The sequence below is a fragment of the Cornus florida genome, unplaced genomic scaffold (assembly GCF_030987335.1).
Source record: "Cornus florida cultivar Cherokee Brave unplaced genomic scaffold, ASM3098733v1 CherokeeBrave_3.0.0_Hap2_Chr06, whole genome shotgun sequence".
Taxonomy (NCBI): domain Eukaryota; kingdom Viridiplantae; phylum Streptophyta; class Magnoliopsida; order Cornales; family Cornaceae; genus Cornus; species Cornus florida.
In genome coordinates this window covers 30,335,284-30,474,481 of record NW_026775576.1, presented here as the reverse complement: position 1 = coordinate 30,474,481, position 139,198 = coordinate 30,335,284, and the positions used below count along the sequence as shown (strand labels likewise).

The window sequence follows — 139,198 nt, the reverse complement described above, 5'->3', positions numbered from 1 at the left end:
TTCCTGTACTACCGGAATACTGTCAAGAGATACCGCAGTCGCTTCCTGTGAGTCCTCCTCAAGAACGAATAAATAAGTGCTAGGCCCTCTATCAGGTTGTGGTACAACAAGAAGATACATCTCCTATCCTGGTATAGCAAATACAATAGACTTTTCGTAACAGTTAACCTGAGCATGGTACTGAGATAACCAGTCCATCCCAAGTATAACATCATACGAATGCATATCTAACACTAACAAATTTGCAAGAAATCGAAGCCGGCCCATATCTATAAGGATATCACCGCTACACTCTCGTAAAATTGCGCCAACTCCCAATGGTGTATAAATATTAAGAGGTTGGTCACATAACTGAGTCGTCATACCAGATAAGATAACAAAAGATCTAGACACAAAAGAATGTGATGCACTAGTGTCAAACAGTATACGAGCAGTTCTACCATGTATAGCCTGAGGAGCCTGCGCATTATGTGGCATGAAGTTATAAACTCTGCCATGATGCAACTGCTGTGGAGGTTGTCCCGGAGGAAATGGTGGTGCTGGAAGTGCCGGAAAATTCTGAACTTGCCCACGTGGCATCGGTGGGGCCGGTAGAGGTAATGGCTGATTATGTCTCGGCTGCCCATACTGTCCCTGCTTAGCTTTGGGGCACATCTTGGCCGGATGCCCAATCTCTCTACAGTGATAACAACGTCCCGTAAAAGGACCTGCCTGCCTTCTCTGTTGATTTCCCGACCACTGTTCCTGTCCGGTCTGAGTTACCCCACCTTGTCTACCCTGATTAGGAACTCCATCCCTCTGCACATCTGGGTTTCCTTTGTTTTTCTTCCAAGGTTGATGTCCTTGAAATCTGCCCCGATCATTGGACTTGGTACCACTGCTGCTTCCTTTCTCCACTGTCTGGTAGTCTCGGTTAGCCCGCTTATCTCCCTTGGACTTCCGGTAATCACTCCTCATCTGGCAGTGCTGTAAAGCGGCATTAACCACCTGGATATAAGTAGTATATGCAGGACTACCTATGATCACCACTTTAATCGGCCATATCAACCCCTTAACAAAGCGGTCTCTCTTCTTCTCTTCCGTATTGACCTCCTCTGGTGCAAATAATGACAAATTAATGAACTTCTGTTCATACTCAGCCACAGTCATATCCTCCTGTTGCAGATCCAGAAATTCAGTCTTCATCGCTGATCTTACTGACATAGGAAAATACTTGTCATCAAAACGAGTCTGAAATTCAGCATAAGTCAATCTGGTCCTCTCTTCGACAGTAGTAATAGACTCCCACCACTGCAATGCATTGCCTATCAGCATAAACGTAGCTAGCATCTGTTTCTACACTTCGGTACAGATTACCATCCGAGATGACGCTCGCTCTCCTGTTTCCACTGATATGCTAACAAGACATCTGTGGACCCCGCAAACGATAGTGGATTCCCTCTGATAAACGAGTGACGAGTTTTGTCCCATGACATTGGCTGTGCCACTGGTTCAGGAACAGGTACTATCGGAGGAGGTTGCTGGTTTCGTAGAGCAGATGCTACTCCTGCTGCTACAGCTCGTGCAATAATATCAGCAACTTGAGGGGAAAATTCCTGATTCTCATTTTGAGTTGGGGAAATACTGCGATGACGGTTCGCATTCCTTGTCCCACGCCGAGACATCCTTCTTTTAAATTCAGAAAAATCTAACTTCAGTACATTATAATGGACCGACTAAAAGAATACAAAGAACCCTAATACTTAGGCTCTAATTATCAGAATACACAATGCGGAAGTATAGTAATCACAGATCCCTAAGACACTCGAACCTGGAATGCTCTGATACCAACTGTGACACCCCCATCATTTTCCACGCATAAGTTGATCAGGCTTATACACGAAAAACGAGGGATATCAAAAACAATTGGCAATATACAAGCATGGAATACAAAATGATGGTAATAAGAGAATTTAAACAGGAAAGGAATACTAAATAATACAACATCCATCCATCATTTATTTAATACAGTACTCCATTACAACTTGGAAATCCTATGTCAAGGATCCCTAAATATAAACCGGAGAGTTCAACGTCAAAAGTAAATAAAAACTAAAACTGAAGTAATACATAAAACTTCTACCCTGAACTGGATCGTAAGAGTAGATGAGTTCGGATGGTGGTCCCTCACTGCTAACCTCAACCTTGGAATGGGTACTAACCGTATCCTGAAATAACAACAATGGTGGGTCAACCCCACGAGCAAGTCCTCTCTACTATGACCCAAATCAGAGAATCAAATAAATTAATCCTTTATATCCAGATGAGTACTATATCTGTATACATCCTAAGGGAACTATCCAATGTATAACATGACCTCAACCAGAATAGACGGTGATCACTTAGACTCACACTAGGTGGTTAAGTGTCGCCTTTTCCTACCGGGAGATCAGCTATTATACATGGTGCACGGTACTGACAACACAGACTATAACGAACTACACAATGATAACACCTCTCAAAGTACTGATGAATATACTGAGCATATAAATTAGGCAATACATGCCAATAATATTACTAAATATACTGAGCATGTCAATTAGGCAACACATGCCAATAATATTAAACCACATACCCCGACAGCCACACATCTGTCTATCGCAACGAATGCATAAGGTATAAATGAGTCTAAACTTATAAGCCAGCTCACATGGTTCTATATGGCAACACATCCATATAATATAAATGCGACATAATTAAAACAGTCCATTTATTCTCTGAAATGCACACAGCCTAATAATCATGGTTTATATATGATTAACAGTATAAACATCCCATAATATAACATGGATAATTTATATGACGAAAACCATGGCATTATTAAATTTCAAAGCAATGATTAATACCATTTAATAAAATAATAACACCATCTATATTTAACAATGTCGTTAAATAAATCACATTAATATCACGAGCAAATAAATGCTTAGAAAAGACTAATCGGCCATAAGAATAATTACCGGGTATTAAAATAATAATTTCGTGGCCCGATAAACTCGTAAATACCAACACAGTACCTAAAAATCCACGTTTAAGGTTCTGGAATTTACAAAACAGGCCCTAGGGTATTCTGGACTTTTCCAGTAGCTGTAGAGACCCCACACGCGCCCTCACGCGCCTCCCAGAGCTTCCCACATGCGCCGCCATTTTTCTCACACGCGCACGCGCTTACACGCGCCCCCACGCGCGTCTGGCATCAGCCACGCGCGCGCACGCGCTTCCACGCGCCCTCTAATGCTTCTTGCTGACGCGGCGGCTCCTGATTCGGTGGTTGCATGGGCTTTGTTGTGGGCGCGCTACACTGGATAATGCTATCTTAGTTCTTCTAATCCAAGGGTCCTGGTTCGCGCGCGCACCATCCTATGGTGTATTGGACTACACCGAATCAATCTGCTGATTAGTTACTCATCTAACGGCCGGATATCCATGCGCACAGTAACTATAGTGCGCCGTATCACACCGGATTACTCCGGTCATCTCCCCCACTGCCGGCGACCGGAAAACTCACCGGAAGGTCGCCGGAAAATACAGAAAAATTCCGAAAATTGCCCAAAAATTCTAGAAAAAATTCTAAAGCTTTAAATAACAATTCTTAAGATTCAATTAATTACCTAGGCCAATAATAAATTATTTAACCCTTAAATATTTAATATCACATTATTTTAATAAATTAAATAATTAATTTAGCATTGTCCTAGCATGGTTTCTAACTAAAAAAAAATAGCCGAATAAATGTAATGAATAATTTATGGACTCAAAGGGGAAAAGTAGATAATAACTTGCCTTTTTGGATTTAAAATAAATCCGCCAGTTGCGCGTAGTCGGGTAAATTTCTCCTACACCGGTCCAAGCTCCTTTCTTTCTCTCTCTTCCTTTCCACACTTTTACAATGGCTCACTAAAAATTATAACTTTTTCTAACTCCCTTCCATTCCTTCTAAGTTAGGCTAGCTAATTTATATACAATTTATATAATATAAATATTACAAATATCTAATTTTGCATTTAATTAACCACATTCCCAACCATATGGCTTCAAGTCTTACCCATAAACATTAATGAAATCCTATCCTAATCTCTAATTTCATCATGACTTATGATTTAATACTATTATTATTATTATTATATTATTATTAATAAAAATTATTATTATTATTATATTATTATTATTATTATTATTAAACTATTATAATTATTATTATTATTATTACATAAGAATACATTATATCATCATAATACTTTATAACACAAATATAATACTTTAATTAACTAATAATGCTTAATTAAACATAATCAACAAATACAATTAATAATAATAATACATGCACAATTAAACGAATAAATTTACTATTTTAACATACACAATTAATTTACATGCACCATTCAATGAACTTCATATAATAATGTAGCATGCACAATAATAGGTAAAGAAATCCACACATAAATAAATTTAAATAAACTAAATTCTTTAATAAAATACGGGGCATTACAACCACCACCACCATCACAGCTTTTCACCACCATCATCACCATCGCCTTCTACCACCTTCTATCACCACCACCTTCCACCACCACAATGTCACCTCCATTGGCTTCCACCACCACCACCTACACCACTATATCCTTCCACCACCACCACCACACTACTACCACCGCCTTCCACCACTGCTTCCTTTCACCACCACCGTCACCGCCGCTGCTTTCCACAATTGCCACCTCCGCCGCCTTCCAACACCACCACCTACACCACTACCGCTTTCTGCCACTACCACCATTTATTTTTTAAAAATTATAGAAGAATGTCATTTTTGTTAATTTAATTTATTTGTTACTAACAGGGATATTTTGGAGAACTCAATTTGATATTTATTCCATTCTAAATTCAAAATTGGTCCAACCAAACACTAGAATGGTTATTTGACCATTCCATTCCATTCTCATTCTCATTCTATTCCCACTTGCATTCCATTCCATTCCATTCATGCACATCAAACGCAGCATTAGAGGATTTTTTAGGGCTGAAAATTTCTGTAAAAATGGTAGATTAGCCATGATAGCTGCTTGATTAACCTTGTATGTGAGAATTGGTGGATTAGATTAACAAACATTTTGTTCACTATTTGAAAACTTATTTTTCTTTTAATAAAGTGATAATGGCTATGTAAACCTTTAAAAAAAAAATTATGTAAGTGAGGTTTTTATCATAGTGTATAAGTACGTTAAAATTTTAATGTGTGTATTACATGATTCAACTGAAAATCCGAGTATTATTCATTAAGTTGAAAACTTGTGCGAAAAAACAGAAGTTTTTTTTTTTTTTTTTTTTAATTATACATACATACGTGTATTATGCACATTTTTGCTATCTATCTAGTCCGCAGTTTATGTGGTGCGCCAAAACTGCATAGTTTTATCCTTTTTAACATTGGTACTTAACCCTCTATTAACGAAAAAAATAATAGTAGAAAAGAGAAAATATTTGTTGGTCCTAAGGCCGGTTTCAAGCTAAATGAAACTTGGAGATTTCGATGACAACAAACTATTAATATGAGTATTTAATAGTCCATTTTAGTGTTTTATATTTCAAAATATCATTCAAACTCAAGTTAATAGATTCTCTTAGCCCCAAAGTTTCAAAGACAAGTGAAACTTGGTAATTTTAATGATTACAACCTATTAATTTGAGTATTTAACAGCCTACTTCAGTGAAACGAAATTCAAGAATTGTATTCAATCTCAAGTATATAAGTCGATTCATGGATGGTGCACAAGTTACATTCAATTTAAAGCACATGGTCGACCATATGTTGACCCCAAAATATTGCGATAGAACTATACACACAGAAGATCAAGTTCAAGGTAATGAGGAATTTGGGATGGTGAGTGTTAGAATCAATGTAAAGTTTTTAGGATTTTAAATATTTTTTGATGAACCGAGAGGAGGGGGGGGGGGGGGAGTGAATTGGTTCTTGTAAAAACTTTTCTTCTTTGTATGATCAATGCTATGTGATGTGAATGATAACAAAATCAACAAGCTTCCTCACATTTATAAGTACTCAGTGTATTTACAAGGAAAACCCTCCCAATAGAGAAAAACATTGGTTCTTAGTCTCACCTAATAAAATGTCCACTAGTTATATACAAGTAGTTACACACTCAGCTGTCTCACACTTTGCACACACCCTTGTACAAGTTAAGATACTAGTTTTCATAGGCTTTACACGCACACTAGCACCACTAAGTGCACTCTGCATTCCCCCTATTCTAAGCAACCCTTTTTGGACCTTGCAATCTCTTACAGCTCCCCAAATACATATAAAAAGATGTATTACAACAATACTTAAGCTATTACACAAGATAAGAATGAATAATCAGCTTAAAATATCAACACAAACACCATGTCTTTATTCTGCTGAAACTAAGGTTTAAGGGGTAAAATGGGAATTTCGTGTCCCACAAACTCAGAGATGAAATCCATAGCCTTGTATCTTCATTACAGACATGCTCAGATGATAATCAAGATGAATATATCATGTATACACAATTACAACTCAGTTATAGGGTTAGCTCTGCAGAACCTTCATGTGAAACTCCTCGATTATAGAGCCACGGGTGATCAAGTCCGAGCACAGATCCGAATGACACCAGATAATTAAGTATATAAACAAGCATAAGTACAAAAGAATTAAGGAATACGTAATTAAATAAGCTGAAAGAAATCTAAATAATAATCCTTAAAAGTTATATAATCCAATATTTTCAAAACCTCTAATATTATCACAACTCGGGAATTCATCTAGTGGACCCCCAATAATATTCCAGCTAGAAAATAAATAACAGAACTAAAAAGGAAAACCAAAACTAAAATATAAGTAATAGTACTACGTAGTTGGAAGAATGAGTGACTGTCTCTGCTCAGCACAAACAAGCTCTAAGACTGGAACCGTCCGATACCTGAAAAATAATAGTGGGTCAGGCCCACGAACAAGTTCTACTCTATTACAATCCAAATAGATACTCGATACGCAAATACACTTAGACAACTCAACAATAGCTAAATAGTCCATATATGTATAAATACACACTATAAGACGTTCACTAGTCCATAGGTCTGTCTCAATCTGAATAGAAGGTAACATACAAATCGCACATAAAGTAGGCATGTATACCTAGACCGATCAGGGTACCCAGACGTCTACTATGTCTAGTTATCCATCCTAGGTAATATACGCACCCTAACCATGATCCTGAGACTCAAGCTCATATCATGGCACCATAATCATATATATATAAAGTCCGTAAAAGCCTAATACAAAAATGTCATCCATCTGATAGAGTGGTCTGAAATAAATAAGTAGGACTTAACTCTGTTGTTAATCCATTCCCTTATAAATCCAAGTAGGTAGGACTTAACTTTGATTAGTTAATCCATCCCTAAGATGCCACCATCCCTGGTGCATCACATCCATACAGTCCAATAATTAATGAGATAAATAACAAATTAAAACATCAATTAATCCAAAATAAGCATAATAAAAATCTAATATGTATATGACCATATTTTGCATCCAATACAAAATTTAAAAATCATATCACAGTCATTTAAGTTGCTAAAATAAAATTAAGTAATTAAATCCTCTATATCTATTAACAATATGCAAACTTGTTTAAACTTTCATATTGTTCGATTCATTAGCATATATATATAAATTATGCATTATAGGGTTTTAATATATCATGAAATATCATTTAGAATCCCCATCATTAACCCAAAATAGTTCTGGAACCCCAAAACATCCAAACAATGCCTAAAATACCTCCCGTACGCACCATAGCAAGAGAGCCTGCTCTAAAAAATGTAGAGCAAGCTCCACCACAAAGGGAGCCGACTCCCCTCACCATGGAGCCGGCTCTACTCACGAGGGAGCCAGCTCCCACTTCCATGGAGCCAGCTCTCTCCCTCTCTGAGGGCCCTAAACCCAATTCCCCCTATTGTACTCCTTCGTTCCTGTCTCCGGTGAGTTTCCAACTCTTCTGTTCTCCATCAATAATGATCCTACGAGTCTAAACTGTGTCCCAAATCATCCCAGTAACTTAAATAAATCAAATATGCATCATTAATAACCATAAAACAATTAATCATGTCATATACGTCAAGATCAATCAACTCTAAATAAATTCACAAAGCTTGTTTCAGATTAGAATAACATGAATAGAAAATTAATTTAAAATCCGTTTAATTCCTGGAGACTACCTAGGCATGCATATAATACAAGCCTGAGGGAAGGAGTAAGATATAAAACTTGCCTTAGGTTTCAGTTTAAAACCTTGAACCGTCGTCCCTGATTTTTCCGACAACTCCTTAACTGCCATTAAACACCTCTGTTGCTCCTGGTTCAACCCACAAGCAATCACCTTCCTTCCTCTTTGGTCCGACCTTCAACCTATGGCTGAAACCTAACTTAATCTCTCAGTTCTCTCAAACCTCTCTGTATGTGAATAGGGTTTGTTTTTTTTTTTAACCCTAGGCAAACTTATAAAGCTATATTTATAGGCAAAATAACTTTAAACTAATTCTATTCATGTGAGGAGACGGAAAAGACAAAAAAAAAAAAAAAAAACAAAAAAAAAATATAAAATAACTATATATATATAAGTCGGCAATTTCATATATATATATATAAAATCCTAAAACTATATAATACATATATAATAAATAATGATACTTATATATGTATAACCATTCATGGGTATTAGTTGTACCCATTTAATCACCTATCCAAGTAATCCATACTATCCAAGCCCAAACTCCTTAAAAGAAAATAAACATCTAATTTAAGTATTTAATTACAACTAAACACTTAATTTATAAATATATAGTATAAATGAACACAAATAATTTAGGACATAATTAAATAATTACACAAATAAGCAAATAATCAAATAATTCACGTAAACAATTAAACAAGTAACCAAAAAATCAAATAATGAATTTAAAATGCAATAACAACATAAAAATAAATACCGAGACTGTCCTTTTAAAATTAGAGGTATTACATTCTTCCCCCTAACAAAAGGAATTCCGTCCTCGGAATTCGCTCTTACCTTCTTCCATTATGTTAGGAAACTGCGAACGAATAACCTCCCGTTCCCAAGTAAACTCAGCCTTATTATGGTGACTCAATTGAATAAGCACTAAAGGTATAACCTTATTGTGAATAATCTGATCCCTACGATTGACAATACGACACCGTGGCTCCACATATGTTGCATCTGGCTGCAACTCAATCTCCCCAACATCGATATGTTGATACCGATCCTCATCTCGCAAAAATTTCCGCAACATGGAAATATGGAACACGTTGTGCACACGATCCAAATGATCTAGAAGTGCGAACCGATAAGCGACAGCTCCAACACAATCCGTAATCATGAATGGACCGACAAACAATGGTGACAACTTCCCTTTCTTCTCAAAGCGCATTATGCCTTTCATAGGAGACATTTTGAGGAGAACTTGATCCCCAACCTGAAACTCCAATGCATGAGTACAACAATCTGCATAACTCTTCTGCCTACTCTGGGCAGTGTGCATGCGATCCCGAATAAGAGCGATCTTCTCAGAAGTATCCTTAATGAACTCAGGACCCAAAAATCTGCTCTCGCCAACCTTCATCCAACAAATAAGAGACCGACATGGTCGGCCGTGCAATGCCTCAAACGGTGCCATACCAATAGTCTTCTGGAAGCTATTATTATATGCAAACTCCATAAGTGGCAAATAATTTTCCCAGTGGCCCTTGAAGTCAAGAACACAAGAACAAAACATATCTGTAATACCCCTAATTTTAAAAAGGATAATCTCGGTATTTAGTTAATTGTTTTATTTCATTTTAAATTAATTTTTGCTTACTTGTCTAATTGTTTAATTGTTTAAATTGATTTATTTGTTTTACATTGAAACTATATGGTTATGTGGTATTTGTTTAATTGGTTACTTGTGTAATTGTTTAACTTGACTTATTTATTTATTTGACATTGTATGTTTAAATTGAATTAATTGTTAAATTGATTTATTGGTTTAAATTAAATGTTTTATTTTTATTTTAAACGAAGTTGGGCTTGGATACGAACAACGGACTATTTGGATAGTGTAAATGGGTACAGTTTTTACCCATGGATAGATATACATGTATATATGGGTATATATGTATATTGGGTTAGATTAATTATTAATAATTGTTAATAATTAATTATTTTTATTTATGTAAAACAAAGTTTTAGGGTTTTAGATATATTCATTAAAATTGCCAACTTATATATGTATATGTATTGTATATGTTATTTCTGTGTTTTCTATGTCATCTCCTCTTATGACTAGAATTAGGTTTTGTTAGAAACCTATATATATGTCATTATAAGTCTGCCTAGGGTTAAGAAAACCCTATTCACGTGTATACAGAGAATTCACGAACAGTGAGGTTTGAGAGAAAAACAGAGAGATGGAAAGTTAGGGTTTGGCTAGGATCAAAGGCTGAACCGAGGAGGGGTCTTGGAGGTTTGCTTGTGGGTTGAACCAGGAGCAATAACGGAGTTGAGAACAGTCTCAGGTTGCCGAAAAAATTAGGAAGACGACATTAAGGTTTCAAAACTGAAATCAGAGGCAAGTTCTTATTCTAACTCCTTCCCTTAGACCTATGTTCTATACAAGCCTAGGTAGTCTCCAGGAACTAAATGGATATTAAAAGTGATTAGTATGCACGTTAATTCAGCTTTTAAACTACAATATATGCGTTGATTAATTGAATTTGATTTACGGTATAACTTGTTTTAAATTCTGTTTTAAATTTCTTGTAACAATGCATACTGGGTTTTAATAATTTTTTGGATGATCTGGGATGTAGTTGGACCTCTAGGAACTTAAATTAAGACATTATAGAGGGTTTTTATTGTCATCGGAAATGAAACCGATGACAGAAAGTAGGGATAGAACCGACTCCTTTTATTTTTTTGGCCACGGCTCTTTATGAGAGAGGGAGCCGGCTCCATGGAATTAGGGAGCCAGCTCCCAAGGTAGGGGAGCCGGCTCTCATGTGTGGGAGCTTGCTCTCTCACTTTGAAAGCAAGCTCTCTTGCCAAATAACCTACTGGAATTGTTTTTTTTTACGGTTTTGATATTTTTTTTTATTTCAGAACTGTTATGGGTTATTAAAATTGGATTCTAAATTATTTTAATGACATATTAGGATCCTGTGATGCATAATTAATGTCTATATGCTAATGGATTTAACAGTATGAAAGTTTAAATAATCTTGCATGCTGTTAACGGATAAAGGATTTAATTGCTTCATTTGACTCTAGCAATTTAACGGACTGTAATATGATTTTTAAATCTGTATTGGATGCATAATATGGTCATATACTTATTAGATTTTATTATGCTTATTCTGGACTTTAATTGATGAACCATTAAATTCTGTTTCTATCAACTATACGGATTATGTGGATTTTATTTGATGTACTGTTTTAAGTGTTGCATCATTTATGGATCATATATATTATATGCACCGGTATGGGACGGTGGCATATTAGGGATGGATTAGATCAAAACGCTAATTCCTACATATTCATACATACGGAATGGATTAACTAAAACAGTTAAATCCTACATGGATTCATGTCTTGTCAACTAAAACAGTTGAACGACATATTGGATGTTTGTTTTATATTCTGTATTAGGAAGGATTATTTATATATATATACTTATGGTACCATGATATGAGCTTGAGTTTCAAGATCATGGTTAGGGTGCCTATATCGCCTAGGATGGATAACTGGACATAGTTTTGTTCCCTGGTAGGTCTAGGTGTACATGCCCACCGTGATGTGCGATTTGCATGTTACCTTCTATTCAGGCTGAGACAGAACTATAGGCTAGTGAGCGTCCTATAGTGTGTATTTATACATATATGGACTATTTTTAGTTATTGCTGAGCTATCTAGGATGTATATGCGTATCGGGTTTCTGTATTGACTGTAATAGGATAGAACTTGCTAGTGGGCCTGACCTACTCTTATATTTTTCAGTTGTTCGTCAGTTCCAAGCTTAGAGCTCGATCGTGCTGAGTAGATACAGTCACTCATTCCTCCGACTACGTAGAATTATTTTCCATATTTAGCTTTGAATTTTGTTTCAGTTGTTTCCTTTTCAGTTTGGGATTTTAATAGGGGTTCACTAGATGGATTCCCGAGTTGTTTAGTTAATGGAAGTTTTGGATTATTGGATTTTAATTATATGATTTTGAGGATTTTTAATTTAGAATTCTTTCAGCATTTATTATTTATTTCTTAAATTCTTTTTGTAATCTTGCTTGTTTATATATTAATTGTCTGGTGTCCCTAGGATCTGTGCTCGGACTTGGTCACCCGTGGCTCTATAATCGAAGGGTATCACAATATCCTCCATGATCTGTTTAACCCTCTCGGTCTGTCCATCAGTCTGAGGATGATAAGCAGTGCTAAGATGCAACTCTGTACCCAAAGCCTGCTGAAAACTCTTCCAAAATCCGAACACAAAGCTTGAATCCCTGTCTAATATAATAGATAACGGAATGCCATGTAACTTTACAATCTCTGTAATGTAAAGTCGCGCCAACTGTTCCGAAGTGAAATCAGTGCAAATAGGCAAAAAATGAGCTGATTTAGTTAACCTATCAACGATGACCCAATGGAATTGTGATCCTTAAATGAATTAGGCCATCCCTTCACAAAATCCATAAAAATGCTCTCCCACCTCCACTCTGGTATAGGTAGTGGCTGTAGAGCTCCTGGCGGTCTCTGATGATCAATCTTGACCATCTAACAAGTACTACACTGAGAGACAAAAATAGCAATGTCTGTCTTCATACCTACCCACCAACACTGCCGCTTCATATCTTGATACATTTTGTCTCATCCTGGATGAACAGAAAACTCAGAATGATGAGTCTCAGTCATCACATCCTTCCTTAAATTATCAGCAGAAGGTACTACCAAACGTCTTTTATACCGCAAATCTCCATCAGTCCCAACATAGTAAAAGGAAACCTCCCCAGAAACTATTTCTACAACTTTATCTATGCACTGTTGATCCGTGAGTTATGCCTTCAAGACCTTGTGAATGATAGAAGGTGTAACTACCATGCAAGCCATAAAAGCATCAGATAACTCGTCAACGGTCTTCAAAACATTCCACTCAGTGGTGAATAAAGCAGAAAGACTCGCATAGGGCCGGCAACTAAGTGCATTTGCCACCACATTCACTTTCCCTGGATGGTACTATATAGAGAAATGATAATCTTTCACAAACTCTAACCATCGGCGCTGTCTCATATTCAGCTCCCGCTGAGTGAATAAATACTGCAGACTCTTGTGATCACTAAATAATTTGAAGGACTCTCCTAACAGAAAATGCCTCATTTTGCATAAAGCAAATACCACAACTGCCAACTTCAAATCATGTGTTGGATAATTAAGTTCATGAGGCTTAAGTTTACGAGATCCATACGAAATTGGTCGTTCCTCCTGCATCAAAACACACCTGAGACCTTGCAAAGAAGCATCTATGTAGACAAGATACTCTATCCCGCTCTATGGAGTAGACAGAACCGACGCAGAAGTCAACTTGCTCTTTATCTCATCAAAAGCTTCCTGACAATGTTTATCCCATGCAAACCGTACCCTCTTCTTAGTTAAGTGAGTGAGTGGTCCCGCTATCTTTGAGAACCCTTGAATGAACCTACGATAATATCCTGCCAATCCAAGGAAACTCTGAATCTCGGTAGGTGAAGTAGGTTGTCCCCACTCTACTACTGCTGCAAGTTTGGCTGGATTTACCTCTATTCCCCTTTCTGACACTACGTAACCCAGAAATTTCACTTCCCGCTACCAAAATTCACATTTCTCAAACTTGGCATATAACTGGTGTTCACGAAGCGTTTGCAACACTATACAAAGATGTCTGGCATGATCGTCCTCTGACTTAGAGTAAATCAAAATATCATCCATGAAGACGATGACAAATTGATCTAAGTAAGCCCTGAAGACTCTGTTCATCAAATCCATGAAGACTGCTAGTGCGTTCGTCAATCCAAAAGGCATGACACGAAACTCATAAGAACCATATCTAGTAAGAAACGCTGTCCTAGGAACATCTTGCTTCCTAACCCGAAGTTGATGATATCCAGAATGCAGATCAATCTTAGAGAAATATATAGGTCCCTTCAACTGATCAAAAAGATCATTGATCCTGGGTAAAGGGTACTTGTTCTGAATAGTAACCTTGTTCAACTCCCTGTAATCTATACACAAGTGAAGTGAACCATCCTTCTTCTTCACAAACAAAACTGGTGCTCCCTAGGGTGAATTACTCCTACGAATAAAACCCTGACTTAGTAATTATTGAATATGATCCCTCAGTTCTTGCATCTCCACTGGTGCCATCCTGTATGGTGCTCTAGCAATAGGCGTAGTACCTGGAGCTAAGTCAATCACAAAGTCTATCTCTCGATTAGGTGGCAACCCTAGAATCTCTTGAAATACATCCAAAAATTCCTGTATAATTGGTATACTATCCAGTGACATAGTAATCTCCTCCTCAGTTTCCTCCTCCACATAAAACGAATACCCCCGTTAGAACGTGGCATAACGACGATGTACATATCCTGACCAGGTATGGTGAAAACAATAGACCTATCATAACAATTAACTTGGATATGGTAGTGAGATAACCAATCCATCCCAAGTATCACATCATAAGTGTGCATGCCCAGGACCAATAGATTGGTTAGAAATCCGAGTCTACCAATATCTAGTGTCACAGGCCCATCACTCTCATGTAAAATGGCAATATCGCTCAAAGGTATAGATATACCATGAGGTCTATCACATACTCGAGTCATCATCCCAGATAATGCAACAAATGATTTAGATACAAATGAATGTGTAGCACCCGTATCAAATAAAACACCACCCTGTGTACCATGAATAGAAAACATACCCTCAACAGCCTGAGGTGCCTGAACATCTTGTAGCATGGGGTTGAATACCTTGCTGTAATGCAACTGTTGTGGTGCCTGTCCCTGAGACTATGGTGGTGATGGCAATGACGGATATGTCTGTCCCTGAATCCTTAGAATTTAGGGAGCGGGTAAAGGTATTGGTGCCCTCCGTCTCTGCTGCACATATTATCCCTATCCCTGTACTGCTTTAAGACACTGCCTGGAAGTATAATCAAACTCTCCATAAGTGTAGCAACTACCCTGGAAAGTGCCAAATTTCCTCCTCTATTGGTTAGCCTGTGGCTGACCCTGTCCTGCCTGTGGTCCCCCATCCTGCTGCCTCTGAATAGGTGCCCCATTCCTTTGAGCATCTGAGCCACCCTTGTACTTTTTCCAAGACTGTTGTCCCTGGAATTTGCTCTTATCATTGTGTCGGTGTCCATTACCACTCCCTTTCTCAGCTGACTGATTAGCCGAGTCTTTGTCACCCCGCTTCTCACCCCTAACCTGTTTAAAGTCCACGGTGAACTAATACTACTGTAGAGAGCGTCTACCACCTGAGCATAAGTAGTGTAGGCTGGACTACCTGTAATATCACGTTTAATAGACCACATAAGTCCCTTAACAAAACTATTACGTTTTTTCTCCTCTGTATCTACCTCCTCTGGAGCAAAAAGAGATACACGCGTGAACTGCTGCTTATACTCTGCCACTGTCATGTTCCCCTGCTTTAGATTAAGGAACTCTGTCTTCATAGCTGTCCTAACTGCATAAGGAAAGTACTTTTCATCGAAGCGAGCACTGAACTGATCATAGGTCAATGAAATCCTCTCCTCTGCGGTGGTAACTGACTCCCACCACTGTAGTGCATCCCCGACAAGCTTAAAGGTAGCAAGCATCTATTTTTGAACCTCTGTGCACTTAACCATGTGAAGATGTCGCTCAATGTCCTTCTTCCATTAGTGAGCTGCTTTCGCATCGATGGAGCCTGAGAACTCAGGTGGGCTCCCATTTGTGAAAAAACTCCTAGCCTTTTCCCAAGGATCAGTCTGAACCACTGGTGCTAGGATAGGTGCCTGCTAAACCTGTGGCTGATTCCGAAGTGCAGCTGTTATACCTGCTTTTATATCCCGAGCAATGAGGTCATTTATATGGGGAGGAAACTCTGGATCCCCGCCCTGATTATAGCCCCGATCCTGAGACTCCTGAGTAGTCTGTTGAATGACCTCATACTCTGTGTCCTCATGACCTGAGATCTTGCTGCCTACATGCTGCTTCCCTTCGCTGCCTATTGTTCCGTCTGGTTCTAGCATTAACCATTCTGTTAATATAGAAAGACAGACATCAGTACGATTTAAACGGACCGTAAATGAATACAACAAATCCTAAACTTAAGCTCTAAACAAGAGAATACGCTACACGGAAGTCTTATTATGAAATACCCTAGAGACACTGAACCTGGAGTGCTCTAATATCAACTGTGATACCCTTCGATTCTAGAGCCACGAGTAATCAAGTCCGAGCACAGATCCGAATGATACCAAATAATTAAGTATATAAACAAGCATGAGTACAAAAGAATTAAGGAATAAATAATTAAATAAGCTAAAAAAAATCTAAATAATAATTCTTAAAAGTTATATAATCCAATATTGCCAAAACCTCCAATATTATCACAACTCGGGAATCCATCTAGTGGACCCCTAATAATATTCCAGCTAAAAATTAAATAACTGAACTAAAAAGGAAAACCAAAACTAAAACATAAGTAGTAGTCGTACGTAGTCGAAAGAATGAATGACTGTCTCTGCTCAGCACGAATAAGCTATAAGACTGGAACCGTCCGATACTTGAAAAATAATAGTGGGTCAAGCCCACGAACAAGTTCTACTCTACTACAATTCAAACAGAGACTCGATACGCAGATACATCCTAGACAACTCAACAATAGCTAAATAGTCCATATATGTATAAATACACACTATAGGACGCTCAGTAGTCCATAAGTCTGTCTCAACCTGAATAAAAGGTCACATGCAAATCGCACATAAAGTGGGCATGTATACCTAGACCGACCAGGGTACCTAGACGTCTACTATGTCCAGTTATCCATTCTAGGCAATATACTCACCTTAACCATGATCCTGAGACTCAAGCTCATATCATGACACTCTAATCATATATATATATAAAGTCCGTAAAAACCTAATAAAAAAATGTCATCCATCTGATATAGTGGCCTGACATAAATAAATAGGACTTAACTCTATGGTTAATCCATTCTCTTATAAATCCAAGTAGGTAGGACTTAACTTTGATTAGTTAATCCATCCCTAAGATGCCACCATCCCATACTGGTGCAACACATCCATACAGTCCAATAATTGATGAAATAAATAACAAATTAAAACATCAATTAATCCAGAATAAGTATAATAAAAATCTAATATATATATGACCATATTATGCATCCAATACAAAATTTAAAAATCATGTCACAGTCATTTAAGTTGTTAAAATAAAATTAAGCAATTAAATCCTCTATATCTATTAACAACATGCAAACTTGTTTAAACTTTCATATTGTTCGATTCATTAGCATATGATATAAATTATGCATTATGGGGTTTTAATATATCATAAAATATCATTTAGAATCCCCATCATTAACCCAAAATAGTTCTGGAACCCCAAAACATCCAAACAGTGCCTAAAATATCTCATGTACGCACCATAGCAAGAGAGCCTGCTCTCAAAAATGTAGAGCAAGCTCCACCACAAAGGGAGCCAACTCCCCTCACCATGGAGCCGGCTCTACTCACAAGGGAGCCAGCTCCCACTTCCATGGAACCGGCTCTCTCCCTCTGAGAGCCTTAAACTTAATTCCCCTAATTGTACTCCTTCGTCCCTGTCTCCGGCGAGTTTCCAACTCTTCTGTTCTCCTTTAATAATGATCATATGAGTCTAAACTGTGTCCCAAATCATCCCAGTAACTTAAATAAATCAAATATGCATCATTAATAACCATAAAACAATTATATCAATCAACTGTAAATAAATTCACAAAGCTTGTTTCAGATTAGAATAAAATGAACAGAAAATTAATTTAAAATCTGTTCAATTCCTGGAGACTACCTAGGCATGCACAGAACACAAGTCTAAGGGAAAGAGTAAGATATAGAACTTACCTTAGGTTTCAATTTGAAACCTTGAACCGTCATCTCTGATTTTTCCGATAACTCCTTAACTGCCGTTAAACACCTCTGTTGCTCCTGGTTCAACCCACAAGCAATCACCTTCCTTCCTCCTTGGTCCGACCTTCAACCTATGGCCGAAACCTTAACTTATACTCTCAGTTCTCTCAAACCTCTCTGTACGTGAATAGGGTTTTTTTTTTTTTATAACCCTAGGCAAACTTATAAAGCTATATTTGTAGGCAAAATAACTTTAACCTAATTCTATTCATGTGAGGAGATGGAAAAGAAAAAAAAAAAAAAAAAAATATATATATATATATATATATAATAACTATATGTATATAAGTCGGAAATTTCATATATATATATATATATAAAACCCTAAAAATTTATAATACATATATAATAAATAATGATACTAATTTAATTATTAATAATAAATAATAATTAAACTTACCTCATATACATATATACCCATATATATATATGTATAACCATCCATGGGTATTAACTGTACCCATTTAATCAACTATCCAAGTAATCCATACTATCCAAGCCCAAACTCCTTAAAAGAAAATAAACATCTAATTTAAGTATTTAATTACAACTAAACACTTAACACATAAACATACAATATAAATGAACACAAATAATTTAGTACACAATTAAACAATTACACAAATAAGCAAATAATTAAATAATTCACGTAAACAATTAAACAATTAAACAAGTAACTAAATAATCAAATAATGAATTTAAAATGCAATAACAACATAAAAATAAATACCAAGACCATCCTTTTAAAATTAGGGGTATTACACTTCACAAACTAGGGTACAAGGTCAAATTCTGTATTGACCTTAATTATGTGCAAACCTCAACTTCATCAGCCTTGATTCAACTAGAGAAACTTGGTCAGATGATAATAATGCAACTCATAGTAAGATATAGTGATATTAAGTTCAGATCAACAAGCTAAACCAGAAAAATAAGCTAATACGTAGATTTGAGACACCAAAATCAAATGCAGCTAAAAGATGGTCACAAACATACTTTCTGCAAATGTAAAATGATAAGTTACACTTGCCTCAACCTTGTCTCAGTACCACAGCAAGCTCAAACCAAACTTAGACCTCCAACACAGCTTCTACACCAGCAAGAATCACCGCAACATACCTCCATTTAATCATCTACACTTCTGAATTCTCTGAGTGTATTTCTGAGCTTAAATTAAACTTTGATCATTACAAATAATCTCATAAATATGTGTTCATATTCAACTCACTTTTTACTTTCAATACAACTTGCTTTTAGGGTTCACTCAAAGGCTTAAACCCTAAAAATTTCACTCTTAATGCAGCTTGTATGAATATAAATCATATCTCAAAAGGAAAATGTATGTGTCACAATTATCTAATCATTGTTCACGAAATAATCTGCAATTCCCTTGTAAATGTACCATAATGCCCCTACCACCTTTACAAAAAATATCTTCAATATGCAAGCTCATTGACAGCCTTATATATGTATAACAAGTTTAATCACTAAGCAAAGAGTGATAACCTACATATTCTTATACTATGACCATAGGACACGTGTCACAAGAATTCTCAGCAAATTTGCATTAACCAAAATACCCTTGTAGTGACACTTGTCAATATACATTGCCTTTTGCAGCTGAAACTGTGATCACTTGATCAACTTGTGAATATAAGCAATTCAACATAATGTACCATCATACACAAATGTATTATGATATAATACATGTGTGGAAGACCTAATTGCCCATGAAATACTTTGTAGCAAAATATCACTATTTATATTAGGGATTTTAACCGTGAGAAGTCCAGCGAGCATTTAACGGTGGTGATTAACACCACCTCCCCAACATAGTCTTGTCATCACCAAGTCAGCAAGTCAAGAAAGAAATTTTATTTTATTTTACCATAAGGTATAAATAGTATATTATTATATAATTTAACTTTACCTTTTTACTGAAATTAAAATAAAATTAAAACGCAAAATAACCTCGCTTTAAAACAATTCAACAAAAATTAAAATATAGATACAGAATAAGTTACTCAAACAAAATTACAAGGAAGAACAAATCATATTATTATGAGTTATTAGGGTTAGTATACCCCTATCTAAAAAATAGATTCAAATTACTCGATTCTTAAAACTTCTCAAAATTGGAAGTTTCGAATCGTAGTTGCGTAGGATTTGGTCGAATTGAACAACTTTAATTCTTGCACCATAAACTAAATCTTACTCCCTAACCTTAAATTTTAAAGAGAATGATTGAACAAAAATAAATAAATAAAAAGTGCCTAAGGTTCTGTTTTTTCTTTTCTTTTCTCGTATTCCGTATTCTTCCCTTTTTTAATTTTTTTTTTCCTTTCCACCTCTCTCCTTATATATACACAGATAGGTGACAAGGAAATCAACTGAAACCCATGAAGTGAAAGTTAATTCATCAAATAATAGATATGTTGTATACGGAAGTTTTATATATATATATATATATATATAAAACTTCCGTATACAACATATGTTTTTACCCCTCACTGGACCAATCCAGTGAGAGAATAACTGGAGAGAATTTTTTCCTTTTGAGTATGCATCAAGAAAACCTTTTTTTAGAATCTCCATGGAGTATTCTAATGTGAGGAATGAAGTTAAGAATAATTAAAGTCGATTTCATATAAATAAAAAAAAAGTTCAAAAAATAGTAAGTTGCATTTCCATCGATTGAACTTAGTGAAGCATTGATCGATCGACCCTAAAGTAACTTTGATCGATAGAAACTGGATGACATCGATCAATCGAAGCATTACATTTGTGGGACCAATAGAATGATTTTAAACTCGAGACTTGTTTCCTTGGTGAGTTCGCTTGGTCTTTATGTGATATTTTTATAGATCAAGTGTCAACCACACGAATAAATCACAATATTACCAAATAGCATCCGACTGCGCCACTCTAATAATCACAACTCAAACCCATTACAAACTTAACAATCTGCGAAATAGTTACTAAAAACATAGTAGAAGAAAATTTTGGGAGAACAGTTTTCTAAAACAAACAAATCTGCGCAGCAAACAAATAAAAAACGATAGAAAATTCATTTTAAATTTAAACCGAGCAAAAGAAAATGAATTTGGAAACTAGACTCAGAAGGTAACATAGACGAGCCACTCCGAGAAGCTTAATCTTAGCCAATGAAATCAGTTTTAGGGGTAAAACAATAGTCAAAGAATGAGTTGAAAATAAAGCTTTCGGCAAAATTTTGTTATTTAGAAATGTAGGGAACTTACAAAATTCTAAGCCTTTGGTTTTTAGAAAATAGTCTCGTGAAAATCTAAAACTTGATTTTTTTTTTTTTTTTGTAATTTTCCGGTGTCAAGAAGTTAGTCAAATAAACCATTTAAAACTGATTTTCCAGCAGCGATTTAAATATGGACAGCAAGACAGTCAGATTTTTAGAAAATTATAAGTTTGTCAAAAAATCACAAAATTATTTTGATAGGTTCTAGACATTTAGAGAAAACATGTGATAAAAAGTTTAGATCATTTGGAATAACATAGAGTCTTATTTTCCTGGAACAGCCGAACCAGGGTGGTCTTCAGGGGAGGTTACCCTCTCCTCGTTCCTTTGCCTTTTCTTAGCTGCAAGGAATACTGAAGCCGGAAGGCTCCTCTGGACCTTTGAACAGGTGATTTTCTCTTTTGGCTTGCTCTTTACAGTGATTAATGTGGCATATTGGTGGTAAGATGTTTCGTCTTCCTCCAACCTTATATAGGTCTAAGCTCTGGCATTCAGCATAGACATGTCAGGAGGGTTCTTAACCAGGGAAGTATAGACTTCGTGGATCATGGCTATCTTGAATGCTTCGACCACTGTTGTCTGGTTGTAGTCAAAAATCCTAAAGGGCTCCATGTTGAATTGGGTGAGGAATGATTATAGCTTTTCTCCCTTGGCATGTTGTATAGTGAAAAGGTTAGAGATAGTCTTCTTATGCTTCTTGTTCCCACATTATTGGGCTAGGAATACTGAATATAATGTTCAGAACTTTGGAATCAAACCGTGGGGTCTGTTCCTAAACCATTCTAAGGTTGCTCATGTCAAGCTGGTGGGGAACATCTTGCACATAAATGGGTCTTTATGGGAGTTTAAGGCCATTTTAGTATATAATGGTATATGTGCTCTGTTGGATCTCCAATCCCATTGAATTGTATGGATATGGGCTACGAGAATTTCTTCAGCCTTTCTACAAGCTCAATATCTTTGGTAAACGGAGTTCAGACTATGGAAGCGGTGATTTTTGCCACCATATCGTCAGGAGTTTGGCCTTTCAGGTTCTTGATTTATTCACCCATCTCTCTGCGAAGGTATGTTCCGACGTTTAGGTTCTGCAGGTTGCCAATAAGATTATTCACCTCAGCTTCCCCTGGGTTTCGCCTACTTGATTCGACATGATCCTCCTGTTGGGATTTATATGCCCTGACATAGCAAATTCCTATTTGGATTATAGTGACATATGTTCCTGATGTTTCTGAAATATTTATGCTTCATACAATTGGTGAATTCAATGTATTATGTTTCGATTCATTATAGAATTGATAGTCAGTGTCCACTTGATTATAAGAGATATTTATATATGTATGTGATGGCGATCAATATATGAATATAAATAGTAATCATAAATTGTTCATAGTCGGTAATTATGGATGGACTCATAATTAATTAAGACTTGAACTGGATCCGCGTTAGGTTGAGATATATTGCGAGAGCCGTCGTATGCAATTGCTCTCTATCACCGTCATGGCATTTGACTCTTAAGTATGAGAAAAGTATAAACTCTTTTATTAATTAATAATTACTTTGATTTGTTCGGCGGATACTTCGGGATCCTTAGACCGACACTTTGGGTAATTATGTAATTAATAGTTAGAGGTTATATTTTCAATATTTGCATCATTGCTACTTGTATTTATTTTAAATTGATTATGGTTGATCACAAAGTAAATTCGAAGGCCTTCGTATGTTTTTAGATAAAATGATTTATTATATATTTATTTATTTAAATTATTATTTTTGTCAAACAAATGTTTTATTGTGATCGAGCCAGAAATAATCAATGGTACCAAAATAAATATATTAATTAAGTAGTCAGAATGATGGCTTTATTTATTCGATAACTAATTATGCATAGAGGGGTCAAAGTGCAACATTGACTTAGAGGTTGTTTATTATTTAATTGGAGTTCAATTAATTTTTTTTAGTGGAGTAGAAATTAATTTATGAATTAAATGAATTGGGTCCATGGACCGGGCCAATTATTAATTCATTGTAGCCAATAAAATAATAAGCCCAAAAGATTCTTACTCATAGCCCAACTTGATATTGGAATCCTGTTAGATTTGAGACATGTGAATTAGAGATTGAGAAGGATTTATTGTTTCCTTTTCTTTATCTTTATGATACCTATAAATATATATGATCTATGTATATTTTAGGGGTGATTTTTGGGAGAAGGAAAAAGGAATATATTTTCTCTCTCTAGAAAATTAGGGTTAGTGTTCTCATCTAATAGAGGCTTCCACAAGCTTAGTTTTCCAAGGTCATTCATGGAGGCTTATGAGTGATTATTAAAGGCAAAATAATTACCAAGAAGATGGAGATCCAAAGAAAAGACATCTTGCTAAGGGATCTACAATAAGTGAGAACATTCACTTTAGAGGAAAGATTTAAAGGTTTACTCAGACCTTTGATGTAAGTATTCAATCTGTTAATTGAATGATACATCATATTTTATTTTTGCATAAAACTTGGCTCTATGTGATGAATCAAGATCTATAGATCAAAATCCCTCAAAAAGCTTTTAAAACTAGCTCGTTTCCGAACACCTCTAGCATCTTGCTTTGATTCTTCTTGCACTCGCATCGCATTGACCCTGCTTTAGCGTGGGATTGCTTCCCCGCATGCTTTACGTTTCTTGAATTTGGCTGATCGAGGACAACCTGGCCTGCATTGCTATCTGGTTGCTGGACGAGGTTGATTGGTTGCGAGCCCGGAGGAATTGGTTGTGTGTTCGCCGATGGCGGTGGTGGTGCATTGATTTGTTGGACGGTTGCTCATAACACCTTGTTCTCATAACGCTAAGTATTAATCTGTGCTTCATTGGCCTGATGTAGGGCATCAAACTGTTGCTGAAATTCCTCACACATCTTCTACATGATTTTCGGTTGTTGTTATTGAAAGGCGTTTGCTCCAGTTGCCATCCCAGAATGATGTCGTATGTAATGGATTCTTAGAAAAAGGGTAAGAAACTTATATAGCTTCCTATAGACTATCCCAATAGGCCAGCAGGCGGAATGAGGAGAAGGCCCGGCAATCATACCAACCGCAGTCGAAAAAACGTGTTCCTTTCAGATAACACGGCACCGTAGGCCATCCTCAGCCTTCTTCGTTTTCGATGAAAAATCAATCTCGATCTCCAAAAGCTTTTTCCTTCCCTCGCCACATCTCCCACTTGTATAGATTGTGCCTTTCCTTTGGTGCAAAAATGTATGTGCAAAAATTCGCAGACTTGGAACAGTCGACGAGGATCATACAACATACTCAATAAACGACAAAGAAAAAGGCAAGCTTAGACTGGAGAATTTGCTCTCGGGTCTTACTATGAGGACTTTGGCCTCTATAAAGGGTGGCAAATGGGCGGGTTGGGCCGGGTTTGGGTTGGGTTGAAAATGGACGGATCAATATGGGTCAAGACTCATATTCAACCCGTTCAGAACGGGTCAAAAATGGGAGAGTTGAAAATGAGCAAGGTCAAACCGTTATGACCCCTTGACACATTAATTATTATTTTTTATTTTTTATATTTTTATATATATTTTTTAAATTTTTTAATTATATTTATAAAAAAAATAATTTATTTCTAAAATTTTTAATTTATTTTTATTTTTATTTTTTAATTTTTAAAAAATTTTTTATTAAAAAAATAGTCTAATAATATAATCAAATATATATAATATATATACTTATTTTATTTATTGATAACCCAAAATCCAATGTGAAGTGACAGAGTGCTGGAAGTATGTCTGCCATAAGCAATGGCAGTAAAATCCATGACCGTTCAATTTTACAACAAAACAGATTAAAAATAAAATAACGACTCATTGATATGACAAAGAAATTAAAACAGATTTAAAAAGTGAAAGCATCAACCGCCAATAACATTTGAAATATCTAATTTTTTTAATATATAAAAAAAAAAAACACAATGAAAGCTTATTTATTTGAATCATAAAACTCAGACTACAACAAATTACAATATTGATAAAAATTCTGATATAAATATTTGGAATAAAAATAAAATTAAGTAATTGTAACAAATACGGTATAACATTGTAGGGAATAGAAAAAACAATTTATTTTTAAATTTTTAAAAATTATTTTTAATTATTTATTTTTTTAGAAGAAATTTTTAGAGAGAGAAACTTAGAAAGAGGGGATTGATGAGAGACAAATTTGGAGAAAGAGGGGATTGATGAGAGACAAATTTAAAGAAAGAAATGAGTTGAGTACAATATAGAATAGATGTGTGTTGTGTGTTTATTATGTGATGAATTGAATATGGTTCATTTTGACCCTTAAATTAAGTGGTTAAAAATTATCCAATCTATTTTGATTTTTAATTAATTATGGTTCACCCATAACCATTAAAAAGCAGGCGAATATGAACGAGTTGATGATTTTTGACCCATTTTGCCACTCCTATCTATTTATAATGAATTAAAGGGGTTGAATTGGTTTAGGGCTCGCATTGCTTGCTGTTTGTTTCCTTGTATGATTAGTTTACACAAACGAATTACAACTATTCAATGTCCCCCTTCTTCATGCGGGACTTGTGTTGCTGATCAACTGGGCCGGTTCACACAGCTCTTGGATACTACCTCAGTCCGTTTCATTGGTTATTGAGCCGTTGGAATTGGGCTCGTAAACTTGAACTTAATTCTCTTCTCTTGGTTGGCGCACATGGGATGCTCATTGTGGCCTTCTACTTGATGACGTGTCATCCTGCTGCTATTAGAGGTGATTTTTCCATTCATACTTGGGCAACTTTTTTTTTTTATTTTTATAGTTAGGGTAGGTCTAAGTTGAAAATTCTCAACCTAGTTTAGGGTTGGACTTTGGTTGAGGTGCTATTATTTTTTTTTCAAGGCAAAATGTTGGATTAAATTAGAGGTACGAAAAATCGGGAAACAACTCAACCGCTAGACTACGAAGACATTCATGGTTGAGGTGCTATTAACTAGAACTCAACCCTAATTCTAATATTATTTTCATATGTATTTTTAATTTTATATAAAAGTTTTAAATTATGATCACTTATTATTTTTTTTTTTAACATTTTAAAATAATAATAATAATAATAATAATAATAAATAATAATCAAGTCTACCCCATCATATCAGGTGAACTCATGGCCTTGAAAAAGAAATCTGTAACAGAAGGGAGGGATTCGAATAATAAAGTGTGTTTCTTGCCAAGAATATATATATATATCTATATCAACTGCTGTAAAATGCAAGTTCGCTTGCGAGCACCCTTGTGATGATGGCCTTTTTCTTTGTAGTATCAGTATAGAAGACTAGAACACACACATGGCCTTTTTCTTTGTTGCATCCGTCTAGAACTAACAATTTATGACGTAAAATGCCGGTAACTTGTGATGCACCGTGGGAGAAAAGTCTTCATATTTTTGCCCAAATCTTCCATCATTAGCCTACAATCTACTTTATAAGCCACGAAACAGACTTAAAAATAAGTTGTGATAACCTTTTCCGGAGACCATAACCCCCACAGACCAAGGTCACAATAGTCTACATAAAATCCTGCAACATTTTAGCAGCCGTTATCTTTTGTCCTCAAGAAGTTGTATGAGTTGACCATGAAACATGATTCCAGAAGTGACTTTTAAAGACCTCAAGTTGTGATTGGTTTTGCCCATGGCTGGCTAAAAATGCTTAAACTCCTGGTTTCATCGTAATCAGCAAGTACCCCAAGACCAGCTGATACAATGCCATACACCATCTTATACTAAAAAACCACAAGCACCTGGTTGTTCCATTGGAGCTGCCTCTACCCAATGGCACCACACCCTCCTCTCTTGTAGCACCATCTTGCCAATACAAAACACATTTTTTTAATATAAAAAAAAAAAGAAAAAAGAAAAAAGAAAAAAGGGCAGTAAAATTGAGTAGTACAACTGTACAAGCCACAAAAACAAACAGAATAAGTAGAAACATGACCATTCAAGTAAAAACAACCCAGACTACAAAGAGCTCTAACTGCCCTTGCTGTTTCATCATATTATCTTTCCAGCTAAACATGAATAGTAACATTACAATTTCTACTCCCAGCTTTCTTGAAATCTTCAGGATCAAAACAATGTACAGTGGCGGTGAAAAGTTTTCTTTAGCTATGACATGGTAACAGAATCACCCAATTCCTGGTTCAGCTGAAGAGCAAATATATGCATATGCTGGGCAAGGACAACCGCTGGTTACTTAATCCAAAACACCAGGTGATACAAAACACTGGCTAACAATCAGTTCCACATCCATCGACTGGCAAAAGAGTTGATTCCACATTACATCAACTGGCTTATGTCCCGGCCGGATGACAGAAGCTAAGGCCAACTTGCCGCCGGACATGCTCCGGTATCAGCCTGTTGATCAACTCAGGTGAAGCTCCAGCTAACTACAACCAGATGGGGAAGAATGGTACCAAAGGAAAAACAATTATAAGTTAGACAATCAACAATCACTTCAGACTTGATTACAACTATATTAATGTTATCAATCCTTCTCCCCCAACAACTTACAGATGACCAAAGAAAACATTGATCATGGATCAAAATACACATGGTGTAAGAAAATACTATTCTTACATCACTAAAAGACTCGTATAGGATCAATGTACTGTGATCACCACCTTAAGACCTCATCTTTTATTGTCAACTAATCCAAAACTTTACTAGTACTGAATTTTCCTATTTCGCTTAACCAGTGCCATACAACAAAATTGGGTAAGGGGTACGGCATATGTTTCTGACAAATTCAAATCAGATATTTGAATCATCTACATGGGAATGGGATAATAGAAGAAGAAAAAGTTGAGATAGATGATAACCTTTTTCTTCCCACTACATTCCATTTTATTCAAATTCTAACGAATATGTCTGTAAGAAATAGCATCATATATTATAACACATACGAAGTGTTTACATATCCATAAACTTTTGAACACGTTTCAAGCCAGATCCACCGTATCCTAACATTTGGAATTATGGCCAGACATTTAGACACCCGCACCCGATATATGTACTCGAGTCCATGTAACACAAATCTCCATACAAAGTATATATTTAACTGTCTCAAATTTAAAAATAAAAATAAAAATAAAAACTACAATCACCTCACTTGAGGTTTGGCCTATTTGCATTCGGCGAAAATCTTTGCCAATTTTTTGCAATGACCTCCCTTCTACTGTTCTGGTTACATTTTGGAGTGATTTTAACCTTTTGCCCCAATTATGATATTGTCAAAAAAGCAAGTATCTGGCTATATCAAATTACCGGTTTGCCTACGTTAATGAAAAAACAATTTTTTTTTCCCTTCCTTTTCTCTCCTCTCCACCAATGCCTCTACCCACGCCGCCTCCTCCCACCGCCATCACCACAACCATCTCTCCCATCGCTCTTCTTCCCTCAGTTCTCCCTCTTTCATCTCCACTTCTATCACTGCCACCCCATCACCACCACTTCCACCACCATCACCCCCACCCCCACCACTTACACCACCATCACTGCCACCCAATTGAACATACAAACCCTTCATGGAATCAAACCACGACGATCTCATCAGGAGCTACTGATCTCATCATCTAGCATTGAAGATACCATTGTACCACCACGAACCCAATTGAACCATTTTGATTGCGTCGGGGAGGAAAATTGGAGAGGGCAAGGCTGATTTTCTCCATTATTTGTGTCTCCCTCCGAAAACAACCCTCTGATCGTTGCTAGCACGATGTTGTTGAAGAACCCCCAAAGCATACCGGTTGTACATCAGCGAAATGACCGACAGCGGTGAGGCCGGCAAGAGGTCTTTGATGTTGGTGTAAGCCAGAGACTGCAAAGTCACCATCTATATGTCGGAGATTTTGGATTGTGTTTTTTGTGCCATTGGCTATAATAAGCTTGAGGGTCAATGGAAGTTGATCAATGGAGGACACTGTCAATGGCGTTTCCATGTGGGTTGGTTTTGATCAGGAATTAAATTAGAGTCTGGTTTTGATCAGGAATTCGATTAGAGTAGAATTTTGGTTTGGAGATTTGGGTGACGGTTTTTTCCATTTAGAGGATTCCAATGTATTTCTTAGTGTAATGGTGGCTGTGGTGGAGACGGGGAAGATGAGAGGTGAGATCAGTGGTAATTTTGGTGGGGATTGAACATGGAGGGTTGGGGTGGCGGTGTTGTGGATTGGTGTTGGTGGTGGCGGGCAGTGTAGTGGTAGTTACCCTAACCCTAAAACTAAAATTAAAATTGTAATTTATTTAATTAAATTATTCTAAACAATAATTATTAATTTGTTTTAAATAAATAAATATTATTTTAACTACATTTTAATTAAATGTCCCTTAAATGTATTTTAATTTTTAATTACATGTATCATTCAAATGTAATTCATATTTATTATCAAATGCTAAATATGAATATTATATATATTATGAAATTTACCTCTTTAGTTGATTGGTTAAATAAAATACATAAATCTCAGCAGGGGTCATTGTACCCTTAAAAAAATGATAAAAAAATATAATAAGGTTCATTTAAGCAATAGTGATAAATATTTAAAGTGTTGCAATACTCCAACGGTATGTGCGTGTGTAATATATTGATATTCAATCCCAACAAAGTGATGAGGATGATATCGTCATCATCCTTGACTAAATCCCCCATATGAATGGGGTCGGCCACATGAATTCTCTTTCCAATCTTTTTTGTTGCATACCATTTCACCTATTATATTTAACTTTTTAAAGTCATTTTTAATAATCTCATCCTATGTTATCTTTGATCGCCCTCTCCTCTTACTTTCTATTACAACTAGTCTCCCTCATTCAATTGGCACGTCACTAGGTCTTCAATGTATGTGTCCAAACCAGCAAAGCCTACTCTCTTTAATTTTCTTACCAATGGGTGCCATACCTAATTTCTATGTCACACTTTCATTAGTGATCATATCCCTTCTAGTCACTCCACTCATCTATCTTAGCATCCTCATCTACATTGTTCTTGTTTCTTTTAAGAGCCCAACACTCTGCTCCATACAACATGGTGTAATAGCAGTTCTAGAAAATTTTCCTCTTACCCTATGTATTATTTTTTTATAACATAATATCCCACCGGGCCACTGCTTGTCTCCAATTTGTCCAACACTCTCCAATTCTACTAGTTATATCACTATTTGTCGCTCCATCATTTTGGATTATCGATCCTAGGTAGCGAAAATAATTGTTTTGAGTAATCTTTTGGTTTTGGAGTGTTATCATTAGATAGATTATCAATGTCCGAGAATCTTTATTAAATTTACATTCCATATACTCAGTTTTACTTCGACTAATTACTTCGAATCTAAAGCATTCTTCACATTTCTAGTTTCATTGCTAAGCTCTCTTTAGAGATATCCAAGAGCAAGATGTCAAAGGCAAAAATTCAGTAATCGGAGCATACTTGCCCATATTATTACCACAGTGCATAATCAACCATATAGCTGTACCAAACCAACAACTAACCGCCTTAATTATCTTTAGCATGATATTTAATCTGAGGATTCATTATGGGTAGATTCTACTTCTACAGGCAGACTGCTCATCATTTATACCACAGTAAAAAAAAAAAAAGGCATAGGGAATAGGCAACAAAACCTACGCATCAATTTGAAAGGAAGAATTAGAAGGGGATAGGTTCACACACATGAAACAATATGAAGATTCGCTTTTCCTTAATTGGCAAAATAGTAAATATTTAGGAGGCATACTTCCTGTTTGAAGTTGAAAAGATGGGGCAAAGGACGACCATTTGGAAGACGGACATTGGGCTCCCGGAGCTCATCAAAGAAAGAATGGGCACATGCTTCTAGCTGCAGGAAGAAAAACACCAAGTCAACTGTGAGAGCAGCAATTATCAAAGGTTTAAATATATTAGTTTGAAAAAGTAAAGGAACTGACTGGAAAAAAGAAAAAGAAAAGGATCTTGAAAATACAACAAAGGCGGCAAAAAGTTTAGGAAATTTACAAGAGAGAGGTTTCCATCCAAGTTGTTAGTGTTGTTAAACATAGTTCATGGTGATCACAGGCTATATCTAGAGAGAAAAATGATAAAACTTAATGAAGAGAAGGCGAATATGAAACTCACGGCGGTGCAGCGCAGACTTGGAGAGTATTGAAGGAGCCGCGAAGCAAGATCAATTGCTTCAGGAGGCATCCGTTTGTGGAAAACCTGAAACAAAGAATCACAATTAATCTTCAAACTAAAGCCACTTTAAGAAAACCACAAAGAAACTTGTACCTGAGATAAAAATCAAATTGCATACCTTGTGCCATGGGTGAGCTTTAATCTGAGGAAACCTAAAATCAGTATAATTTGGATTCATGCAGCGAATTTCTTCTCGAGTTGGAGTCCCAAGAACCTGGTAAAAAGGTTCTGAAGTCAGTACAAGTAATCATATGATTATCAGAGTTGTAATCCATAGAGAAGTCAACCCATGAAATGTGGGAGCACCTTGATAATCTCTACAAGTTGGTCCACTGCATTTCCTCCGGGGAACAATGGCTAAGATAAAATTTGAAACTACGTAAAGTAAGCAAAAAATAATTGAAGAAATAAACTTTCTTTTTTTTTTTTTTTTTTTCGATAAGTACAACAATAATTGAATAAATAAACTTCCAATAGTATTCAGGATAATGAAAGAAACAGATAGAATCCACAAAGCACTAACTTGCCCCAGAAGAAGCTCAGCAAGGACACAACCAGCCGACCAGATATCAATTGATGTTGTATATTCTGTTGCACCAAATATGAGTTCCGGAGCCCGGTAGTAACGAGAGCATATGTATGATATGTTTGCTTCTCCCTTGACCTGATTACCACAAAAATGTTGGTGAAAATAACATACTTGCAAAACTGTCATACTTAAATGCAGGTGAAGAGTGAACAAACAAAATGCGGCAATATGTTTAGGAAGTGTGGTTAGTAAAGATCAAAAAAGTAGTAAGATTTGGATTCCCCATTAAAAGATTACATACATCTAGTAATACAATGTTTTATGGTTAGATTGAATGAAAAGATTATCACCACGAAGCATAATATTTAATAAACAGGCACACAAAGATGGAACACGAGCCATGAAAAATGTCTCAAATAATAATTTTACACATGTAAATGCCATAATATATTAGAAGAAATGCAAGATTATCTCTTCCGCTCAATGCTCTCAAAACTAAAAGTGAAAGAAAAGAAGGAAAGAAGAGGCTAAACATAGATGACTGAAGAACTTAGAAAGCGTGAGCATGTAACAAGGTAGCACAAGAATGCACGAAACAAACAAGAGAGAATAAGAAACTCAATCCAAATATACAAATGCTAAGAAATAGACACAGAATGGGAATGAAATCAGGAAAAGAAATGGACACAAAGCTAGAATTGCTGTTCAAAGTACAAGGAAATGTAACAATAAGAAATTAAGTGGCAACTGGAACCTTGTATAGAAACTAAAAAACTTTAACAGAAAGTGTGTTATAAATAGAAATGTAAACTTTAGAGAATAATTAAAAAATTCTTGCTCCTTTTTAATGATATTTTCAGTATCCAGCTGCCTCTTAAATGTTTTACAACAGTTTCAGAAAAAAATGAAAATATCTTGCAAAACCTGAAAATGGCTTAAGGACTCGTTTCTTTCATAAGTCATTTTCCAGATATACTTTAGAAACTTAAATTCCCGAACAATAAATATGTATATTTCTGTGTGCATGTCTATACAATTACATGTGCATAAAGTATATATACATGCACCTACACACTCTTATATAAAATGCACAATGATTACATGTTTAGACACTTACATAAAATGCACATCTACATATATGCTGATTTGCATACATGCCTATATACCGATCTATGCCTATTTTCTCCTTTATATATATACAGTATAGCTCATGCATTTTCTAAGAAATAATAAACTAATTTTAATACACAACAAAAAGACCAGAAAATAAAAAGGAACGTGATCTTTTTCTGTAAACAAATTTGCATGAAAAGTATTTCATCTGTAAAACATGTTACTTTAAAAGAAACAGGGCATCTTTGAAAATTAAGCTCACAAGTTTCCTAAAATTTTGTAAGTGTTCTTAAAAGTTTCATGAGATCCAGATGTTTCTGGAACATTATCTAGTGGTCTCTCTTAATATTTCTTAGAAGTTCCATGAAAGCTTCAAAAACTAGTTTCAAGGGAACATGTTTTTTTTCTGAAACTAAGTTTCAGAGTGACTGCAATAAACATGTTTGATAGAAAGGCTCAAAATACAGTTCCAATATCCAATTAACGACATTACTGAAAAAAAAAAATGGTTCACAAATTTAGGAATACAAGCAACAAAATGTTGAACAGGAGAGAGAAGAGAAGCAGAATAGAGAGAATTAGAAAGAAGACAAAAATTAGGGAGAAGACAATCTCAATTATCAATAATCATCAAAATGTGTCTCACTCAGTTTCACAACCACATATATATAGGCACCAAGTAAAATCCTTATCAAACTCTACTACCAAACCCTAAAGAAATGAGAAAAATAAAATATAAAAGAAATCCTGAAATCATCCTCTACACCTACACCTATAGCAAGTATGTAAACCACACGGCTCATCAAGATCTCCATCAAACAGTCATGACATATTCACAAGGACAACATACCACAATAAGTGAATCAATAAATCCTATACGGGCATTCTATTCTATTAGTAAGATGGGAACAGGTTTCCATGAAATAATGCGCACAGAATAATTCATCCCCATTAGCCTTCCCCCTCCTCCCCAAGGACCCAAACAGGCACATTTGCACCTGCGCACGCATACACAGAGAGAGAGAGAGAGATTTACATAACCTGAAAATCTACAATAGAATTGTGTCACCAAAACAATTTAATATGGTCAATTTGTTTGAACATTGTCAAATTTGCAAAACATATGAGCCTCAAGTAGAGAGAGAAAATAGTAAATTGACACCTTCCACCCCCACCCTCCTGTCCTTCTAAAAATAAAAAAAGTGTGCATCCATTCCATGCAGCTGAAAATCCAGATGCATTTGCAAATATAAGAACTCAAATTGTGCACTTCAATTTGCTCCAATAATAATCATTCGGACAATTTTTAAGGAGAAAGATGGACCAACAAAATAAAACCACTATAACACCTAGTGTGACATTACATGTATGACAGCTTTCCCCCAAAATCACTATAACCAATATAACATTTTAAATAGGAGTGATGCTGCACAATGCTCAACTTGAACACACAGCTTCCCCCCAAAATCATTTAACAATAATCAACTATAGCATACTCATGTGCGAACACAGGTTTGTAAACCAAGCTGACACATAGGATTAGCATTATTCAGGATCGTTGCTCATTGATGCATGTTACATGTATGACAGCACATACAACCACATATAAAGAAGTACTATATCAGATTTATGCAATTTGTTATTTTTACAATATCAATAAGAGTTCAAAATCTTTGCATTTTTATTATTTTATACCATTTGATCAATGTTAATTCATTTGCACATACAAGAAGTTCGAGCACTCATGCAGTTTTGAGAATGACTTGTAGTCCCATTTTTTTTTTTTTTTCATAAATGAATTACAGGTGCACAGAGGGCATACCCTCGGGAATGAGAACAAATCAGATCACAAAACACAAAGTATATGCTGAGAAAGCCCATTTCCAATACAAAACAAACAACTGAAACAAAAAACTACTTAAGTATATCATGAATAGAAGCATGCTGGAGTCTAGCCACTGTTCCAGGGGATTGAGGAGCATTATTCCCATGGAGTCTAGCACTTCTCTCTCTCCATAGCCCCCACAAAGAAGCAGCAAATAAACTTTTGAGTGACTTGGAGTCCCAGTTGATACATGAATAAGACAAATATATATATACAACGGGTGCGGTAGGATTGAAAAGTTACGGGCAAGTGATTCTACATATTGCTGTTTTCAAATTTCTGGAGGAGGTGGTTTGATAGGATAAAGAAAATGATATATCCTACATGGGCAAAAGTTCAAGAAGAAAATTTTCAAGGAGGTTTACTCTTTTTGAGCTTATTTCATCACAGAAGTTGAGGATCGGTATTTCCAACCAAGGAATTATGGAAAAGATTTGTTTCTTATTTGTTGGATGCTCTTAAGTAATCATGCATTGAAACATGGACTGCCAGACCTCCAACAGCAAACCAAGATTTATGCCACATAATTTCAAACCTATCACTTCATTTTTTATTCTATTTTATTTTATTTTATTTTTTGGGATAAGTAAAAGTATCACTTCATTTTAACCTATGATTCCAACATTAAGGAACTTTGAAAACTTTGATTTTGGGAATTCGTGATATTTTTTTCCCCACGGACCAATGGGTTTAAAATAGAATTCTAGCCAAAACCTCTCCCTGTCATGACAAGAGTGAAGTACCTGATCGACACATACAGGTTATACATTATAACTACATAGTAAATAGCATCACCCTTATAAGGTCTCTGGAAACTGACCACCCGAACCAAACACAAGTTAGGTAATACAGCCCTAACTTCACCTCCAAGCCAAGTGTCATTCCAAATACATACCAACAATGGGAACAGTAGCTGCCCAGTTAACCCTCTTATGCCATTCCAATGCCCCCATTCACTTTCCAGCCACACGCACCCTTTATTCTCAAAAAGAGTACCATTAAACAATCATACTGTCATAAAAACATAATTAGACATGTAACAAACTATTCACATGCAATAAATAAGATATCATAATCCACCCATAGAGCTGTTCAATTCTACACTCCTGCTCATGTGAGAAATTGAGTACTTATATGAAAGCAACAAAAGAAGAAAGAAACTTGTCAGTATTCGTGAATCATGAGACTTTAAGATTATTTGGGGGTCACCTAATCTTATTATTTGAAATTTTCTATTCCCGATCTGGATAATTAAAAAACATGCAGGCTTAAAGAGACAACATGATCTAAAAATTATACAAATATGTTTAAATGCAAGATTTGTGATTCTGATAAATCATGAATTTTAACTCTTACAGAAATCCCAATTTGGAATAACGTGCCTCTTAAACAAAGTTTTCAAACCAACTTTCTGTACCTGACAAATGCATATGGTACAGCAAAATGTATATATATATATATAATTAATTTGATAATGCACAGAACTATAAACACGTTGATATTGATATAGATTTGCGTAGCAAGCTCAAGCCCAAACTTGCTTATTTTTTATTATTTAAAAAAAAAAAGGCACTACTCTAGCTTGATATAGTTTTGCAGAACCTTGTACAACTTCAGTCAACTTAGCACAGTTTGGATTGTTCCCAACTAAGTAGTACTAATGAAACCCTAAATCCACAAATGAATGTTCCCAAAAACCAATAACATAACATCCAAACCGAAGAGGGGGTTGGGGGGTTGTTCATACCATGTTACATTATAAAATAAAAAGTTTATGCTTTCATAGATATATTAGCAAATGAATGCAAATTACAAATATGTCATGATAATAGAAAATCCAAGTATCAACCGAGCTGAAACCAGGCAACCAGAATAGCTTAGGCACATTAAGTTAAATGAAATGAGAGTTGGTACATTCACAACCCCAGATTTGGGAAGGACCCATATAAAAATCTTATGGGCAATAAATGAAAACGAAATATATAGTCAAACAATTAGACATCCAGCCTTATATTAGCCAGTATACTTGGAATAAAGTTAGGCTCAATAAAATTCCACAAATTAATTCCATTTCCAAAACTGCAAATTTCAGATGCTTTGGACTTCACAATTTTGTATGTTATTGAAAAGGGGGGGAAAGAATTCGAAGATTTTTTTTAATGTTTTTTGGTAATGTGGGAAAATAATTCAAAGATGGCATTGCTAGTACAACCTGACATGTCATATTGCATGACTAGAACTCTCACCTAATGGTATATCCATGCAAGCTTTGCATAAGTCATCATATGATTCAGATATTAATTGCCCATTATCATAGGTTGTGAATAAATTTTTCAACTTCCAGTTGCATAGAACAACTAAAGGAACACCAGTGGGCTTAATTAAACACTCATTCATCTACTTTGAACCACTTTGACATAAATGACTTCTCTTAACTTTTCAGTTACATATACGGATCATATAGAAAGTAAAGCATAATTGACGAGGCATACACGTACCAGAACTTTTGCACTTCCAAAGTCACAAAGCTTGACCTGGTGCGTGAGAGGATCAACCTGCAGATTAAGCAAAATACAGGTTCATATAGATATTCCAACTCAATCAGGAAAAGCAGATAGAGACTAACATAGTTCATATACATATTTCAACTCGGACAGGAAAAGCAGAAAGAGACTAACATACCAGAAGATTTTGAGGCTTCACATCCCTATGACAAACTCCAGGAACAGCATGAATATAAGCTAGACCCCTAAATATCTGTCAAGCATCAATCTATAATGTTACAGAAAATAAAAGGATGATAAAATTAAATCAGAACAGAAGAAGAAGTCAAACCTGATAAGTGTAGAGCTTCACATAGATGAGTGGCATTCTTTGATTTGCATTGCTGTAATGCTTCAGAACCCGATACATAGTCTCAGGTACATATTCCATGACCAAATTTAGGAAAAGCTCATCTTTACTTGTTGTTGAAAAGAAACAGTGCTTCAAAGAAACCACATTTGGGTGATCCATCAAGCGCATTAACTGAAGCTCCCGGTTTTTATACCGCCTGTCCTGCAGTACCTTCTTTATAGCCACAGTCTCTCCAGTTTCCAAACATTTTGCCTAGATGACAATGACATCAGACCATTGGATAGTAAAACCAATGATGGAATTTCAGTAGTTATAAGTCTAGGATTGTGGAACCTGAAACACGACTCCAAATGATCCCGTACCCACAACACGTTCTGCCATGTAACTAATGGTCTGCAAAAAGCATTATAAAAACCTCAGCTTTCTGAAATAGAAGAAATGAAAATAACCATCCCCTTATCTTCTCCTCACCAAATTAACTTCTCAGATTTTCAGACAAGATGTGTTAAAAAATTAATATTGGAGAATACTTTTATATCTTTCAACAATTAATATGTGATACAACCTATGCTAAGGAGAGAATGCGTGCAGAAATTTCAAGTCATATACTTTTTTTTTAACAAGAATCAAAATTAAAAAGGAAATAAGGGAAGGACAGCATATTGCATGGTCAACAATAATAGCCAATAAAACTGGAAACAAAAAATCTAGTCCTAACCTGTTTGGGTTCACCATTTTTGCCTCCAATGGTAGTGGAAATGATGTGACCAGTAACTTGATCATTCCCCTCAACGACAGTAGCTGACATTTCCTGCAATGCAAACCAAACCAGAGGATTAGACAAATACAAAGTACATTAACAAAGCATCATAGAAATCGCATCCTTGATAACAACAGCAAACCAAAATTGGCACTGAAGAAGATGCAGAAACAACAATAACTTCCCATCACACTAATTAGCCTAAAAAAGTTGACTTGACTACCATAACAGATCCTCCAAATTATTATGTTATGCTTTCAGGATGAGAAGTTAACTAAAGCAATAACAAGAAGAACTAAAGAGATATGCATAGGAAAAGTAATATATGATATAACCACAGGCTACAAGAAAGCATCACAGGCTGGAAAGCTTGCATTTGAAACAATAGACTATTTAAATAGAATCAAATCTCACCAACTGCATGAAGCTAACCAAAACCAATTGAAGCACAACAACCAAACTAAAGAAAAAAGAGCAAAAAGTTTTAACAACTATGGCAGAATTTGAGTAGAAACCCAAACCGTACCAAACCCTAAAACCTAAATAAGTGCAGACAACAAACATTGTATCACAAGAAGACCCTGGTAAAGATCAAATATCTCAAAGATGAGTGGAAGACCATAACGAGTTCAAGACTTCATGAGCAAAGAAACACAAAATAAACAGTAAAAGAACATCAAAAACTATGATTCCTATAGGCTAAGAAAAACAACAAATCATTGCTCATAAATACCAGTAATAATTTTGAATAACAGCATTAAGTGCATAACAATCAGAAACAAAAATGTAGTGCTATCTCTATCAGCTGTTGATGGAAGCTACGAGAAAACTCCAAATTCACGTCTAAGAGCACCTCACAGCTGAACTGTATAGAGAGCCCAGACCACCTAACATAAATCATACAATCTCTTCGATCGTCAAAAAATAGTATAAGAACAGCAAGATCGGGTGAAAATTGAAGAATTCCAGCTAGATTGAAGAAAATTAGACATGATTGAGCTCAAATTTGCTCCAGAAAACAAAAGGCGAGGATTGAGAGGTCGCCTGGAAAAGGAGAGTTGCCGGAAAATACCTTTTCGGAGTCCATCTCCGGCCGGCGAAGCGCTAGCTTCAAGGGGTCATGGTCCGGAGGATGGTGAGGTCCCAGCGGCAACGAAGCCATGTGCTATACAGCTCCACACCTTCTCTCTCTAAAATATATTTTCTCTCTCACAAAAAAATAAAATCACCCTCCGAAATAGACGAGTACTGTATGTACTTAACTGGTTGAGAAAACGCATAGACGAAAGGGAAAAAGGTTAGACCCACTCGACTAAAGAGAGAGTGTATGCCACGTGTTATAGGGTGGAGACAAAGGTATCATAAATCTAAAAAAATTATTTATAAATCTTACATGCTTTTTGGGGTTTAAATATCAATAAGTACTATAAAAATTTTAATTTGCATATAAATTTTAAAAAGCATAGTCTTTCTGTTATGCTCCTGTTAAGTTAAAACTAATTTTTTTGTCCAAATATTATTTCTGTTTTTTAAAATTAATTTTTTCGTTTCACTTTTCCAATATGCTTAATATTTTCTTAGTAATTAGAATCTTTTTTCAATTTATAAATTCTAAATATTAAATTTTATGTCAAATGTTAAATAGATTTGAAAAAAAAAAATTAAAATGTTTTCAAATAAGAAATAGGGTTAAGTGCAAAAAACACCCTATATTATGTTTACGGTGCATATTGCACCCCTCACGTGCAAAAAACACCCCTAAACAATGATATTTGTACAAATAGGTCATTTTTACACATTTTATGATATAATTAGACTAAAATGCCCCTAGCAACACATTTTATAATATATATATAAATAATAATATTTTGTGAAATGACTAAAAAGGGTTTGGCCCTTCTTCTTCTTCAAATTGCTTTGGCCTTCTTCTTTTTCGTCTTGGTGGTTGTCATCGTAGGGAGGGAACGGAAGACTGGAGAACTTCAGTGACCTATCATCTCTGAGCGGGTTGTAGACCCAACAGTGAACAAGAACATTAAGTTGTCAAGACCCACTCCGATGACGACGTACCCAGTTCAAATGTCCATTAAAACCGACAAGTTCAGTCTGTCCGGTGCACTCCTTTCCATCAACGTTTCATGAAACGAGTAGACCCATTTCGTTGAGATATAGTTCAGCGAGCTACAAGAATTGTTGACTCTAGTTTGGCTTTATACAACAGCTTGGTCATTACCGTTGGGTAGTTGATGCTTAGTCTATGAACAACAGCTTCCATTAGTACTAACGACGACGAGTTTCATCTCCGGCGACATTCCTTCTGTTTAGACCAACTTGCAGCGATGAACCGAGAGATCGAGAAGGTCAAGACAGACCTAGTAAGTGTCATCATTGTGCTCCATCAAACACCCAGCAACGAACTTCTAATGTATACATTTGGCGTGCTCTAGTTCATTTCCGGCGACAACGAATAGTATAGCAAACTTTACGAAACTTCATGCATGCAGACCCAGTTCATCATCGACGCATCAAGACCCATATTGGCAGTGATGAACGGCAGGACTGAGAGTTTGTTTGGAAGTTTCATGATTATCCACGTACAAGCTTCGGCGACGTCTTCGACCTACCTATGCGAAACCAGAATCCATCTTTCTCAAGCTTTGAACATAAGCTTTCATTTTTTTCGGTAAAGCTCCAAGTAGCGAAACCCAGTTCATATCGGCGTGTTCCCAAGCGACAATAAAGCAACAACGAGCTCCTAGTGTCGGCGAAACCAAACTCAGTTCGTGGTTAAATTCGGTGATGGCTGGTGGCTCGACCCTAGGTGTGCACAAAATAATGCATAACACTTTGAGTTTGGAAATTAGTGTCAAGTGGGCATCATAGTTAAATTTATATACCGCTTAACACCTATACTATGTAGTATGAGTGAGAAGGGGTCGTCCCAAGGGATTGGAGTCGTACTTGAATGTGAAAATGCAACTAGGGTCAGTAGGTCGAGTGATCAACAAATGGTTGGTTGGTTAAGTAAACTAGAGAGCAACTAAATTAAGCTAAGTGATTGAATGTAACAAGAGTAAGCAAGAGAGAGAGAGAGAGATCTTGGGGTTTAGAGGTCACCACCAAGTAATGCTTTTCTACACTTCCAACTAGTGACTAATGAGGGTAAAGTGTGTTGCAATATTTGTGTGTGTGTGCTTGGTTGATTCAATTAGCAAGGATGACTAATTTAAGCATACATTGTCTAATCAACATGTGAAAAACACAATATATCTAGCAATTAAGTATATATTGTCTAAATAGCATGTGAGAAGCAAAACATATCTAGCAAGTCATTAATCCTTTAACACATCACAAGGTTAGAGACATATGCTACTTGCATTCAAAAGTATGGAACATCAAACAACTAGCATGAATTGTCATCTCATCTAACAATTATGTTATCACTACACTACAATTAAACTAGTGGTATGAAATTAAACTAACTAGGCTAAGGGAGAGGCATAATCCATCAAGAAATGAGCATGGACCATCTAGAAAATCACAAGAGCATTCTTTTAAGCGCAATGTTTTGACAATCCCAAAATCCATAGCATTAATACACATAGACATGCATCAATTACACAAGAAATAGAGGTAAACACATGAACATGTATTCTAGCATACATAGACATATGGATAGAATGAAATGATTGATTGGAAACATTAAACCACATAAATCATTGAATAAACAAGATCTATATGTATAAAAGTGTCAAAACATTAATTACAACACTAATCCCTCAATAATAGACAAGATTAAGATATAGAAAGTATACTTGGGGCTAACTCTAGCCCCAAGAGGATGTCTAGCCACTCATGGTGATGATGCTCCAACCCTCAAGGGCTAATTCCATGATTGAAATCTGCTCCTTGTTGATGAAGAGTCTCCAATGGTGTCTCTAGCCTCCTTCTCCTCTAAACTTCCTCTCCAAGAGATGATATAAAAATAATGTTGCCTCCTCCTTTGTAAAAGCAATCCTTATCCTTATATAGGTAGGTCAAAATGACACCGAAAATGAGCTGGGGTCGTGCACACAATATTTCCTAATGATTGGATAAATGACAACTTTCAATGAGATGGAATTTTAACTTTTTCGCACTAGAGGAAGTTCGATCGATCGAATCTTGAACTTGGATCGATCGAAAGTAAGTGAGATCGATCGAACTTAGGCTGGATCAATCCAACTGGCTGAGCTTTTTGGAAAAAGACAAATCCGAGATATTTATGGGAAAAGGACAAAAGTGGTTAGTGGGTGGTATAGCTGTGGATAGGATCAATCATTTGAATAAGGACAAAAGTGTTCAATCGATCGAAGGATGGTGTTGGATCGATCGAACTTTTGGAACTTTATGCTTTTAGGTTAAGGCTTGGATCTATCCTGAAGTGCTGAGATCGATCATTGTTCGATCGATCGAACCTTGAACTTAGATCGATCGAACTTTGCTGCTTGCCACCTTTGGCTTCATTTGCTTCCTTCTTTCTCCACTTTGCTTATTTCTTTGATTAATCCCATAATTGCTTCAATTAAACTCTTATTTGGCTAAGTTAGCTTATTTTCGGGATAAGTGCCTGAAAAAGGAAATAATACGAAATCAATCTAAAACGGTAAAGTAAGATAAATAAAGGTACTAGAATGCCTAAGCTTAAGGGGTTTAAATACGCACTTTTCAGTGCTTATCACACCCTCAAACATAAATATTGCTAGTTCCTAGCAATGAACTAAAAAGTAAAGGAATGAAATAAACAACTATACGAGTATGAATCTAGAAAATAATAAATGGATAATGCCACTTTCGTAGGGAGCGCGATTGCATTTAGCATATGCAACAAGCCTTTTAAACCCCTAAGTTACCCCTAGTGGACGAGTGAAGTCTCGTGAGGGTTTCCAGAAATGGTACCCACAAACATTAAGCTCATTCTTTCAAAAGAGGCACCAATATTGCAAACAAACATTGGGAGAAAACTACTTCAAGTATGCAATTTTTCAACCCTTTCTAAGCAATCTCCCAAAATTTCAACATCAAGCAAGGAAGTATGGTCCTCCACACATCAAGAAAATGATCATGCAAATCAAAACAACTCTAGAATCCTTTTGAGTGGACCGGCATCAAATGTGTTGCTATATAAGCCAACTAAAGAATTAATCACATCCTTACCCTCAAACTAGCACACAAATCTAGTACCGATCATCAAGACAAAAAGTGGATCTTTTATTAAAGCTTTATTGTTCTAGGTGCACTTATTCTTTTCACTCATTTTATTTTATTTTATTTTATCTTATTTTATTTATTGAGGATCAAAGATGGAAGTATAGTGCAATGTGTTGATCTATTAAGCTTTCTAGCGATTCATGAGGTCGAGCGTTAGGTCAATGACTCCCAAACCAGACGGCTTTAGGGCACTAGGTGTTCAAACACCCCTACGGACTTACAAGCTCAAATCAACTAGGCTACAAATCAAAACAACCTCCATCTAATCATTTCTCACTTCTCACTTTTTGAGAGAAGTTCTCACTTTTATTGCTTTTGCAACATTTTTTTTTTTTTTTTTTTTTTTTGTATTCAATTATTAACCTAGAGTTTGGGCCCTCTACCTTTTGGCACGAGAAGTTCAGTACTTGATGAGGCTAGAATCCCGGCTACTTAGTGAAAAGGGGTTGTTATCCACCTTTATCAAGAATGAAAGTTTTCAATGCACTACTAGCTCAATTGGGATATAACCAATTCAATAATTAACAAAGCATGTACCCCACAAATGAATGCTAGTGTATGCCTGTGCTAGCGTAGAATACTAGAATGAATCTCAAAACAATCATAAAATCAAGATGATGTGGACCATAAGGGCAAACAAGATATCAATCTTTCGAAAAATTTACTCCTAAATGGCATCCACAAGGCATATTGGACTCTCAAGTCAAGCAATTTTTAAATTTTAAGCAATATAGTCCTCAAAAGATCAAAATCATAGCTAGATATGGACCAATCATAGAAATATCCCTCAAATACATAAGTCATGCTAAAAATTTGAATTTAAAACTAACACTGTAGAGCACCATTCCCCCCAAACTTAAATTGCACAATGTCCTCAATGTGCAGAGAGAATAAAAGAAAGAGTATACCAGTGTAACTAAGCAAGAATGATCAGGATTGAAGTATCCGAAGTGGGTGGCATTGCCCCCCCAAACTTGGGATGAACTGTGGTCCTGAAAATTGGCACTTGGATAAACTTATCAGATAATAAAATGGGATAATCAGTGCACAGTGGACATGCAAGTGTAAAGGGGATAAACAGATAAAGAAATGGGAGAGGTATAAGGGTGGTCCTGGAAATTGGGTAGCACTCTCTCACTGAAGTCACTGTGATGCACCTGATGGAGTTAAAATGGCAGATGTATCAATAAAAGCATACAACATCCATCACAGATAAAAACAACAATAAAGTGTAATACATCCAGTGTCAAAGCCGACAGACCCGGCTGTAAAAATAATAGTATCACAAGTGTAGCAGACACATGACATAGATAGAGAGCATAAAAAGATAAAGAGACTGGAAGTCTCAGGCAGAGGGAGCTCCGCGGATCTCCCTGGCTAAGTTATTAATGGCAGTCAAGATCTCCGTATGGAGGTGAGAAATGTCAGCTCGAATGGCAGCCATCACATTCAGACGAAGGGTACTAATGTCAGCTCTAAGAGCAACCAACATATCCTCCAAACTCTGAAGGTGCTCCTCTAAGCGACATATCTGATCATGAGCCTCAGGTGTGGCTGAAGTGGAAGAATTGTCATTCTTAGTCATGGTCTGCAAAAAGGAAATCTTGCAATAGGATTAAGTGCTAGAATAATGAATTAAAGGCACAATAGTAATATGTTTGTCAGATAGGATAGACAAAACATATATGATATAAATCCATGCAAGTGATAGGATGTGAAGTATGCCAAGCAATATAAGAATGAAATGCATCCAATGTGGAATATCACAGGCATTGGGCATAGATAGGATAACATGAAGTGAATACAAGATGAATGAAGCGTGTGTGTGAGATTTATGAAATTCGATCGATCAGAAAAAAGAGTGAGATCGATCACAAAAGTTGGATCGATCGAAAATAAGTGAGATCGATCTCACAAGTTCGATCGATCTGGGGCACAAGTTCGATCGATCGAACTGTGTTATGTGAAAAACGAGAAGTCACAGATCTGTGACTGTGGGAGCGCGGGATCCACATAAACATATTCGTGGGCCCATCAACATAACAATCATCAATCACAATTACCTAAAATGGTTCACACTCCCAAAAATCAAAGCGACTCATTACAATGGTTATGGCATAAAGACGAAAATGGACATATAAACATGAAAAGTTTAAAATTTCATCCATGGCCAACAATCATCATGAATATAGGGGTAGATCAAACATTTAAAGCATACTGTTAACAAATCATGGTGTGAAATCAATAATGGGGTCTCGGATCTTACCTTGAAGCAAAGAAAGGAGAGATAAAATGAAATGTGAAGAAAAAGAAGATCCGAGAAGAGGGAGAGATCGACACCTGGCTCACTATGGAGATCTCACTGGAGATGGAGGAGATGGGAGAGGATATGGTGATGTAGGAACTAGGGTTTGGAAATAGGGGAGAATGAGATCTTATCCTCTATTTAAAAACTGTCACACAAGAGTTCGATCGATCGAACTAGAATTTCAGATCGATCGAAACTGCTTCATCTTTTTTTTTTTTTTTTTAAATGAATTTTTTTTTGGATTTTTGAAAATTGGAAAGTCAAAACAAAGTCAAACAATGAAATTGAGAATTGAGATCGATCAGAACAAGAGTTCAATCGATCAGACAGAGAGCAAAAATATGCAGGTTTTTGGTTCAAAAATTTGGCTAAGTGTTGGAACATGAGATCGATCGAACTTGGAAGTTGGATCGATCGAAGAACTTTCAAATCGATCTTAGAATGTTTCGAACGATCAGACAGAGAGCTAAAATATGCAGGTTTTTGCAGGCTCAAAATTTTTCTAAGTGTTGAATCATGAGATCGATCGAACTTGGAAGTTGGATTGATCGAAGATCTCTTGATCGATTTGAGAGTTGCTTTGAACGATGGGACAAAGAGGTAATTTGGATGCAGGTTTCTGCAGGGTGAAAATTTTTCTAAGTGTTGGATGCAGAGAGGAGTTCGATGGATCGAACTCAAGTTTGAGATTAATCAAACTTTGCAGAATGCTCAATAATAACATGAAAGCTCATGCAATCCTCACCAAAGTTCCTTTCAATGCATATGAGAACCAAAAACAAGTATCTAGACTTTGCATGAAATGAAATGAAAGATAGAAATGAGGGAGGAATAGGGTTTCGACACCCTACGAATGCCTTTGCTAGTCTTTAACGTCTCTAGCAAGACGTTGGACTCTTTTAGCCTGGATCAAAGATCTTGTTATGCATCCCCTCCTTATTGGGGTGATGAATGGTTCTTTGAACTTTTCCCAACAAATGGTTCTTTGAAGAACTTGTTGGTTTAAGCTCAAAAAGGGCTTTTGGTTCCTTGTCAATGCAATCTTCTATATGCTCATACATCGGGTCAATTAGATGTGCAGCTTCAAAATGTCTTTGAAAGACTTAACCCTCTATGTAAGGTTTCAATCTTTGACCATTAACTTTGAAAATGTTGCCCTTTTTCAAGTTTTTGATTTCAACTGCCCCATGAGGTGCAACAGAGATGATTTCATAAGGGCTTTCCCATTTGGTTCTCAATTTCCCAGGAAAGAGTTTCAGTCTAGAGTTGAAAAGCCAAACTTTTTGACCGGGTTCCAAAGACTTTTTCACAATATGCTTATTATGAAAGGCTTTGGTTCGTTCTTTGTAGATTTTGGCATTATCATAAGTATTGTGTCTCAACTCTTCTAACTCACTCAATTGGAGTAACCTATTCTCTCCGGCTTTATCAAGGTCAAAATTGAGCTTTTTAACTGCCCATAAGGCTTTATGCTCTAGCTCAACCGGAAGATGGCAAGGCTTTCCATATACAAGTCTATAAAGAGACATGCCAATAGGAGTCTTGTATGCCGTCCGATAAGCCCGCAAAGCATCATTTAGCTTTCTTGACCAATCCTTCCGGTGGTGTTAACCGTTTTCTCAAGAATATGCTTAATTTCTTGGTTAGACACTTCAACTTGCCCGCTTGTTTGAGGATGGTCGGGAGTGGCTACCTTATGAGTGATGGAGTACTTAAGGAATAAGTGCCTCAAGAATTGATTGCAAAAATGTTTTCCTCCATCACTTATTATAGCCCTTAGCATACCAAAACGAGCAAAGATATTGAATTTGATGAATTGAATGACCACAGAGTGGTCATTCGTTTTGGTAGCACATGCTTCCACCCACTTAGAAACATAATCAACGGTAAGAAGAATGTATTGAAAACCATAGGACATAGGAAATGGACCCATAAAATCAATGCCCCATATATCAAAGATCTCAACAACAAGTATATTGGTCAAGGGCATCATATCTCTTCTAGACATTGTTCCCATCTTTTGACATCCCTCACATGATTTGCAAAAATTGTAGGTATCTCTATGAATAGTGGGCCAAAAGAGCCCACTTTGAAGAACCTTCAAGGCGGTCTTCTTTGCACTAAAATACCCACTACATGCAAGAGTGTGACAAAACACTAGGATACTTGGAATCTCACTCTCTGGAATGCATCTTCTCACAATTTGATCCAGACAATATCGGTATAAGACAGGATCTTCCCAATAGTAATTCCGGATATTGGCAAAGAAACGATTCTTTTCGTTCTTCGACCAAGAAGTTGGTAGCTTGCCTACTGCCAAATAATTCACAATGTCGGCAAACCAAGGCATTTTTCCATTAGAAATTTGGAAGAGTTGTTCATCCGGAAAAGAGTCACAAATTGGTAGACTGGGGAAAGGCTCTATCGATAACCTAGAAAGATGATCGGCAACCACATTTTTTGAGCCTTTCTTGTCCTTGATTTCAAAATCAAATTCCTGAAGAAACAAAATCCATCTAATTAGCCTAGGTTTTGTTTCCCTTTTTGTCAATAGATGCCTCAAGGCGGCATGATCAGAATAAACGATAACCTTGGACCCTAAGAGATAGGAACGAAATTTATCAAGAGCATATACTACGGCAAATAATTTTTTCTCGGTAGTGGAGTAATTCAATTGAGCTCCCGAGAAAGTTTTACTTGCATAGTATATGGCACAAGGAAGCTTACCCACTCTTTGTCCCAAAACTGCCCCCATGGCATAATTAGAAGCATCACACATGGTTTCAAATGGCAATGACCAATTGGGAGGTTGTATGATAGGAGCAGATGATAATAGTTCACGTAATTTATGAAAAGCGTCTAGGCATGCTTGATCAAAGACGAAAGAAGTTTCCTTGGCAAGAAGATTGCACAAGGGTCGAGAAATTTTGCTAAAGTCTTTGATAAAATAGCGGTAAAAGCCAGCATGACCTAGAAAGGAGCGAACCTCTCTCACCGTTGAAGGTGGAGGCAATTCAGAAATAAGCTCGACCTTCGCTTTATCTACTTCTATTCCTCTCCTTGAGATAACATGACCCAAAACAATACCTTATTGAACCATGAAATGGCTCTTTTCCTAGCTAAGTACAAGGTTGGTTTCACGACATCTCTTAAACACTAGATCTAAGTTTTTGAGGCATGCATCAAACGAAGATCCAAAAACAGAAAAATCATCCATGAAGACCTCTAGATACTCTTCCACCATATCCGAGAAAATTGACATCATACACCTTTGGAATGTGGCGGGTGCATTGCACAAACCAAAAGGCATCCGTCTATAAGCAAATGTGCCGAATGGACATGTAAAAGTGGTTTTCTCTTGGTCTAATGGGTCGAGGGCTACTTGATTGTACCCCGAATAGCCATCAAGGAAGCAATAATATTGTTACCCGGCTAATCTCTCTAGAATTTGATCAATGAATGGCAAAGGAAAGTGATCCTTTCTAGTGGCGGCATTTAATTTGTGGTAATCAATGCATACACGCCATGAATTGGCGGTACACTTAGAGATTTCCTCACCCTTTGCATTCTTAACCACCGTAATCCCTGATTTTTTGGGAACTACTTGAGTTGGACTCATCCATTTGCTATCGGAGATTTGGTAAATGATTCCCGCATCCAAGAGTTTGACAACTTCCTTCTTAACTACTTCCTTCATGTTTGGATTAAGTCTCCTTTGGGCATCCCTAAAGGGTTTTACATCATCCTCTATAAGTATGCGATGCATACAAATAGAGGGGTCAATTCCCTTAAGATCCGCCACACTCCATCCTATGGCTTCCTTATTTTCTTTAAGCACACTTAAGAGAGCATCTTCTTGGTCTTTTTTGAGACTTGAAGAAATGATAACCGGAAGAGTTTCTTTTGGTCCTAAGAATGCATACTTGAGATTGGAAGGTAGAGTTTTAAGCTCAAGAATTGGTGGAGAGACTAAAGATGAGACGGTGGAGTGCTAGAGAGTGGAGGAAGAGGTTCTATTGGAGTTTTCCAAGAAGGAAAATCTAAGCTTACAACAGATTCCATGAGATTATTTACCTCATTTATTGAATTTTCATTATCAAATCCAAAACTTCCATACATTTCAAGAAGGCAAGAGGCTAGAGGATCATCGGATAAAAGAGATTAAAGACTATCCTCAATTGGTTGTTTCATTACCATTGTTGGAGTTGCTTCCTCAACAACCTCATCTAACACATCTACAAGGCAACACTCCTCCTCATCCATGGGATGTCGACTTGCATGGAAAACATTAAGTTTGACCATCATATTGCCAAAAGAGAGATCCATTATCCCGGATCTACAATTAATTGTTGTATTTGCGGTGGCAAGGAATGGTCTTCCCAAGATGATTGGGATGTGGTTAGAGGGATTAGTAACCGGTTCGGTATCAAGAATTACGAAATCAACCGGAAAGTATAATTTATCTACCTTGACAAGAATGTCCCCAACCATGCCTCTAGGTGTTTTGACGGATCTATCGGCCATTTGAAGCACCACCGAGGTTGGCTTCAATTCATTCAACCCTAATTGGACATATACGGAGTAGGGAATCAAGTTGACACTTGCACCTAAGTCAAGAAGAGCTTTACAAATTTCATGAGTTCCAATCACACAAGAAATAGTCGGAGCACCGGGATTTTTGAACTTAAGTGGAGTGTTTTGTTGAAAAATGGAGCTCACTTGCTCCGTGAGGAACACTTTTTTAGGGCTTGGTCCCTTGCTCTTCCTCTTTTGTGTGCAAAGATCTTTCAAGAATTTTGCATAAGGTGGAATTTGCTTAATGGCATCTAAAAGAGGAAGATTGATATTGACTTGCTTAAAAACTTCCATCATGTCATATGTTTTCCCTTCTTGCCTCCCATGAGGCGAAGTTTCCTTTAAAGCATAAGGGAATGGAGCTTTTGGCTCACAAGACTTTGTAATTTGAGAGGATGATGGAGAAGATTGAGAATTCCGATTAGGATTATTTTCATTCAAAGGAGTAGGAGTATAATTGGAAATTGGATGGGTGACAACTTTAGGTTGCACCGATTCACTATCTTCCTTTGGTAGCTCAACCCTATTGTCCACTATTCTACCACTTCTCAAGGTGGTGATGGCTTGCGCTTGAGCTTAGGAAGAATACCCTGATGTAGGGTTTGCTTCCACACAAAATTGGGCCTTTGGATTCCTTTCGGGTTGACTAGGCAATTTCCCAATTTCTCTTACCTTCAATGCATTAGCTATGGTCCCAATTTGGGATTCAAGCTTTGATATAGATTGGGAGTGGGAACGCAATAAGTTGGTATCCTTTTCTAAGCTACCCAAAGCCATCAGGACCTTATCTTCAAACGTGGAATTACTAGAAAGTGCTTGAGGATAATGAAAGCCAACTTAGGAATCATACATTTGAGGATGTGAGAAGTCATTCATTTTTTGATGATGAAAAGAAGAAGAAACGAACCCTTGAGAACCTCCATTTCTTTTATGAGGTGGAATGTATTTTCTTTGAAGATTTTTAGCTTGATAAGGGTTTTCATTCCACAATGGAACATATGCTTTTGAATAAGGGTGAGCAAATGTGGCATTAACTTGCTCAAAGCGTTCATTAACAACATGTCCATGGGGACAATTGAAAGTAGTATGAAAAACACTTAAACATGTTATGCAAGGCTCACAAAGATGAGTTGTATGATGAAAAGGAGACACATTGGTAGCCGGTTTTTTATTCAATAAGAATTGATCAAGTTTTTGAGAAAGAGTTTTAACCTCGGCTATAATTTCCCTTGACACTGTTACACTTTCCTCTTTTTTAGTAAAACCATGGTCAAGCCGAGAAGTGTAATATTTGTGCAAAGAATTTTCACTCATTTTTTCAAAGAGGTGCCAAATGTCATCTTCATGTTTTCCAAAATATGAACCCCCACATGAGGTATCAACTATGTCCTTTTGCATGTCAGATAGGCTTTCATAGAAGTATTGGACAACTTGCCATTTTGGGATACCATGGTGTGGACACTTTCTTAGCAAGTCATTCAATCTCTCCCACGCCTCATGCAACAACTCTCTTTCCATTTGAGAAAATTCTCTAATTGAAGCACACATTACATTGGTCAAACTTACGGGGTAAATTTTTTTTAAAAACTCATTTTGCATTTGTGCCCAAGATGTTATTGAATTCACCCCTAAAGTATTGAACCAATGCTTTGCTTTATTTTTAAGTGTAAAAGGGAAGATGAGTAATTTAAGAACTTCCTCTGGGACATCCATGTACCTCACGGTGTAACATAGTTCAAGAAATTCATTGAGATGCCTATATAGTTCCTCTTCATCCAAGCTATAAAAGAGTGGACACATTTGAATGGTCTCGGGCTTGATTTCATATTGATTAGCCTCAAAATTAAGCAACACAATGCAAGTAGGTGCATGGTATGTATAAAGATTATAATGATCACGAAGGACCATTGGGGGAATTGGAGCTTGAACTCCGGGGTCATGTTGATTAAGAGGTAGGTTATGCATGAAACGTGGGTCTAAGTAGCCAAGATTACCTTCTAGATTTTCCATGTGAATGCCTAGAATGTATGATAGGACAAGGTCTATACAAGGCTACAAATGACACCTAAATCACCACAAAACAAGCAAGCACTCCTCCTTTGCAACAAATCAACAATCAACAATCAACAAACTTCCTCCACATACAATGTTCCCATACTCCTATGATTTGATAACAATGCAAAGTAAAGTAAATAGCCTCCACGCGAGCTCACGATTTATCTAAGAATTCAAAAACAAGCCTCCACGCGGGCCGACGATTTAACTAAGGGATTGAGTAAGAAAGTCTCACAAAGGTCCTTTAACACTTCAACTCCAAATTTAAAGCTTAGCTTAGCAATTTTTTTTTTATATTTTATTTTATTTTATTTTTAGCACTTTTCCTTGCTTGCCTAGCTCTTTTACTTGATGGCTCCTTTGTTTGCCTCCTAGCTCAATACTCCTTGTCAAAGATGAACAAACATAATAAGTAATATAAAGGGAAAACAAAGTAAAGACACGATCAAAAGAGTACTAATTCCTAATTGATTCCACAAATACAACGTTCCCTAATCCCCGACAATGGCGCCAAAAACTATGGTGGCTCGACCCTAGGTGTGCACAAAATAATGCACAACACTTTGAGTTTGAAAATTAGTGTCAAGTGGGCATCATAGTTAAATTTATATACCGCTTAACACCTATACTATGTAGTATATGTGAGAAGGGGTTGTCCCAAGGGATTTGAGTCGTACTTGAATGTGAAAATGCAACTAGGGTTAGTAGGTCGAGTGATCAACAAATGGTTGGTTGGTTAAGTAAATTAGAGAGCAACTAAATTAAGCTAAGTGATTGAATGTAACAAGAGTAAGCAAGAGAGAGAGAGAGAGAGATCTTGGGGTTTAGAGGTCGCCACCAAGCAATGCTTTTCTACACTTCTAACTAGTGACTAATGAGGGTAAAGTGTGTTGCAATATTTGTGTGTGTGTGCTTGATTGATTCAATTAGCAAGGGTGACCAATTTAAGTATACATTGTCTAATCAACATGTGAAAAGCACAATATATCTAGCAATTAAGTATATATTGTCTAAATAGCATGTGAGAAGCACAACATATCTAGCAAGTCATTAATCCTTTCATTAAGCTCACAAGCGAAACACACCACAAGGTTAGAGACATATGCTACTTGCATTCAAAAGTATGGAACATCAAATAACTAGTATGGATTGTCCTCTCATCTAACAATTATGCTATCACTACACTATAATTAAACTAGTAGAATGAAATTAAACTGACTAGGCTAAGGGAGAGGCATAATCCATCAAGAAGTGAGCATGAACCATCTAGAAAATCACAAGAGCATTCTTTTAAGCACAATGTTTTGACAATCCCTAAATCCATAGCATTAATACACATAGACATGCATCAATTACACAAGAAATAGAGGTAAACACATGAACATCTATTCTAGCATAGATAGACATATGGATAGAATAAAATGATTGATTGGAAGCATTAAACTACATAAATCATTGAATAAACAAGATCTATATGTATAAAAGTGTCAAAACATTAATTACAACACTAATCCCTCAATAATACACAAGATTAAGATATAGAAAACATGCTTGGGGCTAACTCTAGCCCCAAGAGGATGTCTAGCCACTCATGGTGATGATGCTCCAACCCTCAAGGGCTAATTCCATGGTTGAAATCTGCTCCTTGTTGATGAAGAGTCTCCAATGGTGTCTTTAGCCTTCTCTTCCTCTAAACTTCCTCTCCAAGAGATGATATGAAAATAATGTTGCCTCCTCCTTTGTAAAAGCAATCCTTATCCTTATATAGGTAGGTCAAAATGACACCGAAAATGAGCTGGGGTCGTGCACACAATATTTCCTAATGATTCGATAAAGGACAACTTTCAATGAGATGAAATTTTAACTTTTTTGCACTGGAGGAAGTTCCAATGAGATGAAATTTTAACTTTTTCGCACTGGAGGAAGTTCGATCGATCGAACCTTGAACTTGGATCTATCGAAAGTAAGTGAGATCGATCTAACTTAGGCTGGATTGATCCAACTGGCTAAGCTTTTTGGAAAAAGACAAATCCGAGATATTTATGGGAGATATTTATGGAAAAAGGACAAAAGTGGTTAGTGGGTGGTACAGCTGTGGATAGGATCAATCATTTGAATAAGGACAAAAATGTTCGATCGATCGAAGGATGGTGTTGGAGCAATTGAACTTTTGGAACTTTATGCTTTTAGGTCAAGGCTTGGATCTATCTTGAAGTGCTGAGATCGATCATTGTTCGATTGATTGAACCTTGAACTTGGATCGATTGAACTTTGCTGTTTGCCACCTTTGGCTTCATTTGCTTCCTTCTTTCTCTACTTTGCTCGTTTCTTTGATTAATCCCAGAATTGCTTCAATTAAGCTCTTATTTGGCTAAGTTAGCTTATTTTCGGGATAAGTGCCTGAAAAAGGAAATAATACGAAATCAATCTAAAACGGTAAAGTAAGATAGATAAAGGTACTAGAATGCCTAAGCTTAAGGGGTTTAAATACGCACTTTTTAGTGCTCATCAATGGCTAAAACAACAGCAATCAAACTGCGCTCACCATCGAGCACGCGCAACTGCGACGGCGGTGTAACACTCCACTACTACGTTACGGTCGCGACGGTGGTGCGGCACTTCGCAACAATGAAAAAGGCTTCAATCTCAAGAACTCAGTTTTGGTCAACATAGAATTGTGCAAGTTTTAGAGCTCTGTTGTTTCACCATCACCTGATCTCTGTTGTGTCGTCGGCACTGTCACCGTCGTTTAGGAGCTTACTGTTGGGTTTTTGCAATGGGTTTCGCTGAAAAGGAATGCACTGAACTGAAATGGGTTCTGCACAGTGTTGATGGTTTTGGGGGTAGAGAGTAAGGTTTGGTATGGGCATTTTGGAAAAGTAAAAGGGTAAAGGGGGCTTTATAGCACTAATTTATGTCAATTTTTGATTGAGGGGTATTTTTACATAATGTGAAAAGAATAGGGTTTTTTTGCACACTTTTTTAAATAGGAGATAAAGGTGCTATAAAAAGTATACTTCAGGGGTGTTTTTTGCACTTCACCCTAAAAAATAACCCTAGTACTATTGTAGTGGGTAAATTAACACTATTTATAGAATTTTTACGTTGACTACAAATAGCCAGTAAATTAGAATATATAATCAATCAAATATTAAAAAGAGTAGTTGGAAGTTTGAGAGATTTTAAAATATGAAAATATTTATGAAAAATAAAACTTAATGATCTTATTTAAAATTGATAGAATTTTTTACTAACAGGGAAAAAAAAAAAAAGTAAGACTTATTGGCAATAAATTTTGCTTATGGCTAATAGGGTTTGTTTTTTTTTGTTTTTTTTTTTTTGTTATCATATGAAAAAATTAGATAAATCTTCTAAAATAATACATGAATGTGATACATGAAATTTATGTTTGGTAACACCGATTCAGAGGCTTGGATTTGGAATTGGAGGAAAATTAAATTTAAAGTTTTAACTATAATTACTTTCAATCAATGAAGCACGAACACGGACACGGGTACGATATGACACGGATACGGCGATACGGCAAATTTCAAAAAAACAAGACACAGACACGGCAAAAATACGGCAATAAAATATATATATATTATAATATATATTTTTATTTTTTACTCAATTTCTAATTTATATTTAATAAACACAAATTTTAAGCCCATTATTTAATAAACTTTTTACCCCAAAATATAGCCCAGCATCATTGAGCCCAAGCCCATTCACTAAGACAAACCCTAATTGTATAGAAAATCAAAAGTCAAACGCACTAAGTCACTAACACACTTTGTACGCCACCAGAGTGTGGTGTGAGAGAGAAAGTGACAGAGCAGATCGATCCGAAGCATCATCCTGTCGATCATTTCCTAGAGAGATCCAAGAGCAAAGTGTTCAAGTTGATTAAACTCTGAGAATAGAATAGACACCATCAAAGTTCGGTGTGCGAAGGGGAACGAAGTAGATCTGTAACGACCCAAGTTTTGATTCAACCCGGTGGGTCAGTGATGAACCGTAGATTGACTCGATAACGGATCCAGATGCGGAAACAAGAAACAAGACAATGGTCTTCCAAGGCATAACACACCTCTAAGACACTTAGATGACCCTCCATGAGGTCAAGAAACTCAAAGGAAATAAAAACGTGGGAGCAGAGGATAAACCTAGGTCTCTAGAGATACGAACCATCCCTAGGACACCAGAGTGACGTTCCATGAAGTCACAGAGTGCAAGGAAATAACCGGAAGTGGAGACTAGAATGAGAAGGTCAAATGATACCTCATGGCACCAATGACACCCAAGAGGACAATATCTAGTTCAAACTAGATCACGTACGCCATTAAATGGCTTAAACAAGAACAACAAGGCTAAGTAGAAACGAATGAAACAAGGTTAACCTGTCTAGGCAACAAACCAAACAAACTCACAAGGCAGCTCTATTTCGGTCGACCGAAATGGAGCATCGTTCTACCAAAATGAGCCAGGAGAAAAGAAAAGAAATAGCTCCCAGTTCGGTCAACCGAAGTGACAAACCAGTCGACCGGTTTGGGGCTCGAGATAAAAAAAAAAAAAGAGTTTCGGTCGACCGATGTAGAGAACCGGTCGACCGAAATGGGCCTCAATAGTGAAAATGGCTACTGGAATTGGAGTGTTGCTGAACAATTGAAATCAAAAGAGAATCGGTCGACCGAACTGGCATTTCGGTCGACTAAAATGGCTCGAGAATGTGCATATGAACCTGTTATGCACCTAAATGGAAGAAAAGACTCTAAGTCTTATTAGAATCCCCATGGCATGTTCAATTTGCATTATAAGCTAATGTGTGACGATGTGAACATATACGCAAGTGTAATATTGCATTTTAAACATGCTACAATGGCCTATGGCCTTATTATATCACATTTACAAGATTTGACATGTCAAACCTCAAAAGTTGATAAAAACTACATTTTAAAACAAAATGTGGTACCAAATGAGTACAATTGCAAATATAAACATGCTTGGCCCTTGGCCTCATGTTATACGTGTTGAATACAATGAAAATAGTGTACTTATGTACATATTAGATAAATGGAATCAAAGAATACAAGTTTAATACATAAGGCTACAATAATGGCACTTCATGCTAACACTTACATGAAATGGAAACTTGAAGCTACAAGCCATCCCAATGAACGACTAGTATCATGAACCAAGTCTTCGTACCTGAAACAGCCCTCCAGTAACTTTGGGGTGAGTAAACAAGTTTACTCGTAGAGAATGAGCATGCATCGACTCGATTTCTTTCAGATTTTTAGACTTACATGATACAATTCAAAAGGGTCATGCCACCTAACGTCTACGTCAAGATGAGACTCAGGGAGCATCCTAAGCTACCATAGAATAAAAGCAACAAGAATCATGATATATCTACATATATGAAACAAGTCAAGATTGGGATAATCCAAAGAACACAATAAGAAGGATGCTTGAACATAGATTTACATGAATTGAATTATCAATACAGTTAAGCAAGGGTTGGAATAATCTACACAACACGACAAGAAGGTACTAGAAAACAAAGATCAAATTGTCAAGGCAATTTACATGATTGGAACATTCCAATTTAACAAGACAAGAAGTATACATGGATATAAGTTAATAAGAATTACATTATCAATGTAATTAACATGATTGGAGCATTCCAATTAACACGATAGGAGTAACACACGAAATCAAGAACAAGGCATAATATCTATGCAATTAAACAAGGATGGAACATTCCATGAAACGCGAAAAGAGTTATACATGAAATCAAGAACAAGGCATAATATCTATGCAAGTAAACAAGATTGGAGAATTTCACATACACGACAAGTTTAAATCTTCAAGGAATAGCAACTTGAAATTTAAAGAGTGAAATCAACCAATGTGGAAAACTCGGATATCGCCCGAATTAAAACCGTACTCTTGAGATCACTTTAGGGCTACTAACCCATGGGTACCTTTCCCCTAGTGCACACTATAGTGTAAGAGGACATTCCCCCGTACTAGAACCAAGTCCTAGCCATGTCAATTTTTGATTGATATCCCAAGTCCCAAAATCAACAAGTTGTGCAAACCAAGATAGTATCAAAATACTAGAAATGCATTAACCACGTCTCATGCACAACCAAGATTTTGGAACACACAAGTCATGCCCTAAGTTCATCAACTATCATGGCATGTGAAATGTCAAGAAATCATAGTGTGCATCTATATAGATTACAACCAAGATATATATAGCACATGGAATCCATTGATGTAAATATATCACAAGTATAAGATTAATGATTTAATTAAATACTAAACAACACATGTGTAATTAAATCATGCCAAGACAAATATGCATGTTCATTAAGTATATTAATGAAACCTAGATACAAGGAGTCACGATGCTTGATAAAAAGAAGAAGGTACATGAAATACAAGTTCGATTCATAAGTTAACACGAGTTCAATATCAAAGCATGATTAACGCGATGGAAGCATATAAGGAAATTTAATCTACTTAAGGGATTAAATTGTGAAGATTACAAGACAAGTCAAGGATTATGTCAAGGACAAGTCTAATGTCAAGTTACAAGTTCATTACATACAAATATACAGCCTTGTGAATTAAGTCCCATATAAAGGAAATAATAGAATATAAGTTTCAAAACCTATCCGGTTATTCTCAAATTGATACACGTGAAGGAACTTGTCATGGTAAGCATGAATACTAAGTTAGAAACTTAATCAAGACCAATGAGCTAATGAATGGATTTTAATTAATCCTTTTAATTAAAATCTCTAGGTTTTGAAATTTATCTAAATGATCTCAATTTAATATATGATATACAACATGTCAAGACTTGATTCAAAAACATGATACAAGTGAATTCTAAGCAAGACACGCCTATGAGTATTAAACTTTAATACTAGAAAAATAATAAATGAGAAGTTTCAAAACTTAATCAAATATTCTAGATTTAATATATATGAAACTATATGACATGCATATGAAGAATATCAAGTCGGAATTCCAATGGAGTGAATATTACACTCGGAATAAATTAATTAATCAAATATTCTCTAAATTTTAAAACACCTCCGATTAGTCTTAAATTCACCTATGTTAAAGAGCATGTTAGGGCCTAATATAATATGCTAACACACATTGATTTCAAGCTAGTTAATGCTACATGAATTAATCTTTCACTTAAGATAAATATTAAATAAAAATTTCATTACTTATTCAAAAGCTCTCAACTTAATATATGTCAATGATCATGTCAAGGGGTAAGATCCTATCATGCCACATGTTTAAAACAAACTATGGACAACCGGGAAAATCAAATCTCATTCAAGAAAATTAAATAATAAAATCTCTAAATTTTATATTTAAGCATGTAAACAAGTAGTATAAGCATCAATATCATACTATATAACAAGAATATAAATTATAAAACCTCCTATCTCAATTTGAGATGAAAATCTCAAAAGCCCACCGAAATAAAAGTGCTCCGAATCCGACGATACCGAAGGGTTTTGTCGGGGACAACACGATGAACAAGAATCCGAAGGAAGCCCCATGAAAATCATAACTTGACTTCAAACCCAAATTCAAGAAATGGTCAGAAATGGATTCTAATAAGGGGGAAAGGTAGAGTTCGTCGAGGGGAACAATAAATGTGAAGGCCGAAGACTTTTCACTTAGGAAATCAAGTGGAGGAGAAGAAGAAAAGGTAGCAGCCCAAGGAGCTCCCATGGCTGCCAGCCAAGAGGGGGAGGAAGATGATCAAAATCTAACTTTTCTTCTTTAAGTCCCTTATTTATAGAAAATCTCAAAAAGTGCCCCGAAAGGGCCCCGCGGGGTCTGAAAAAGTGGATTTTGAGCAAACGTGCTCAAATGGAAAAATTCCGTGAACAAAAAAGACTCAAATAAGAAAATATGAATAACGGAAGAAACGGCGTAAAAAACTGAGTCCTGAGCAGAGAGATATGCTCCAAACAAGTTTGTTGACAACCGTGGCTAGAAACTCTGAAACTGGAGAAAAACAACCAGAACGGAATTCTAAGAGTACACAGCTTGACGAAATGTGAAAATGAATCCCGTACGAGGATCCAGGCTCGAGACGAGGTATTTTTGTAATAACTTTCGTTAATTGCATAATGACCCCTCCAAAAAGGGTTAACTGCACTAATGCCCCAAACTAAAAATATCTTCCTAAAATATTTTCTTAAAAACCCCTAAAATAAAATATCTTCAAAAGATATTTACGACAAACACCCCAAGAAAAGAAAAAGATTCCAAAGAACTGTGCATCCATACCCCTTTGGACACCGGGAGCAACCAGAGTACTTTCTTGCAAAAGTAAAGATACGTATTTCGAGGAAACCACTAAAAATGAAGACACGTGAAGTCAAAAACCAACTCCGAGCATGAAAAGTGAGGTTGTGCCAAAAACTGACAAACGGGGAAAAGACAGAATAGGGAAAAAGATGAAATAGGGAAAAGGAGAAAAAGTTAATAGTGTCCGAAAAGTGAAAATGTAGAAATGACTCAGTCCTCAAAGGAAGTTGTCAATCCGCACGAAAGAGTCTCAGAAACCAATTCCAAGCACTCAAGACAACACTATATGACAAGAAACAAAACTCAGAAAAGAAAATTAAACGAAAAAAAAATTTAACCGTAAAATTTCAGGAAAAGGAAAGGGAGGAAAATGACCGGGTCATTACAAGATCTGATCCGAAGCCATCTCACCGATCAATCAGTCCGGTGGCTGTGGCTAAGGCAGGATAAATTCAGGAAGATCCCAATCGAGCTGCACTCTTCTAGCTTGTGTATATATCTTTTTATTTTTTTTGACAAAAAACTGAATCCGGCGTCCTATGCGTGTCGCCGGCGTGTCCTTCGCCGTGTCTAGCATGAAAAATATGATAAAAAAATAGGACACCTTTACAGAGGCGTCGGACACGTGTCGGAGCCTCCGACACGCGTGTTCGTGTCGGACACGTGTTCGACACCGGTATGATGACCCAATCCCACGTGTCGGTGCTTCATAGCTTTCAATTCTAAGTTTGAGCTTTTCATTTATGATGGATGACAATATTATGATAGAATATAAGTTAATTTCTTAAATAAAATTCTTAATGTTCCTCTAAAACTAGTAACGAAGGTGACTGTGATTAAATTTGCTGAGAAGTTTGTGTCAATGGAGAAGGTGGAGGTTCATGAGGTGGATAATTTAGGATAATGGTATTTACGTATTCGAGCTGTGGTGGGTGTGACAATGCCTTTGCGGAGAGGAGTTCATATCAAGGTTATCAAAATCGCGATCCAGAATCGTAGAATCGTACGATTCTAGGATTTTGGTCACCCAAAACGAGTTAACTTGCAAATAAATCATCATATAGTACAGAATAGCAGCAGAATCGATCAAAATCGTAGCAGAATCGTGAAATCGTACTATTCTATGACTCTGATACAATTCTGCAATTTGGCTTTGCTGGGCTTGTTTTTAGGTTTGAGTTTACTTTATTTACAATTGGGCTTTTGAAATAAGAAAGGCCCAGCCCAAAAAACCATTAAATATTCGATAAAATAGAGAGAAGGCCCAATTTAGGGCAAAATCTCTTGTTTTTTTCCTCTGCCAGCCCCAATTTAGTCGATAAAACCAAATCCCACTTCGCTCTTCCGCGATCTCACTTTGCTTTACCGCGATCTCACTTCACTTTGGCAAAGATATTTTAGACTTCGTTCGACAGTTGACATTTCAACAACTTCTGGACTTCGTTCGCGGTCTGACATTTCAAGTCTTCAACAAATTCGAAGTCCTCACTCCTCAGTTCTCAGACTCAGATCGCAAAGGTGTGGTTTTTTTTTTTTTTTTTTTTTTTTTCCTGCTTCTCTTCTGTTGAATCTGTTCTGCTTCTGTAGTATTTTTTTTTTTTTTTTGTCCTTCTTCTATAGTTTTATTATGCAAAAATTGCTCTGTAACGAAACAGAGCAATTTTTTTTGTGTTCTTCTTCTGCTTCTGCCTCGTTAGTTCATCCTTACTTCTACTTCTGTAACGAAACAAAGCAATCTTTTTGATATTTTCTGTTGGTTGGTTGGTTGTAATATTTTCTGTTGGTTGGTTAAATATTTTGAATAATTTCTGGCTTTCCTAACCAAGGAAGAAAATAAAATAGAAAGAAGAAGATTAAAGTATTAAACAAGCCATCCATTGGTACCCTGTCACTAGGTTTTTTTGCTCTACTTCTGTTCTTTTTACATTCTAATTTTCCAGACATGTGTTCTGTTAATCTGTTCTTTTTTGTGTTTTGGCCTTATTCTTACTATATTTTAAAGATATTAATTGCTTAAGAAGTTAGTTTGAACTCTTATTTTACTAGTTGATAGAATCTTATGATTCTTGATCTGATTTTACGATTCTGATTCTACGGAACCCAAAACGATTCAAGGTAGAATCCCGAATTTAACAACCTTGGTTCATATTGTGCATGAAGGTCAGAGAAAGTGGGTCTCTTTTCATCATGAACGTTTACCATCTGTGTTTTTGTTTTGGTCGGGTTGATCGTGAAGTTAAAAGATGTGTATACCCCTGATTTTTTGAAATTTATTTAATTATTTTAATTATATTTTTATTTAATTATGTGACTATTTGATTAAATGCTTTTATATTTAATTGGATGTTTAATTGATTAATTGTTTTATTAAATTATTTTATTTGAATTAATTAAATTAATTTATGTTGGCTAATTGTATGTGTATTTTTATTTGCTTCCATGTGACGTGTTTGTGTAATTGAATTATTTTAAATGTTTAATTATGTTAGTTAAATGGTCTTTATTTTATTTTGTTTTTATTTTAAGGATTTGCGTCATAACCCATAGACCATCTAGATGGGTCTTGGACTATTTGAGTGTGATCTTAAATGGGTTGGATATATATATATATAATGAGGTGTATATATATTTATATTATTTTCATTAAAAATAACATTTTATTAAATTAGTTACCTAGTTTGTGAATTGTCAAGCGTAGGTAATGTATTTTACCTATCTATATACATAGAGAGTAGATTTAGAAAGAGAAAAAGAGAAAACTAGAAAGAGAAAGAGATAGAGGGAAGAAGAAGAAGAAGGATCATTAGAGAAGAAGAACAAGGAAGTAGGATTTTAGCTTTCGATCCGAAAGTTTAAGGCAAGTTCTCTATTCTACACTTTTACCTTAGATCTGTGATCTATATGTCTCTAGTATAACTTTAGGTATGTTTAAAAATTATTAAAATTGGAATCCATATTTAAATTGATCTAGAACATAGGTTTTTATGAGTTTATGTTCATTATTGTTCTTTATGTTCATTATTGTTCTTGTTGTATGAATTGATAAATTCATAGTTTAGATCTAACTTTTAATGGATTTCTACATGTTATAATGATGAATTTTCGTGCTTGTGTATTGATGGGCCTTAGTAACATACTTTAGGACCCTTAACAATAGAGAATAGGGCTTAAAGAGGAGTTTCTCGAGCTATTTCACGAAACAATGCTCAAGCACCCTTGAAAGGTGCTCGAGCACCCCTTTCTGGGAAACAGTGTCCGAGCACCCTCTGGAGAATTTTTATTAAAGTGTTTAAATTGACCCCAAATTGATCATGTAAGGTCTCGAACACTAAATAGGGACTTAGATATGAGGATTTGTAAATTCAAATAGGCATGAACACAATGATGCATGTGATTTAAATTTATTAATAAAGAATTTAAGATTTTAATCTTTTAATTATTTTTTAACCATTAAGATTAAATGTTTAACATGAAATGTATTTGGAAAATGGTTACTTGGCTGTAAAATAAAATACCAGCTTACTTAAGATTCAGTTTATGTGAGATACATGATGTAGGAAGCTTAAAAAAATTATAAGTCATTCTTATGATTTGATAATGTGATATTATGATATGTGCTGTTATGATATGATATGATTATAATCACTTGTATATCTGTATTTTATAATATTGAAGTATGATATATATATGTTTGGATTTGTTTGAGGACCAATGTCGGGATTTGGTTCTATATATGCACCATTATCAGGATATGGGGGCATTCTGTGGATGAGATGACTAATAAGTTTAGACTCATTCTATGTCAGACCATTGTCAGGATATGGATGACATGCCATTGTTGGGACATGGCTATTATTTATTTTTATCACTTCCAGTCCGTTGTCAGGATATGGGCGTGGTTGTTATCTGTTAACCATTGTCAGGATATGGTTTATTATATCTATAATAATATTGTGTCTACTAGGATTAGGATTAGTGGTTAGGATGTAGGCGTATATTGCCAAATAAGATGGGTAGCTGAATTAGGGATGTGTGTGCCCTGGTAGAAGGACGACTCGTAATCACCTTTGTGTGCGATTTGCATGAGATTCCCACTACATAGTTGAGATTGCCTTAATACAGTGAGAGTCTTTAGTGTGTATATTTATATACTTATCGACTATTTAGCTATTACATGAGTTAACTATTAATGTGTAGTTTTCTCCGGTCTCTGTTTGGGCTGTCGTAGAAAAGACTTGTTGTGGGTTTTGACCCACCATTGTTATATTTTTCAGGTCCTCGTTAGTAGTAGGATTAGAAGTTGTTTGTACAGATCAAAGACTTGGCATCATCACTCTTCTGGTGTCATCGACGTAGGATTCTATCTTCTTATTAGTTATTTCAATTTTTAGACATTTATTATTTTCAGTTACGGGATTTGATTAGGGGTCTATGTCTGAGGATTCCTGAGTTGTATTTCTTATGGAGATTTATTCTATAGAGATTTTTTTATCTATCTTTAAGAATTAATATATTTTATTTAATGGAGATGATTTATTTATTAGTTTTCCATTCAGCAATATCGTTTCTTTGTTATTTATTCATTTTGTATTTTGTGTTCAATTTAAATATTAATTGTTTGGTATTCCCCTCGGTCTCTTGCGTGGACCTGATTAACCCGTGTTTCGAAATCGAGGGGTATCACAGTTGATATCAGAGCACTCTACGTTCAAATGTCTCTAGGGTTCTTTTGTTATAAGACTTCCACATTGTGTACTTTTTTATTTAGAACGTAAGTTAAGGATTCATTGTATTCCTTTACGGTTCGTTATAATCATATTGACGTCTATCTTACAAAGCCTTTAACCAAGGATAATCTAGTGATTTTGATGATTATAAACTAGGGGTGCACAAAAGAACAGTGGAACCGTGAAAACCAAACCGGAACCGTGAGTTCGGTTCCGGTTCCGGTTCTTAATTTCGGAACCGTGGATGTACGGTTCCGGTTCTAGCCTGTGGGAACCAATAAGAACTAGAACCGTATATGTGTATATATATACGGTTCCGGTTCTAGCCTGTGGGAACCAATAAGAACTAGAACCGTATATGTGTGTGTATATATATATATATATATATATATATATATATATATATATAATTAGTTACCTTATGAGGCCTACAAGCAGCCACGTGGGTAATGACTAATCCACAAAACAAAACACAAATCCTAATCCTCAATTCACGTGGGAAAATTTGAAAACTCATCTAACCATCTAACCTAGAGTCTGATCTGTGATCTCTGCATCTCAAGCTGCCTCCTCATCACCCAATCCCCATCTTAAGCTAACCCTTTCTTCTTTAATCCCAATCCCAATCCTTAATTCACAAGTTGAATCTTATCTATCCCTAACCAATCTATCATTCTCTGGAATTCCCACATGGGTTCCTTCCAAAACCTCTCCGAGTGGTTGAGATTAGGCTTCGGCGACGGAGCTGTTCCGACGATTCCTGTGCGGAGCTAACCCTCGCCTCTCCAGTTGCCGAATCTTAAGCTTCCTCGAATCCTCATCACCCTCGGTAGTCAGCGCCTTGCCTCCTCCATCTTCAGATTTTCTCAACTGTAAACTACAAAATCTACAAGAATCAGAAGTTCAAAACCCATATATTTCAGATCTATATGTAAGAATCAAAAGTTCAAAACCCATATCGGCATATCATTTCAGATTGTTTAAAAAATTAAACCCATATCTTTCAGTTTCCATCGCCCGCTGTTCCAGTTCGGGTTCGCAAGCTTTAGTCGCTCTCTCTCAACTCATGGTTAACGATTCTCATGGAACCAAACCGGAATCGAACCGGTTCCATGTTTCGGTTCCAGTTCGGTTCTAATCTATACGGTTTCGGTTCTGGTTCCGTTTTTTAGGAGCCATTGTGAACTGTTCCGATTCCGGTTCCGACCAGAACCATAAGGAACCGAACCGTGTGCACCCCTATTATAAACCATTAATGGTGTTTATGGACTAAAGTTTACATTGAGTATTATAGATGATTCATATTCAAAGAATGACTTCAATGAAGTAATAAAGATCACATCAATGGAAAAGAATGGATACAAAGAAGTATGAAGTTGCAAGGAACCAAATGCAAGTCCATCCAAGGAGAGCTTGGACTACAACTAGCAAATAAGCAACTCAAAGAAAGGAAGAAAGCAAGAATACCTCAAAGCCTAAATGATCATGGACAAAGCTCGAAGAAGGGTAGATAGCTTGGTGAGTGTTTAGGATTCAATGTCAAAGTATTTATGAATCCATTTGAAGCTCATCTATATAGGATCATGCATATCATATCATCATTTATATGTTCCTATATCCATTAGCAGTAGACTATGAACTTCTTCATATATATATATATATATATATATATATATATTTGAGATATGAAGTCATTGCTAAGGAATGAGTTAGTTTAAGTTTGTATAAGTTTTGAAAAAACTCATCACTTGAGCTAGAAATGCTAAAACCATGCACATCAATCACATGATTCATATTAGTCACTAGAATGTAAAGATTAAGGCATATGAAGCCTTTGTTACCATGACTTAGTAACGGACATTTGGACCCTTAAATGTGCCTCATGAAAAACTATATTTTTGATTAAGTGTGAAAAATGAATTTTTGTAATAATGATTATTTCAAAATAATTTTTTCCGGTAATTACTCATTATACTTTAGTTAACCAAATTTGATTTTTTGAGAATTTTTCATCAATTCTACATTGGCCTATAAGGAGGATCAAGTTTTACCAAAACTGTCGGGAACCCCAATTTGTACTAAAACTGAATTTTTACATTTTGATTTAGTTGTATTTTAATTTTCTTGTATTTTTTATTGAATCCAAATAAGGAGTATATAATGACCCGGTCATTTTTTTCCTTTCCTCTTTCCTCAAATTTTGCAGATAAATTTTTTCCGTTATATTTTCTATTCTGTGTTTGGTTTTTCATCACTTAGTATTGTCTCGAGTGTTCGGAAATGGTTTCTGAGACTTTTTTCTTTGGATTGACAACTTCCTTTAAGGACCGAGTCATTTCCACATTTTTCGTTTTTCGACACTATTCACTTTTTCGTCCTTTTCCATATTTTGTCTTTTTCTCAGTTTCTATTTTTCCTTACATATCTTCACTTTTTGTGCACGGATTTGATTCCGGCTTTGCATACATCTATGATATTTAATTTCTGTGATATCTACATTTTTACTTTTGTAGAAAAGCATGCTAAGTGCTTACTTTTCTTGTAAAGGGTATGGATGCATAACTTTTTTTTTTGTAATAATCTTAACTTGTGGGGTTTTAGTGTAATTAATTAAAGTAATTATTTTTCTTCTTAAGGGCCATTTTGTAATTTAATTTAGAAGATATTTTGAAAAAGGACCTTTTTTGTAATTTTTGAAAAGTATGACAAGTGTCACACTCCTATGGAACCACTTGTTGACATTTTGGTGGAACCACTTGGAAGCTTAATCTTGTAACACATGGAGGGTGTGGATTCAACCACTTGTTGGCCTAGGATTGGACCACTTGTTGGCTTGGATTGTTGACAAGTGTAGGCTTAGGATTAAGCCTAGGAAGGAGCCTTAGATTAATGACAAGTGTAAGGTTCATTTTAAGTCTTGCACTATGTGTGTGTGAAGACCATGGTGTAGACTCACATAGTGAGTGGAGGAATGCTAAATCCTCCACTCACCACATTTTCATTCATTTTCCTCACCACTTTGTTCTCAAACCTTAGCCTAGCCTCCATGGAAAGAAAAGCTTGACTCAAGGCTTTGAATTCATTTTTGGCCTCCTTCCACTCACCCAAGACCCTTAAGCTTGGAATACTTTTGTTTCCTCTCATCCCCCTCTACATAACTCTTGAAGGGTTTGCCATTTTGTGTTGATTTGCCTTGGATTTAAGAGGAACAATCCTCTTATGAGGTAGGGGGTGTTCTAGTTTATGTTTTTGATGTTTTATAAGCTTTATGACTTGGTATAAATGAAATACATGTCTTAAATCTAAATTTTTAAGTTAATACTTAAGGGTACCTTGCATGAAGTTAAGCTAAGATATGATTTTTGGAAAGGCCATGACTTGATTCATAACATATATTAACTTGAAGTCATTTTGGGTTGTTTTGAAATCTAGTGGAATTTATAAATTAATGTAATTAATTTTTATTCATATGTTTCCATGATTTAAATTAGGTTTTGAAGGAATATATGTAATGATCATGATAAGTTCTTCAACATATATTAAATTAAGAATGTTTGGATGAGAAATGAAAATCTAGAGAAATTTATAAATTAATTTAATTAATTTGTATTCATATGTTTTCATGATTTAAATTAGGGTTTGAAGGAATATATGTAATGATCATGATGAGTTCTTCAACATATATTAAATTGAGTATATTTGGATGAGAAATGAAAATCTAGATGAATTTATAAATTAATTTAATTAATTTGTATTCATATGTTTCCATGATTTAAATTAGGTTTAGAAAGAATATATGTAATGATTATGATAAGTTTTTCAACATATATTAAATTGAGTATGTTTGGATGAGAAATGAAAATATAGAGGAATTAGGTATTTTGTGTAATTAATTTCCATTATTGTTGTATTAATGAGTTGAGTATGTATTTTGTGATGATGACCCATTTAAACTATGATTTTAGACTTGTATCCCAATTGTGAGATTATGTTCTTAATATGGGTTAATATTGCTCTAGAATGTAACAAGTTGTATAATGATGATCCAATATTCTTCATACCATTATAGTTGTGAACATAGGGCATGTATTGTGTTTCCAAAATTGGTTTATGCATGGTAGATGGTTTTACATTTTGTATAAATGTTTATGCTTATAAATATACGTTGTTTCACAAATTGTTAATTTTGGAAACTTGGGATGTCGTTGTTATGACTAAGGCTAGGGCTTGGTTCTAGTACGGGGGATTGTCCCCCTACAAGTCTAATGTGCACATAGGGAGGTTACCCATGGGCTAGTAACCCTAAAGTAACTATGGTGTCGGTCTGATCCGACATGATGTCCAAGTATCCACTTTGGTTTGATTTCGCATTTTAAATTCCAAGTTGATAACTTTGTGAGTTTGCATCTTATTGCGTTATGTTGGAAGTTCCAATATAGGTTAAACATTATGAATTGTTTTACATCAAATTGCAAAGTTGTGTAAAGATAAATTTATGCATGCTCATTCCCTACGAGTAAACTTGTTTACTCACCCCAAAGTTACTAGGTGTTTTTCAGGTAAAGAAGCATTATTGTGGGATACACATCACTCTTAGGATTGCTTGACTACTTGGAGTATTTTTGTTATATTAGAATATGCACTTGTTAGCATATCATGCTCCATTTTGGTTCATTTTGACAAAACATATATTTGTTGTTCAAACCATGTAATGTGCACTTAAGTGCACCTTTCGATACTCCTTAGATGTGTATGTAATGAGGCCAATGGCCAAAGATACTTATGTGATATGTATGCTAATTTTTAACTTCATTGTTGCTTTTGGAAGTTAGGAGATTTCATGCATTGAAGGGTCATATTTTGCATACAACATGCCATGAGGCCGTAAGCCATTGTAGTACGTCTACTTTATCATATTATGTATGCTTGCATATTCACTTTGGCACACAACACCATTCTTGATGAAAAAGCAAAACTTAAAGTTGCATTTTCTTGAGTTTTTACCCTTTTCTGATTTAGGGGCAATTCGGGTATTTCAAAATGTGTTTTTTTTTTTTTTTTTTTTTTTTTTTTTTTTTCGTCCGCGTTGCTGGGTAGAAAACTTGATTTCCGCGGGGGGGGGGGGGGGGGGGTTTCATCTTTGTGTTTTTCCAGAAAATGTCGTCTTGGTCTTGGAAATTTCGCGCAAAGTTTATTTTTCTGGTTTGTGCCATTTTCTTTAAAACTTGAGATTTTAGTACTTGTTAATATTCATCGACTTTTTTTGAAAAACGTGTCAACCAATCTGAAACTTGCCGGGGTCTTGTGGTTTTATTTTAAGATTGAATTTTCAATTTAGGCAATTTAAAAACTTCCCGAAGCCCTATTTCCTTTCCTTGGGCAGCAACTCGGAAAGATTTTTACCCTCTTGACCTGATTTTCTTAGGGGCATTCTGGGCATTTCATAATGCATTTTTTTTTTTTGTTTCCGTTTGCCTAGCTGGGTAGAAAACTTGATTTTAGGGGGAGGGTTTTTTCTTTGAGTTTTTCCAAAAAAGTTCGTTTAGATGCCCGTTTTTACTCTCAGTTGCAGCAGTAGTGGGTCGACAGCACTGTAGCTGTCGTGACCCTCGTCGGGCCGCCGCGACATCATTTTTTGTTTTTGACTTTTCCCCCTCGTCCGGATTCCAAATCAAGTGAATTTTTTTTTGACCTTGATTAATTTTTCGTCATCTATTCAACGGTGTACTCAGTTACACCCGGGTATTCCTGGATAATTACCAGTTTACCTTTTTAGCCTTAAGTGCTCGTTTTTCTTTGTCTTACCGTTTCTCCTTCATCCGGACTCTGAATCATGCGATTTTTGAGTCCATTTTAATTAGTTTTTCATTGTCTTTCTAGTGGTGTACTCGATGACACCTGAATCCATACTTTTAGAAATGACTATTTTGCCCTTGGGGGCTTAATTGTTAATTTTATGATTTTTTACTTCCGCGTCAGTTCTCATTGGGTTCCACAACCTCATGGAAGGTCATCAAAGTGTCTTAGAGGTGTGTTGTGCCTTGGGAGACCGTTGTCTTGTTTCTTGTTTCCGCATCTGAATCCGTTATCGGATCAACCTTCGGTTCATCATAGGACGCACTGGCTTGAAAACCAGGGCCGTCACAGGTGGTATCAGAGCTCCTAGGTTTGAATACCTTGGACGACGGGTTTTGGGTGCATATCACATTTTTGTTGCTTTGTTTTACGTGTTTATATGCTTCATGATAACATATTTTAGTTTGATAACATGTTTATGTGCTTACGTGTTACATGTGGTATGTCGTTTATTTAGTATGATTGAATTCCATTGTAAAGAGCATGATATATAATGTATGCTAGGTTAGATTTGTATATGTATAACTGTTTTGCATATTTGGCATGACACGGGATTGGTCATTGATGCACGAGTTGAGATTAATGGTGATTGTAGTCACAGTTTTATTGTAGTTTAGGTCGTTATTGATCTAGCATTGGTTTTGAGGTAAGTGGAGAGACCCCTTTTGTTTAGGCTCTCGTGAGTTGAGTCATTGAGCGTAGCCGTAGGGCTGGCTTTGTTGGTTTTGGGCTATGATGAGGTTATGGACCTCTTAGGATCCTTGGTTGTTTTGGTAGGTTCCTCTGAGATTGCAATTTTTGTGGGCGGGTACGTTTATGGGCGGGTGTATGGCACTGTCATGCTACCGTACTGGCTAGTTATGAGTGCAGTTCGGATGGAATCGGCGTTAGTTTTTGTTCCGATAGGCGTAGTCCTTTTGGTCGGTGATTGATGATCATTTTAGGAACGATTCTTAAGATTGATTTGGTTGTTCATGGTATGGCTATGGTTGCCATTTTCTTTGAGTTCTCCTTGCATGATGACGCTTTTGTGGTCGAGTCGATTGATCGATGTTTTGGTTGGTGAGAGCATTGTATTATTAGTGTCATTCATAGTGTCACCTTTAGATTTGGAGATGGATTGTTAGAGTCTTACCATTGTGGTGAGGGCTTACGTTTGTTTTGAGACAAGTTGTTGTCACATTGGTTTTTGGAGTCAATTTATGGCTAGGACTTGCCTTCCTTTTTCCTAGACACTTTAGGATATGGTGTCTATGAAATTTATTGTTGCATCATTCTATCTTTTGCAGTTTTGTTTATTACTATGTTAGTAATATGATTTATGTTATTGCGATGCATGAGTAGGTGGAGGTCTATCCACATTTATCTTCTTGTTGTGTGACATTAGCATGCCTTACATATATGCTTAGAGATGTCATGTTGTTACTGTGCTTTAATTACATGATTTTGTGTTTACGTGGAGACGTGCCGCATGTACCCTTGATTTTATCTATGTGAGTAGATTTACTTATTTGGTAGTTGCATTCCTTGTCAGATGCATGACTTCCATGTTTGGTTTTCCCTTTTTGTTTCCCTCGGTCGCACGTAGTTGTATGCCGGTTTCTGTAATGGTTTCGTTGTGAGATTCCTGGTAAATGAGTTTTCGCATTTGTTTTGTCTTGAGCTGTCTACATCCCTAAGGTGGGAAGAATGCTCCATTTTCGTGTTCGTCGTGTTGACACTTATGGGAGAATAGGGTTTCTCCTCTTTTTCGTGGTTCGTGTTTGGGACTTCACAAGGAGCGAGTCTCTTCTCTTCTTCGCCTTGTGCATGGTTTTGTGGTTGGTTGGTCCATGGGGATCACCGTTGTTGTCTTGAGTCCTTGGTAAGGATTTGGTGGATTTTGGTCAACTTACTCCCATGTAGGGGGTGAAGGCTTTGACCTTGTTGTCTTTTGTTTCAGAGATGGAGTCATGGTGTTGTCCTTCTTAGGACTGGTGGTTCCTTTCCTTCGTGTGTTCCCATGGGGAGTTTTTGCCGTGGTTGTTGACGAAGTTGTGGGGCTCAGAGTGAGTTGATTTGTGTGAGATCATTTTACGGGGACTTAGTGTCCATATCATTGAGGATTTGTTTGATTCATAAGGTGAGCTCGATGCTCTTTTGAGGATGTCTTTTGGAGACTTGCTTTAGTTTTTGGAAACCTGGATGTGATTGACTCTTAGGAGAAGTTTTGGGGGATTGTTGTTGGATATGGCTTGTTTATGGAGTTTTCTTGTCCTAGTTATGACTAGGCATAGTTTTAGGAATCGTAGTTCCAGTGACTGTTTATGGACTAAAATTAAGGAATTTTGATTTAGCTTAGTGATGCTAAGCACGGTTTTGAGAGACTTGTTTTGTGACTTTGGTTGTCAGGATTTTGATGTGTGTGCCACGTGGTGGACTTATTTTTCGAGGATTTCGTTATTCGTGATAGGGATTTTAATTCGATGTTTGATTTCAGTGTGGTTTCGTAGTTGATCAATTTTAGGGAGATATGTGGGACTTTCGATGAAATTTCCTGTAGTGAGGTTCATTTTGATTCCTGGTGGTGTTGATTTGTCTGTCAGGCTTTGGATTCTTAATTGATGTTGTTAGTTTTAAGACGTTGAAGTTGTTGGTTTTGTTGTATTGAGGATTGAGACCTAAAGCCAAAAGGTACCTGTAGCATAGTCATTACGGTTTTGAGAGTGGCCGGGATGTCGACGTCTTTGGACCATGTCTTAACTCTTACAGAATGCCGAGTTACCAGATTGCTTTTGGTAATGATGATTTACAACATTGATATCATTTGTATCGAGAGGTTTCATGGGTAGACCTAGTGGGGGCAGGTTATGAACTAGTGCCTTATACTATCATGCTACCGTATAAGTTGTGTGTTATGGGCGGGTGTTAGTTGCTGTCGATGCTACCTTACTGACGAGTAAGTGTGGGCGGGTGCTAGGTACTGTCATTGCTACCACACATTTAAGTACGTCGTGGGCGGGTTCTGGTTACTATTCGTATTGCCACATTATCTTTGTTATGTATCCTGATTTGATACGTGGTTATCTTAGAGTTCTTTTGTTGGTTATTTTTAGATTGGTATGATGGTTCATCAGGAGGAATGCTTACGGTTGTTGCTTTCTGTTTCTTTGTCTGACCTTGGGTTCTGTATGTGACCTTTGACTTGTCATGTGGCCGTGTGGTCACTTTTCTTTTGAGGGGTTGTCCTATCGTAAGCATGTGGGAGCGAATGACATTAGTTTGTGCGTTATCTTTCAGTTTTGGGATTGTTTTCGTAGCATGTTGTGTGGGATACTCGGAGATGTACTCTGTAGTTGTCCTGGTTTCGCCTTTTGTTATTGAGGCTGGATTTCGGGGACGAAATCCCTTTAAGGTGGGAAGGTTGTAATGACCCGGTCATTTTCTTCCTTTACTTTTTCATTAAATTTTGCGGATAAATTTTTTCCGTTATCTTTTCTATTCTGTGTTTGGTTTTTCATCACTTAGTGTTATCTCGAGTGCTCGGAAATAGTTTCTAAGACTCTTTCCTTTGGATTGACAACTTCCTTTAAGGACTGAGTCATTTCCATATTTTTCGTTTTTCGACACTATTAGTATTAAAGTTGTTTAAATAGTGGGACTGAACTTTAAAGACTTTGCTTAATTAAATTGATTACGTTATTTAATTATTAGGAATATATTAGATATGACATTGAACCTTTAATCTTCTATTTAATTAGTTTATAAATTATTGGAAAATTTATACGTTTATGAAACACTTGGACTAAATATTTTTTTAAGAAATTCACTATGTTCAGATTATGTGTACCTGTAACTGATCAATTGAAGAGGTGGATATATATATATATATATATATATATATATATATATATATATATATATATATATGTATATATATATATGTGTGTATATATTTATATATATATTTATCTATTTATTTGTTTGTGCATTTATACAATCTGTATTAGGAAGTTTAGATGAATGTTAAACTGAATATGCTTGGTGACTAAGATTACTGGGACGGAATTTCACAGCCAGAATTGGTATTATTTGTATTTCCAGTTGCATGCCTCATTATTGGTTACAGTACTGGATGAATAAGTGATAGTTATGATTTAAGGGTATGAGTATGATAATGAAATTTCATATTATATTATTATATCACAATTCACCATAATTAATGATTAATGGATGAGGTTGGATTAGTCAGAGGGGTAATCAGGGACTGACCCTATGACAACTTTTGGGTATGGTCAGGGACCTGCCTATTTGGGAGTGCACTACCCTTTTATTATGGCTATGGGTCTAATGAGCCCTTATTGAGTGGATGCGATTGGGGATCATCTAGGGAGTAGACGTACAATCCAGCCACATGTGTGTTTTTGGTAGTTAAGGACTATACGATTCACACCACTTTATTGGATGGGAGCCCGGGGCTCATGTGAGATATGTGGATTTATTAAAAGTAAACAATGGTTATTTATTGAGTTTATTTTTAACTGGGATATGCATATTTAATTAATGCACTTATTGAGTTGCTTATATATATGGAAATACAAGGTAAGGTTAGCTTGCTGAACAGTGATTGTGTTTAGCATTTCTTGCTGAGCTTATGAGCTCACCCCATTATCACATTTCAAGTACTCGTAGAGTAAGAACGTGATGGAGACACATGACGGGGACGGATTTTAGCTCGTTGCACATTTATTTATTTTTACTCGGTTTTCCTTTATTGTGATCATTGTAATAAAGTTGGGGTTTTGTGAGACTTTATTTAGTTGATTTAGTGGTTATGGATGTTTTTATTTTGTTAGAGGAAATTTCACCTCTATTCATTATTTGTATAAATTTGTCAGACTCTCATATTTATTAAATTGAATGATAGGATTCATCGTAGTTCTATTTATGATGAATGTATGTTGAGTATTGGTAGAAGTTATACTTTAGATTTTATATGCAGAATAAGTAGTTCTTGTGTTAAAATTTGGGGTGTGACAGTTTGGTTTCAGAGCCTAGGTTAAGAATTACCTGGCTAAATGAAGTGATAGTAAGAATAGGAGCATATACTTATACGAATTATTTGTTCTCTTACTATGCTCCTGTTTAAAGTATAAGTTACTTGTGAGACTTATCATTGACATTATTTACTGAAAATAGGATGTCAGGAACTGGAAGAGGCAGAGGACGACCTACTAGAGGCAGAGGTCAGGGAGGTGCCGGTCGTGGTGGTGTTGACCATGACAATGTTCTATTGGAGGATGCATCTTATACGCCGAATCCTATAATTGGATTTATCAGAGATATACGCAAATTGGGAGCTGTTGAATTTGTCAGACCTACCAATCCACTTGATGCCGAGAAGTGGGTTGAAGATATGGAAAAGTATCTTGAGATGATGGACTGCACTGAGGTGAAGTAAAGGAAGATTGGTACTTTTCTTTTATCTGTTGAGGCGCGCCAGTGGTGACAGTCAGAGACCAGGATGGTTGTGGACATTACAGCTATGACTTGGGATGATTTTAAAACTCGGTTCAATGACAAATACTTTCCACTATCAGTGAAGGAGAAGAAGGTAACTGAGTTCATGTAGCTGGAACTGAATAATGAGATGATAGTCAGTGAGTACGAAAGGAAGTTTACAGAGCTATCTCAATTCCCTCCTCACATTTTCTTGAATAAGTTACACAAGGTTAGAAAGTTTGAGTGAGGGTTGATCTCTCATGTCAAGAAGTTTGTGGTGGGTCATCGTTATGACACATATGTTAAAGTGGTGGAAAGTGCTATGGCGATAGAGGAGAAAAATAACATTGCTTTTCAGAAACAGAAGGAGCGTAAGGCGGAACAGAAAAGTAAGGGGGCTAGCAACTCTCAACAGAATCAGAGTAGCTCTCAATAGAATCAGAGGGGTTAGCGGCAGCAGACTCAGAGAAACTGGCAAGGTCAGTCTTGGCAGAGAGGCAGACAAGATTGGCGAGCAGGGAAACGTTAGAGAGTTGGTGAAGATGATCGATCCACAGCTTTAGTACCAGCCACGCCTCATGATACACAGCCACATCAGTTCATTGGGCATTGCTACAATTATCGTGAGAAAGGACATATGGCTCGTAATTGTCCTAAGCCTCCCAAGAATGATCAACATCAGAGAGGTCAGGCACCACAGCAGCACAGAGGTGTAAGGTTTAATGTAGTTGTTCTAGATGGGAGATAGGACCGTGCACCACCAGCAGTGGAAGGTACACTTACTATTTATGGCAGTATAGCTAGAGTACTATTTAATTCAGGTTCTTCATATTCTTTTATTGCACTATCATTTGTGGACACACTGGGATTAGAACCTGGACATATGAGTAATGCCCTATCTATTGCAACTCCACTTGGGAGCGCGACGACACTTGATAGAATATGTCGTGCTTGTTCTGTTACAATTAGGGAGTTGGAGTATCTTATTGATTTGATAGTATTACGTATGAGAGACTTTGATACTATATTGGGTGTGATACCGCCTGATTTCTAAACACGGGTTGATTAAGTTTGCGTACAAAACCAGGGGATATTAAAATAATTAAAGTATTTTAAACAAGCACAGAGTACAAAAATGAAATAAAAGAATAAATAATACACTGAAGAAAACTAATAAATAAAAATTTCAATTAAATCAAACAAATCATTTACAAATAAAATAAAAGTAAATAAATCCAATTAATAAATCCTTTAAAATATCAGGATATTACATTTTTCGCCCCTAACAAAAAGGAATTCTGTCCTCGGAATTCACAAATCCATGAAATGAAAATTTTGATTAATTACTAATTGTGATACCCCCTGATTTCAGAATATGGGTTGATCAAATCCGCGCACAAAATTAAGGGATATCAAAACAATTAAAGTATTTCAAACAAGCACAAAGTACAAAAATGAAATAAAAGAATAAATAATATGCTGAAGAAAACTAATAAATAAAAATTTCTATTAAATCAAACAAATCATTTACAAATAAAATAAAGGTAAATAAATCTAATTAATATATCATTTAAAATATCAGGGCATTACACTGGGTATGGATTGGTTGGCTCGATATCATGCTCAGTTAGACTGTCATGAGAGGACTATTGTATTCTCAATTCCGGGATAGTCACCTTCTCGATATAAATGTGGGGAGTTCGAGGGCACCATGACTATGGGATTTCCCGCCCACATTGAGGTGGTTGAGCAATGCATGACTATAAAGTAGTTGCCTATAGTGTCAGAGTATGCAGATGTGTTTCAAGATATTCTGAGTTTGCCTCCTAGGAGGGTAGTGGATTTCTGCATCGACCTCACCTTGGTATTTCACCTATCTCTTGGGCACCCTATAGAATGGCGCCAGCTGAATTGAGTGAGTTGAAGAAGCAGATTCAAGATTTGCAAGATCGAGGGTTTATTCGACCTAGCACATCACCTTGGGGAGCACCTGTTCTATTTGTCAAGAAAAAGGATGGGTTACTCCGCTTATGTGTTGACTATCGTGCGCTGAATAGGGTCACTATTAAGAACAAATACCCATTGCCACGCATTGATAATTTGTTTGATCAACTCAAAGGGGCGCAGTTGTTCTCTAAGATTGACTTGAGGACTGGTTACCATCAGTTGAGGATTAGGGAGGAGGATATTCCTAAGACTGCCTTCAAGACTCGTTATGGCCTCTATGAATTCTTAGTCATGCCTTTTGGGTTGACTAACGCTTTGGCAGCTTTTATGGATTTGATGAACTGAGTGTTTCGACCTTACTTGGATCAGTTTGTTGTGGTATTTGTTGATGACATTCTGATATATTCCAAGACTAAGGAGGAGTACGAGAGACACTTGAGCATTACACTTCAGACTCTGCGTGAGCATCAGCTTTATGCTAAGTTTGAGAAATGTGATTTTTGGCAAGAGCAGATTCAGTTTTTGGGGCATGTGATCTCTAAGGATGGAGTTTTAGTGGATTCTGCCAAGGTGGAGGCTGTGATGAGTTGGAAACGGCCTACAACTGTCACTGAGATTCGTAGCTTCTTAGGATTTACAAGATACTATGGGCACTTCATTGAGGGTTTCTCCAATATTGCTGCACCTTTGACTCGTTTGACTCGGAAGGATGTGAAGTTTGTTTGGGACCACTGCTGTGAGCAGGCATTTGAGGAGCTGAAGACGAGATTGACTTCGGCACCAGTTCTTACTATTCCTATTAGTGGTGAGAGATTTGTTATCTACGCAGATGCGTTACATCAAGGTCTTGGCTGTGTTTTGATGCAAGATGGTAAGGTGGTAGCGTACGCCTCTAGGCAGCTTAAGCCACATGAGCAGAATTACCCTACACATGACCTGGAGTTAGCAGCAGTAGTTCTTGCATTGAAGGTATGGAGGCATTATTTGTATGGCGAGAACTTTGAGTTATTCTTTGATCACAAGAGCCTCAAGTACCTCTACACTCAGAAGGAGTTGAATATGAGGCATCGGAGGTGGATGAAGAAGATGAATGATTTTAATATGATCCTTTAGTATCATCCTGGGAAGGCAAATGTGGTAGCAAATGCCTTGAGTCCAAAACCGAGAGGATTAGTTGCCTTTATGATGATTCAGGAGTGGATGATGTTAGAGGCATTGGCAGAGTTCTCTATTATGCCGAGTTCTTAGAGTACAGGGGCTCTTCTTTGTAGTTTGACTGTACAACCTACTTTGATCAGCCGGATAATCCATGCTCAGACTTAGGATGATAGGTTGCAGACCAAAGCAAGTGACGCTGTTAATAATGAAGGTAATGTCGATTGGACGTATGGAGCTTATAGTGGTATGAGATTTCGAGGTAGGCTATGTGTTTCAGACTTAGCAGACCTCAAGAGAGAGATTTTAGAAGAGGTACACCACTCTAGGTACACAATGCACCTAGGTGGCACTAAAATGCATCATGATCTTAAGAGGCAGTTCTAGTGGGAAGGCATGAAACGTGATGTGGCAGAGTTTGTATCTAGATGTCTCACTTGTCAGTGAGTGAAGGCTGAGCACCAGAGACCAGCAGGATGATTACAACCTCTGTCCGTGCCTGAGTGGAAATGGGAGCATGTGATGATGGATTTTGTTGTGGGGTTACTGAGGTCGATACATAACCATGATACAGTGTGGGTGATAGTGGACTGATTGACTAAATCAGCTCATTTTCTACCCATTCGAGCTACTAATACTGTAAAGGAATTGTGTAAGATCTACATTAGAGACATAGTTAAGCTCCATGGAGTGCCGGTGTCTATTGTTTCAGATCGTGATCCTCGTTTTTCATCTCAATTTTGGAGTAGTTTTCATGCAGCTTTTGGTACTCCTTTGAGTTTGACTACTGCTTTTCATCCTCAGACCGATGGCCAGTCCGAGAGGGTCAATCAGGTTTTGGAGGATATGCTTCGTGTATGTGTTTTAGATTTTTAGGGCAATTGGGAGAATCGCATTCCACTGATTGAGTTTGCTTATAATAACAGCTACCAGGCTAGCATCGGCATAGCATAGTATGAGGCACTTTATGGTAGACTTTATCGTTCACCTGTATGTTGGGCTAAGGTTGGTGCTGGTAGTTTTTTTGGAGCCAGAATTGGTGTAAGAGACTACGGAGAAGGTTGCCATCATTCGAGATCGATTTCGCACAGCTCAGAGTCGGCAGAAGAGTTATGCAGATCGACGCCGTCGTGCTTTGGAGTTTAGTGTGGGTGACTTGGTGTTCTTGAAAGTATCACCAATGAAGGGGGTTACGAGATTTGGTAGGAAGAAAGGGAAGCTAGCTCCTCGATTTATTGGACCTTTTGAGATCACAGAGAGGATTGGGGAAGTGGCGTATAGATTGGCTTTACCACCTAGACTCTCTGCTGTTCATTATGTTTTCTATGTCTCTAGGGATAGCAAAATCCCCATACCCGGCGGGTCCCCGCCCCTATTATGGCGGGTTTGGGGACCCATTTATGTAAATGGGGAGGGGATGGGGATTGTATTTGAAACCCCGGCGGGGGACGGGGTGGGGCCGGGGGAGGGCAACCCCGCCTCGTTTATAATGCATTTTTACAATACTGTCCTTACATGTTATAAAATATTACTAAATTACATACCTATATATATATAATATATTCACTTCTAAAACACTAGATCTATTCCCTCGCAGCATAGTCATTGTTGGAAGAATGTTATTTGTTTTGATTAATCATGTTAAAAATTTCCCGATTATTCCAAAAAATGTTATATGTGATTTTGTTATAAATTTGATTGGGTTGAAATAATATGTTTTAAATTGTTATAATTGTGCTGAAGCTTTATTAAATTATTAGGCTGAAAAATATTGTAGTTGTGTTAATTTTGTTGAAGAGGAATTGGAATTTTAAAAAAGTTACGCGGGGTGGGGTGGGGCGGGGTAGGGGGCTAATGTGGCGGGGCGGGGACGGGGGAGGGGGAGGGGGTTGAAATTTAAAAGGGTATGGGGGTAAAAAATTTGACCGAGGATGGGGTGGGGATGGGGAATGAGATCCCCGCCTCACCCCGCCCCATTGCCATCCCTATATGTCTCTATGGTTAGGAGGTGCTTGAGGGATGAAACTCAGGCTGTTGACTGTACAAAGGTTCAGTTGCGCTCTAATACAACTTATGTTGAGACGCTTATTCACATTGTTGACCATATGGTTAAACAGTTGAGGCGGGCAGAGATACCTTTAGTGAAGGTGCAGTGGAATTATTAAGACGAGAGAGAGACTACTTGGGAGCTAGAGTTAGAAATGAAGGAAAAATACCCACATCTCTTTGAATAAGGTACGTAAAATTTCGACGACGAAATTTCTTTTTAGGAGGGTAGAATGTAATACCCGTTTCTTTTTATTTATTTATTTGAATATTTATTCATCTGGTTGACTTTTTAAGGTATATTTGTGATAATAGGTTACCTTTTAAAAGTTTGAAAATTTAAAAGGGATCCGAAATTATCTCACCTACCGTTATCCTTATCTTTATATAAGTTTCAATAGTCTATTGCGTAAAAGAAAGAGGGGAAAAAAATGAAAATACTGACGTTACATTATATCTGAAGTAGCTAGAAGGGGAGTCGGTGACCAGAGATTCGTGTAGAAAGGAAAGAGTAGCATTTTCCAGGCAAGTTAATCTTGCTTTATATTTTTATATATGTTTACAACTTGATTTATAAAAATCTTAGAGAATTAATCTAGAACATTCTAGCATTTTTTTTTTTGTCGATTGTTTGATGAAAATCTATGATTATTTAATATATAAACCTGATTAGTAGATTAATATGTGGTTGCTACTCACTTTTTTTGATATTTAAATAAATTATAATATGGAGTTGTAAATGTAACTGTGTTGACTCTAATTATATATACACATGGGTTCGAGTATATATATTACCACATGCACTCTATTGGGTATTTGATATATTCATTGACTATAATTCTAGATTATTCTAATTGAATGAAAGTTAATTAAAAGATATGTTTATATGGGGACTTATACGAGATTACGAACTTATTAAAAGATTGTGATTGGATTTTTTTGGGAAGTAAATTACATAAAATTTGTATGCTAACTAGTAAATATATAGGTACTTATGTTGGATTTCGTGAAAGAATTTGTGTTACGATATATTTGTGACTAGGTGTATCCATTTAGCATTAAAGTTGTTTAAATAGTGGGACTGAACTTTAAAGACTTTGCTTAATTAAATTGATTACGTTATTTAATTATTAGGAATGGATTAGACATGTTGGATTTCATGAAAGAATTTGTGTTACGATATATTTGTGACTAGGTGTATCCATTTAGTATTAAAGTTGTTTAAATAGTGGGACTGAACTATAAAGACTTTGCTAAATTAAATTGATTACGTTATTTAATTATTAGGAATAGATTAGATATCTCACTGAACCTTTAATCTTCTATTTAATTAGTTTATAAATTATTGGAAAATTTATACGTTCATGAAACACTTGGATTAAATATTTTTTTTAAGAAATTCACTATGTTCATATTATGTGTACCTATAACCGATCAATGGAAGAGGTGGATATATATATATGTATATATTTATATTTATCTATTTATTTGTTTGTGCAGTTATACAATCTGTATAAGGAAGTTTAGATGAATGTTAAACTGAATATGCTTGGTGACTAAGATTACTGGGACGAAATATCATAGCCAGAATTGGTATTATTTGTACTTCTAGTTGTATGCCTCATTATTGGTTACAGTACTGGATGAATAAGTGATAGTTAAGGTTTAAGGGTATGAGTATGATAATGAAATTTCATATTATATTATTATATCACAATTCACCATAATTAATAATTAATGGATGAGGTTGGATTAGTCAGAGGGATAGTCAGGGACTGACCCTATGATGACTTTTGGGTATGGTCAAGGACTTGCCTATTTGGGAGTGCACTACCCTTTTATTATGGCCATAGGTCTAATGAACCCTTATTGTGTGGACGTGATCAGGGATTATCTGGGGAGTAGACGTACAATCCAGCCATACGTTTGTTTTCAGTAGTCAGGGACTATACGATTCACACCACTTTATTGGATGGGAGCCCGGGGCTCATGTGATATATGTGGATTTATTAAAAGTAAACGATGGTTATTTATTGAGTTTATTTTTAACTGGGATATGCATATTTAATTAATGTACTTATAAGTTGCTTATATATATGGGAATACATGGTAAGATTAGCTTGCTTAACGATGATTGTATTTAGCATTTCTTGCTGAGCTTGTGAGCTTACCCCATTATCATATTTCAAGTGCTCGTATAGTAGGAACGTGATGGAGACACATGATGGGGACAGATTTTAGCTCGTTGCACATTTATTTATTTATACTCGGTTTTCCTTTATTATGATCATTGTAATAAAGTTGGGGTTTTGTGAGACTTTGTTTAGTTGATTTAGTGGTTATGAATGTTTTTATTATGTTAGAGGAAATTTCACCTCTATTCATTATTTATATAAATTCGTCAGACTCTAATGTTTATTAAATTGAATGATGGGATTCATCGTAGTTCTATTTATGGTGAATGTATGTTGAGTATTGGTGGAAGTTATACTTTAGATTTTATATGCAGAACAAGTAGTTCTTGTGTTAAAATTTGGGGTGTGACAATGGGATAGGGTCGGATCCTTATAATAAAGATGCATGCTTATCGAAAAAGAGAAAGTCGTTGCATAATTATTTTGCCAAAAGTTCCTTTCATTACTCTAAATGCAATTATTGTAAAAAGTTAGGACACAAAATTTACAATTGTCCATTTAGAAAGAAGACAAGGACAAAGAAGATTTGAGTTGCAAAAGGAACTTATGTGCCGTTACCTAACTTTTATGTACCCAATAAAATTTAGGTACCAAAAGAAGATTTCTTAAGCTCGTCTTGTGGGCTTGCTTGATGGCACCCTCTTCAAGGAATGTGAAGGAAGCATTACTTGGGAACAACCCCAAGGGTGAGTAATTGGTTAACCTTATAGATTCACTCCATGCTATGAATTGCTTCATTACTTACTTCCTTGGTATACTAATGATCTTTAAAGGGCTAAACGAAAATGTAACTTCAAGCCTTAGATCATCACATATGGAGAGTCATTAAATGAATTGTTCTAGACCATTGAAAATTATATTTTCCAAAAAGATAATGATTATGCTTTATATTGTTGAATTTTTGTATTATCTTCTTTATGGTACTAGTATTCATTATTTGTACAATTTCCTTTCAATGCATGCTTTTATTCATTGAAAAATAATTTTTTACATGCATTACATTCAAATGAATTTCTTGAAATTATATTTGAAGAATTACACTGAAAAGTAGAGAAAATTGCTCTAAAAAGTGTATGCCTTAAGAAGGAACTTACTTTCTGATGACTACCCGAGCGTGTGCACAAAATGATGCACAACACTTTGAGTTTGGAAATTAGTGTCAAGTGGGTATCATACTTTAAATTTTTAAACCGCTTGACACCTATACTATGTAGTATGAGTGAGAAGGGATTGTCCCAAGAGATTATACGTGTTGGAATTTAATTTCGACTCTAATGTGTCAATTGATTGCAAAGGAGGGTTGTGTTGGTTGATTACTCTAGAAAACAATTAATTAAAACGCAATTAAAATAAACTAAATTGAGTTAGAGATTTAAGAGATGAGAAGAGAGGTCTTGGGGTGCATTGGAATTGCCACCAAGCTCGTTCACCAAACCACACACTTTCAACTAATTGAGGAAAACTTTCTTGTGAACAAAATGCGACTACTAATTGCAATATTAAACATGGACCATCAAATTCAAATATATATTGCCTACCTAACCAACAATTAAACCACACATCAATCTAGTAACAATTATAGCACATATCAATCTAGAGAGTCATGGAATATCAAATCAAGTATAGATTGTCTACCTACTTACAAGAATTAATTAAATTATAGAACAACCCATCAAGCATAAGCATAATTCATCAAATTAATTGACAAACCTATCTAATAAAAACCATATCTAGTCATTACTAGATTTTCAATCAACCACACATAGACATGCAATTAATATAGAAAAACTAGTGTAGAGATCAATTCCCAAATAATCACACATAAGACAACATGTAATCACATAGAGAATCAATAGAAAGAATTAATCCATAGAAATCGAAGGAGAACCCAAGATTCATTACATTCACAAGACTAAAACACTAATCACAAGATATTATTCCCCAAAAAATATGAAATAGATAGAGGTGTAGATTACAAACTTGGGGGTCATCCAAACCTCAAGGAGAAGTCTAGCCAATCATGGAGGAGGTGGGTGTGATCTTGGAACCCTCAGGGACAATCTCTAAACATGGCTTCATCTTGTTCCTCTTCTTCTTTGTTGAATTCTAGAGAGAGAGTATGTATAGATATTGAGATGTGTTCTTGGTACCTCCACTCTTCTCTTTTCTTCTAACCCTAATATCTAACTTTTCTAGAGAGAGAAACTAACTATTACAATGTAAAAATAAAATAAAATTGAAGACAAAAGATATTTTACAAAATGATTCAATTCCCTTTAAATAGAAGGTTCTTGGAGTAGTAAACAAGTCAAAAAATAAGCCTTTAAAATATCTAATCTTGTAGCTATGTGGTAGGTGAAGTTTGGGTGCGCAGGAATAAAATAGCTCGGTGCTAGCGTATCTTCGATCGATCCAAAATTTATTTATTTATTTAATTATTATTATTAATATTATTTTTACTTTCCAGAACTTTATACTTGACTCCAAAAAGGTTGTTATGAACCATTTTTAGCCCGTTTAAACCTTATTGACCTGAAATAGACAAAAACACAAATAAGTACTAAAACATGAAAGTAAGATAGATGATTGGACTAAAATACCCTAACTTAGGTGCTAAAATGCATTACATTTGAGTACTTATCACACCCTCAAACTTAGATACTACTAGTCCCTAGCAATGAACTACAAAGAAAATAAAGAAAAAAAAACTATACAACTATGAACTAGAAAGTAATAAAAGGATAATGCCACTTTCGTAGGGAACACGATTGCATTTAGTGTATGCAACAAGCCTTTTGAACCCCTAGGTTACCCCTAGTGGACGAGTGAAGTCTCGTGATGGTTTTCAGAAATGATACTCACAATCATTGAGCTCTTTCTCACTAAAGAGGCATCAATATACAAAACAAGTATTGGGAGAAAACTAACTCAAGTACGCAATTTTTCAACCATTTCCAAGCAATTCTCCAAAATCTCAACACCAAGCAAACAAGTATGGTTCTCCATACATCAAGACAATGATCATGTAAATAAAAATAACTCTAGAATCCTTTTTAAGTGAACCGACATCAAATATGTTGCTATCTTAGCCAACTAAAGAAATGGTCACATCCGGCCTCAAGCTAGCACACAAATCTAGTACCGATCATTAAGATAAAGAATGAACATTTTATTAAAGATTTATTCAACTAGGTGCACTTATTCTTTTCACTCGATTTTATTTTATTTTATTTTATTTTTATTTTTTTAGGATCAAAGATGGAAGCATGGTGCAATGTATTGATCTATTAAGCTCTCTAGCGATTCATGAGATTAAGCATTAGGCCAATGACTCCCAAACTAGATGGTTTTAGGGCAATAGGTGTTAAAACACCCCTAAGGACTTACAAGCTCAAATTAATTAGGTTACAAATCAAAACAACCTCCATCTAATCATTTCTCACTTCTCACTTTTTGGGAGAATTGCTCACTTTTTTTTATTTGCTTTGTGCAAATTTTTTTTTTTTTTTCAATTTTTTTTTTTTCCACAATTATTAACCTAGAGTTTGGGCCCTTCACCTTTTGGCCCGAGAAAGTCAGTGCTTGATGAGGCTAGAATCCCGGCTATTTAGCGAAAAAGGGTTTGTTGTCCACCTTTGTCAAGAATGAAAACTTTCAATGCACTACTAGCTTAATTGGGATATAACCAAATCAATAATCAATAAAACATGTACCCTACAAATGAATGCTAGTGTGCGTCTGTGCTAGAGTGGAATCCTAAAGTGAATCTCAAAACAATCACAAGATCAAGATGATGTGGACCATAAATGCAAGCATGATATCAATCTTTCGAAAAAATTTACTTCTAAATGGCATCCACAAGGCATACAAGGAGTATTGGGCTCTCAAGTCAAACAATTTTTAAATTCTAAGTATTATGGTTCTCAAAAGGTTAAAATTATTGCAAAAATGGGTCTCAAATCTTAATCATGCAATTAAATCTCAAACTTAAGTAGAATGCAACAAAGTCACCTTACTCTCAAACTTAAACCGTACATTGTCCTCAATGTGCAATGAGAAAAATGAAAAAGATGGAAAGAATATACCGTAGTGGCAAAGACGTGAAACTCGGTAATGATCTATTAGGAAAGAGTGCACTCCTAAACTTGGAATCAACAACCTACTTGAATAACCACACTAGCAAACTCACATCAAATATCAAATGTGATTAAGATAAGTGAATCGAGCATTCTAAGGCAATATAGCATAAGATGAAAGAGAGATATAAAATCAAGTCCAAGATAAATCATAAAGTATGCATGACTACACAAAATGGAACAATGTTGAAAAGTTTTTATGTTTTTCATTTTATGAAAGCATGTATAGACAAAATGAAAGAAATAAAATGCAAAGATGTATAAACAAAATGAAAAAGAAAAATAAAGAAGGCAGAATAAAACTATATGCACAATGAAAGAAAAAGAAACAATATGTATTTGTTTTTTTTTTTTTGTGCTTCGATCGATCGAAATTTTCAACAATCGATCAAGATTTTCCACGATCGATCAAAAAGCTTTCAAGTGATACCCTAAGAACAAAAATTTCTGACGTGGTTGCCGATTGATCGAAATGAATTTCGATCGATCGAAAAGTCCTGGGCAGAAAAATGTTTGAAATTTTTTATTTTTATTTTTTTATGCCTAACATGTATGAAATCTTCAATGACGCTCAATGGAACATATCTAGACGCCACAAGAAGTGAAAAATAAAAAGAAATGGGAGAGGAATATAGTTGAAAACTCTACGAATGCTAGTGTTTAACGTCTTTAGCAAGATGTTAGGTTGACTCACTAGTCGAAAGTATCAAAGACCGGATATAAAACATCTTTATTGACCGTCTTTTCAATTTTCTCATTTAATGCCTCACTTACGACAATGAAATCATCCTCCAAAAGAATGACTTGAAAAGAAATAAAAGGGATGATTTCATTCATTTCATCCACGGTCTTGAAAACAAAATCAATCATGGTTGGCATTGCCTCATTTTTGTGCTCTTAAAGTGTATTCAATGAATCACTCCATTTGTGAATTTTCAAGGCAATGTCTTTCAAAGACTCATTTGGAATATCAAGAAATACCTTCTCTTTATCCTTTTTTTCTTCCTAAAAAATCACCATCTCCTCACCTTCTAAGTTAGCTAAGGAGTCCATTAGAGAGTTTATTTTATTTTTGGAGCTTCCAAGGTCAAAACCATAATTTTTATACATTTCAAAAAGGCATGTCTCAAGAGGGTCTTTGGAGATAATAGAAGGAAGACTCTCTTCAACAAGTTCCTCCTCCTCCTCTCCTACCTCTATAGTGGTCAACATCTCCTCACTTTCTAAAGTATCAAAGGTCAGAATCAAATCATGATCAAAATAAGAAAAATCCTCATAAGTCATGTTGTGCTCTATTGGACTAGCCATTGGTTGACTTAATTCCTTAAATTGCTCACTTACTACTTCTTCCTCTTCACTCTCATCATCCTTATCTATATGAATTGAAGTTCTTGCCATTTTTTCATTTGCCTCTTCCTCCTTCTTTTGACGAGAAATAATACTTGTAATTTGCTCAACTTGAGCTTCAAGCTTGGTTAAGATTTGAGAATGAGAATTAATATCTTGAGTTTATGAATTAAGCACATCAAGTAGAGCTAACATTTTTTCTTGAAACTCTGGTGAATAAAGTGATGGAGGTGGTTCTTCATAAAATGGTGGGGGAGGGTAATAGTCATAAGAAGATTAAAAGAGTGATCAAGTCCATAATAAAATGATGCATGTTGAACATTGAACTCGATCTCATAAGGATTAAAATATGATGGAGGGGCATAAGGTGAAGGGAAGAAATTTCCCCCCAAACTTGGATCAAACAATTCCTCCATTCACAATTAAAATCCAAATGCAAGAAAATATTGGCTTTCACACGGGCTGATACTTGGACAAAAATTTAAGCAATATAATGAGCCTCAACAAGGGCTATCACAAGTATACAAAGAAGTGAAACAATTAAACTACAAGATTTTTAAGAAAAGCTCACAAAGGTCCTTAAGCAACTTGAAATTCCAATGCTAGCTTTAAGCTCCAATGATTGTTTTAAGATCCAATGTTTGGTTTCCTTGTAGTCAAGTACCTTATTGAACAAATAATATCAAGAATGAGAAAAGAATATACAATGGAAAATTAAAAAAAATAGAAGCAATCAAATGAACACTATTGTTTAGTCTAATTCCAACAAAACCGTTAATCCCCGGTAATGGTGCCAAAATTATGACGACTACTCGAGCATGTGCACAAAATAATGCATAACACTTTGAGTTTAGAAATTAGTGTCAAGTGGGCATCATACTTTAAATTTATAAACCGCTTAACACTTATACTATGTAGTATGAGTGAGAAGGGATCGTCCCAAGATATTATACGTGTTGGAATTTAATTTCGACTCTACTGTATCAATTGATTACAAAGGAGGGTTAGGTTGGTTGATTACTCTACAAAATAATTAATTAAAATGCAATTAAAATAAACTAAGTTGAGTTAGGGATTTAAGAGATGAGAAGTGAGGCTCGTTCACCAAACCACACACTTTCAACTAATTGGGAAAAACCTTCTTGTGAACAAAATGCGACTACCAATTGCAATATTAAGCATGGACCATCAAATTCAAATATAAATTGCCCACCTAACCAACAATTAAACTAAGTGTAGAGCAACCCATCAATCTTAAGTATGACCCATCAAACTAGTAACAATTATAGCACACATCAATCTAGAGAGTCATGGAATTTGCAATAATAAGCCATGGAATATCAAATCAAGTCTTTCTATGGCAGGAAGGTTGGAGCTCATGAAATCAGTACTTACATCCTTTGTATACTATTGGCGCTCTATGTTTTCAATTCCAAAGGCTGTGATTAAATATATAGAGAAGAAAATGAGGTATTTCTTGTTGGGATCAACTGCGAAGCATAGAAATTGCATGCTTTAGGGTGGAACAAAGTGACACGACCCAAATTAGAGGCTGGCTTTGGGGTAAGGAAAATTGAAGATATTAATAGAGTATCTACTTGTGTTTCAGTTTGGAGGTTTCTGCAATCAAAAGATTGCTTATGGGTGGTTTGGTTCAAATGGAAGTACACTAGAATAATTTCTTATTGGAATTACCATTTCAAAACCACAGATTCTCTTATGTGGAGAAGGATTTAGAGATGAGCGACTTCATGCTGACCAATGTTGAATTTGAGATTGGTGATGGAGCATCTACTTTTCTATTTACAGACCCTTGGATACAAGGGGAGTGTATGTTGACTAAGCTGGGAAAGAGAGCGTACAGAGACTTTGGACTTCCTAAACAATCTTTAATTTCCAGAATTATTCAAAATGGACAGTGGAAACTTCTTGTAAGTAGTGCTGCACCAGTGAGACAATTCAGAAACTTTATTCTGTCATGGACTCTGAAACAAGGCTGTGATCAATTACAATGGAGACATAATATGTTTTCTCTTTGAAATGTGTGGGATAAATTGAGGATTCAATCCCCAAATGTGGATTGGTTTGCAGTGTGTTGGAGTAGCTCTAGACTAAGAGCTTCACTGATCTGTGTACTGGCTATTCAAAACAAGCTGTTGTGTTTTATAAACTTGAAGAAGAGGGGAATCCCGACTGTGGCAATATGCTACAATTGTATGAAAGCTGAAGATGACCTGGACCATCTGTTTGTTATATGCTCTCTAGCAAGGGATGTTTGGCAGTGGTTTTCTGTGCTGTTTGACTGGAACATGCCTCACTTTGATAAATTATAACATCTTATTAGTTGGTTTGTTCAAGAGAGAATAAAGCACAAAGCTCAAAAGCGAATTTGTGCTACAACTTTGTGGTTTTTATGGGATGAGAGGAACAAACAATTGCATTAGGATCATCACAGAGCTGCAGTACATATTACTCAAGCTATATGCGGAGAGGTTTTACTCTTCTCAGACATGGAGCTAGGGGAATTTGGGATAACTTCTTTACATGTCTAATTTGTCTTCGCTTTCCCATTCTGTCTTATGTTTTTTTTTTTGGCTGTATTTTCTTACTGTAACCACAGCTTCTTGTAACCATGTTTTTCTATTTCTTGTCCAAGGGGATGCCCTTACTGTTTTACTTGTACATTCTTTGACATATTTATAAAAATTTTCCACTTTACCTAGGAAAAAAAAAAAATCAAATCATGTATAGATTGTCTACCTACCTACAAGTATTAATTAAATTGTAGAACAACCCATCAAGCATAAGTATAATCCATCAAATTAATTGGCAACCCCATCTAATAAAAACCATGTCTAGCCATCATTAGATTCTTAATCAACCACACATAGACATGCAATTAATATAGAAAAACTAATGTAGAGATCAATTCCCAAATAATCACACATAAGACAACATATAATCACATAGAGAATCAATAGAAAGAATTAATCCATAGAGATCAAAGGAGAACCCAAGATTCATTAAATTCATAAGGCTAAAATACTAATCACAAGATATTATTCCCCAAAAAGTTTGAAAGAGATAGAGGTTTAGATTACAAACTTGGGGCTCATCCAAGCCCTAAGGAGAAGTCTAGCCAATCATGGAGGAGGTGGGTGTGATCTTGAAACCCTCAAGGGCAATCCTTAAACATGGCTCCATCCTCTTTCTCTTCTTCTTCGTTGAATTCTAGAGAGAGAGAGTGTGTAGATCTTGAGATGTGTTCTTGGTGCCTCTACTCTTCTCTTTTCCTGTAAACCTAATCTCTAACTTTTCTAGAGAGAGAAATTAACTATTATAATGTAAAAATAAAATAAAATTGAAGACAAAAGATATTTTACAAAATGGTTCAATTCCCTTTAAATACAAGGTCCTTGAAGTAGCGAACAAGTCAGAAAATAAGCCTTTAAAATATCTAATCCCACATCTATGTGGTAGGTGGAGTTTGGGCGCGCGGGAATTAAACAGCTCGGTGCCAGCGTATCTTCGATCTATCTAAAATTTATTTATTGTTTTAATTATTATTATTATTATTATTATTTTACTTTCCAGAACTTAATGCTTGACTCCAAAAAGGTTGCAATGAATCATTTTTAGCCCGTTTAAACTTTATTGACCTGAAATAGACAAAAATACAAATAAGTACTAAAACATGAAAGTAAGATAGATGATTGGACTAAAATGCCCTATTTTAGGTACTAAAATGCATCACATTTGAGCACTTATCACATTCCAATAAACTAATATTCTTTCTAAATGGAAATTTATTTTTGGAAAGAAATGTATCTTCCTTCAAATTGTTGAATCCTTTAAGGATTTATAAAAATAGGACACTTAATTCATTTTTGCCTACTTAAGAAGAATCTTGTTCTTTTTAGTCATTTCTTGAATTTGATCATGGATAATGTACATAGAATTACATTTTGATCTATATATGAAAATATGTTACTTCACTTAATTTATTTTTCATTTCATATTGATCCATTGAGTTGTATGTAACCATAAGCATATTCACTTTTTGAATTGACAAATACACTAGCATGCTAAGAGACACTCAAATTGACAATTTAGTTAAAAGCATATTGACTACAGAGAATATCACATTATTGATTTGTATTGATTTATGTTCTAAAAGGAACCTTATTAATGGGTACTAACTCATGAGGACCCTAAAAGAATTGGGTACCAAAGAATGCCACTTGAATATGTTTTGTAAGTTTAAAATCCTCATCACTTAACAACAAGTGGATTCTCAAATATGGATAGTTAAAGCACAAGAAGAGAAATCGAATTATGATTTCATCTCACCAATAAAAGGATAAAGGGTGCATTACATTGAGAATCTTTGCCAAAGCTAATGAAATTGTTTGCTTCGGTAAGTAATTCATTTTCTTCATCACTAATGTGGTTTTAGTTGATAAGCTTAAATATGACTTGATTGTGCTATATAAAAGGATTACATGAATATTTTTTTTAGCATAATTAATAAAGATGGTAATCTTGACATGTATGTTACTTGTTGCAAATAGAAATGGAAAATGTGTATGTTATAGATTTTGATGATTTATGTGAAATTAGTGTGTTATAACATATTATTGACCATTAATGCTACTTCATTTGAATATAATCAAATCTATTAAAGTAGTTATGTCTAAGTAAGTCATTTATATGCCTTTGTGATCTTAAATATTTCATTTACGTTCTTTTGGCATCACTTCTTGCACATAAAATGAGATTATATTAACTTGAAGATGTTGGTTCAAATTTGGAAAGGAAGAAAACTTGATGGAAGAGCCATCTCATGAGATTCAAGAATGAGAGTTTATAATGACTTCCTAAGAGTTAAAGAATAGTTCACCATCATTATTTTGATCCTTCATTGGTGAAAATTCTATATGTGCTAGTTATTGGAACTAATTCTTATTAAAGTAAATATATATTTCTACTTAGTTCCTTGATCATTTTTTCTTCATAATAGATACCATGTGTTATCATTGGTAACTAAGCTATATTATTCTCAAGGATTCATCCAAGAAAAAAGAATTAAATGAATGACTTTTTATGCACATGTGACTTTGAATTGAAATAATAAAAATGTTATATGTTTTTGCATGAAATGATTTTATCAAATGCATTTTTATTTTTTTTTCTTCAAAGGTCTCTAAAGATAAACCATCTGGAATTGAAATGCATAAATTTTGAACTACATGTTTAAAATTATTTATAGTCTTACATGAGTAAAAATAAGCTCCTAGAGCTCTTTTTGAAAGGCTTAGTGGTTTTCTCATGAATAATGGTTTTTGACAAAATTGATATATATATGCATCTCTTCATTTTCAAAACCATTGATGACATTATATTGATTACACTTATATGAATGATATTATCTTTATATCAACATTTATGTTTTGTATAAAGAAGTTTACTTCTAGCATGCAAAATGAATTATAATTAGTATGATGAGTAAACCTGATTTCTTCTATGGTTAGAACTCCTTCAGTGTTATAAAAATAATTTCATATATTCGTTGGCCACTTAGTCTTGGGAATATGTTATTCAAAGAAGACTTTGTTCTAGCTTAGATGACTAATGTGATATTGCATGTGCTATATTATTTTATATATCAATTTTTAGCATTTTAGAACTTCATATGATGTTTCTTCATCATTTCTTAAAAAAAAAAAGATGTATAAAAGAAATATTGCATATGATTAGGAGTACTATCATGATTTGATGATTTTGGTCATACTTGCTCCTATATTTTATAATTTCATCTCACTCTCTAACTTTTTATGCTCCAATCCCTATTTAATCATCTCTAAAACTTAAAAGGCACATGACTTAAGATGATTACTCCTTGAATGTATTGCATTTTTTTTTAATATGAATATGATGAGTAAAATGAGATGTGTTAGTATCATGAGATATATTATGCACATACTTGTATTTGCAAATCTTGGTTGTAACATTTCACATTTGTTTTCATGATTTGTTACATCTTTTTATTTGCTTATATACTTTTGGAAAACCCAGGAACTTCAAATGATGCATCTTATCATTTACATTAATGAATTAAGGGTTTTTAAGTATAACTCGATTCATAATATATCTTAAAGTATATTTTACCTATCATTGCTTCATTGTTCTATTAATTTCATAATCATTGAATGATATATGATATGGGGAGATTATTGGTAATCTTTTGTGAATGGATAATGCATGATTTGCTAAGCTTAATTGACTTATCTTGTATATTGTTAAACATACCTTATAATGACTTTTTGGTCATTATATTCAAGAATTTGATAATTTTTCCTCCTTGAAGATGTCAAATGGGAAAAATATATTGTGATTAAAGTAGTCTCGAGTTCTCAAGATTTGTCTTTATAAGGTTGTTTGCCTTTTGGCTTATTCTAATGATGTATTGAATTCATGTTATCAATAAAATTGGTATCTTATAATATAATTCTTTATATGTTACACTCTTAAACATATTATAGTTATTACCACTATATTGCCATTTCTTGATAATCATTGCTTAACTATGACAATTCACTATGGTAAATGAACTATGTTAATTGAAGTTGTCTAAGCCTCCCACCTTTTTGTGATGACAAAGGGGGAGAAATATTTTTGATGTGATTCACTACATTAGCTAGATACATATCTATTAATGGAAGCATGGTGATAGGGGGAGATTTTTTTAAATCTCTTGAAGCTTAAAATGATTTTAAATGCATGATAATGTCTAAAATGATTTATGAAATAATAAGCATGTTATTTTATGATATGATATTTATTATATGCACTTTGATAGGGGGAGCATTTTTCAAATGCTACTCCACTTGCTTATGAACAAATCAATGTTTTTTCATCATAAAAAAGGGGGATATTGTTGGCACAAATCCTTTAACCAAAGGTAATCTAGTGATTTTGATGATTACAAACCATTAATGGTGTTTATAAACTAATATTTACATTGACTGTTATAGATGATTCATATTTAAAAAATGACCTCAATGAAGTAATAAAGATTACTTTAATAGAAGAGAATGAATACAAAGAGGCATGAAGTTGCAAGGAACTAAATGCAAGTCCATCCAAAGAGAGCTTGGACTATAATGAGCAAACAAACAACTCAAAGAAAGGAAGAAAACAAGAATACCTTAAAGCCTAAATGATCATGAACAAAGCTTGAAGAAAGGGGTAGATAGCTTGGTGAGTGTTTATGATTTAATGTCAAAGTATTTATGAATCCATTTAAAGCTCATCTTTATAGGACCATGCATATTATATTATCATTTATATGTTTTTATATCCATTAACAATAGACTATGAACTTCTTCTTCTTCTTTTTTTTTTTTTTTTTTTTTTTTTTTTTTTTTTTCATAATTCAATAGACTATGAACTTCATCATATATATATATATATATATATATATATATATATATATATATTTGAGATATGAAGTCATTGATAAGGAATGAGTTAGTTCGAGCTTGAATAAGCTTGAAGTAAATCATCACTTGAGCTAGAAATGCTAAGACCATGCGCATCAATCATATGATTCATATTGGTCACTAGAATATAAAGGTTAAGGCATATCAAGCCTTTGTTACCATGACTTAGTAACGGACATTAGGACCCTTGAATGTGCATCATGAAAAACTGTGTTTTTGCCTAAGTGTGAAAAATGAATTTTTGTAATAATGATTATTTCAAAATAATTTTTCTTAGTAATTACTCTTTATACTTCAATTTGCCAAATCTGATTTTTTGAGAATTTTTCATCAATTCTACATTGTGATCAAATTTTACCAAAATTGTCGGGAACCCCAATTTGTACAAAAACTGAATTTTTACATTTTGATTTAGTTGAATTTTAATTTTCTTGTATTTTTTATTGAATCCAAATAGGTGGTACTTCCTTATTTACATTGTAAACTTAAAGTAAATGGATATATAAAAATAGTAAAGACATTTATTTTGCAGAAGTAACAGACTATGCTGTTTATCAGATAACTAAAATAGAGAAAATTTATTTATTTTTCATCTAACCAATCAGATCACTTATACTATCGATAGGATGCCAAAACCAGTGAACACGCATCTTTTGCAGTTTATCGAGTGACCGATCAGTTCACGAATGTAACTGATCAGATTAGTCCAAGTGACTGATCAGATGTTTCATATAACTGATCAGATGACATTTAGATTTGAAGCTAACGATCAGATCATTCATCTAACCGATCAGATGACTCCAAGTGACTGCACACATGGTACATATAACTGATCAGATGGACTAAAATTTTAGATCTGAGAAAATGATTTCACCCCAAACGGCTGTATTCTTCAAGGGGTTATAAATACACAATGTTTTGGACATTGTGGGTATGCATTGGAGAGAAATAGAGAAACCTTCCTTGATATCAAAGAGTTTTTGTTCTTCATCTTCTTCATCCTCTCATACATATTATTCATAAAGTATTAAGCTTCATTTGTATTCATTTATGCTTTAATTGTGAGCTTTGATTTGCATATCAATCTTTGAGAGATATATTTGTAAGTCGTATGCAGCGGAATATATTTTGGAAAGTATTAGAGTTTGTAAAACAAATCAGTGTTGTTATTAACTTTACTTATTCTAGCAAACAGATCAGAGTTTTCAAATTATCAAGTTTGGCAGAGACTTTTCGAAGCCAAACTTGAGCATCTTGAACCGGTTCAAGGTTGGCAGACCTGAATTTTTGGTTCCTTCTGCCTATATTCATTCTACTGTAAGTTCCGTTCAAAATGGTAAGTGTAGAATGTGTCCAACCTTGTTTAGAATCCTTCCTAAAGTGGTGTTCTTACCTTATTCTTAAAAAATCTTCAAGTATGGTATGTTTGAACGCCTTCCTAATTCTGTAGTCCCTGTCAAACTTGATAATTTATAGAATAAGTAATTTGAATTACAACTCAACTTGGACTAGTTATGTCTACGATAATTGCCAAAAATAAATTAAAATCTCACAATATTCTTATGCAACAAATTTTTATCAACAACCAATTGTAAGGGTTAGTGTGACCCAGCAGAAGTCTAATAGAGGATTGTTCTCTTAGAAATAAGAATTAGAAGCGGTTTGCTTCTTGTACCATTTTCTCTCCACCCGTAAGGAGGTGCCATAGTGGGATTGAAAAAAGTCTCAAGAGGGATCTTAAGTCGAGGAGTAGTAGTTACCGAACCTCACTAAATCGTTGTGTCAAGTGTTTGCATTTCTCTTCCCTTATCTCTTTTACAACTGTCTTATTAATTGCTTGAGTTTATATCTTAATTATTACATAATTGTTATAAGGTATTTATTAGAATTTGCAAAACAATTAAAACCAAAAATTAACCATTGTTTGCCATAGATTCTATTCACCCCCCATCTAGAGTCAATACTTGGGCAACACTTTCTATGTTAACAAAAATGTTAACGCTGGAAGAAGATGGGGGAGGCAGCATAAGAGAGCAGAGCGTAGACATCAAAATCGTGTATGACATTAATAGGTTGTTGAGGAGTAATAATTTCCTATGTTTCAATAGGAGGACTAAGAGCAGCAGGAACCTCAGGATCAAGGCCATAGCCAGGGCAGGGATCCAGAGTATCCTCCTCAGATGACTGATATGATCATTTAGACAGTAGCTGCAGGGGTAGTAGCTACACTTCAGAATCAGTCACCTATTCAGCAGCCACCTATTTAGCAGCCACCTGTACCTATACCTGTGGTTCAGCCTAACACTTGGGATAAGGTTAAGAGTACTTTCATAAAGAGGAATCCACTAGAGTTCTCGAGCTCCACCGATGTGAAGGAAGCATACCAGTAGAAGAAGAACATAGAGCGTCATCTTCGTATGGTTGAGGGGACTAATATTCAGAAGCAGATGCTTGCTATATTCAAGCTTATGGGAGATGCTCTTTAGTGGTGGGAATCTGTTACACTGCAGAGGAGAGGACTTCTTTGAAATGCAATCAATTCAAGGTACGCTTCGATGGGAAGGATTTTCTTTATGCAGTCAGAACTGCAAAGAAGAAAGAGTTCCTTGATTTATAGTAGGGGAATAGTACTGTGGCAGAGTATGAACAACAGTTTACTAGCTTATCACTTTTTGATCATTTTTACAATTAGGCAAATACAATTAGGCAAATAATCAGATAATCAAGTAAAAATGCAATAAAACAATAATTAAAAATGCCGAGACTATTCTTTTAAAATTAGTGGTATTACAAGCTTACACTACTTATTCGCAGGTAGTTGACATAGTACTACAACATTGCCCGATAAGGAGAGAGTAGAAGCAACTCTGGGGTGATAAGTGGATTAATAAAGACTCTACTAATCAGACTATTGAGAAGGGCAATGATAACGGTAACAGACATAATGACTGCAATAACCCGGTCATTTTCTTCCTTTTTCCTTTTTCCTCGAATTTTACGGATAATTTTTTTTTTTCCGTTGTCTTTTCTTTTCTGTGGATGGTTTTTCGTCGCTTAGTGTCATCTTGAGTGCTCAAAATTGGTTTTTGAGACTCTTTCATGTGAATTGATAACTTCCTTTGAGGACCGAGTCATTTTCGTATTTTTCATTTTTGGATACTATGCGCTATTTCGTCTTTTCCCTATTCTGTCATTTTCCCTATTTCGTCTTATCTCCGTTTGTCAGTTTTTGGCACAACCTCACTTTTTATGCTCGGAGTTGGTTTTTGACTTCACGTATCCTTATCGTGAGTGGTTTTCACGAAATACGTATCTTTACTTTTGCAAGAAAGTACTCTGGTTACTTCCGGTGCCCATAGGGGCATGGATGCATAAATCTTTGGAATTAAATTCATTTCTTGGGGTGTTTTTCATAAATATCTTTTAAAGATATTTTATTTCAGGGGCATATAAGAAAATATCTTTTGGAAGATATTTTCATCCTGGTGCAGTTTCGCAGTTAACCCTTTTTGTAGGGGCAATTGTGCAATTAACGAAAATTATTGCAAAATGTCTCGTCTGGAGCCTAAATCCTCGTACGGGATTCATTTTCACTTTTTGTTGACTTGTAAATTCATAGAATTCCATTTTGGTCTTTTTTCTCCAGTTTTAGAATTTTTGGATCCGGTTGCCGCCGAACTTGTTCGGGGCATAACTTTCTGCTCGAGACTCGGTTTTCAACGTCGTTTCTTCCGTTGTTCATATTTTCTCATTTTAAATCTTTTTCATTCATGGAGTTTTTCCGTTTCAGCTCGTTTACTCAAAATTCACTTTTCCGGATTCGGCGGGGCCCTTTCAGGGCACTTTTTGTGATTTACTATAAATAGGAGCCTTAAAGAAGAAAAACCAGATTTTCTTCTTCTTCCTCCTCTCCTTGCATGACCAAAGGCAGCCATGGATCCCCATGGAGCTGCTATCTTCTCTCTCCTCCTTCAACCTACTTTTCCTAAGTGAAAATCCTTCGGCCTTTGCATTTATTGCTCGTCTCGTCGTGCTCTATCATTACCCCTTATTAGAAACCATTTCTGACCAAATTTTGGGTTTGGGATTTAGGCCAAGTTTGGATTTTCATGGGGCTTCTTGGATATTCATATAGATCGTGTTGTCCCCGACAAAACTTAGGAGTTTCGTCGGATTCGGAGCCGTTTCGTTTTGATGGCTTTTGAGATTTTCATCTCAAATTGAGGTAGGGGGTGTCTTAGGATTATATTTGTGTTGTATTGATAATTATATATGCTTATACAACTTGTATGCATGTTTTGTATAAATTTTGGAATTTAATTTTAATTAATTTCTTTGTAAAGGATTTAATGCTCAGGATACGTATGACTTGGAATTGAATTGTAACATGCTAGGAAATTATGCTTGGATATGTTGGTTAACATATATTAAATTTGGCTCATTTGATTAAGAATTACAACTTTTATTTAATATTTATCTTTAGTGAAAGTTTAATTTACATGGTTGTATCAAGCATGAAATCAAGTTGTAATGTGGTATTTAAATAGGCCTTGGCATGTTCTCTAACATAGATTAAATTGAGGGCATTTGGAATTGTTTAAAAATCTAGAGGAAATTAATTAATTAGCTTGATTAATTTTGTTTTAAGTGCTTTAATCACCTAAATTGTCATTTGATGTGATATATGTGATGACCATAACATGTCCTTCAATATATATTAAATTAAGGTTATTTGGGATTAACTTGGAATTTAGAGAATTTAACTATTTATGTCTAATTAAATTCTATTTTATTACTCCATGAATTTAATTGCATTTTGGAAGTTTTTTTTATATTTAAATCATGGATTTGGATTTGGTGTATGTTCACTTGATTACTTTTGAGTATTGGATAACATAATGTTACTTTTATATTCATGAGAATATATTTTTCCTTATTGAATATATTGTTACTATGTGTAAGGAATTGCACACTTTGTATTTGACATATTTCATGCCATAGTAGTTGTAGACTTTGAGCATGTAGTGTATATGTTTTCAAAATTTTGGTTGTGCTTAGTAAATGGTTGATATCTTGTATATACATGTTGATATATATACGTTGTTGCACAATTTGTTGATTTTGGAAACTTGGGGATGTCGTTGTTGGCTACGGCTAGGACTTGGTTCTAGTACGGGGAATTGTCCCTCTATATAGTCTAGTGTGCACGTGGGCTAGTAACCCCTAAAGTAACTATATTGTCGGTCTAATCCGGCGTGACGTCCGAGTATCCACTTTATTTTGATTTCGTATTTCATTTCAAGTTGATAACTAGATGATATCGTAACTTGTGGTTCCTTATTTGATTTCCTATTTTGAGATTAAGATGTAACTTTGTGAAAGCATGCTTTGTGCGTTGTATTGGAAGTTCCATTGTCGGTTAAATTGCATTGATATCATAAATTGTATTTTTATGTTCAAATGTAGTTTAGGAATGATCCTATAGATTCATTTTGAACATAGACGTTAGGTGGCGTGACCCACTCTTGTTGTTTTCGTATTTTGGATTTCAAGTCGAAGACTTTGAGAATCTATATCTAGTTGCTTTGTATAACATGTTTCCATGTTGTTTGAATTGCGTGAACAATGTGACTATGCTAGAAATGATCTAGGTAGCATAGGATGATCCCTGAGTCTCACTTGACATTGACGTTAGGTGGCATGAGCCCCTTTAACATGTTTCACCCTAAGGTGATAAAACTGTAAAACGCTAGGTCGATGCATGCTCATCTCCTACGAGTAGCTTTATGTTACTCACCCCTACGTTACTGGGGTATATTTCAGGTACAGGACTCAAGCCTTGAAGATTTCATTGCCTTGGATCGTTTGGTAGCTTTATGTATTAAACTTGTATTCTTTGATTCTACGTATGTTAAGTGTACATAAGTACACTCCTTTTAATGCATTAGACATGTAAGACATGAGGCCCAAGGCCAAGCAAGTTTATATTTGCACTTGTATTCAATTGATGCCATATTTTGCTTGAAAATGTATTTTTATCAACTATGGAGGCTTTGTATGCTAAAACTTGTTAATGGAATGTAAAGAGGCTTTAGGCCATGTTGGTACATCTATTTTATCTTATTGCTTGCACTTGCATACTCACTTTGGCAAATAACACCATCCTTGATGAAACAAAAACTCTAAGTAGCATTTTTAGGGAGTTTTACCCTATTCTGTTCCAGGGGCATTTTGGATATTTGCCAATGCATTTTTTTTTCATATTTCTTCGTGATTCATGTAGAAAACTCAATTTTGAGGGGGGTTTCTTTTTTGTGTTTTTCCAGAAAATTCCATCTTGGCCCTCAAATATCCATATTTGTCTGAAAAATCCTTGCTGCCAGGTTTTGCAGATTTTTAGTGCAAATGTACTTTGTACTATTCATCGACTTTTTTTTGAAAAGTGTGACGACCGATACGAAACTTCCGGGGGGTCTTGTGGGTGTATTTTAAGATTTCATTTTCAATTTAGGCAATTTAAAAACCTCTCGAAGCCCTATTTCCTTTCTTTGGGCAGCAGCTCGGAGAAATTTTTACCCCCTTGACCAGATTTTCTTGGGGGCATTCTGGGCATTTTACAATACATTTTTTTTTTTGTTTCCGTTTAAGGGCGGGGTAGGAAACTTGATTTTAGGGGGGGTTTCTTCTTTGATTTTTTCTAGAAAAGTCCGTTTAGATGCTCGTTTTTACTCTCAGTTGCAGCAGTAGTGGGTTGACGGCACTGCAACTGTCACGGCCTTCGTCGGGCCGCCGCGACGTCGATTTTGTTTTTGACCTTTCTCCCACATCCAGACTCTAAATCAAGTGAATTTTTTTTTTAAATTGATTAATTTTTCATTGTCTATCCAATGGTGTGCTCGGTTGCACCCTGATATTTCTAGATAATTACCGATTTACCCCTTTTAGCTTTATTGCTCGTTTTTCTTTGTTTTGTCGTTTCTTTTTCGTCCGGAATCCGAATAATAAAATTCTTGAGTCCATCATGATTAGTTTTTCATTGTCTTCCCAGTGGTGTGCTCGATAGCACTTGAATCCACTTTTTTTACAAAATGACCATTTTGCCCTTAGGTTCCTTTTTGTCCGTTTTTAAAACGACACTTCCGCATTTGTTTTCCTTGGGTTCCATGACCTCATTAAGGGTCACATTGGTGTCTTAGAGACGCATTGTATCTCTAGAGACCGTTGTTTCACCTTTCGCTTTCGCATTTCGGATCCGTTATCGGGTCATCTTTTGGTTATCACTGACGCACCGGGTTTACAAAACTTGGGCCGTCACAAGTGGTATCAGAGCTCCTAGGTTTGAATACCTTGGGATGACGGGTTTTGGGTGCGTATCACAATTCTGTTGCTTTGTTTTACGTGCTTATATGCTTCATGGTAACATATTTTGGTTTGATAACATGTTTAGGTGCTTATGTGCTATACGTGGTATACTATTTGGTTAACTTGTTTCGATTCCAATATAAAGAGCATGAAATGTGATGTATGCTAGATTAGATTCGCATATACATAACTGTGTTGCATATTTGGTATGACACGGGATTGGTCATTGAGGCACGAGTTGAGGTTGATGATGATTGTAGTCACGGTTGTATTGTAGTTTAGGTTGTTGTTGACCTAGAGTCGGTTTTGAGGTAGGTGGAGAGACAACTTTTGTTTAGGCTCTAGTGGATTTGTTGATTTCAGGCCATGGTTAGGTTTTAGACCTTTTGGGATCCTTTGTTGTTTTGGAAGGTTCTTCTGAGATTGCAATTTTTGTGGGCGGGTACGTTGTGGGCAGGTGTATGACACTGTTATGCTACCGTACTGGCAAGCTACGAGTGCAGTTCGGATGGAATCAGCATTGGGTTTTGTTCCGACAGGTGTAGTCCTTTTGATTGGTAATGATGATGGTTATTTTGGGGATCAGTCGTAGTGATCAATTTAGTTGTCTGATTGTATGGCTAGAGTAGCCATTTCATTTAAGTTCTCCTTACGTGATAACGCTTTTGGGATCAAGTCGATTGATTGATGTTTTGGGTAGAGAGAGCATTGCATTGTTAGTGTCACTTGTGGTGTCACCTTTAGATTTAGAGATGGATTGTTGGAGTCTTACCATTGTGGTAAGGGCTCACGTTTGTTTTGAGAAAGGTTGTTGTTGCGTTGGTTTTTGGAGACAGTTTTGGCTAGGGCCGATCATTCCTTCTACCTAGATCCTCTAGACACTCTAGGACACGATGTCCAAAGGGTTCATTGTTGCATCACTTTTGTTTTCTACAGTTTCATTTACTACCATGTTAGTTGTATGATTTATGTTATTGCGATGCATGAGTAGGTCGAGGTCTATTCACATTTGCTTTCTTGTTATGTGGCTTTAGCATGCCTTCTTTATATACTTAGAGATGCCATGTTGTTACTGCATTTTTGTGAGATGACTTTTGTGCTTATGTGGAGACGTGCCACATGTACCTTTGGTTTTATCTATGTGAGTAGATTTATTTATTTAGTAGTTGTATTCCTTATCATATGCATGACTTTCGTGTTTGATTCTTCTTTCTGTTTCCCTCAGTCGTACGTAGTGTGTCCGATTTTGTTGTGAGATTCCTTGTAGAGGAGTTGTTATATTTGTTTGGTCTTGAGCTGTCCATTTCTTTAAGGTGGGAAGTGGGAGAATGGGATTCCTCTTCTTTCTTGGTTTGTGGTTGGGACTTCACAAGGAGTGAGTCTCTTCTCTTCGTTGCCTTGTGCGCAGTTTTGGGGTTGGTTGGTCCGTGAGGATCATCGTTGTCATTTTGAGTCTTTAGCGAGGATTTGATGGATTTTGGTCGACTTACTTTCATGCAGGGGGTGAAGTCTTTGACCTTATTGTCATTCATTTCAGAGGTGGAGTCGTGGTGTTATCCTTCTTAGGACTGGTGGTTTCCTTTCCTTCGTGTCTTTCCTTGGGGAGTTTTGCCATGGTTGTTGAAGGAGTTGTGGTGCTCAGAGTGAGTTGATTGGTGTGAGATCATTTTATGGGGACTTGCTTCCATATCATTTAGGATTTATTTAATTCATGAGGTGAACTCGCTACTCTTTTGAGAATGTCCTTTGGAGACTTGTTTTGTTTTTTTGGAGACCTAGATGTGGTTGACCCTTAGGAGAAGTTTTGAAAGATCGCCGTTGGATTTGGCTTGTTTATGGAGTTTTCTCGTCCTAGTTATGGTTAGGCATAGTTTTGAGGAATTGTAGTTCCAGTGATTAATTGTGAATTGAAATTAAAGGATTTTGATTTAGCTTGGCGATGCCAAGCACGGTTTTGAGAGATTCGTTTTGTGACCTTGGTTGTCAAGACTTGATGTGTGTACCACTTAGTGGACTTGTATTTCGAGGATTTGGTCATCCGTAGTAGGGATTTTGATTTTAGTGTGGTTTCGTAGTTGATCTGTTTCAGGATGATATCTGGGATTTCGGAGATGATGTTTTGCTTGTTAGACTTTGGACTCTTGATTGAGGATGTTAATAGGAGTATTTTGAGGCGTTGGAGTTGTTGGTTTTGTTGTATTGAGAACTTAGGACCTTAAGCTTAGTGGTGCCTATGACATTGTTGTCAGAGTTTTGGGATTAGGTACCCCAACTCTTACAAGATGCCTGGTTCCCGTAGTGCTTTTGGTAATGATGATTCACGACATTGATGTCATTTGTATCGAGAGGTTTCATGGGTAGACCTAATGGGGGGCAGGTTATGAATTAGTGCCTTATACTGTCATGCTACCTTACTGATGAGTAAGTGTGGGCAGGTTCTGGTCGCTATTCGTACTGCCACGTTGTCCTTTTTGGGTTGTTTTTGGATCGGTATGATGGTTCATCAGGAGAAATGCTTACGGTTGTTGCCTTCCGTTCCTTTGTCTGGTGTTGGGTTCTGTGAGTGACCTTTGACTTGTCGTGTGGCCGTGCGATCATTTTTCTGTTGAGAGGTTGTCCAGTCGTAAGCACGTGGGTGCAAATATCATTGGCTTGAGCGTTGTCATTCAGCCTTGGGGTTGTTTTCGTTGCATGTTGTTTGGGGTACTCGGAGATGTACTCCGTAGTTATCCTAGTTTTGCCTTTTGTTTTGTTGGGGCTAGATTTTGGGGACGAAATCCCTTTAAGGTGGGAAGGTTGTAATGACCTGGTTATTTTCTTCCTTTTCCCTTTTTCCTCGAATTTTGTGGATAAATTTTTTTCCGTTGTCTTTTCTTTTCTGTGGATGGTTTTTCGCCGCTTAGTGTCATCTCGAGTGCTCAGAATTGGTTTCTGAAACTCTTTCATGTGAATTAGCAACTTCCTTTGAGGACCGAGTCATTTTCGTATTTTTCGTTTTTGGACACTATGCGCTATTTCGTCTTTTCCCGATTCTGACATTTTCCCTATTTCGTCTTATCTCCGTTTGTCAGTTTTTGGCACAACCTCACTTCTTGTGCTCGGAGTTGGTTTTTGACTTCACGTATCCTTATCGTGAGTAGTTTCCACGAAATACGTATCTTTACTTTTGCAAGAAAGTACTCTGGTTGCTCCCGGTGCCCATAGGGGCATGGATGCATAAATCTTTGGAATTAAATTCATTTCTTGGGGTGTTTTTCATAAATATCTTTTGAAGATATTTTATTTCAGGGGCATCTAAGAAAATATCTTTTGGAAGATATTTTCATTCTGGGGCAGTTTCGCAGTTAACCCTTTTTGTAGGGGAAATTGTGCAATTAACGAAAGTTATTGCAAAAGGTCTCGTCTGGATCCTGAACCCTCGTACGGGATTCATTTTCACTTTTTGTTGGCTTGTAAATTCATAGAATTCCGTTCTGGTCGTTTTTCTCCAGTTTCAGAGTTTTTGGACCCAATTGTCGCCGAACTTGTTCGGGGCATAACTTTCTGCTCGGGACTCAGTTTTTGACGCTATTTCTTCCATTGTTCATATTTTCTCATTTTGAATCTTTTTCATTGATAGAGTTTTTCCGTTTGAGCGCGTCTGCTCAAAATCCACTTTTCCGGACCCGGCGGGACCCTTTCGGGGCACTTTTTGTGATTTACTATAAATAGGTGCCTTAAAGAAGAAAAATCAGATTTTCTTCTTCTTTCCCCTCTCCTTGCACGACCAAAGGCAGCCATGGATGCCCATAGAGCTGCCATTTTCTCTCTCCTCCTTTAACATACTTTTCCTAAGTGAAAATCCTTCGGCCTTTGCATTTGTTGCTCGCCTCGTCGTGTTCTATCATTACCCCTTATTAGAAACCATTTCTGACCAAATTTTGAGTTTGGGATTTAGGCCAAGTTTGGATTTTCATGGGGCTTCTTGGAGATTCATATAGATCGTGTTGTCCCCGACAAAACCTAGGAGTTTCGTCGGATTCAGAGCCGTTTCGTTTTGATGGCTTTTGAGATTTTCATCTCAAATTGGGGTAGGGGGTGTCATAGGATTATATTTGTGTTGTATTGATGATTATATATGCTTATACAACTTGTATGCATGTTTTGTATAAATCTTGGAATTTAATTTTAATTAATTTCTTTGTAAAGAATTGAATGCTCAAGGATATGTATGATTTGGAATTGAATTGTAACATACTAGGAAATTATGCTTGGATATGTTGGTTAACATATATTAAATTTGGCTCATTTGATTAAGAATTACAACTTTTATTTAATATTTATCTTTAGTGAAAGTTTAATTCACATGGTTGTATCAAGTATGAAATCAAGTTGTAATGTGGTATTTAAATAGGCCTTGGCATGTTCTCTAACATAGATTAAATTGAGGGCATTTGGAATTGTTTAAAAATTTAGCGGAAATTAATTAATTAGCTTGATTAATTTTGTTTTAAGTGCTTCAATCACTTAAATTGTCATTTGATGTGATATATGTGATGACCATGACATATCCTTCAATATATATTAAATTAAGGTTATTTTGGATTAATTTGGAATTTAGAGAATTTAACTATTTATGGCTAATTAAATTCTATTTTATTACTCTATGGATTTAATTGCATTTTGGAAGTTGTTTTTATATTTAAATCATGGATTTGGATTTGGTGTATGTTCACTTGATTACTTTTGAGTATTGGATAACATAATGTTACTTTTATATTCATGAGAATATATTTTTCCTTATTGAATATATTGTTACTATGTGTAAGGAATTGCACACTTTGTATTTGACATATTTCATGCCATAGTAGTTGTAGACTTTGAGCATGTAGTGTATATGTTTCCAAAATTTGGGTTGTGCTTAGTAAATGGTTGATATCTTGTATATACATGTTGATATATATACGTTGTTGCACAATTTGTTGATTTTGGAAACTTGGGGATGTCGTTGTTGGCTACAGCTAGGACTTGGTTCTAGTACGGGGGATTGTCCTTCTATATAGTCTAGTGCGCACATAGGGAGGTTACCCATGGGCTAGTAACCCTAAAGTAACTATGTTGTCGGTCTAATCTGGCGTGACGTCCGAGTATCCACTTTGTTTGATTTCGTATTTCATTTCAAGTTGATAGCTAGATGATATCGTAACTTGTGGTTCCTTATTTGATTTCCTATTTTGAGCTTAAGATGTAACTTTGTGAAAGCATGCTTTGTGCGTTGTATTGGAAGTTTCATTGTCGGTTAAATTGCATTGATATCATAAATTGTATTTTTATGTTCAAATGTAGTTTAGGAATGATCCTATAGATTCATTTTGAACATAGACGTTAGGTGGCATGGCCCACTCTTGTTGTTTTCGTATTTTGGATTTCAAGTCGAAGACTTTGAGAATCTATATCTAGTTGCTTTGTATAATATGTTTCCATGTTGTTTGAATTGCGTGAATAATGTGACTATGCTAGAAATGATCTAGGTAGCATAGGATGATCCCTGAGTCTCACTTGACATAGACGTTAGGTGGCATGTGCCCCTTTAACATGTTTCACCCTAAGGTGATAAAACTGTAAAACGCTAGATCGATGCATGCTCATCTCCTACGAGTAGCTTTATGTTACTCACCTTACGTTACTGGGGTATATTTCAGGTACAGGACTCAAGCCTTGAAGATTTCATTGCCTTGGATCGTTTGGTAGCTTTATGTATCAAACTTGTATTCTTTGATTCTGCGTATGTTAAGTGTACATAAGTGCACTCCTTTTAATGCATTTGACATGTAAGACATTAGGCCAAGGGCCAAGCAAGTTTATATTTGCACTTGTATTCAATTGGTGTCATATTTTGCTTGCAAATGTATTTTTATCAACTATGGAGGCTTTGTATACTAAAACTTGTTAATGGAATGTAAAGAGGCTTTGGGCCATGTTGGTACATCTATTTTATCTTATTTCATGCACTTGCATACTCACTTTGGCAAACAACACCATCCTTGATGAAACAAAAACTCTAAGTAGCATTTTTAGGGAGTTTTACCCTATTCTGTTCCAGGGGCATTTCAGGTATTTAACAATTCATTTTTTTCATTTTTCCTCGTGAGTCACGTAGAAAACTCAATTTTGAGGGGGGTTTCTTTTTTTGTGTTTTTCCAGAAAATTCCATCTTGGCCCTCAAAAATCCATATTTGTCCGAAAAATCCTTGCTGCCAGGTTTTGCAGATTTTTAGTGCAAATGTACTTGGTACTATTCATCGACTTTTTTTTGAAAAGTGTGATGACTGATCTGAAACTTCCGAGGGTCTTGTAGGTGTATTTTAAGATTGCATTTTCAATTTAGGCAATTTAAAAACCTCCCGAAGCCCTATTTCCTTTCTTTGGGCAGCAGCTCGGAGAAATTTTTACCCCCTTGACCATATTTTCTTGGGGGCATTCTTGGCATTTGACAATGTATTTTTTTTGTTTCCGTCCTCGTTTTGGGTAGGAAACTTGATTTTAGGGGGGGTTTTTTCTTTGATTTTTTCCAGAAAAGTCCGTTTAGATGCCCTTTTTTACTCTTAGTTGCAGCAGTAGTGGGTTGACGGCACTATAGTTGTCACGGCCTTCGTCGGGCCGCCGCGACGTCGATTTTGTTTTTGACCTTTCTCCCTCATCCGAACTCCAAATCAAGTGAATTTCTTTTTTTTTTTTTTAAATTGATTAATTTTTCATTGTCTATCCAACGGTGTGCTCGGTTGCACACAGATATTTCTGGATAATTTCCAGTTTACCCCTTTTAGCTTTATTGCTCGTTTTTCTTTGTTTTGTCGTTTCTCCTTCGTCCGGAATCCGAATAATAAAATTCTTGAGTCCATCATGATTAGTTTTTCATTGTCTTCCCAGTGGTGTGCTTGATAGCACTTGAATCCACTTTTTTACAAAATGACCATTTTGCCCGTAGGTTCCTTTTTGTCCATTTTTGAAACGACACTTCCGCATTTGTTTTCCTTTGGGTTCCATGACCTCATTGAGGGTCACATTGGTGTCTTAGAGACTCATTGTATCTCTATAGACCGTTGTTTTACCTTTCGCTTTCGCATTTCGGATCCGTTATCGGGTCATCTTTTGGTCATCACTGATGCACCGGGTTTACAAAACTTGGGCCGTCACAATGATAGGAGCAGATTTCAAGGACAACAGTCTTGGAAGAAGCACAAGGGCAATTCTGATGGTCAAAGAGATGTGGCTTCTACACAGAGACAGCAGAATGGGGTAATACCGATAGGACAGGGTCAGCCTTAAGGGAACCAGCAAAAGAAGTAATTTGGCATCTTCAGGGGTAATTTCTATAATTATGGAGAGTTTGGACACACATCCAGGCAGTGTTCCAAGACTATGTAGGGACAATAGGTGTAGCAGGAATAGAGGGTACCATTTCCTTTCCCTATTCCATAGATTCCACGTATTCAGGGGAAGACATTCCTAGCTTTATCGGTGCCGCCACTACCACAGGGACAGGCACCGCTGCAGTTGAATTATGGCAGGGTGTATAATCACATGCCACAAGACGTTCAGGAACCTCAGGCTATTGAGGGTATGTTTCTTGTACACGGTAGATATGGTCGTGTTTTGTTTGATATGGGTGCTACACATTCATTCGTGTCTAGTTCTTTTGTTGCATTATCTAGGATGACTGCGTGATTATGTGACTAACCTCATAGCATAACTACACCTATAGGTGATACTCCTATTTTGCGTCAGAGTGATGGGTCCGTGACACTAGATATTAGTAAATATAGATTTTTAGCCAATCTATTGGTCCTGGATATGTATTCTTATGATGTGATACTTGGGATAAATTGGTTATCTCACTACTATGCCTAGGTTAATTATCATGATAGGTCTATTATGTTTGCTATACTAGGTCAGGATATGTATGTCATTGCTATGCTACGTTCTAACGGGGGATCTAGCACACATTTATTGTTTGTTGAAGAGGAGTCTGATGAGGAGATTACTATAGCATTGGATAGTATACCAATTGTACAGGAATTCCCAGACATATTCCAAGAGATTCCAGGGTTGCCATCGAGTCGAGAGATAGACTTTGTGATAGACTTAGCCCCAGGCACTGCACTTATTTCTAAGGCACCATACAAGATAGCATCGATGGAGATGCGAGAGCTGAAGGATCAAATTCAGTAATTACTTAGTCAGGGCTTCATTCGCAGGAGTACTTCGCCTTGGGGAGTGCCATTTTTGTTTATAAAGAAGAAGTATGGTTCACTACGCTTGTGTACAGATTACAGGGAGTTGAACAAGGTTACTATTCGTAACAAGTACCCTTTGACCAGGATCGACGATCTTTTTTGATCAGTTCAGGGGAGCTACTTATTTCTCCAAGATTGATTTACGATTTTGCTATCATCAACTTCGAGTTAGGGAGCAAGATATTCCTAATATAACATTTCTTACTAGATATGAATCTTATGGGTTTCAAATCATGCCTTTTGGGTTGACTAATGTGCCAACTGTCTTTATGGACCCGATGAATAGGGTTTGTAGGGCTTATTTTGATCAGTTTGTCATTATATTCATTGTTGATATTTTAGTCTATTCTAAGTTAGAGGATGATCATGCTAGACATCTTCGCACAGTGTTGCAGACGCTTCCTGAGCACCAGTTGTATGCTAAACTTGAGAAGTGTGAGTTTTGGCAGCGAGAAGTGAAGTTTCTAGGTTACGTAGTGTTAAAGAAAGGGATAGCGGTGGATCCAGCTAAGGTCTCAACTATTTTAAAATGGGGACAACCTACCTCACCTACAGGGATTCACAGCTTTCTAGGATTGGCAGGATATTATCGTAGATTCATTCAGGGGTTCTTGAAGATAGCAAAACCGTGTGGGCTCAGGCCCAAAATAGACAATATCATACTATGTGGTGGAATGAGTTGTTACATGGGACCACTCACTCATCTGACTAAGAAGGGTGTACCGTTTGTGTGGGATGAACATTTTTAGATTACATTTGACAAGTTGAAGAACAAGTTGACTTTTGCACCTGTTCTATAAACACCACAGAGCGGGATAGAGTATTTTGTCTACATAGATGCTTCTTTGCAGGGTTTGGGATATGTTTTGATGTAGGAGGAACGACCAGTTTCTTATGGGGTCTTGTAAACTTAAGCTGCATGAGCTTAATTATCCGACTCATGATCCAGAATTGGTAGCCATGGTTTTTGCTATACTCATTTGGAGGAACTATCTGTTGGGAGAGTCCTTCAGATTATTTAATGACCACAAGAGTTTGTAGTATCTATTCACGCAGAGGGAGCTAATTATGAGACATCACCGGTGGTTGGAATTTGTGAAAGATTACCATTTCTCTATATAATACCACTCAAGGAAAACGAATGTAGTGGAAAATTAACTCAGTCACCGACCTTGTGCCAATCTTTCTGCAATGTTTGCTACTAGATGGGATGCTTTGAAGACTATTGACGAGTTGTCTGATACTTTTGTGGCATGCATAGTAATTATGATATGTTTAGTTTATTACCACTCGCAATAGCATGAATCTTTGCAGGATAGTACTATATATAGGGTGTCGATCCCACAGGGAGATGAGTGTTCTTTGCTTTGTTTTTAACTAATCAAACTTATTCCTTGGTTTACAGGTAACTGGTTGAATTGATTTGATTGATTGGTTGTCATGAATATAAAATAAAATTAAACTGAATTTAAAATAAAGTGATTAGAGAGAGAAAAGTTTTAGGGCTTTGACTTCACCACAACCTTCATACCATGGTTAACTATTTAACTCTGGGGATTTAACAATTTTATATTTCAAATGAATTGAACGCAATAACATTCGTTCAATTCAGTTTTTAAAGAAAGATGTTTTATAAATTGCAGTTAACTATAACCTGTCTACGGTTAGCATGGATTATCCACCTTCCTACTTTAACTGTAATGACTCGGTCTTTTTTCTCCTTTTCCTTTTTCTGTGATTTTCTTTTTTCGTCTTTTCCCTATTTCGTCTTTTTCCAGTTTATCATTTTTCCTTGCATAAACTCACTTGTTGTGCTCAGATTTGATTCCAGTTTTGCATGCATCCATGATATTTGATTTCCAAGATATTGGTATTTTTACTTTTGTAGAAAAGCATGCTAGTTGCTTACTTTTTTCATAAAGGGGATGGATGCATACTTTATTGTAATTAATCTTGATTTTTGGGATTTTAGTGTAATTATGTAAAATAATTATTTTTCATTTTAGGGACCTTTTTGCAATTTAATTTGGAAGATATTTTGAAAAAGGACTATTTTGCAATTTTTGGAAAATATGACAAGTGTCATATTCTCATGGAGGCACTTGTTGGCATTGGGGTGGAGTGACTTGGGAGCATAATCTATTGACATTTGGAGGGTGGAGATTCACCCACTTGTTGGCCTAGGATTGGAGCACTTGTTGGCTTAGATGGTTGATAAGTGTCGGCTTAAGATTAAGCCTAGGAAGGAGCCATTGATTTGTGACAAGTGTAAGCTCACCATTTAGTCTTACATTGTGTGTGTGTGAGAGGTAGCGTAAGAACATAGTGAGTGGAGGATTTCTAGACCTTCCACTCACCATTTTCACTTGATCCTTTTCATTTTTGTTCTTCAAGAACCCTAACCTAGCCACCATTGGAGAAAAGCTTAGTTGGTAGCTTTCTTTTTCATTTTGGCCTCCTTCCACTCACTTTAGACTTAAAACCTTGGGAGACAAAAGTTTCCCCTCACTTTCCTCTTCATTAACCCTAAACTTGTTTTCCATTTTGAGCTTGGTAGCTTGGATTATAGAGATTTAATTCTCTATTGAGATAGGGGTGGTAGTATGTTTATATTCTAAGTGTTTTATAATCCTTTGGGGTTTAATATATATTGTGTACATGCTTTTAGAATTGTAGTATTGCATACTATAGGAAATCCTTACGATTGACTTAGGATTTATTGATTTAAGTATGTATATTGTGTATGTATCTTGAGTAGGATTATTAATGTTGTATAGAACTCTTATTGATTTGAATTAGTATACTATTGTGATGTTAATCATACATTCTAGTAAATTACTATTGGTAATTGTAATTATTTTAGAAGCTTAATACTATAATGTTATAATCTAGTATATAAAACTTATTGTTGAGGCATGGTTTAAATTGATAAGTTGGTGATATTATTTTGCACATTATATCATGATGAGTACTTGTCATTTATTATGCCATTCTAGACTTGGAAGCCCTAAAACATGGTTTGTGCAGTTTCAAAGTACTTGTGCATGGAAGGTGGTGTATATGCCTTAATAATTATGTATGAGTTTTGGTTGCTATATTTTGGATTATCTTGGAACATTGTTACAAGTGACATGGGTAGATTTTGGCTCTAGTGCGGGAGGTATGAGTTCTCCCCATTTATAGTGCGCACTAGGGTGGTATTCCCAGCGGGGTAATGCCCGGAATAACCGTTTAGGTTTTGGCTTTATCCGAGATTTGATGTCCAAGTATTCCACTAATTGATTTCGCATTCTTTTCCAAATTGACAACCAATGTTTAATTGTGACTTATGATTTTGGTTATTGGCGAATTTATGTTGTTAAGTACATTGATATTGTTATTATGTTATGATGAAATCATTGCATTAGCTTAAGGTGATCCCTTAGAATACCTTGAACATAGACGTTAAGTGGAATGTTCCCTTGTATTCGTCTATATTAATCTTGCAATGATATTGAAACTTTAGGGTATATGCATATGCTTCTTCCTACGAGTAACTTGATTACTCACCCTAGTGGTTTGGGTTGTTTTACAGGTAAGGAGACTATGTTCTTAGATGCTCATCATCCTTAGAGGCTCATGAGCCATTTTAAGCATTTTTGTATATAGACATGTACTTGTTTAGCATGCTTTACTTTTGGATAACATATATTTTGTATACCATGGGTGTATGGTATTTTAGAAGCTAATGTAGCTACTTTGAAATATAATGATACTTAAGTATTTACTTTCGGCATTATAAGCATGTAAGCAATGAGGCCAAGGGCCAATCATGTTTATTTTAGCACTTGTGTTCATTTGGTACCAGCTTTTGTTACAAAAATGTATTTTATCCAACTTTAGGGATTTGACATGTGAAATCTTTATAATTAACATGTATAAGGCCATAAGTTGTTGTAATACATCCATTCATTCATTTTAAGGTTGTTGACACGTTTACATACTCAAATTTCATTGAAAAATCAGTTTTAAACTTTCATTTTGAACCAATTCATTAGGGGATTTGAAGCATGGGTTAAACCTCAACACATTGGGCATGTAGTAGGTCTTACAACAGGTTTTCTAGGTGTTTCGATCGAACGAAACTCCATTTCGGTCGACCGATGGCTTTTAGAAGCTTCAATGCACAGTAAATCATCAATTCCATTAGCCTTTTTCACTATTTAGGACCATTTTGGTCGATTGATGGCCTATTTTGGTTGACCAATGGTCTATTTCGGTCAACCGAAATAGCCCTCATGCACCTATCTTCCAGGATTTGTTTCAGCACTAAAGTTCCAACTTCAAAGGGTCATAACTCATTCATTTCTAACCCAAATGGGGTGATTCTTGAGCCTAAACTCAATCATTTTGAGTCAGATTTCCAATGGTAGCTATGTTATTCTCAAATTCCAATCATAGTGGGAGTTATTCATATTTTAGTGAGGTAGTGTCAGTGTTTGCTTAAACCGAGAAAGGGCAATTTTGAGGGATTCTTGTCTAAAGTTCTTAGAACCTTTTGGAATGTTGTGAAATGATTAGATTAGGTTGTATTCACCTTATTTGACTTATTTAGAGTCAATTTTATCCTTTTAATTGTGAATTGACCATTTTGCCCTAAATTAACGGATTTAGCCCGTTTTGAGTCCAGTTTCCTCTTTCGCTCTCCTTAAGTTCCGTGACATCATGAAATGTCACATTGGAGCCTTAGAGATGATTTATATCTCAAGGGACTATGATTTTATCTTTTGCTTCCGCATTTTGGACCCGTTACTGGGTTAACTTTTGGGTCATCACTGACACATCGGGTTGAAAAACTTGGGCCGTCACATTAACTACTTTAACTAATTTTGCAAACAATCCATCTTTTCTAAGCATAGACTATGAAAACATTCATTTATAAAAAATATTGGAACACCATTATATGATCTCCATTCTTATGTCCAGCAGGGCTCTGACAGATATCATCCAATAAGAATGGGGTGAGAATAGTTTACGAACAGTTATATCTAAGAGAAGGTAATAACTTTTCAGAAACTATTTAAAACTTTAAAATCCAATTGAGTTGTCTCAATTGCTCATAATCATGTAATTAGAATTATAATATATTAAAAATATCACAGAGTTAAAAAAAATCAAATCATAGTACTTAGATCGGGTTACGTCAGTGCCCTAAGAGAGGAATTTGCTACTAATGACGATGCATAATATCATCTGTGTTGTTGTCGTCTTGACGTCATAGACGGCACTTCTTTTCTCAAGATCTTCACCTTCTAAGGTTCTGGAAACCCTAAAAGCTGCCACCACAATATCAGCCTTCTGAATAATATGAGAAAAAAGGAACTTTTTCTATCAAGGCCTGTGCCTTCTTTTATAGAAGAAATAAGGCTTTGGTGGGCTTTTTGGTGTTCTGGCCCACCTAGAATAGAATAAGACTTGGAAAAGAATAATCCCCGTAACTTATAAATCTAATCTGTCTTGGAAGGCTCGAGCTTAAGGAATAGAGCTCGAGTTATTGGGCTCAGGCTCGAGCTTTAGGAACAAAGCTCGAGCTTTCTTCAATTATTGCTCGAGCTTCAAGGAATGGTGCTTGATTTTCACTTTTGTACTTAGTCAAATTTCTTCAACTATTTTCCGAAGTATCTTTTCTATCAACACTAAGAATATTTTGGGGTTTTCCTCTTTTAACATTGCTCAATCCAAGTGATACGACCCGAGCGTGTGCACAAAATAACGCACAACACTTTGGTTTTAGAAATGGCATCAAATGGGCATCATACTTTAAATTTATTTAAAAGCCGCTTAACACTTATACCGTCAAGTATGAAGCGAGAATGGATCATTCCTAAGGGATTGGACACATATTGGGATTAAACTTGGTATCAAAGTTAATTAGATTGTAAAAGAGAGAAAAAGAGAGTTTGAGAGAAAAAGATTTTGGTGACATGATTAAGCTAGAGTTCAATTGAAAACATAGAAATAGAAATGACAATGCAAGTAAATTTAACTAAATTAAACTAAGAATCAAAGAGATAGGAAGAGAGTCTTAAGGTTAGGATTCACCACTAAGCTCATGTAATTAACCATTTGCTTTCAATTAATGGGGAAATCATTAGTGTAATCATAGATGTGACAACATTATCATCACAAATCACAATTGTAAGCATAGATTATCAACATCAAGAATGAATTGTCTACCTAATGACAATTAAACTAAAGTATAGAATCCATTTAAGACTACGTCATAACCCACCATACACATTCACAAATGTATCCAATAAGAGCACACATTAATCAAGGGGATAATACTAATTGTAATTAGAAGTATGGATTAACATAATCAATCACAAATTGCCTACTTTACTATAATTAACTAATGACAAGTAAGCTAATTAGTAGAACAACCCATCAAGATTAAGCATTTATCCATCATATTAATTGACAATTGTATCAAATAAGTATCATGCTATGGCCATCACCAAACACAGCTACAAGAAATATCTAGTGTAGAACATAATTCTAAAGTAATCATACATAGACATGCAAATTGCATATCGAATTAATTAAAGAATTAATTTTTAATCATCTAATGAAGAATAAAATCCTTAATTAATCATATATAGACATACAATCAACTTAGAGATTTCAATGGAAGAATTCATAAATACAAGCCCTAATTTGTCAAATCAAGCATGTATATATAAATAAATCACTAGGCCATACATTTAATTACAACATAATAATTTCCCAAGAAAAGAAATACAAAGGTTTAGGTTATATGAACTTAGGGCTCATCCAAGCCTTAAGTGAAGAACTAGCTCATGGAGGAGATGATCATAGTGTCAACAAGGCCAATCCCCATCTTTTGACTCCTTCTTCTTCTTCCTTGAATTTTGTAAAGAGAGAGTGTGTAGATGTTCTTGGTGTTCTTGAGCCTCAACTTTTCCTCTTTTTTTCTAACCCTAATTCTAGAGAAAGGATTATATCTAACCTACTAAAAGAGAGCTAAATTAAAAACTAAAAGAGAACCATTCAAAATGGTTCATTTCTACCTTTAATACCAAGCCTTTGGAGGCCAATAAGTCAGAAAATGAGCCCAAAATAGGCCAAACCTGTAACCAAAAAATGATAAGTGATTGCTGCCAGCGAGCATGGCTACCGGACGCAGATTTTGGCATCCAGATGAATTGCATCGTTGAACTTGCGTCCGGACACAGTGCATTCCTTGTCTTGCATTCGGACGCGTTGTCCCGATGTTCTAGCTTGACTCCAAAAGGCTATAATGGCCCGTTCTTAGCCCTTTTGGACCTTATTGACCTGAAATAGACAAAAACATAAATTAGTACTAAAACGGTTAATTAAAGATAGATGCAAGGATTAAACTACCTTAGCTTAGGTGCTAAAATGTCCAACATTTGAGCACTTATCATACCCCCAAACTTAGATATTGCTAGTCCCTAGCAATAAACTACGCTATGAAATGAAATAAACATCTATACAACTACAAACTAATAAAGCAATAAATAGATAACACCGTTTTCGTAGGGATCACGGTAGCATTTAGCATATGCAACAAGCCTTTTAAACCCCTAGTGGACAAGTGAAGTCTCGTGAGGGTTTCCAGAAATGATATCCACAAATATCAAAGGCTCTTTCTTACTTAAGAAGCAATGACACATATCAAACAAATGTTGAAAGACGACTACCTCAAGTATGGAATTTTCAGCCATTTCTAAGCTATTCTCAACATTTCAACATCATGCAAGCAAATATGGTCCTCCACACATCAAACAAGCTAATCATGCAAATTAAATCGATTCTATCATCCTTTTTTAGTGAACCGACATCAAAATATGTTGCTATCTTAGCAAATCAATGAAATAATCATAGCCTTACCCTCAAACTAGCACACAAATATAATACCAATCATCAAGACATTGAATGAACCTTGTTATTCAATTTATTTGTAGCATGCTCAAGTTGTTTTTCTTTTTCACTTTATTTATTTATTTATTTATTTTATGGGATCTAAGATAAGAGTATAGTGCAATTTAGTGATCTCTTAAACTTTCTAGAAGATTCATTTTAACAAGCGTTAGGTCAATGACTCCCAAACCAGACGACTTTAGGGCAATAGGTGTAAAAACACCCCTAAGGACTTACAAGCTCAAATCAACTAGGCTACATATCAAAACAACTCTCATCCTCTCATTTCCCTACTCCCCACATTGGTGAGAAGCACTCACTTTACTTTTCTTTTACTTCTTTTTCTTTTTCTTTTTCTTTTTCTTTTCTTTCTTTCTCTTTTATCTTTTCCTTTTTCTTTTTGTGAGGGCCCTTCACTTTTCATGCGAGAGTTTGGTGCTTAATGAGGCAGGAATCCCGATTGCTTCGTAAAAGCGGTTGTTATTAAGCATGCAAGGTCATTTTATCAAGAATGAAAGATTTCAAAGTGAACTAGCTCAATTGGGATATAACCAAAACATTAATCAACTAAGCAAGTACCCCACAAATTGAATGCTAGTGTGCGCAAGTGTAAGTGTAGAATTCTAAAATCAACTCTCAAAGCATTTTCAACAAGCATGATGATGTGGACCACAAAAGCAAACATGATATCAAAAATGAAAATTTACCCCTAAATGACATCTTAGAGCATACAAGAAGTATTAGACTCTAACAACTTGCTTTTCAAAGGCGCTGTGCTTCAAAAGTTTGAAATCATTACCAAATATATCTTAAAGCTCAACTTTAAGTAGAATGTAACAAGATCACCTTACCCCTAAACTTAAATTGCACATTGTCCTCAATGTGCAAAGAGAACATTGAAAAATGATGGAAAGAGTATACCGTGATGGTAGAAGTCGGCGAAGCCCGCAAAGATCCAATATGAAAAAGGTGCCCCCCAAACTTGGATTCAAAAACCTACTAAAAAGCCACACTAGCAACTCATATCAAATATCAAATGGGATAAGAATCATATATTCCAAAACAATATAAAAAACAATGTAAAGAGATATGAGATGAAACCCTTGTAAGAAGAAGGGCATAATGGTGAAACATATTTTTGAATTTGTGTCCTTTTTTTTTTTTTTTTCCTTCTTTATATATATATATATATATATATATATATATATATAAAGTAATCAAAGAAAAAGAAACAGTATATACAACCTACAAAATCAAAAATCAAATGGGCTAAGTTTAACTTCACAAGATTGCGTCCAGACGCCAAAACAGTAACTTACTGTTTTTATTTTTATTTTATTTTTTTAATTAAATGGATGAAAATTTTGAAATGAAGCTCAATGTAACATCAATTTGAAAAGATTTTGGTGAAGTGATTAAGCTAGAGTTCAATTGAAAACATAGAAATGGAAATGACAATGCAAGTAAATTTAACTAAATTAAACTAAGAATTAAAGAGATAGGAAGAGAGTCTTAGGGTTAGGATTCACCACTAAGCTCATGTAATTAATCATTTACTTTCAATTAATGGGGAAATCATTAGTGTAATCATAGATGTGGCCACATTATCATCACAAATCACAATTATAAGCATAGATTATCAACATCAAGAATGAATTGTTTACCTAATGACAATTAAATTAAAGTATAGAACCCATTAAAGACTACGTCATAACCCATCATACACATTCACAAATGTATCCAATAAGAGCACACATCAATCAAGGGGATAATACTAATTGTAATTAGAAGTATGGATTAAAATAATCAAGCACAAATTGCCTACTTTACTACAATTAACTAATGACAAGTAAGCTAATTTGTAGAACAACCCATCAAGATTAAGCCTTTATCTATCAACTTAATTGAAAATTGTATCAAATAAGTATCATGCTATGGCCATCACTAAACACAACTACAACAAGTATCTAGTGTAGAATATAATTCTAAAGTAATCACACATTGTAATACCCCTAATTTTAAAAGGATAGTCCTAGTATTTAATTTGTTGTTTTAATTGAATTTTTAATTATTTAATTGTTTATTTGAATTATATGAATTATTTGAATTACTTGAATTATTTAAATTATTTGAATTACTTGAATTATTTGAATTATTTGATTTATGTGAATTAGTTGAGTTATTTGACTTAATTTTAAATTGGTAAGTTGTTTAAATGACATAATTTTTATTTCTTTGAATCACTATTTTAATTTAATTATTTGTTTTCATTTAATGATTTAGATTAGGTTTCTTTTAAGATCACGTATGTAGCCGACATAATTCATTAATTAGGTTTTCTATGGATTTAGTGTAGGGTTTGAATTAAACTAGGGTTTGGTGTAAACCTATAAATATACGTCATGAAGTTAGGCCTAGGGTTCTAAAACCCTATTCACGTCTGTGGAAGTAGAGAAAGAACAGAGGAGGGATTTCAGTAGGAACCACCGGAACTTTTGAAGACGACGTAGAGATTTTGAACAAATGTCTCAAAGGCAAGTTCTAATCCCATCTCTATTCCTTAGACTCGTGTTCTTTGCATGTCTAATACAACTCCAGGAAGATAATAATGATTAAAAATTAATCCGCGTCTTCATGTTTCTGATGTTTTAAAACTGATTGTAGTTGTATGATTAAGTACTGCTTGTTTTGAGGTTTCTTGTTTAACCTTTAATTGAATGCATGTAAATTAAGGTATATAAGGTTTTAATTAATCTGGAATACATGGGAATACAATGAAATTAAACTGGATCATAGGGTTGAATGCTGTAATCATTGAGTGTTTAGGAATAAACGATTACTTTGTTTTAAGTTTTGTTGTGTAAGTTGTGTTCCAAAGTATAACTGGGTTTGTATTAAGATTTAAATTGTCTATTGAACATACTGGAACTCATTGTAGAGACCTAGAAGTCTTAGGAATTGAGGACAGATAAACTGAACGTCGTTGGAGTGGACACAGGGGAAGAAAACAAGCATAGTGGAGGAGAGGGGGAAGAGGCGGCTCCATGGAAACATAGAGCCGGATCTAAAAGGATTTGGAGGCAGCTCCAAATAGGTTGGAGCCGGTTCCATCATGTTTGGAGGCGGCTCCAACTGGTTTGGAGCCGGCTCCTTCATGGTTTTTTCAAGGTTTTTCTAGTTTCTTTTTTTTTTTTTTTTTTTGGCGATAGTTTGGGCTACGGAACTTGGATTTTGGGATTTTCAGATTCTGTAGGAAGCTATACTTGGGTGATTTGAGATGTTCTATGTCTAGTTAACACTTGTGAGAGTGGATTAATGCTTAATAAACCAGTAGGTGTTTATAGCTTGAACATTGGTAAGGCTCGACGGGAATTGTTTTATTTCAGTGCAGAGGAATTTTAAATTACTGAACCTTAATTTATTTATTCTCTGTGAGTGGAAATTTTATTAATATGATATTATTAATAGTGGACAAGTAGGATAATTAATATGGTTTTATTAGACTTGTCATGGTTATGGATGAGAAGAATAAATTATTTGCATGCTCAAAGTAAGATAATTGGTAATGAAGATATGAGATGAACATGATGCTTATCTGTTTAATTTGTGTTCATCATGGAATTAATTGACATGTCTTATTATTTTAATCTATCAGTTACTGGAGTAACCATGTTAGTTTATATTTCTATTTATGCTTATTATGGTTCAATTGTTATGTGCATTGATTATGTATTCTATCAACTGTTGGATGGATTGGATTGTATATACCGGTATGGGATGGTGACATACTAGGTTTGGATTAGCTCAAATTGCTAAGTTCTACCTACTTTGGAATAAGGGAATGGATCACAAAAATAGAATCCTCCTTATGTATAAGTCTGTGCGGTTGAATAAGTTGAACGACTTACTGGATTTCTTATGGATGAATGTGAATGGATTTTAAATATACTATTATGGTACTGTGACTTGAGCTTGAGTTTAAGAGTCAACAATTAGGGAGCGTATATGCAATAGGACGTGTAATTGGCTATGCTGGTTGAGGTGTACCCTGTTAGACTTAGGTAGTCATGCCTACTCAGGTGCATTTTGCATGTTACCTTCTACTCAGGTTGAAACCCGTATCATAGTCCAGTGAGAGTCCATAGTGTGGATGTATATATATATAGACACGGATTATATAGTTATTGTTGAGTTGGTTAGAGTGTATATGCGTATCGAGTCTCTGCTTGGATTGTAGTAGGATAGAACTTGTTCGTGGGCCTGACCCACTCCTATTTTTTAGGTGTATGTCAGTTCCAGGCTTGAGCTTGTTCGTGCTGAGCAGAGGTGATCTTTCATTCTACCGACGATGTAGGACTTCTTTCTAGATATTGGATTTGGATTTTATCTTTAGTTTTACTTCCATTCAGTTTGGGATTTTTATTAGGGGTCCACTAGAGATGGATTCCCGAGTTGTTTAACTTATGGAGGTTTTGGATTATTGGGATTTAAGTATATTTAATATTAAAGGATTTTATATTTTAGTTTCTTTCAGCTCATTATATTATTTCTTAAATTCATTTTGTATTCCGTGTTCGTTTTAACATATTAATTGTTTGATATCCCTCAGGTTTGGGCCTGGGCCTGATCAACCCGTGTCTTAGATCCGAGGGATATCACACACATAGACATGCAAATTACATATAAAATTAATGAATGAATTAATTTTGGAATCATCTAATGAAGAATAAAATCCCTAATTAATCATATATTGACATACAATCAACTTAGAGATTTCAACAGAAGAATTCATCAATACATTCCTAATTTGTCAAATCAAGCATGTATATATTAATAAATCATTAGGCCATACATTTAATTACAACATAATAATTCCCTAAGAAAAAAAATACAAAGGTTTAGGTTACATGAACTTAGGGCTCATCCAAGCCCTAAGTGAAGAACTAGCTCATAGAGGATATGATCATGGTGTCAACAAGGCCAATCCCCATCTTTTGGCTCCTTCTTCTTCTTCCTTGAATGTTGTAGAGAGAGTGTGTTAGATGTTCTTGGTGTTCTTGAGCCTCCACTTTTCCTCTTTTTTTCGAACCCTAATTCCAGAGAGAGGATTCTATCTAGCCTACTAAGAGAGAGCTAAATTAAAAACTAAAAGAGAACCCTTCAAAATGGTTCATTTCTACCTTTAATACCAAGCCTTTAGAGGCCAATAGGTCAGAAAATGAGCCCAAAACAGGCTAAACTTGTAACTAAAAAATGATAAGTGATTGCTGTTAGCGAGCATGGCATCCGGATGCAGATTTTGGTGTCCAGACGCAATGCATCGTTGAACTTGCATCCGGACGCGGATGTTGGCATCCGGACGCAGTGCATTCCTCGTCTTGCGTTCGGATGCGTTGTCCCGATGTTCTAGCTTGACTCCAAAAGGCTATAATGGACCGTTCTTAGCCTATTTGAACCGTATTGATCTGAAATAGACAAAAACATAAATTAGTACTAAAACGGTTAATTAAAGATAGATGCAAGGACTAAACTACCCTAACTTAGGTGCTAAAATGTGCAACATTTGAGCACTTATCACCAAGCTTCATAGGGCTTGAGCTTTAGGTACAAAGCTCGAGCTTTTGGGGCTCAGGGCTCGAGCTCTGAATGACAGTGCTCGATCCTTGAGGTCTGGCATGAGGCCCTGGGAGCTTGGTTTTCTTTAAAATCAAGTTTTTAAATTCTGACGCCTCATGCTCGAGCTTGAAGGCCAAATCTCGAGCACCCTAGGGTAAGGCTCGAGCACCACTGGGTAGGGCTCGAGCTCTGGAGGTACAAGGCTCTAGCTTTAATGCCTTGTTGATTTTCTTCTTTTTCTTACAGGGTTCGAGCCTCAGAACTTAGTTTCGAGCTTTGGTACTTGAGTTCTTCCAAACTCCACCATTTATGCTCTCGGTTTGCTTTGAATGACCGGCAATGACTCAGTAAGCTTCCAATATCGGTCTTTTCATCATAAAGTACTGGTTTTAACCATTTCTTAAGGAAAGTACTTATAAACACACAATAAACATAAATCATTCTAACAATGGATAGAAGTATTACTTTAGGTCTTAACATACATATATTTAGGGATTTAAATATGCAATATTCAGCGCTCATCAAATTACACTTGCTATCATCCACAAAATAATTAATAATAATAATAATAATACTAGTAGTGATAGTAGTAAGAATAATAAATATTTAAAATAATAACAAAAATAAATTACTTGATTAGTTGGTTAATGGTCCATATACCTATAAACAATTTTCGCAAGCTCATAAATTATCAAAAATAATATATATAATATTAACTAATAATAATAGTAGTAGTAATAGTAATAGTGATAATAATAAATATTTATTATTAGTAATAGTAATAGTGATAATAATAAATATTTATTATTAGTAATAGTAGTAGTAATAATAATAATAATATTTATTATTATTATTATTATTATTATTATTATTTAAAATAGTAACAAAAATAATTGCTTGATTAGTTGCTTGATGGATCTATATACCTACAAACAGTTTATGGAAGCTCATAAATTATCAAAAAAATAGTTCAAATAATAATAATAATAATAAGATCTAATAATAATATTAGTAGTAGTAGTGGTAGTAATAATAATAAAAAAATAAATTGTATAATTTAGGGTTTGATTTGCAACTCGGATAGGTCAGGGGGTTATTTTCACTTTCTTGATAGTGTAGGGGTTTTTTTCACTTTTGCTGGGGGTATAATAGTCATTTAAAAGGGTAATTTGGGCATTACTTGAAAATACACAGGCGCATGAATCAACAGACGCCGAAAAATATGGTCCGATGACCGGGAGAGTCCTTTTTGCAACGTTTTGTATAGATGAGGGATTGATTTGCAACCCCAGATAGTTCAGGGGGTTATTTTTCACTTTTGGTAATAGTATAGGGGTTTTTTTTTTTTTTTTTTTTGGACTTTTTCCTAAAATAAATAAAACACACATTCTCAAAGTCTACAAATAAAGAAAATACAACAACAACAACAACAATAACAACAACGATTGTTGCAATAACACCAATACCAAAAAGAAACGAACAACTAGAAATAAGTACAAATTACTTAAAAAAAAAAAAAAAAACTCAGTGAAACTTGAATTATAAAACATATAGATTAAAATATTAGAGTTTAAAAAATAAAAAAACATGAATTACATGAAAAAAATTTGTTGACAATTTACAATTGCTTATTTATGAATTCATAAGCACATAAAATTGACTATATTACATAACAAATGATTGGATTGACAACTCAAAATTCTATATGTTCTTTATTTGAGCGAGTCCTTTCAGCAAGAATTTCAAAACTACTTTATCATCAACAATTTGAAAACTAAATATTATACATTCTGGCCTTTTATTTATTTTTATATATATAGCCATGCTAATCGATACACACTTAGCTTCATCAAAATTTAATCTAAGAGAAAACATTAATGAATGAGAGGAATTAGAATTGTAAAGGAGTCCCATAATTGTAAATTATCCCAGTATAGGAGACAGGAGATTGATCCAAATTTAAATTTTTAGGAAAGGTAAAAAATAATTTGATTGAGTTGTGTCTTTATATGGAGGGCAATTATGGTATTAAAAATATAAGAACTAAACTTTGTGTGATGTAGGGATTCTTTTGCAATTGCATTATAAGAGGTAAACAGGATGGAGTACCAAAGGATAATTGTGGAGCCTTATATATATGATAGATAACTTTTGCATCAATAAATAGACAAATTTAATGAATTTGTTAACTCAAACTCAAGGTACAATAGAGGAAATGAAAGGATAAAGAAATGATTCTAATGAATTTGCTACAATACTCATTTTTATAAATTTTGGCTTTTACAAAAGGGTAGTGATATTGGTGTTCCAAACTAGTACTCTAACACTCCATTACTATTGTCATTAAACTAAAATACCAAAGCCGTTGTTGCGTTTTAAAGAGTTTCTATGACAGCCCTGGTTTTTCAAGCCAGTGTGTCATGTGATGAACCGAAGATTGACCCGATAGCGGATTCAGATGCGGAAGCAAGAAACAAAACAATGGTCTCTCAAGGCACAACACACCTCTAAGACACTTAATGACCTTTTATGAGGTCATGGAACTCAAAAGAATCAAATGCGGAAGCTAAGATAAAAAAAAAAAAACAATTAAGCCCCTAGGGGCAAAATAGTCATTTTACATGGAAATGACGTCCCTAGAATGTATATTATTCTCGAGACACATCCATGACTTCCCGTGAAGTCACGGAACTCAAAAGAAAGTAGCGAAAGTGAATTACAAGAAAACCGGACAAAAATAGCCCCAAGGGCAAAATGGTCATTTCTGAAAATATAAAATCGGATGCTACCGAGCACACCACTGGAAAGATAGCGAAAACTTAATCAAGTTAGACTTAACAATTACTTGATTCGGAGTCCGGATGGAAGAGAAAAGTCAAAACAAAGTTTTGACGTCGCCGCGGCTATGAATAGTGTTTTGACAGTAATGAATAGTAACCTAGGCAAAATGCTGAAATCGTGTGCCGTTTTGAGGCACTAAACGACATTTTCTGGAAAAACACGAAGAAGAAACCCCCCTTAAAATAATTTTTCCAAGCTGACCAAGTCAAAAGAAAATTTTATATTTGACATGAAATTCCCAAAATGCCCTTACAACAGACTTTTTCAAATAGTGCAGGTGCGAACAGAAATCAAATTTGACGCAGATTTTCGGGTCCGAGACGACATTTTCTGGAAAAATGTTGTGAAGAAACCCCCCTAAAATCACGTTTTGTATGTGACCATATAAAGACCGGAATTTATTTTTCAAAAGAAATTCCCGAAATATCCCTAAATCAGTTTAGACCAAGAGAGTTAAAACAAAAAGTTGCTACATGTTTTTCTTTTTAAATATGTCAGAACAAAGAGTGAAAACGGGGCCTTTAATGACATTTTCTGGAAAAACACGAAGAAGAAACCCCCCCTAAAATCACGTTTTCTATCCGGCAGCATAGAAGAAAATGAAAAAAACATACTGTGAAATGCCCAGAACGCCCCTGATCAGTCTAGCCCAAAAACGAGGAAAATGCAACTTCGCACCGAGTGTTCATTTGACCCTAAATGCATTTCTAGGCTAAAATGATTATGCACGCAAATATATTTAGTGTTTTTAAGCGCGCGGGAATGTTCCACGACTCTCAAAAATGGCCGATACAAAATCCGACCCCCCGACGGCCAAAAAAAGGCGAAAATGCACATAAAAAGGGAATTTTGAAACTTAAAATTATAAAATGATTTCAAATTACCGTTTGGCCCTTGGCCACACTTCATGCATGATTAATGAGACCCTATGAAAGAATAAAAATGGAATTCCTACACCAGATGCAAACATGGTGAGCCAATGACTTGCCATTTTTCAATATTTTCAAAATATTTCGTGAAGTCAAAAGTGACATAGGATACAAATTAGATATCATTGGCCTATGGCCTCATCTCATACATGTCAAATACATTGAAAAGAGTGTACTTATGTACACATTACTTGATTAGAATCAAATATACAAGTTTTGACATACAAAGCTACAAATAGGATTTCATGCTAACATTTTCATGAAAATGATACTTCAAGTCTGCGAAACTTCCATGGCATAGTGTGCATCCCAAATTAAGGTCCCTGTACCTGAATAATATCCCCACTACGTGGGTAAGTAAATAAAGCTACTCGTAGGAGATGAGCATGCATTGACCTAGCATTTTACAATTCTATCACCTTAAGGTGAAACATGTTAAAGAGGCTCATGCCACCTAAAGTCTATGTCAAGTGAGACTTGGGAATCATCCTAAGCTACTCATGCAATCGAAATGAACTACGGCATTCAAGTACACATGCTCAAGTACACTAAACCGTATTAAAACATGATACACAACATATAAGCATACATGTTAAAGTACCTTAAATCATGTTAAACAAGATAAGCAATATCTAACACACATACACAAGTGTTCAACATATATAGAGTACTCATAAATCAAGTATACAAACACAAGTATACAAAACTAAACAAAATACACATAAGACAAGTATACACGGAGCAAGTATACAAGTTCAAGTATGGTAAATAGGACTCAAATATCCAAAGCAAGCATCAATTCTCAAGCTACAAGTAATCCATGATTAACAATTTGAAATTAAATGCAAAATCAAATAGTGGAAAGACTAGGACATTCGGTCGCTAGACCAAGCAAGTATTTTCAGGTAATTACGACCCACAAGGTACCACCTAGTGCGCATTTATAACTTAGAGGACACTTGTCCACGTACTAGAGCTAAACTCTAGCTATCACATAAATTATGTCTTCACAAGCTTTCCAAAATCAATAAGTTCAAAACTTATACAAAATCAAATGTAAGTTACCATATTCCATGCACAAGTAAGGTTGAATCCATACAAACCATGTCCTAGAATTCAAGTGTATATAGCATATGACATGTCATATCCTTAATATACAATTTATACCCAAAGTAAGAATATTTTACAACAATTGAACCAAATTATCATCCTAAGCCACAAGTACAAAATAAGCTACAATTTAGTAACTAGCTTTCAAGGTGAACAATTGTAATATTATAACAAGCTATATACCTACACAAGATATATTTAAACAAGTCATGCAAGACAATGATATCCTACATCATGCTAAGTCTAATTTATTGATTTAAATATAGAAACAATTTCAAAGACAGTTAAATTCATGGAACAAGTAGATAGAATTTAATTAGCTAAAATTATTAAATTATCTAGATTTCAAATCAATCCCAAATAATCTCAAATTAATATATGTTAAGGGACATAGCATGATTTTCACATATATTATACCCAAAATCAATTTAAGTGACTACAACACTTAAAGTAAAATTAATTAAGCTAATTAATTAATTTTCTCTAGATTTTTAAACAACTCCAAATATCCTCAATTTAACATATGTTAAAGAACTCACCAAGGCCTACTTTAGTATCACAATACAAGTTGATTTCAAGCTTGTTTCAACTATGTGAATTAATCTTTCACAATAGATAAATATTAAATAAAAATTGCAATTCCTATTCAAATGCTCCCAATTTAATATATGTTGATAAACATATCAAGGTCTAATTTACTAGCATACTACAATTTAATTCCAAGTTATACATAACCATATGAATTAAATCTTAAATATAGAAATTAATTAAATTAAATTCTAAAACTTGAACAAAGGCATGCTTACAAGTTGTGTATGCTTATATAACAATCAATACAACATAAATATAAACCCAAGACATCTCTTACCTCAATTTGAGATGAATATCTCAAATTCCCACCAAAAGAAAAGTGCTCTGAATTCGACGATACTTCGGGGTTTTGTTGGGGATAACACGATGAACAAGAATCCCAAGGAATCCCCATCAAAATCACAACTAGACTTCAAACCCGAACTCAAAATTTGGCCAAAAATGGGTTTTAATAAGGGGAAAAGGTAGAGCACGACGAGGCTTACGATAAATGTTAAGGCCAAAGAGTTTCTACCAAGGAAATCAAGTGGAGGAGAAGAAGAAAAGGTGGCAGCCTAAGGAGCTCCCATGGCTGCCAGCCAAAGAGGGAGAAAGATGATGGAAAAAGTGACTTTTCACTTTAAGACATTCTATTTATAGGAAAACCCTAAAAGTGTCCCGAAAAGGCCCCGCCGGGTCCAGAATAGTGAAATTTGGGCAAACGCACTCAAACGGAAAAACTCCATGAATGAAAAAGAACCATGATGAGAAAATATAAACAACGGAAGAAACAACGTAAAAAACTAAATCCCGAGCATGAAGATATGCCCGAACAAATTCAGCGGCAACCGGGAACAGAAACCCTAAAACTGGGAGAAAATGACCAGAAGGCAATTCTAAGAGTACACGACTCAATGAAAAGTGAAAATGAGTCCCGTACGAGGATCCACGTTCAAAACGAGGCATTTTTGTAATAACTTTCATTAATTGCACAATGGCCCCTTCAAAAATTAAAAACTATACTAAAATGAAAATATCTTCCAAAAATATTTTCTTCAAACCCCTGAAATAAAATATCTTCAAAAGATATTTACAAAAAACAGCCCAAGAAAATAAAATATTTTTGAAGAATTATGCATCCATGTCCCTATGGACATCGGGAGCAACCAGGGTACTTTCTTACAAAAGTAAAGATACGTATTTCGTGGAAACCACTTAGAATAAAGATACATGAGGTCAAAAACCAACTCCGAACACAAAAAGTGAGGTTATGCCAACAAAGTGACAAACAGGGAAAAGACAAAATAGGGAAAAGGATGAAAAGTGAATAGTGTCGAAAAATGAAAAATGTGAAAATGACTCGGTCCTTAAAGGAAGTTGTCAATCCAAAGGAAAAAGTCTCAGAAACCTTTTCCGAGCACTCGAGACGACACTAAATGATGAGAAACTGAACTAAGAAAAGAAATTTCAACAAAAAAAATTCATCCATAAAATTCTAAAGAAAAAGGAAAGGAAGGAAATGACCGGGTCATTACAACCTACCTTCCTTAAAGAGATTTCGTCCCCGAAGTCAGGAACACTCCTAGAAGAACCAAACAAGGATCGTACACAAGGTCACACCATGGAACAAATCATTAAGTACCCAAGGACAACTCTAAAGGTCTCAAAATCAACGAAGGGACACGAAACCGCGAATAATGAGACACCTCTCCAAACGAATTGACATACTGACCCAATGTTAACCACCCAAAAGAGACCATGGCAACTACATGTCGAAACAAAGAACACGACCAGAAGTAACATGGCAGCATGAATAGCGACTGGAACCTGCCCACAACGTTCCTAAGGTGTGGTAGCATCCACAGTGTCAAGCGCCCGCCCACACTCACATTACTAGCTCGGTAATGCAAAGTAGTATCGACGGCAGCTAGCACTCGCCCACACACAACCTGTACGGTAGCATGACAGTATAAAGCCCTAATTCGTCATCTGCCCTCAACAAGCTTACCCGTGAAACCTATCGATACAAATGACATCAATGTCAAACAATCATTACTAAAAGCACCACGGGAACCAGGCATTCTGTGAGAGTTGCGATATGGTCCAAAATGTCCGGCCGGAATATTCTGGCCAATCCAAAACTTTGACAATAATGTCATAGGCACCACCACGCTCAAGGCCTTAAATCCTCAATACTAGAAAAACTAACAACCCCAAGTCTCAAAACACCGTTGTCAACCACATCAGTCACGAATCCAAAGCCTGACAAGTCTATGCTCTCAACTCAATGGATCGGACTTTACAAAATCAAACAACATCACCTCCACCCAAGTCACAACAACTCGTAACAAGATAATGCTCCTAAAATCCTCCACGTCATCCTAAAGCTGACCTACTACGAGGCTACGCCTAGAAATCAAGACATCGGATCAAGCTCACACACACAATCCCGACAACCAAGGTCATACAACCCCAAGCACAGTGCGGAATGATAAAAAGAAATAAACTAATAAAGCAATTAGTCATGAAACATATATATACATATGCAAGTATACATTCACAAGTATACTAAGAAATATTGAAATGGAAATACAATATATATGTACAAGTATACATCCACAGGTCTACTAAGCAGTAGTAAATCCATGGTAGACAAGTATACAGGCTCAGGTATACTAAACCAAAATGAACTGAAATAAACAACGTGCAAGCATACTAGGTACAAGTATACTAAATGTAAATAAAAGTCCACGCACCATACAACTAAACACATAGTGTACAAGGGCAATCAAATATGCTACCTATCACATAGGGGTCAAGTATCAGAGACACGCTACACATCACCTATGATGCTAGCACGACAAGCAAATATAGTAAATCAAAACACATCACCTATATCATCACATAACTACCAAATAGTCACATCCCCTAACATATTTCTAAGGCATGCGCAAAACAACAAGGCATATAAACATGTAAGAATGACTATGCAAATAACAATCCCATAAAATCAGAAACAAGAAGGGATGAAATGCCTCTCAAAAGGATGAACTCACCAAAAAAAAAATCTCAAAAACCAGGATGAGTCCAATCCCTTACCGCGAGGAAATGAATCATCTTCCAGAATGGGTATGATAGTCCGTGAAACAAAAGTGTACAAGTCTTTCCCAAGACTGGCTCAAACACAAGGTGGAATCCTAACGCCACACAAAACAAACAATGATGTAATGGATAGTTCCAACACTAACTATTAAGAGGCACCAACAAGAGAACTCAACTCAAGATGCCAATGAGTTCGATGAGAACTCCACAGGATCCTATCGGGACCCTAAACACAAAATCCCAAGTCTCCAAGGACGAGGGAGAGTAATGCAATTAATTACACAAAACCACTCACACCCCAACCTTAGCTCGTAAGAGCTGTCTAAGGCAAGACAAGAAGATATCCTTGGTCAATGCACCTATCAAATTCCTAACCATCACTCTAAGAAGAAAAGACACAAGAACCCCGCTATTGAGGCTCAAGAAAGCAAACCTCCCGATTCCTGAGGAAGGACTTGAGTCAATTCTGACTCATTGTCCTATGATGCTAGAAACAAGACCCCAATAACGTTATCACATCAAGGTCACCACGAAACTCCAAGAGACGATGCCCTAGCATCAATCTCTACCAACCAAGCTAGGACAACCCACAATGCCTAAACAAGACATAAAATAAGCAGTTAACACGTAACACAACAATGGACTATATACTCACACAAGTAGTAAAGGATCACATAAGGCATGTCAATGTATGTATCATACTATCATGCTAAGAATAACAAGCATGTGTAACACGCCAAAACAAATAAACATAACCCACATGCTAAGTAGACAAGCGTAAATCAATATACTAAAACAGACAAGCATATACAATGTACTAAAGCTGTTAAAGTAAACTCCTAAACATACGTCCATATAAGCACGTAAACATGTCATCAAGAAGCAACTAATCACATAGAGCATGGCAACACAAGCATGATATGCACCCAAAACCCATCGTCCTAAGGTTTTCGAACCTAGGAGCTTTGATACCACCTGTGACGGCCCTGGTTTTTCAAGCTAGTGCATCCTGTGATGAACTGAAGATTGACCCGATAGCGGATCTAGATGCGCAAGCAAGAAACAAAACAATGGTCTCCCAAGGCACAACACACCTCTAAGACACTTGATGACCTTCCATGAGGTCATGGAACTTAAAAGAATCAAATGCGGAAGCTAAGATAAAAAAAAAATAACAATTAAGCCCCAGGGGCAAAATAGTCATTTTACATAGAAATGACGTCCCTAGAATGTATATTATTCCCGAGACACATCCATGACTTCCTGTGAAGTCACAGAATTCAAAAGAAAGTAGCGAAAGCGAATTACATAAAAACCGAACAAAAATAGCCCCAAGGGCAAAATGGTTATTTCTGAAAATATAAAATCGGGTGCTACCGAGCACACCATTGGGAAGACAGTGAAAAATTAATCAAGTTAGACTCAAGAATCACTTGATACGGAGTCCGGATGGAAGAGAAAAGTCAAAACAAAGTTTTGACGTCGCCGCTGCTGTGAATAGTGTTTTGACAACAATGAATAATAACCTGGGCAAAATGATGAAATTCGTGTGCCATTTTCAGGAACTAAACAACGTTTTCTGGAAAAACACGAAGAAGAAACCCTCCTCAAAATAATTTTTCCAAGCAGACCAAGTTGAAAGAAAAATTTATTTTTGACATGAAATCCCCAAAATGCCCTTACAACAGACTTTTTCGAATAGTGTAGGTGTGCACAGGAAATCAGATTTGACGCGGGCTTTTCGGGTCCGAGACGACATTTTTTGGAAAAATGTTGTGAAGAAACCTCCCCTAAAATCACGTTTTCTATGTGACTATGTCAAGATTGAAATTTATTTCTCAAAAGAAATTTCCGAAATGCTCCTAGATCAGTTTAGACCAAAAGGGTTAAAACAAAAAGCTGCTACATGCTTTTCTTTTGAAATATGCGAGAACAAAGAGCAAAAACGGGGCCCTTAATGACATTTTCTGGAAAAACACGAAGAAGAAACCCCCCCTACAATTACGTTTTCTACCCGGCAGTATAGAAGAAAATAAAAAAAACACACTGTGAAATGCCCAGAACTCTAGGCCAAAAACGAGGAAAATGCAATTTTGCACCAAGTGTTCATTTGACCCTAAATGCATTTCTAAGCTAAAACAATTATGCACACAAATGTATTTAGTGTTTTTAAGTGCGCAGGAATGGTCCATGGCTCTTAAAAATGGCGGATACAAAATTCGACCCCCCGATGGCCAAAAAAAGGCGAAAATGCACATGAAAAGGGAATTTTGAAATTTAAAATTATAAAATGGTTTCAAATTACCGTTTGGCCCTTGGTCACACTTCATGCATGATTAATGAGACCCTATGAAAGAATAAAAATGGAATTCCCACACCCGATGCAAACATGGTGACCCAATGACTTGCCATTTTTCAATATTGTCATAATATTTCGTGAAGTCAAAAGTGACATAGGATACAAATTAGATGTCATTGGCCTATGGCCTCATCTCATACATGTCAAATACATTGAAAATAGTGTTCTTATGTACACATTACATGATTAGAATCAAATATACAAGTTTTGACATACAAAGCTACAAATAGGATATCATGCCAATATTTTCATAAAAATGATACTTCAAGTCTATGAAACTTCCATGGCATAGTGTGCATCCCAAATCAAGGTCCCTGTACCTGAAAAATATCCCCATTACATGGGTAAGTAACATAAAGGTACTCGTAGGAGATGAACATGCATCGACCTAACATTTTACAATTCTATCACTTTAAGGTGAAACATGTTAAAGGGGCTCATGCCACCTAACATCTATATCAAGTGAGACTCGGGGATCATCCTAATCTACTCATGCAATCGAAATGAACTATGGCATACAAGTACACATGCTTAAGTACACTAAACCATATTAAAACATGATACACGACATACAAGCATACATGTTAAAGTACCTTAAATCATGTTAAACAAGATAAACAATATCTAACACACATACACAAGTGTTTAATATATATAGAGTACTCGTAAATCAAGTATACAAACACAAGTATACTAAGCTAAACAAAATACACATAAGACAAGTATACACGGCACAAGTATACTAAATGAAATTTAAACTCATGAAGCAAGTATACAAGTTCAAGTATGCTAAATAGGATTTAAATGTCCAAAGCAAGCATCAATTCTCAAGGTACAAGTAATCCATGATTAACAATTTGAAATTAAATGTGAAATCAAATAGTGGAAAGACTAGGACATTCTGTCGCTAGACCAAGCAAGTATTTTTGGGTAATTACGACCAACAAGGTACCACCTAGTGCGCACTTATAACTTAGAGGACACTTGTCCACGTACTAGAGCCAAACTCTAGCCATCACATAAATTATGTCCTCATAAGCTTTCCAAAATCAATAAGTTCAAAACTTATATAAAATCAAATGCAAGTTACCATATTCCATGCACAAGTAAGGTTGAATCCATACAAACCATGTCCTAGAATTCAAGTCTATATAGCATATGACATGTCATGTCCTCAATAT

General features: G+C 35.6%; 1 protein-coding gene and 1 long non-coding RNA gene across 2 annotated transcripts; one reads left to right on the top strand and one right to left on the bottom strand.

Moving 5' to 3' along the window:
- Positions 1–27,558: 27,558 nt before the first annotated feature.
- On the bottom strand, positions 27,559–40,212 carry LOC132311266 (shaggy-related protein kinase eta-like). Its single transcript, XM_059809103.1, has 12 exons — positions 40,043–40,212; positions 38,929–39,021; positions 38,544–38,603; positions 38,190–38,462; positions 38,037–38,111; positions 37,853–37,909; positions 32,351–32,491; positions 32,134–32,184; positions 31,946–32,041; positions 31,768–31,851; positions 31,391–31,492; positions 27,559–28,045 (listed from the first exon to the last, which is right to left on the bottom strand). The coding sequence occupies exons 1-12, from the start codon at positions 40,130–40,132 to the stop codon at positions 27,950–27,952; spliced, it is 1,218 nt and encodes a 405-aa protein (XP_059665086.1). The 5' UTR covers positions 40,133–40,212; the 3' UTR covers positions 27,559–27,949.
- A 22,610-nt stretch (positions 40,213–62,822) lies between these two features.
- LOC132311265 (uncharacterized) lies at positions 62,823–103,992 on the top strand. The gene is made up of 3 exons (XR_009482914.1): positions 62,823–63,034; positions 85,511–85,609; positions 103,732–103,992. It is a non-coding gene; the product is annotated as an uncharacterized LOC132311265 (long non-coding RNA).
- Positions 103,993–139,198: the final 35,206 nt, after the last annotated feature.

Excerpts from the sequence above, each read along its gene's own strand:
- LOC132311266 (XM_059809103.1), bottom strand. The coding sequence starts at position 40,132 with ATGGCTTCGTTGCCGCTGGGACCTCACCATCCTCCGGACCATGACCCC. Across the intron at positions 38,112-38,189 it reads TGAAGCTCTACACTTATCAG|ATATTTAGGGGTCTAGCTTA; the intron begins GTTTGACTTCTT and ends GATGCTTGACAG. Across the intron at positions 32,185-32,350 it reads CTGAGCTTCTTCTGGGGCAA|CCATTGTTCCCCGGAGGAAA; the intron begins GTTAGTGCTTTG and ends ATTTTATCTTAG.